The 143,644-nt window shown below is 36.1% G+C and overlaps 7 protein-coding genes, 2 long non-coding RNA genes, 1 other non-coding gene and 4 pseudogenes across 18 annotated transcripts; 10 read left to right on the top strand and 4 right to left on the bottom strand.

Annotated features, from left to right (window-relative positions):
• Positions 1-18,432: 18,432 nt before the first annotated feature.
• LOC114176758 (ethylene-responsive transcription factor ERF109-like) lies at positions 18,433-19,429 on the top strand. Its single transcript, XM_028061901.2, has one exon. The coding sequence runs from the start codon at positions 18,503-18,505 to the stop codon at positions 19,190-19,192; it is 690 nt and encodes a 229-aa protein (XP_027917702.1). The 5' UTR covers positions 18,433-18,502; the 3' UTR covers positions 19,193-19,429.
• A 29,506-nt stretch (positions 19,430-48,935) lies between these two features.
• LOC114178904 (uncharacterized) lies at positions 48,936-50,515 on the top strand. The gene is made up of 3 exons (XR_003603397.2): positions 48,936-49,273; positions 49,356-49,496; positions 50,154-50,515. It is a non-coding gene; the product is annotated as an uncharacterized LOC114178904 (long non-coding RNA).
• A 4,835-nt stretch (positions 50,516-55,350) lies between these two features.
• LOC114176865 (Leucine-rich repeat (LRR) family protein) lies at positions 55,351-58,400 on the top strand. 3 transcript variants are annotated; one of them, XR_003603075.2, is made up of 9 exons: positions 55,351-55,589; positions 55,901-56,441; positions 56,568-57,031; positions 57,138-57,273; positions 57,459-57,530; positions 57,632-57,700; positions 57,806-57,877; positions 58,052-58,117; positions 58,194-58,400. XR_003603075.2 is itself a non-coding variant. In XM_028062045.2 (8 exons), the coding sequence occupies exons 1-8, from the start codon at positions 55,508-55,510 to the stop codon at positions 58,065-58,067; spliced, it is 1,452 nt and encodes a 483-aa protein (XP_027917846.1). In that variant the 5' UTR covers positions 55,351-55,507; the 3' UTR covers positions 58,068-58,400. The 3 variants fall into 3 exon arrangements, 1 of the variants encoding a protein (XP_027917846.1); XR_003603074.2 differs by having other exon boundaries at positions 58,188-58,400; XM_028062045.2 differs by having other exon boundaries at positions 58,052-58,400.
• A 726-nt stretch (positions 58,401-59,126) lies between these two features.
• On the top strand, positions 59,127-67,719 carry SCO2 (protein disulfide isomerase). Of its 7 annotated transcripts, none has more exons than XR_014993820.1 (5): positions 59,130-59,685; positions 60,659-60,785; positions 65,817-65,978; positions 67,199-67,283; positions 67,366-67,719. XR_014993820.1 is itself a non-coding variant. In XM_085671166.1 (3 exons), exons 1-3 carry the CDS (start codon positions 59,344-59,346, stop codon positions 65,819-65,821), a joined length of 474 nt encoding a protein of 157 aa, XP_085527292.1. In that variant the 5' UTR covers positions 59,130-59,343; the 3' UTR covers positions 65,822-66,098. The 7 variants fall into 7 exon arrangements, 2 of the variants coding, with proteins under 2 accessions (XP_085527292.1, XP_085527291.1); XR_014993818.1 differs by having other exon boundaries at positions 65,817-66,094; XR_014993817.1 differs by lacking the exon at positions 65,817-65,978 and having other exon boundaries at positions 59,127-59,685.
• A 144-nt stretch (positions 67,720-67,863) lies between these two features.
• Positions 67,864-68,494, top strand: CML30 (Calcium-binding EF-hand family protein). The gene has a single exon (XM_085671164.1). It carries the CDS (start codon positions 67,864-67,866, stop codon positions 68,419-68,421), a length of 558 nt encoding a protein of 185 aa, XP_085527290.1. The 3' UTR covers positions 68,422-68,494.
• Positions 68,495-71,305: 2,811 nt separating this feature from the next.
• Positions 71,306-73,280, bottom strand: LOC114178669 (Tetratricopeptide repeat (TPR)-like superfamily protein). The gene has a single exon (XM_028064709.2). It carries the CDS (start codon positions 73,200-73,202, stop codon positions 71,493-71,495), a length of 1,710 nt encoding a protein of 569 aa, XP_027920510.1. The 5' UTR covers positions 73,203-73,280; the 3' UTR covers positions 71,306-71,492.
• Positions 73,281-82,667: 9,387 nt separating this feature from the next.
• Positions 82,668-83,958, bottom strand: LOC114179128 (protein PLANT CADMIUM RESISTANCE 2-like). Its single transcript, XM_028065351.2, has 4 exons — positions 83,656-83,958; positions 83,476-83,547; positions 83,156-83,368; positions 82,668-82,839 (listed from the first exon to the last, which is right to left on the bottom strand). Exons 1-4 carry the CDS (start codon positions 83,867-83,869, stop codon positions 82,763-82,765), a joined length of 576 nt encoding a protein of 191 aa, XP_027921152.1. The 5' UTR covers positions 83,870-83,958; the 3' UTR covers positions 82,668-82,762.
• A 1,672-nt stretch (positions 83,959-85,630) lies between these two features.
• On the top strand, positions 85,631-86,982 carry LOC114179053 (uncharacterized). Its single transcript, XR_003603422.2, has 3 exons — positions 85,631-86,133; positions 86,350-86,588; positions 86,764-86,982. It is a non-coding gene; the product is annotated as an uncharacterized LOC114179053 (long non-coding RNA).
• A 20,273-nt stretch (positions 86,983-107,255) lies between these two features.
• Positions 107,256-112,308, bottom strand: LOC146887630 (uncharacterized; annotated as a pseudogene).
• LOC114180043 (small nucleolar RNA R71) lies at positions 111,583-111,689 on the top strand. Its single transcript, XR_003603619.1, has one exon. It is a non-coding gene; the product is annotated as a small nucleolar RNA R71 (small nucleolar RNA).
• Positions 112,309-125,887: 13,579 nt separating the features above from the next.
• LOC146887629 (uncharacterized) lies at positions 125,888-127,926 on the top strand (annotated as a pseudogene).
• Positions 127,927-131,559: 3,633 nt separating this feature from the next.
• Positions 131,560-133,762, top strand: LOC146887628 (uncharacterized; annotated as a pseudogene).
• Positions 133,763-136,136: 2,374 nt separating this feature from the next.
• LOC146887627 (uncharacterized) lies at positions 136,137-138,158 on the top strand (annotated as a pseudogene).
• A 3,729-nt stretch (positions 138,159-141,887) lies between these two features.
• On the bottom strand, positions 141,888-143,399 carry LOC114178929 (protein PLANT CADMIUM RESISTANCE 2-like). Its single transcript, XM_028065079.2, has 4 exons — positions 143,043-143,399; positions 142,863-142,934; positions 142,543-142,755; positions 141,888-142,226 (listed from the first exon to the last, which is right to left on the bottom strand). The coding sequence occupies exons 1-4, from the start codon at positions 143,254-143,256 to the stop codon at positions 142,150-142,152; spliced, it is 576 nt and encodes a 191-aa protein (XP_027920880.1). The 5' UTR covers positions 143,257-143,399; the 3' UTR covers positions 141,888-142,149.
• Positions 143,400-143,644: the final 245 nt, after the last annotated feature.

The following is a 143,644-nucleotide window of genomic DNA, read 5'->3' as shown; positions in this document are numbered from 1 at the left end:
AATATAGAAGTGTTAAAACTTAGTAGAGTACTACAGTATTCGTCCTTATCCGCATTCAAAAATTAATATTTGTACTACTTAAATTGATTATGTCAATTATAACATTGATATATATATACATTCAGCAAATATAATTTCGAGTAAGTGTATATATATGCATAACTAGACGTATTATCCACATAAAAGTAAGTTGGATTATGATTTTTAAAGGAAAATTTGGAAAGGAGAAATCGTTTAATTCTAGGTGTGTTATATATATATATATATATATATATATATATATATATATATATATATATATATATATATATATATATATATATATATATATATATATATATATATATATATATATATATATATATATATACACGGTGGAGGATCTATATTCTATAAAGAAAGAAGAAAGGGAACTAAAACAATTAATAAATGATATGTCATGATACCAATGGAGATGTATGTCAAGATTAAAAAATGATCTTCTGTACCACTTTGTATATGCTAACTTTGGGAAGTTATTTTTTAAGAGATTTGTTGATCAAGTTCACTAAAGAATCAAATCATGTTGAGACTCTAAGTGATGATTTGATCACTTTAGGATCAAGCCATATTGAAAGTGATGCTTTGACCACTAAAACAATAATTGATGTTGAAAGTGATGAGTTAACCCCTAAGAATCAACTCATTTGGACAATCTTAACTTTGTGTTGGACAATGAAGAAGTTGTCCCTGACCTTAAAAGATATTCTCGATCTGTGGTTCCAGAAAAGAAGAAGATCCCATTAAAGATGTTGAAGAAAAATATCAAGATTGAGAAGTGACTTCTCTTATGCGAAACTCCCAATTGTACCAGATTTTTTGTTAGTTTTATGTTTCTTCTATATGTTTTATGGAAAACATTTTCTTTCTTTTAAGTATGTGTATTGATGACCAACAACTTTTGTTGTTCTTATGTTGTTGTTGTTTGTTATTTTGAAAACATTGAGTTGAAGTTTATCTGTACTTATTTTTTAATTTTAGTATTTGTTACTCAACTTCTATTTCTACTTGTATTTGTTATTCTTAACTTAATGTTTTTTTAATCATAAATTGCTAGCTGAATAAGAAAGTGTTGATATTATTTTATGTTGTCAACACCATAATCGTGCTAGCTATATCAAAGAAACAAAGTTCACCATGAATCATAAACTTCCAGCGTTGTATGTGTATTGTGTATTAAAATATTTGTGTATTTTTGTATCTTTATTGGTCTCAAATTTCTAAATGATTATTATAAAACCATTTGAAGGAATCATATTTTTTATTCTTTTATTTTTTATTAGTTGGGTTAATATTGTTTGTTCACAGCATATTATATTGTGAAGAAAAAACTTTCATACTAGCTACATGTTTGTTTTTATTTTTTATTATTTTTGTACTTTTATTTTATTTTATAATAAATACATACACAATTAATTACTTTGCTAACACAATATTATATTCCCACAATATTATACTCGTTTTAATTTTGGATTTTCTAGCTCTTTTGATATTTGCTCACTATTTTGGCTATAATTTTTTGTAGATATTATCTTAGGCTAATTCCAATTCCATTGGGTTTTACACTTCTATGGGTTTTTGGATTTATACTTATCTTATATTTTTACTAATTTTTGAAGTTGAGGCAAATTTGTTAAAAATTTGTAAAGGGGAGCCCATGAATATTAGATTTTATATGTATTAGCTTAAACTTTTGTAATTGGGCCTATGGGCCTAATGAGAGCCCAAGTTTAGGACGATATTTTCCTTAGTTTTTAGAGCTTATATAAGGCATAAATGTGCTTAAACCATGATGAAGGATTATCTTGTTCCTTTTTAAGATTATTGAATATGGTGTGAGTTGATTAAGAAAGTTAAGTGAAATCCCCATTGGACATTAAGATAGCAAGCTATCTAGATGTGAAAGTTCCTTTCACAAAGCTTAAGAGAAGAAGATGATGGATTGATTCAAAACAAAAAAGAAACGGAAAGCACATAAACCATAGAAAACCAAGAACAATTAAAGGAAAAAGAAAACATAAAATGGAAAGGAAAGAAATGGTAAAAATGTGAGAAGCACACCACTACAAGGCTAGGCTAGAAGCCATGGCAACCTTGAAGATGAGTGGATGTGTGCCGCTACTTGTTATGCAAGATAAGGCTTAAAAGTATTCACTCCCTAGGGAGGAAACTCTAACAAATGGTTGAGACACAAGAGTGTTTTTACTTCAAAATGTTCAACCCTTTTACATGTCTAGGAGCACCCCTTATATAAAAGAGTTTAAGGGCCTCTAAGAAAATAAAAGATACCTAAGGATGTATCTACAAAAACCTAACTCTAGCTTCCAGAAACTAGGTCAAATAAGGTTACAAAAATGAGAGACAAAAGACTTAACTATGGTGTTTGCAAGGCTAATTTCGTTCTAGCACAAAAGGAGACAAAGAATGTGTCTCATATGTCTCCAAAAAGTGGCCAAAGTGTGCTAAAAACAAAGGAGACCAAAGGTACATAGGTACACTTGCTTCATGCCTTTTACTTTATGCTTTATGCCTTTACTTTACTCTCTCCTCCACATCATTTATGCTCTCCAATCACCATGCGCCACCTAGCATTGCTTTCTTACTCCTAATTAACCTACAAAGCAAATAAACATAGATTAACATGTTGGCTTAAGTCAAGTCAACTATAGTCAACAAGTCAAACCTAGTCAAAGGTCAACATGTCAACTAAAGTTGATTCAACTAAGTCAACTTTGGGAATCAAAAATAACAAACACAAATGAAAGGGATGAAGGATTAGTGAACTTCCCTTTTAAACATGCTTAGTCTTCTTAAGCATGTGCCTCTATCCTTGGTTGGGGTCAATCCTTCATCATCCTCCCCTCCTTGGAGAGAATTTGACCACAAATTCTTTAAGCCTTTGTAGATGGAGCTTGACTTGATTTGGGGGAGGATTTTCACCTCCCTTTTATGAGCTCTTGTTCCATCCTTTCTAAGGGTATTACCCATAGCTTTGGTTAGGCCATCCCTCTTTTCTAGACCACTCTTTCTCTCATGCTTGCGCATTAGGTCTTTCTTTTGAGTCTTGGAAGAGAAGGAAGAATGGTGATGTCCATCTTGCTTTGGAAATCTTCTTTTGGAGGCAAGTAACACTTTGGAGGTAACTTGCTCTTTTTCTTTTTCATCTTTTCTCTTATCTTTCACTTTATTTTGGTTCTCATTTGCTTGATTGGGTGAGAGAGGTAGGAGTGTGAACTTCTTGCCTTGGAAGGAGAAAGCATAGGTGTTAGCATGACCATCATAAAAGACTTTTCTATCAAATTGCCATGGCCTACCTAGCAAAATATGAGTTGCTTCCATAGGCACAACATCACATAACACCTCATCTTTAAAATTTCCAATTGAAAAGTTAATGAGGACTTGTTGAGTTACTTTAATGTCTTCTTCCTTAAGCCATGATAGTTTCTAGGACTTGGCATGAGGGATAGTTTTCAAGCCAAGCTTGTCCACAACCCTTGTGCTAGCCACATTTACACAACTTCCATTATCTATGATAAGGGGACATAGTTTGTCATTGATATGGCACCTTGAATGAAAAAGGTTTTGTCTTTGAGAAGGGTCAAGTTCCTTGGAAACTTGTCTTAGTTGGTGCCTTATCATTAACAATCCACCTTCAAGGGGTTTAATCTTTTCACTTGAAGAAGAAGTTTGGGAAGAAGTACTTTTGGGGGAATGGGGAGAAGAATGTTCACTCTCTACTTATCTTTTAAGGTTTAAGGCCATGGTTCTTTTGGTAGGACAATTTAAAGCTATGTGCCCATATCCCAAACACTTAAAACATTTTATAGAACTTGTCCTTGTACCTTGAGAAGAATTAAGAGTTTCATTAGAAGGCCTAGACGAATTAGTCCTAGGAGTTGGGTCTTGGGAACTCTTGGGTGGTGATTGATCATGTTTTCTTTCTTTACCTTTCCAAGTACTAGAATAGTAGTCATTGTATGAACCACTCCTCTTGGCCTCTTTTTTATTTTGCAATTGAGTTTCAACTTTGATAGCCAAATGTAAAACTTTGTCAAGAAAGGAGTACTCATATAACTCTACTAAATCTTGTATGTCCCTCCTTAACCCACTCACAAATCTAGCTACCTTTTCCTCTTCACTTTCAAATTGGAGTCCTACTTTTAGAAGCATGGACTCCATTAACTTGTAATATTCATCTACACACATAGACCCTTGTTGTAGCCTTTGGAGCTTCAAAAGAGTCTCCCTCCTATAATAGGAAGGAACAAATCTAGCGCGCATCAAATTTTTAAGGTCCCTCCAAGAAGTCGCGAGTGACTCTTGGTTAATATTGTCCATACATAATTGATGCCACCAAGTCATGGCATAATCCTGAAACTCTAAGACTACCAAATCTACTTGCTTTTGATGACTAACTACATGAATGGTAAAAAATTGGTCCACTTTTTGTTCCCACTCAATGTAGATGTTTGGGTCATTTTCTCCTTTGAACTTAGGAATCTTTGGAGTTTGCTTCTCTTGTGATGCGTTGCGCCTAGAATGCCCTCTTTTCCTAGCCTCTCTTTCTTGCTCCCTAGCTTCAAGCCTTTGAATATGCTCTTGGATTCTTAGGTCACTTTGCTCCTTGTCTTTTCTCAATTGTTCAAAGGACTCCTTCCTAGATAACTCCAAATCCCGAAGCAATCTCATCAATGTATTGTTTTTGTTTTGTGTAGGTGCATTTGATGAACTTGCCATGATTCTTACAACAAAAATAGTCAAATACAAGACAAAATAAATGGATTAGGGGTTAGATAACATGAAAACTGGGACCAAATCCAACCCAAAATGCAACCCAAGTGTTTAGATCACATTCCCAAAATAACAAGGCAAGGCTAGAACTCAAAATCCACCAAAGGATTGAAGAAAAAACTTTTAAAAACTTGTGCAAAACCTTTCAAATGCAAGACAAGTGATTCGGCTACAACACCCCAAGAGTTTCAAGAAAAGAAAACTAGTAAGACAAAACAAAAGAACACCTAGTGACAAGCAAGAAAAGCACAAAACAAGGAAAGCTAAACTTTAAAGAAGAAAAGTTTGAGATAAAACTTTTAACAAGACTAAAACAAGAAAAACACATTTTAAAGACTCTATGGAAAGTACTTGACAAACATCTTCAAGTCTTAAATCATGCATACACCAAGAAAGATCATAACCAATTAAAACATGGAACTAATTAGCCAATATCATCCAATTCTCAAGTATGAAAACTAGTAGCATAACACCTAGTGAAAAACACACTTTTAATTCACAAAGGAGCAAGGTTGCTCTCGATTTTTAGGCAAAAATTGGTGCAAAATTTTCTTCTTTCACAACTAGTTTCATAAAATGGTGAGAAAGAGTTTTAGGTGGCTTGGACACTTAGTTCCTCAATTTTTAGGCCAAAATCAATTTCATGGAGCATACATCAAGCAAGACATAAAGTGAAAGAAAGATTCAAATACTTGGAAAAACAAGAATAAGAAAACTTCAAGTTAACATATGACACATGACTCAAGCAAAAGTTAGACACATTTAAAGACTCAACATGATATACACAAAGACACAAACATGTAGCTATCATGCATTTAAACTCATGGATTTGAGGCTCAAAGACTAAGCATCCAAAGACATGTTATCCAACCACATTTAGGAGCTTAAAGAGATGCAAAAATCGTAGCCAAACTGTCACAACAAAACCTGAAAACGCTGATTCACGTATTCTTGGCAGATCTGACCTTTGCTCGGTAATTTGATCATAATTTTCTCCACAGAACTCCAAATGTGTTGGTTCTTTTTTTTTTGGAAACTAGACTCAAAGAGCTTTCTTTTGACACAAAAAATGTAATTTTTGGACCGCTGAGCTGGTGCAGTTTAATGTTTTAAAATCGTCACGTTTTTTGCCAGCACTGTTTTTGTGTGTCATGGAAGTGGATTTGAACCATACCAAGATAGCTACAACAAGACAAGGTTAGCACATGAAAAACACCATATTCAAGATAACCTAGGCTCTAGATACCAAATGATGAAGGATTATCTTGTTCCTTTTTAAGATTATTGAATATGGTGTGAGTTGATTAAGAAAGTTAAGTGAAATCCCCATTGGACATTAAGATAGCAAGCTATCTAGATGTGAAGGTTCCTTTCACAAAGCTCAAGAGAAGAAGATGATGGATTGATTCAAAACAAAAAGGAAACGGAAAGCACATAGACCATAGAAAACCAAGAACAATTAAAGGAAGAAGAAAACATAAAATGGAAAGGAAACAAATGGTAAAAATGTGAGAAGCACGCCACTACAAGGCTAGGCTAGAAGCCATGGCAACCTTGAAGATGAGTGGATGTGTGCCACCACTTAATATGCAAGATAAGGCTTAAAAGTATTCACTCCCTAGGGAGAAAACTCTCACAAATGGTTGAGACACAAAAGTGTTTTTACTTCAAAATGTTCAACCCTTTTACATGTCTAGGAGCACCCCTTATATAGAAGAGTTTATGGGCCTCTAAGAAAATAAAAGATACCTAAGGATGTCTCTACAAAAACCTAACCCTAGCTTCTAGAAACTAGGTCAAATAAGGTTACAAAAATGAGAGACAAAAGACCTAACTATGGTGTGTGCAAGGCTAATTTCGTTTTAGCACAAAAGGAGACAAAGAATGTGTCTCATATGTCTCCAAAAAGTGGCCAAAGTGTGCTAAAAACAAAGGAGACCAAAGGTACATAGGTACACTTGCTTCATGCCTTTTACTTTATGTTTTATGTCTTTGCTTTACTCTCTCCTCCACATCATTTATGCTCCCCAATCACCATGCGCCACTTAGCATTGCTTTCTTACTCCTAATTAACCTACAAAGCAAATAAACATAGATTAACATGTTGGCTTAAGTCAAGTCAATTATAGTCAACAAGTCAAACCTAGTCAAAGGTCAACAAGTCAACTAAAGTTGATTCAACTAAGTCAACTTTGGGAATAAAAAATAACAAACACAAATGAAAGGGATGAAGGATTAGTGAACTTCCCTTCTAAACATGCTTAGTCTTCTTAAGCATGTGTCTCCATCCTTGGTTGGGGTCAATCCTTCATCAAACCAGAAGGACATAAATCATTTGCTAAATTTGAGAGTTTTAACTTTTTTCTCCTTTCCTCTCTTTTGTTACATTTTTGTTTTTGTCTTTTCCAATTCTTCTACATTGCACTTTTTGTTCTTCATCAATGGAGAATTAGATCTTTGGGGATTAATTCACATAATCAAAATCAAACAACACAAATTGAGTTTTGCATGGATTATTCTTCGCTCACTAATTTTGATTTTGCTTTTTGAATTGAATGTTATTTAACTAAAAGTAACTAAATAAAAAGAGTTTTTCTAAAATAAGATTTACAAAGATATGGTGACACTATGTCTGTACATGCAAAGTTGTGTTTGATTGTCTACATGAAATTTTGGGCTTACAAAAACTTCTAAGTTAAAACCTCATATGAGTACTTTGATCAAACAAAAGCTTAACAAAATTTTAAAACGTATTAAATACATAATTCAACTCTACATTCTTGTATATTTTGTTTGTTTTCATATGTCATAATATAGATCAAGTTAATGAAAGATGCAACACCCTAATTTTTCAGTTGTCTAAAATATATAATTAACACAAATTAAAATAAAAAGTTATTCCTATTTTATTTAAAATTGCAATAAAAATAAATAAACATTGTTTTACAAACAAACTTTATTGAAAAGGAAAAACCTAAGACTAAAACATTATTCTAAATGTCTCTTGATATTGACCACTCTCTTTATTATTGTGCATCTTCATCAACACATGTTCAATCATCTGCTCTCGTATAAAAGACGATCATCGCAGGTGGAAACTACCAATGCAAGGGTGAGCTAACATACAAACATCCAAACACCATAACAAGAATATACATAAGTCATAATATAACACTCACCCAAACCTTAACTCTAGCATCTCAGAACATCATTCAGTTTTACCAGTTGTCAACCTTCACAAAGCCTATTGTCTCAAACAACAGTTCAAACAAATCATCACAGATTCAAAATGTCATCACAACAATTAATACAAACACTTGTGATCTTAGTGTCATGAGCCGATTTGTAACTCTCGCACACAGCTTACCAATAATTGCTCTACTTTCCATTACTCTCCTAGTGAGCCTCGACGAAGTATACAACTTCTTATTACTCTTCTCGAGAGCCTTGGCAAAGTATAAAACTTCCCATAACACTTCTTAAGAGCCCCAATGAAGTACACCTCCGGTACAATTATGTGGAGTTACCCTTCACCACCTTTTGTTGAGTCACCACACACAAGCATACATTTATGTTTCAAAACAAACACATATTGACATGTCATCACAATCATACTAAATAATATCTACTTCACAATTTAGACTCATATAACATATTACATCACATACAAACAAGCAGACAAGAAAAAAAACAACAAAACGAGAACACAAAAATACAAAAATGTAAGTTCCCCTACTTCTTTTTGTTCACTTCTTCCTTCTTCCTCTTTGAAACTCAACCTTTACCATTCTTCCTATGCTTGAATCTTACTTTTAATTTTCCTTCAAATATACTCAGTCACGTTCTTTTCTACCCAAGTGTAACACTCACTCACTTGTTTAATATGTATTTTTATGGGTTTTATTCTCACACTTAAAATCCTAAATACTTGTAAAAGATCTTAGTGATCTTCTAATAACCATAAAATATTAGATATATCTTTTCTTACCTTTCTACTTCTATTTCTTAGAAAATCTTTATAAATCTCTTGTATATAATGAAAATCATACACATAATAAATCTTATATTTTTTAATTAATTTGTTTAAGAAATAACCATCATATAATACTTGCTTATATTATAATAACTACTTTATATATCTTTCATGAAACTAATATTATAATAATCACTTTATATGTCTTAAATAAAATAAATCGTTTAAGTAATTAGTAAATGGTAAATCTTTAAAAATAAAATAAAATAAACCACCTTGAATATATATATATATATATATATATATATATATATATATATATATATATATATATATATAATTAGGTTTAATTAGTCAGATGATACTCACTTTCATTTGGATGTGTCAGTTTGGTATCCGCTTTTAAAAATGTGTCAATTGAATCCCAACTTTTGAAAAGAGACCTCAATTAGGTTCCTTTCAGCAAAAAATTATTAAGTCGTTTACAGTATTGATATTTATATTAAAATTTAGTGGTAAAAGTCATGAATAAAGTTAACAGCGTTAATAATTTTTCCTGAAAGGGATCAAATTGAGAAACTTTTCCAAAAGTTGGAACTCGATTGATACATTTTTAAAAGTGGGTACCAAACTGACACAACTAAATGAAAATGAGTACCAACCAACTAATTAAACCTTTTAATTATTATAACTTTTTAGGTTTTACAAAAGAACTTTATATATTTTGTTAGATAGAATGTAATAGATATATTGGATTATATGTAGTAACTACTATGACTTTATTGTAATGTGTTTCCCTTGCATCAACTAGATTCATGCTTACAAAAACATCACATTTACATCACCTAGACTGATGTAGACTTAAAAATAATTATCAATAGACATTTTTGTACTAATAATATGTTGGGAAAAACGTATCATCAATTAAGAACATTACAATCTTTACTCCCAAGAATCACCCTATTAACAGAGAAATAACATGAAAACCCCAAAACTAGAGAAAAACCACGACCGTTGTCTAATGACAACTAGAGAGTACGACATGTGAAAATTTGTACAACACATAGACTACCCTCCCATGCCCTTTGACCCCAAGTACATTCACACTCTTCAAAGTAAGAATTTAACCCAAACCTCACAACACTCTATTACAAGAGTATAAGAAAATTTAAACACAAGCTTAAAGAGTTTTTGACTAGGACATGAAACACCATGGACTTCAAGTCAATTATATAGTTACCAACACCCACTCCCTAGCTTATCCTAGGCGATGTGAGACTTTTCAAGACATTATTTTCATCAGCCCAACATTCTCCACCTAGATTAAAATAAACACATCTTCATTGCCTTTACCAACAATCATACTCCACCATAAAGAGTATACTCACTTGGAGTTAAACCATCCCAATAATTTCCATGCACTCTGCATCCACGCTAACCAATGCCCGTGTATAATCACCATACACATTGCATAAATATTAGTCAATGCCTCTGTATAAACATCATACATCATGCATCAATGCTAAACAATGTCTGTGTATAATCACCACACATGGTGCATAAATATTAGGCAATGCTCATGTATAAAATTAGCACTAGAAAAACTCATCCTTTTTCATGGCAACGTGGTTATGCCATGAGGGCATTTCTTGCATTTTTCACAAAAGATCATCGTCTCCTAAAATGAGAAAGACACTCTTTTCTGAATCTGAGTCACTTTTTTGTGATGTATCTCCACCTCGACAATTTTTCTTCACATGCGCATGCTTTCCACATTGCAACATACCACTTTCATTTTATGGTTTTTGTTCCTATGTGTCCCACTTCTAACAATCATCATTGATTTTGTTTTCATGCTTTCATTACTTTTCATCCTAATTTCTTCAAAAAGGATCTTACTAGCAATTTCATTAAAAAACTAAGTTTCTTTGTCATACGTCAAAATAGGCTTGATAAGCTCATAGGAGGACAAAAGAGACCAAATGAGTTTTAATGTTATATCTTCTTCTTCGACCTTAACTCCAATCGTCTCTAATATACAAACAATTTCATTATATTTCTAAGATGATAAAATAATTTTATATCATGGCCCATGCGTAGGTTATGAAACTTATCCTTCAATAACAACATATTTGATATACCCTTTGCATGATATATGCCTTTAAGTTTCTCCCAAAGTTCCTTTGTCGTCATCATTTTTTGCACGTTTGCAATAATATTCTTAGTCAAGCACAGACGAATTACACTAGCTGCTCTCACATCAAGCTCCTCACATTCTTCTTCCTTCATGTTAGAAATTCTTCCTTTCAACTCCTTATCCATATTAAATCAACACATCTTTGACTTGAGTTTGCCATAAGCCAAAATTCATCCATCCATCAAATTTCTCTATGACACATTTGACCACACTTGCAAATGCCGTTGCAACCTCAACAACCAAGGATGATTCTCCAACAACAAAAAATTAATCTTTTTTAATGTGGAAGATCAGACACAGTTGCAACCACAAAGAGTACTAAGAAAAAAACCTACCAAACCATAGCTATTGCTACCATCGGTTTGGAAAAATGCATCACCAATTAAAAACATTATCGTCTTTACCCCTAATAATCACCCTATTGACAAAAAAATAGGATAAAAATAAGGAACACAAAAATATAACGTGAAAATCTCAAAACTAGAGAAAAATCACTATTGTTGTCTAATGACAACCAAAGAATAACACTATGTAAAAATTTATACAACACATAAACTACCCTCTCATGCCCTTTAACACCAAATACACCTACATTCTCTAAAACAAGAATTTAACTCAAACCCCACAACACTATTGCAAGAGTATAAAGAAATTCAAATACAAACTTAAAATGTTTTTGACTGGGACAAGAAACACCATGGACTTAGAGTCCATCATATACTCACTAACATTTATTCCCTAACTTATTCTAAGTGATGTAAGACTTTTCAAGACGTATTATTTTCATGAGTCCAACATAATATGAGTTAAACTAACACTAATTTAAATTATTATTAATTAGTGTTAGATTTAAGTCAATCTTTATATAAATTAGACCAATACTACATGTTAACACACAAAATTCAATATAATTTATTGATCGATGTCGTACCCGACCAAATATAACAGTTAAATGTAATACTCAGTAGTTAAACCAAGGTCGTCTCTCAGTGACCAAACATTTCATTCAAATCTTTCCTAGATTGCCATTCAACACAAGGGGGGGTTGGAAGATTCAAATGCTTACAACAGATTAAATGAAATGCAATAGTGATTAAAACGTACTGACTTCCTTGATTCAAATACAATTTCAATTATCATAGGCCACCAAATGAATACATAATAACCCACTAAGCGAAAGTTACAATCCAGTTTTATTATGCAATTAAGCAATACATACATCCATGATTTCGTGACAGCCAAGTTACATACATTAAGCATGATCATAACCCAACCCAAACATATGCAATTACTCTGTAAGTTAAGCATAAATAGATGAACTACCTACATTCCACGAATTTAAGATAAAAACTGTAACATCCCGGTAGGATATTACTTAAAATAAATTCAAATATAATAAAATAAACAGGCAGGATGAAATTCCTCATTTATTAAATAGTCAATTTCCCAAAAATACGGGAAATTTAAAACTTTAAACATTTATGGTCTATAAATTCTAAAAAAACCATATGTACAACTTTAATGTTAATATTGAAAACCGTAAAAACTGTAATCAAATTACATATAACATAAACCAAAAACAGTTATAAAATCCCCCCTCGTGCACTGAGCCCACTCTCCGCCACTAAGCGCCTCCTGGCTCACCTAAAACATCATCTGCTCCCGGATAATAAATTACCCAATCATCGCCACACATAAACAGATAGGGTGAGCTATGCACATAAACATAATAATTATGAAATTAAATTTCCATCATAAACATAAGTATCCAATTATTTATTTTCTAAAAGACCCTCTTTCCCCCACTCATAACCAATATGAGTTCATGCATGTACTCTAAATCTGGGACTTAATGTGCTTCCACGACCCTCCTCGCTCGTGGTCCAACCTACAAGCCTATCCCGCTTGTAGTCCTGCTTCACGGACTCCCTCGCCCGTCATCTGAACTCCTCGCTCAGACCCGGACCGCATACCCGCCTTTCCTACTATGAACTCCCTCGGTCATAGCATTCCCAAGTTGAGCGTGAAATGAACTCCCTCGCTCATTCATCCCAACAAGAGTACCTCCGGTGAACTAATTGTTCACGTTCCGCATGCGGTCCACCGATCACAAACTTCTCATTCGCGACCCATTCCAAGCACATCCCAGAATCCTATGGACTTAGTCCATCAAGTCCAAACACCACAAACACATGCATATACCTTCTTATAATTAGGAAAATAAATAAATAATCCAGCTCATAAAGCACACACAAACATAGCAATTCGCAGCAACTCGTTTAAGCCAGGGACTATCACCCAAGCTAATCCATCAGCCTCACTTAGGCTAGTCCACCTCGCCTGAGCGAGCATGAAACAATGGCTGCATCACCTTGTCTCGCTTAGGCGAGCCCGTCTCGCTTAGGCGAGCCCATCTCGCCTGAGCGAGACCCCATTCGCTTAACCACCCAAATCTTTCTCGCCTGAGCTACTACTCGAGCAACACACCAACATCTATCACGATTTCTCGCTTAGGCGAGACCTTCTTGCCTGAGCGAGACCCTAGTTCGCCCAAACCCTCAGCTCCTCGCCTGGACGAGGATTCACGCTCAATCACACACAGAACTCATCGCGTCCTCGCTTAGGCGATCCACTCTCGCCTGAGCGAGACTTCGGTTCGCTCAACCCCAAGCTTGGTCGCCTAAGCGAAATGCTCAAGCCTAAACCCTGAATGAATTTCTACAACTCTCGCCTAGACGAGAAGGAGTCGCTTGAGCGAAAATTGCAGAGTTTCGCCACTGCTCATGCACCAAAGACACCAAAATAATGCCAAATTTACAATGCAATCATTTTCATTCGATCTGTTTCATTAATCAAACTCTAAAAACACATTGTAAACACGTTTGGAACCTCAAAATGCATGATTTGGCCATAAATCAAAATAGCATTACCAAAACCCTCATCCAATTCTGATTTCACACCAAAAATTCTTTGCACTCCACATTCCATTCAAAAATTCTCAATTTGCAGTGCATATGGATACCACAGACATACCACATTGAATCCAATTGAGTATAAAACGCAGACACACATACAAAATTCGTACAAATAAACTCAGCACCCCTAACCTGGAGTTCTTGACTAAAATTAAGAAGAAAAGGATGCTTCTGGTCTCCTAATGTTGGTTTAAAGAGATAAAAAGAAAATTGGGCTTTATTATGGGTTTAATGCCTATTCAATGATAATTACAATATGAGTTTTCAGACCCTCTTGGCTCTCTCTACCTTTTCACATTCACTCCAAACTAACTTTGGCAAAAATAAAGGTTAATTTCTGTTTATCAAGGTTTAAACCTGTGACCTTCCACCCATAAGGCCAAAGCACCACCACTATGCCAATTCACATTTAGTAATAATTATTATAATTCTATAATCTTATTATCACACAACATGATCATGCACAATATTAAAATTTAAATAATCAAATAACATATAAATGGCATACCTAGGACTTGAACCTAAGTCGCTTCACACAATTTAAGTACTCTCAACCACTTGATCTAGTACTTTTTCACGTCACACTAATCAACATTTAATGTCATAAAGGCTCTTCCTACCCGCATTTATTCATTAATTACTTATTTAATTAATTAATTTTCGTGGGTCTTACAAAGACATGGCTGATTTCACAAAACAAGCACAACCTCAAAGCTTCATTGCATTTTTCATCAAGGAGTCACACGAATTTAGCAAGCCATGGAAACATGGTCACATCACCACAATTGCTCAAATACGTGAAAAATGGAGAATGGGGAAGAAGAGAATGGTTGCCCCTGAAGAAGAAGACTTAAAAATGTGGTCACATCACCACAATTGCTCAAATTTACAAAACTGTCATTTTGCCACTTAGAAATACAAAAATGCCACTATGAGCTGAAAATGATGGCTTAGTGATGTGGACATGCTAAATGACATGGTGCAGATATTACAATGATGTGGAAACTCTCTTTTCATCTTAAAATTAGTGTCCAAGCTCCAAAATTTGCTCCACAAAATTTCTAAAAATAATTAGAAACAAAGATTAGACTAATTAATGTCAAATTACTCAAAATTCAGAAAAATTGTCCAATGAAGCCCAATTGAGGAAAATACACAAAGAAGAGACAATTAAGCACTAAACAACCCTCAAGATGGGTACAAAAAGACAATAAAATAAGGGAAAATAATGACTTATCATTTATCCTTTTGTGTTGATGTTTTGCTTACAACAAAAAGAAGTTTTCTTAACATGGATGTAAAACTTAGCTAAAATAATCACGTCCATTCTTATTTTCATTACGTTGTTTTTACACATAGGATGAAATAACTCTTATATAAGAATTGAAATTTCACAGATAAATAAGAATTAAATGAAATGAGCGTGAAGAAAATAATTGATAATCGATGTACATTTTACTTAATTACATACTTTATTTTATCTTTTATTATGCTATTTGATTAATTAGTGAAGGTGCAAGTTTTAAAGGATTAATAAAACATGATGAATTTTGATATAAATTTGGCTTAATTAAAGCTTAAGTCACTTATAAATTTAGATATTCTTAATTTCGTCCCTATTATATAATTTATAGTCTATTAAGTACTCAAAATATTTATATTTTTTAATTAAGTTTTTTTTATTTATTTAATTTTTTCGTTAGCAAGATGGCTTGAGTGGTCATCTTATATACTTGTCTTTATATATTATGAAATTATGAAATGTGAAGTTTTGTAGTTAATATGAAATGATATTAAAATTAGTGAAAGATGATTTGTGACTGTTACTATTTTCATTAAAAGTATGTTGGATAACAAAGGGTGGTTGTCGTTACATATATCAATAATAATGATGGTGACAATCTTTTAAGTGTCACTAATACAAAAAAAGATTTTTAACGTTCATTATTTTCGGTTTTTGACATTTGTCTAAATTTCGACGTCATATTGGGTGATGTCAAAATTGACGTCGAAGGAAAAATTCAACATCCCTTGACGTTAGATATAAATGGAGTCGACATCATGTGGTTGCACTTTCTTTCATAGACCAAAACCCAAGTCTCTTAACCAAAACCGTGAAGTAAATGCCAATAACTCTCTTTTTTTCTTGTTTCCCCTTAATTTCATTCACAATCATTGTCAAACATAAACTTACAATTGGTTTAAGAAACAGATAAAAAATAGCATGCACAAACAATTAATGTTAGAATCACAAAGCATGCTTTGAAACATATACCATTTAGATAAAAATGATAAAGAAATAAAGTTCAAACCAGACATAAACCGAATCTACTATTACAAAAAACCAAAAACAAAAACTCATGCCAAGGAGAAAGACTCGTAATGCAATAAGAAACATTCAATAGTTGATAGTTTATCCTTTAGTGAATGTGGTTGTCACTCATCAATCTTAGGCGTAGGAGATCCCCCCACCTCCTGCAATAACTCTCTTTCACATACCCTCTACAACAAACTACAAATATAAATAAATAAAAACCCAAATCTGAAAAAAAATAAAATAAAAAAATAGTCATATGAGTGACCTAACAATGAAGGTAAGGGGAAAACATAGAGTTAGACTAGAAAAGAGTCCCTTTGAGTAAGCAATAGTTACAATAATAATTGTGCAGTCAAAGGTCATCACGCTGCTAAAAGTGGTGGAGCTCGTTGTCGCGCCGCAGCCTAGCACGAATCACACTATTGCAATATGAAAGGGAGAAAATCAATGATCAAAACACGAAAAAACCCCAAGCGAGAGATCCTCTTATGCGCATTAGAGGTTTCATGTCCAGAAACTAACCTTCTTTCATCCTCTCACTCATCAACGAAGGTGTTGGTTCACCTAGAAACGAAAGTGTGCAAACGAATAGTGTTATTAGCGCTGCCTATAGTTCTATTTTATAACATTTGACATTGGGTATTGAGAAATGGACGTCATTTGACGTCGGGGAATTGAAAAACAGACGTCATTTGATGTTTGGGAATTAAGATTTGACGTCCTTTGACGTCAGGGTGATGAGTCCGACATAAAATTGAATAAAGATGTCTCTTCTTTAGGGAATCAAAGTTAATCTTGTCTTTTTTATTACAAAAATACCACTGATCATTTATGACTTTGGGGTTTTCGGGAACTAGCGTCAAATAGGTGACATTATAGGCCTATTTTGTGTTAGTGTGTCATAATTAATTACATGAAATGAAAATCATCAAAGAATATAACTAGACGGAGCTTAACGTATTTAAGAAGAATATAACTAGACGGAGCTTAACGTATTTAAGAGAGGCTTTTGTCTCCCAATATATATATATATATATATATATATATATATATATATATATATATATATATATATATATATATATATATATATAATTTCAAATTTCTTTTTTAATTTTAATATATTTTATATATTTGACATCTAATAATTTTTTATATATCTATACAAAGAATTTGTCATTGAATAAAACACTCTAGTTGTCCAATATATTTTTAGTTAAAATAATATAAGTCACTTTTTATTTTACATTAACCAAAATATCATTTTATATTAATTAATTTTCAAAAAAATTTATAATTTAATTCAACCACAAAAAATCACATTCTTTTCATAACACATTAAAACAAGTGAACAAAATAAGAGACAATATAATAATTACATTACTTAATTAACAAAAACATTAAACTGTAAATATTCAGATACTCAAATGAAAATATAAAAATGAAATACACAATATAATTTTTTTTATAATGTCTCAGTTAAAAATAATCAAATTTATAAAGTATATAAAATTTAATTAAACTATAAATTTGGTGCGCACTAGAAGCTGTATACAACAATTTATATTTAAATTATTTAGTAAAATAGTATATTTAAAATAGAGAAACTATGTAATATTTTGGTTCAGTAGTTAAAGAAATATTATAAGGAAATTTAAAATCATTAATCAAATGCAATGATATTCTTATTATAAAAGATAAGTTAAATGAAAATAAGATGTAATGTGTAAAATTGTAATCGCTTGCGTTAATATGGACAAAGTTTGACATCCGTAGTAGTCCAGTTGTAGCCGTACCCAGATATTTTTCAATCCAGCTAGTGGTTTGCGAAGGAACAGGTCAAACCAATTTAAAGCAGTGACTGAAGTGAACTCTCCTATTTCCTTCGTCCCAGACATTTTCTGTTCCTCAAATCACTTCACATTAATACTTTTCCCAATCCCACGCGACACCTTTCACCGTGACCGTCCACCACCATCTACAATCCCTCCACGTCACCCTCAATATCTTATCTGGCACGTTTCTGGAATACGCACACGTGATCAAATCAACATCACTAACATCCGTGTGAAAACGGTGTGAACAACTGGACTTTAGCTGCCACGTCACTCCCAAACCGTATATAAGCAAAGCCCTCCTCTCACTTCATTCAGTTCGAAAAATCCTTTGACGCGCCAAACACAGAGACCACTTGACTCTCTTAAACTCCGATGATGTCGTCCTCCTCCTCCTCCTTCTCCCGCGCCACTCTCACCCCCGAGCAAGAACTCTCCGTCATGGTCGCCGCTCTCACCAACGTCGTCTCCGGCTCCACCTCCTCCGACGCCGTCTCCCTCCCGGACTTCCGCCTCCCCAACGCCTCCCAGCCTCTCGCCGGAAACACCTTCGCGCCGCCCACTATGGACACGTGTCGCGAGTGCAATATCGCTGGCTGCTTGGGCTGCAACTTCTTCCCCGAGGAGAAAAAGAAACAGAAGAGGGCCAAGAAGAAGTACAGAGGCGTGAGGCAGAGGCCATGGGGTAAGTGGGCGGCCGAGATCCGCGACCCTCGCCGTGCGGCCCGTGTCTGGCTCGGGACTTTCAACACGGCCGAGGATGCCGCCCGGGCCTACGACAAGGCCGCCATCGAGTTCCGCGGCCCACGGGCCAAGCTCAATTTTCCCTTAGTGGACGAGTCCTTAAGCATGCAGCAGAGCGAGCCGCAGAGGGTTGCAGCGGAAGAACAAATAAAGAACGAGAATCTCAACCAGGGCATGGAAATGGAGACGCTGGAATTCGGGAACAAAGATACCGAATTCTGGGACAGGATTGGCGAAGCTGATTTTCATCAGCTCATGATGATGATGGATTTCACCGGAGATTCTTCCGACTCCGCCACTGGGAACACTCTTAGTTCCTGACGACTCCCACCAATTAAGTTAATTCAGAAAAATTATTAGTTTTGGTAGTGTGTGCTTAAAAATTAGTACAACTCGGCTAAGCTAGATTATTTGTTAATTACCATTTAGCTAGCTCCATTGCGTATATTTCTGTATATCTTTCTTCCGCTATATTTTACGGAGGAAGCTGCAAAGTACAAACAAATCGAGGGTTTTTTTTTTTTATATATTTTATTTCACTAAACAACTTCTTTTTCACTCTCTTTTCTTTCTGGCGTATTACCATCTATTGAAGCTAGTTTCGAGAACACTTAGTTTGCTAACTCGTGTCACTTTCAGTTTGTACATTTTTGTTATGGGTTTCGGATAACAACGTTGAATTCATCAAAGCTAAGAAAAGGGGAAATTTGTCTTCATTAGATGGTTGTTTTTAGTGTCACAACTGACAGTCAAATGAATGGGTAAGGGATATTCTAACAATAACTGATGTTGGCTGCATTGGAACACAGTCAGTTATGTGTTTGGGTAAGAAAATTTTGGGGGCAAAAGTTTTAGGTGGAGCCCAGTACATGACCTGAGGGTGTTAGATGTTGTCGTGTGGTGCGCACTGGGACAGTGCCGAGGATTCTCTTACCAAGTCCTAAAGAGATTTACGTACTTGGTAGGGCCACGGAATGTCCAACTTGATGCCACGTACAGAGAACCTTACAACAACCTGCAATTTCAGCACGTTTTCATTTCGTCACGTTTTCAATGTGCTCAATGCTTCACGTGCTGGTTTAGTTCAGGAATGGGATTTAAAAAGGAATAACGCCCACAGAAAGAGTATTATTATAAAACGTTTGATTCGCATTACCGAAAGCTGTTGACGTGTGAACAAGAAAAAAGAGATTGTTTTCTGGGTGGATAGCACTGAAGCTATTGTGTTAGTGTTAAGGGATTTTTTTATTAGTTCTTTCTTTGATCTTATCTTCTTCCCAATTTAAGTAACATACTATATATTTTTCTAGTTACATTTGGGTCAAACGTTATGCTTAAATACTCGTTTCAAACACAAAAGGACGTGACATATTCACTGACGCAAACATACTTTTGGCCAGGTCTCAGCTTCTCCGGCTTGACATCACGATCAACAGTAAACGCAGAAATTTTCAATACAATTCCATTCTTCTCTTTTCTTGGATGTACTGTTAACATAAATGTTGTTGGAATTTCGTTATCTATTTTTTTATTTCTATATAAAAATTTATTGACGAATATTTAAATATTTACGGACAAATAACAAGTAATTTATTGTGTAATAGAGTGTCATTAATTATAGTATTTTTTTAAAGATGCAAAGAATCGAATTTATTCAAGATATTAGACATGTAAATTATATTTTACACACAATTCCCTGCTAATTTTAGTTAGTGTTGGATAAAAAAAATCAATTAAATCATATAAAACATACACAAGTGCAGGTAAGAGTTTTGACATTATTGATTATTTTGATAATTGTGTTTTTGTTTTTTAACCGAAGCATATTGAGGTAAAAAGAGTAGGGTTTTAGACCTCGATTCAGCAGTGATGTTTATTTTTCACTTTATACTTCAATTCTTTTGGAATTAAAGCTTATTTCCACCACCACCACCACTACTATTACTATTATTATTAAAGTTTATGTTTTCGTTATAAAATCTCAATTGGATCCTCAAATTTTAAGTTGTCTTAATTGGGTTCTATTTTTTTAAAATTTGTTTTAATTTGGTCCTTTCCGTTAAGGCATCATTGACGATGTTAATGGTGTGTCACATGTCAACTCCTGTTTTTTTATACTTTTTATACTTTTTTATTTTTAATTTCTTTTTACTTTTTTCCTTAAAAAAACAGGTGACACGTGTCAAATTAAGGTTTTGCCACGTGTCAGTTGTAGTTTTTTTAATTAAAAAACTGTCACGTGTCAAATTATGATTCTGCCACGTGTAAAAAATCTCTTGGTCCCTGTACTTATTATTTTGTCTCAATTTAGTCCTAATTTGTTTTTAAACTGGAATAATTTCATTCCTTCCAAATTAAGACCAAATTTATCTTTTATATTAATATTATAATTATATTTTTATTATAATAGATATTTTTTTAAATAAATTAAGTTAATTTAAACTTAAATTTTACATTGAATTTAAAAAATTTTCTACTGCACCATGCATTTAATTGTTACCAACTTAACTACTGTTTTATCTGATGCACCATGAATCAAATGACCCAATTTAAAAGCTTTTATAACTATTTCCATGAATCAAATGACAACGTGTTTTTAAGAGGGAGTTTTAGAAGTTGTAGTAAAAAAAAAAAAATATTCATTTTTATGCTAATGTCATCTACTTAAAAAAAACAATTCATTAGATTTTCATTTAGGAAAAATAATAAAGTACAATAATAAATAATAAAATATATAAAAAAACAAAATTATTAAGATATTTTTTATTTTCTCTCTTATTGTTTTTTTGAGTTTTTCATATATTGTATTATTCTCTCATGCTTCTTTTTTTGTTATTAAAAAAAAGTTAGACATAAACTCGATATTTCTATCCTCATTTTTTCATATTTTCTCTTTCATTATTAAATAAATAAATAAGATAACTTTCTCTTGTCTCACTTGATAGCTTGATAGTGAACTATTTGTTTAACATTTAACATGATTTTTTATCTCATGACCTTTTTGTATATTTATTTTTTATTAATATAAAAGAAGAGACAATATACTATGTAATTTTTCATAATCAATTTTTAATAGTAATTTGATTATCATAATTTTTTTAGTAATTATGTCTCTCGATTTTTAATTAGATTATGATAAATTAATTTTTAGTCTTAAACTTATATTTTAAATAGATATATTAATAAAAAATATATTATTTTGACTTCCACACAAATTTTGATAAATATCCCTCATTGTGTTGAACAACTTTAAACTTTTGAACAACTTTAAACTTTTGAACAAAGTGAAGACCAAATAATTAATCAATTCAATATTCAACGAGTTCTAGTTTTTTTAAAAATTCATGTGTTTTTTTGCCTTCTCAATCAAAGTAAGCGTAAAAAAAATGGGATAAATTTGAAAACGATTTAAGTATATTATTTTGAAATTGGAAGTATTGATTTTAAAATTTAAGAAGTTTCTAAAATTTGGGTAGTAGATGATAGATGCGAAAGTATAAAAGAAAAGTTGGTGATAATGTCAGAAAGGACATTCCCGGAAAGGGCAGGAAGATATTATGTTAAGGTCACAGGGATTCATATTACGGTTTTTACGCTCTTTTGACGCAGAATCAATTCTACATTATTACGTCATCCTTGCAGTACCCAAAAAGTTCATAGACAAAGTTGAAAGAGACACCGGAAAACAAAAGCACCACAAAAAAAAGTATATATTTTTTTTAATAAAATTGAAAAGAAAAATACCCATTGGCTCCTAATCTCTTTATCTACAAAGGAATCAACATGCTTACTATTCAATTATAGAAATTGTGTTTCTAGGGGTTGATTTCAGAACTATATTAGTACTTTTAAGTTAAAAAAGCTCGATTAAATATAAATGGTTAATATTAATTTAAATGTAATAACTTAAATTATTAATAACATGCTGATAATTTTATTATTATTGTATACTTTTAATATTTTAATTATAATTAATTGAAATACTTTTTTAATTGTGTATTATTATTTATTTAAATTTATCATTGTTCATAAATTTATAATTCAGAATTAATTACAAAAATAGTATTTAAAAAGTATATTACAATTACAAAGAGTTTTGGAAAACACTATGGCATTATAAATTTATTATAAAAGTAAATATCATTCTCATTTTAAAGTTACATTATTAATATTAATGAATTGTATTTTGATAGAATTTTCTTGAAGATATGTTGATCGAAATGGTTTGTATGAAAATGTTTGTTTAGGAATAATTACTCTCTTTTTTATAAGGAAAATTATACTCTAACCTGAATTTTTTAACCTGTTTTTGACCCGCCTACGTGGCACTGAAACCTGGATTTATTTTAAATGTTTTTGAAAAAAAAAATGAAGGATGAAGTGACGGTTCTGAGCAAGCGGCAAAGTGGGTAGCGTGCTGTGGCCCGCGTGCGCGTGAGGAAAGACCACGTGCGAACCATCTCACAAATCAAAAGATTTGATTTTTTTCACTCTTGCGCGAACCATCTCTCAACCCACTCGAAGCAACCAAGCGGTGCCTTCAGGTTTTCTACAAGCGGTGATCTTTTCACTCAACCGACTCTCAATCTTGTACAAAAATGCGAAGTTGGTAGCGAAAGGAGAAGGAAAAGCACTTGGGCAGTGGAAGAAGCGGTAGAACTAGGAGGTTGCGTGTGAAAATTTTATTCGTCGACCTTTATTGTGTTGTTCATGCGCGTGCTCATAGGTAGAAGAACAGAACCCCTCAAAAAATCCCAAGTTGGGAACGGAAGAAGCGGTAGAACGAGGATGACGTTGGCGGTTCGTTTTTAAGGTGGTGTTTTCTTTTCGCCCAAACCCTTCGCTTTTGTCCATTACATTCTTCAAATGAGTCTTATAGTGTGAAGCGTGGGTGATCAAGAATAATTTGTGGTAAATCGCAAACCTTTGGTGGACCGTGGAAAGCCCTTGGTGTTATGTTTGTCTAAAACTGACGGTGGTGTTTTTGTTATGAATGCAGACCATTGACTCGAAAGGTGGAACGATACATTATTTGTTCCGTTGCTGTTGGTTGGTTTGTTGTTGGTCCCGTTCCAGTTATTTAGGTATATTGTTAGTTGTTTTATTGTTCGTTGGACGTGTGTTGTAATGTTTGATTTAATTTGACGCTTTTGTTGTTGAAGTTTGGATTGTTGTGAATACATTTTATTAATGTTGTTCTTATTTTATTTTACAAGATATGAGTGAAGATAGTGGTCCAAGTAAACATAACAATGGTAGTCATGATAGTGAGGGGAGTGAAGGTCGTGACGTGGGAGAGTTCAGTGATAATACTGAGGTAAGTTAGTTTTATGATACAATGTTTATTGATATTGAATTGAAAGAATGGGTTGTAAATTATGGTTGTGTGTTGTTTTTATTTTACAGATTTTGTTCAGACATTCTTGTAGGACGACATATTTATGTTTATTGAATAGGAATTTAAGTGTGGACCAAAAGTTGCGTATTCAAAGAACATCATTTTGGTGGTTCACTTTGTTGAATGATTCTGTTAAGATAAGTTGAAATGTTCTTGGTGTTTTGGTGGTTCACTCATTGCTGTTAAATTTCTTTAACCAAACATCAGTCGTATTGGACACCCTAGCTTCGTCACCAGCTTCACTAATCCCATCACCAGCTTCACTAACCCTACCAAGATTTAACACAACCCGAACAACTTCATTACATTGATCTTCTTCCGTTAAAGTCCAATCGAACATCACCTGCAATGTAATTTAACTAATGATTAAAAAAACTGTTGTTACATTTAAAACTTCACCAACTCAACTAAATCGATATGGTATGAAAATTAAAAAAACAAAATACCTTGGGTTCAATGAATAGTTTCTCAATGCTTGAAGTCCTTAACTTTAAACATGACCATCGTAATATTCTGGGAAACACTATATCCCTATTATTTGCGCCCAATTCTAACCTCTCAAAATCCCAAATCTAAAAATAACAAATGTTACATCATTCATATGAAAACACAAACACAAAAAATGTAAAACAGATTTCAATATTCAAACATAATAAAATACAACTTACCTGTAAAACCACAACTGACCCTGCCAACGTGATGTTATGGTCATTTTTTTTTGGCTATGAACCACATATGCACGACTTAATGCGTTAACCAAAAAATTGTGCACTACACTCCCCCAATTGAACTTAACCAAACTATCAATATCGTCTAATATTCTAAAAGGCATATTGCAAACCACTTTTGAATTCTTAGGAAAAAACAACACGACAAAGCACAACAATATATACAAACGACAAACATTATCTACATCATCACACTCGGTTTCTATTAGACTTCTAATCATGTTTGTTATACCTTTAATACATATTCTTTCACCACAAAAAAGTGAACCAACTAACCCACATCCATATACATCAAATTCTACTTCTTCACCAATTACACTTAACCCCAAACTAAAACAAACATCAACCACAGATAAAGGCACAAGGTGCTTCCATATGTGAAAGAATTGTTCACCCTCATCCCATCGCCGAAGTAGCTCAACTAGTAGAGGAATGCAGATATCTAAAGATCTCTCTAACTCCAAACACCATTTGAAAGGGGTGAGTCTTATACGTCTCCGGTGTCCATCAGTCAACACGTTTTTTTATCTCCACGATGTGCTTTGTGTCCACAAAATTTATTAGTCGAACCTTCCATTCAATTTTAAGAAATTAAATAATGCTCAACAACCATATTATCATGCACAACATCGAACACCATATAATAATTAACAGCATTAACCCTGTCTTCTTCCTCAACGTCCGCTTTTCCCCCCTCTTTTTTCCCCTTTCGAGCCATGCTGCAACAACAACCTACACAAAACCAATAAACAGACAAAATCAAATCAATAGACCTCAACTACAAAACCTACAACCAAATTCAGAAACAATTTTGACTTTCCCTTACACCGGAAAACCTCCACAAAACATAAATTAACCTTTCCTCTCCGTTAACCGGCGCCGGCAACTGTAAACAAAATGAACTCAAGGAACACAAACTTTTTTATCATCATAATATCGACACACGCAAAAAAAAACCAAAACTTCATCTTTTTATAAAATGAAGTAACATAATAATGGACGAAAGCGAAGGGTTTGGGCGAAAATAAAAAACCACCTTAAAAATGAACCGTCGACGTCGTCCTCGTTCTTCTACCTATGAGCATGCGCAAAAACAACACAACAAAGGTCGAAAAATACAATTTTTGCATGCAACTTCCTCGTTCTACCGCTTCTTCTGCTGCCCAAGTGTTTTTCCTTCTCCTTCCACTACCAATTTTGCATTTTTGTACAAGATTGAGAGTCAGTTGAGTGAAAAGATCACCGCTTGTAGAAAACCTGAAGCCACCGCTTGTAGAAAACCTGAAGCCACCGCTTGGTTGCTTCGAGTGGGTTGAAAGTTGGTTCGCGCAAGAGTGAAAAAAAAATCAAATCTTTCGGTTTGTGAGATGGTCTGTAACATCCCGTCAGGATATTACCAGTTTAAATAAATAAAAAAATTAAATATATAAAGTCATCGCATTTATGAATAACCCCATTTCCCAAAAACGCGGGAAATTTAAAATTTATTAAATGCGCAGATAAAATTTATAAACATCCATTCCATAAACCAAAACGACATTGTTATAGTTTCACCCATCAGGGTTTACAACAGTTTCCAAAAACAAATAAAATAAATATAAGAAGTTTCTTCCAGTAGAACCCCCACTCGCGACTAAGCATCACCGGCTCGACCTGCATCAACATCCTCTGCTCCCGTGTACCGCGTACACGATCATCGCCAAACACAAGCAGATATGGTGAGCTTATGAGAAGAACATACATCATCATAGATATCATATAATCAATTTAACATATATAAGCTCCACAAATAACAAGTACTATCTCTTAACCAAATCACTAACGTCTGGCCACAACCAGACCATTCGGGTTCTACCTCTTCTAGTGATTACCTCAAGGTAATTTGCTGCCAAACCTATCGGTCACGACCGACAGAGCACGTGTGGGAACCTATGCTACGGATCACACACCGCAACGCCAGGTGGAGTTCCTAATTACGAACATAGTCCGTAATGTCCCAAGACTACCAAACTCGTCAGTCAACAACTGAGGAGGGCAATCTAACTGGACCCATCCGTACTGGCCACAACCAGCACACTCACACCGGCAACACTCGCCAACCCGAGCTCAACTCAAGGGTTCCTCGTGTTCATCCGCCATCCCGAGCTCAACTCGAGGGATGCCATTCCGAGCTCAACTCGAGGAATGTACGTGCTTAACCCCTATCCCGAGCTCAACTCAAGGGATACGTTCCGAGCTCAACTCAAGGAACCAAGCAATCTTACCTTTAAAGCACCACCAAAATCCTTGTAGAACACCCTACAAAGTCCAACAACTAGGACTTACAGTAGCCAAATCGCCTAACGGGGGACACGTACCGCTAGGCGCCACAGCTTCCAGACCGCCTGGCGGGGGACACGTACCGTCAGGCGCTAAGCGCCTCAAGATCCATAAAATTTTGCCACCACCGCCCAGCGGGTCTCTCTTTGCCGCCAGGCGGACGCTGATTCATATGTCACGTATTTTCTCGCTATCGCCTGGCGAAAACTGCCTGCCGCTAGGCGCCTCCCACACCATGATCCCACTATTTCCTCACTATCGCCTGGCGGGTGCGATCCCACTGCCAGGCGCCACACCAGTAATATACCTTTACTGGTTTTTCGTGACTTAGTTCAAGTTCACCACAAAGGTCTTGCACAATTACATTCTCAGATAGATGAAACCCATTCACATCATGTGTACAATTGTAAACTGGTTTATCGAATTAGACATACGTAAGTTCAACTAACCCAATACTCAATGTGCCCCTGCAGCTACTACCTCTATAAACTCTATTATTTACTTCCCTTCAAGTCCCGATTTTCCCCACTTACAACCTTACTTCACAACCTTCTTACTTAGGATTCACACAATTCCTACTATTTGACAATTCCTGAAATTCATAAAATATAACTTGCCTCTCGTCATCGTGTACATTCACTAACTCTGTACTGGTCTAGAACACAGGTTCCACACTCATGTTAGAATCCTCCCTCAACTACACCAAAATTCTCTTTCTCTCTTCACACTTAATTATCAACACTAACTCTGATTTTTTTATCATTCTTTCTTACATCCTATTACCCCTTTCCACTACTTCAGTAGTATGAAGATGGCTCCCTCCACCCATTATAGTCAGCAACACCCACGACATGTAAAAACACCAACTTCTAAGATGGCGCCTGGCGACAACGCCCGTGCCGCCAGGCGGTTCAAGTAAATAGGGTAGATTTCCAGAATTTTACAGCAGCTATGCGATCCTTCTTTCATTCTCCATCACTTCTCTCTGCATCCCAGAATTACCTTCCCCCTCGAATACTTAATCATGACATCACCCTCTAACTTTAACTCTAATAGTTCACAATGCGGTACCCCAATTCGCTATCAACACTGATTCATCTAAAAACTCTCAATCATAACCCTAAAATCATATTCACACTGTTTCATCAAAATCATCTACTAAATATACTGAATCTCAATAAAATACGATGTTACATCATCCCTAACTCACCAACCCATGATTTCCCTCCGATCAGAATCATGTTATAACACCCAGAATGACGAAAACCAAAACTCAGTCCCGCGTCGCCTGGCGGAAATTCATCACCGCCAGGCAGTTCATCAGAAAAAAAACCCAGAATGCTCACGAACCTTGAGCCGCCTGGCGGTACAGGGATTCACTGCCAGGCGCTGCTCCAGAAACTCCACAATACATGTTTAAATGGATGAACCGCCTGGCGGCTAAGTATAGCCCGCCAGGCGGTTTCTGGAAAAATTCCAGAATTCAGCAAAACCATGATACAGACAATTCCAGAATTCAGCAAAACCATGATACAGACACAGAACATGCTTAAATTACATAGTATTCTCACACAATTCAGACCATACAACAAAATCAACGTAGAAAGTTCGTTCTCCAAAATTTCGTGCTCTCTCTCACTGATGTATTTTCAGCTTGCCAAACCTTTGCTTCCACCTCTATTCTGCCCTTCCACTAAAATGTTTCTCAACTCTTCAAATTCAAACCAAACCCAAAAATCTCAAAATTAAAGTTTAATATGAGTTCTCCAAGACTCGAACCCACAACCATGAAATTCCCCAAATCAATATCAAACCACTTAACCAATTCAGATTTCATGCTAGCAATCATAATTAATTAATTATTTAATTAATTAAATTTCACAGGTCTTACATGGTTCGCGCGTGGTCTTTCATCACGCGCACGCGGGCCGCAGCATGTTACCCCTTTTGCCGCTTGCTTAGAACCATCACTTCCTCCTAGATTTTTTTTTTCAAAAATATTAAAATAAATCCACGTTTCAGTGCCATGTAGGCGGGTCAAAAATAGGTTAAAAAATTCAGGTTAGAGTATCATTTTCCTTCTTATAATGCTATGCTACTATGATGTTTATTTCAATGAATTCAACAATATCATTTATGGTCGGCAATATATGTGGAGAAGCTAGTAAATATTGTATTAAAATTGGTATTTTTTTTTATTAAGTAGGTTACTTATTGCAATTTTTTTTACCATATAAGGGTGCATAAGATTGAAAAAGTGGGAGAAAACAAGTAAAGAAATAACACTTTTTTTCTTTTGTTGCATAGTTTGTGAACAAGGGAAATTGTTGGATTTTTTATTTTTTTCTGTTATGCTAACCAAGTAAATTCCTCTCAAACTTTATGTTTCTTGTAATATCTACGTCATGTACTTAAATAGCAATACTTAAGGGCCTATGTTAGGTATAATGAATATTATGTATTCAAATTCTTTACCTAGCAATGTCCACAAAAATAAAAATGCCTCTTTCAAAATTTCCATATACTTGGCTAATCAAAGATAATTGGACGTAATACTAGGGAGCACAACTTCCAAACACCATCGTTATGCTGAATGTTCTACTAGATCTCAAGGTTTTTTTGTTATAATTGAGAAACAATCATCAAAGCTTGGCCAAAATTTATATTACCTTAAAATTGTTCTTTGGATACTGAAATTGAAATTAAGCTGAAATTTTTCCCTATTTTAAATATTGACATGGGTTAGAAATCAGTTGCACACTACCTTATTCAAACTTGGTGTACTATACGTCACTTAGTTAAATAGGGTAAAAAGGCCAAAATTCCAACACAATGAAATTATATAATAATAATATAAAAATAAATTTCCTCTCATATTAATCCAGAGACAACTCATATGGTACATTATAAGTGCTAGACATGTCAGACTCAATTTCTTGTATATATCTTTCTTTGTTTAAGAGGCAACCCACACAACCTCTTGGGAGTCTTTCTACTTTTCAGGCCGGCGTCACTTCGCCTCCATCTAGTTCCTCCTGTTTCGCATAGCCAGGTGAGTAATGAAACGTTTACTGTTTAAAATTAAGAAGAGAAACAAAAAATTAAAGATTTCCAAAAATGAAACGGAAAGCAAAAAGAATAATTAAAGCATAAACCTTAGACCTCAAGAATGCGCAATGAAGGGAAAGACAAAATGGATGAAACCCTAACCCTCTGTTTGGATGGAGCATTTTAACAATGCTTAGAAATTTAAATGCTTTGTATTTGAATTGTTTGCAATTAAATTCCCTTCATTTTCTAAGTAACTTGTTTGAATAAAGAAATTAAAATATGTTACATTTCAATTTCTTGTTTGGAAAAAACTATTGAATTTCTTGTGAGATAAAATTTAATTTTTACAGTATTTATTTTAGGCTTAATTATGTTTTGAGTTCATGATAAATTTGGAAACGGGCTCGACGACCCAGATGGGCCGAGCTTACCCGACGACCTAGCCGATTTGATCTTACCTGACGACCTAGATAGATTGAGCTGACCCAGACAGGTTGGGTCAGCCCAATGATCCAGACAAGCCTGACGGCCCATATTTGCCGGTCGTGCCCGTCAAGTTCGTCAACCTGGCCCAATACGACCCGGCCTAACTCGGTCTGTCTAGGTCATTGGCCCAACTTGGCCCCATTAGGTCGTCAAGGGTATGAGGTTGAGTGAGAAGAAATTCAAATTCCACATTTTTTAGGGTATTTGAATTTCTTCTAATTTAGCTAATTGAAATACTTCAAAAAAATGCATGCATTTTAAATGTTTTTTAATTTCTCTATCCAAACAAAATATTTCATTACAAAGAATTTCAAATTCTCCAAATAATTGAATCACCCTCTTGAATTGATTCATCCAAACACACCATAAAGAGAATCCAATTGATAACCTAGGTGTGTATAACATGACCTCCCAAATGCAATGTGGATGAAATCCTAATAACGACACCTTTGCATCATTGCACATGCTCACCACCTTCTCAACTTAGCGCAATAGAGAATGAGAGAACAAACTGTCAAGAAATAAAAATGCTACAATGCCAAAAGGGTTGATCGCTATCTAATTACTCTTAGGAGTGAGAGTTTCAATGTCAATGGTAACACAACAAAGTCACGAGTGAAAATCGAAACTAAAAAACAAAGGCCCACCAGAAACGAAAGTGAGAAGGAAAATGGGGATCTTCTCTAGGTTTTCTTAAGAATCAAACACCATATTTCATAAAAGCTAAAATAAATCTACATCAACCTCCTTACTCAGTGGACACTTTTGACAAGTTAAGTACCATGTTCAAAGCTTAGTTTGTTGATCTCAAAACAGTGTTGACCATTTCTGTCACTTTGAAGTATATAGAGCAAGGAGAGAATGAGACCCTCAAACACTTCATGGAAATGTCCATTGTCGCGACAACCACGATCCCGTACCTCACCCCGTCTGTGTTCATTTTCTTTTTGATATGTGGGCCTTCAACTCGAACTGTTCTCTGACTCACTCTTCAGCGAATGTCGGATAACATGGATGATCTGAGGCAGCAAGCGTGCCCATATACATTGTCATTGAAGAAAATAGGCTAAAAAGAGCAAGCAAGCCCAACATCATGGTACAACCAGTACACTCTCTTGAATATAGTAGGGACATTGTATTGTGAGAAATGTAGTACCTAGAGCTTATCCATCTCTGCGAACCTCGACTGCCTTACCCAGAAGCCAACTCAACAAGAAAGTGTTCCTACCATCAAAGCATAAAACACACAAAAAAGAATGTCGGTATTTGAAGCATTTCATTAAAGAGTTGATCCACTGTAGTAACTTGGCTTGGTTCGTTCAGTAAGGCAACGACGAATGAGGCATGGGACGAGTAAAATGAGGTAGGGGCGAGTAGAATGAGGCTGAGGAAGAGGTTGTACGGACTTCATAGGCCGAGGTCGGGGGCAACTCGACCAACTCAATATGGTGCTCTAGATTCCTAGAACCGACTCCCAATAACCCGTTTAGGTTCAACAACCTATTCCACCTCCAATGCAACTTCAAGTGATCCAAAGTCAGGTCATTCAAGCACAATGCAACCCCTCTCAAGCTAGGCGTAGTGTCCATACTATTGTAGGAGGCTTTGATGGAGGGGGGAACCTCCCATGCAGCCCAAAAAAGATATCAGAGGAGTGTCAACTCAATGAGCTAGTTCCCACCACGGAGCCTTCCTCTTACAACCTTCACAGTCGTAGATTTTTGTATAGATGATCCAGATCAGGACGACCTGGTGGTTGCCACGACAACCATTGCTAATTAGTGGGTACATAAAATCTTAATCAACCAAGGAAGCTCGATTGATGTCCTATTTTGGCATGTCTTCAAGATCCTAGACATCCTAATTAACTAGATCAAATCTTATCTGAAACCTCTGCTCGATTTTTTCGGTAAATGGGTTCACACTAAATGGTACATTAACTTGTTGAGAACCTTTTGAATACTAGAGGCACATCATATTGTAATGGTACGATACCTTCTAGTGGAAGTCGATACTTCCTACAACATCCTGATTGGGTAGACGCTGAATAAGTTCAGAGCCATTGTGTCAACTCCACACATGGCAATGAAGTTCCCAACAAAGGACCACTCGACCATCATTATCGTCAAGGCAGACCCCAAAGAGGCAAGAGCCTGCTACATTATAAGCTTGAAGGTAACACTATATTTGTTTCCTACAAGCTTGGTAGACACCAAATATTCACCCAAAGCGGTAAAAATAAAGCAACTCGCCTTATTGCAGATATAGCCACAAAGTGATAAATAGTGCAATCACGTAGGCCAGTGTTCACAGATCACTAGCAAAAGATCCAACCCAGATGACAACACTTTTGACCTAAACCTTAGGTTTGATTTTCCAAATGACGATCGACCTCTATTTGATGAACCAATGCAAAACTACCTCTGGGGAACCAAGCATTCCTAGATCACAAAGGTCGACACGAACATAAAGAAGTTAGTCCATGACCAGATAGAAGAGGTCCTCAAACAGAACGCAAATCTCTTTGCATGGTTTATAGTGGACATGTCAGGGATCAACCCTAGATTCTTATCCCACAGCTTGTCCATTCTTTCACAGGCCAAACCTGTGGCCCAAAGAAAGAGAAAGTTCAAAGAAGAGTGTTGAGAAACTATAAAAAATGAGGTAACAACCCTCTTTGAAGCTAGTTTTATCAGAGAAATCACCTACACTATGTGGCTCGCCAATGTCGTCATGGTAAAGAAGGCCAGCAGCAAGTGGCACATGTATGTCAACTACACAAATCTTAACAAAGCATGCCTGTTACCCAACATTGATCGTCTTATAGGCAAGATAGTAGGGTAAGAGTTGTTGAACTTCCTGGATGCATACTCAGGAAACAACCAAATTCGGATCTACCTATCTGACGAGGAGCAGATGAAACTTCATGAGAGAAAGGGCCATCTTTTGTTACAAAGGCATGCCCTTTGGTTTGAAGAACGAAGGCGCGACCTACAAGAATTTGATAGATAGGGTGTTTGTCGATCTCGTTAGAAAGATAATGGTTGTTTATGTAGACGATATTGTCGTAAAGTCTACACTTGCAGCCAACCATCCAACACACAAGGTACACTACTATAATATGAGATTGAATCTAGAAAAGTGCTCTTTTGATGTAGGTGGCGACAAATTTATGGGTTTCATGATAAACCAACGAGGAATAAAGACTAACCCAAACAAGTGTGAGGCTATACTTAGCATGACTAGCTTGACCAACCTTTAGAAAGTCCAAAGTTTGAACGATAAACTAGTCTTGGTCTCTATTTTTTGTCATGTCTGGCACAAATGCAAGACCACTCTTCAAACTATTGAAAGGAGCTTATACATACTTCTAGATCGAAGAATGTTTGACTATGTTCCAGCAGCTAAGGAGGGAAGTTGTCGTACTCCCCGTCATCAATAATCCTCAACCAAACCAACCTTTGGCGCTGTACTTAGCTATATTGCACTCAACAATTAGCTTGGTCCTCATTGTGATGGAAGGCAGAAGCAATAATTAGTGTACTTCACAAGTTGGACTCTCTAACGAGCAGAAGAACGATACCAAACCATAGAGAAGTTGTTCGCAACACTGATATTCTCAGCTCGGTGATTGCATAGATTATCCTAACAAGCAAATATTATAGAAACCAGAATTAGTAGGATGTATGACGTCTTGGATGGAAGATCTCTCTGAGTTCGAGCTCACATATCAAAATAAGGGACTGATGAAGTCACAATTCCTAGCATATTTTCTCACCCAACTCCGAATCAAAGGGAAACAACTCGCATGGCGGTCTTTAAGTGTTTGTGGGTCCTCCAATAAGAAAAACAGTGGCGTTGACATTATTCTAGAGGGGCCCAACAACCTCATTCTGGAACATGCCATCCATTTTAGCTTTAACATGTCCAATAACCAGGCAATATGAAGTCTTAATCGTCGGGCTATAACTAGCCCATGAGCTCGGAGTAAAGAAGTTATACTACTACAACGACTTGAAGAATCTTTTAGAATGATTTGATGAGTTCAAGATCAACCATGTTGTGTATGCTTATCAGCATAAAGAAACTTGACCAACACCAAGCTATGACCGAGAAGAAAAATGTGAGATCTAATTCGCCTCATCGAGCTAAATGCCCCCCATCATGAGTTATCTAACTTCAGACGTGTATCCCACCGATCCAATAGAAGCAAAGTCTATAGGTAGGCAAGCGACATTCTACTCCGTGTAGAACAAAGAACTTTTCAAGAGAGGATTCACTACCCCCTCCTCAAATGCTTGGATCAAGAACATAGTTAGTGCGTAATTGTTGAGATGCACCAAGGCACACGTGGCATGCATTTAAGAGCTCGATGCATGGCTGCATGAGTACTCAAAGTAGGGTACTACTGGCCGACTTTGAGAAAGGATGCTCATGAATACATCACGAAGTGCCAAGACGGACAACAATTCGATTAAGGATGTCAACGAAGTGGGTAGGGTAGGAGTAGTAGCTCCCCCATACCCTACTCGCTAGATAAATATCTGCCCCATACCCATTCTCATATCCATGTGGGTATTCGATATGCGGGTACCCACATATATTTTTAATTTCCACGGGTACTTGTGGGTATTTACAAAAAAAATTTAAAATATTTAACAATATATTTTAATCGTAAATTCAAATAAAATACAATACATAACATTAAATCTCAAAAAAAGTCAAAATAACCCATTCAAATAGTATTGACTGATAGTTTACTAAGAACTGATTTTTTTTAAAATTCATTGATAAAAAATAACCCATTTAAAATTAATTTTTTAATCATGTTTTTTTGTTTTTTATTTTAGTTTAAATTAGAGTATAACGGGTATATGTATCCATGGGTATAGATACTATGATAACCGTACCCGTTCCGTTAACATACGAGTATAAGAAATACACGTACCTGTATCCATATACAATATTTATTTCCTACCCGTTGCGAGTTTTATCCGTAGGTACCCACAAGTACGAATTTTTTTGAAATCACTAGTTTGACTCCTTATGTAACACCTCAATCGGATTTTACTTGGTAAAGTAATTATAATTGAAAATAAAATTTAATTCTTCTAATACCATTCTCAAGGGCGGGAAAATTCAAGACTTAAAAGCGTATGAATTAACATTACCTCATAATTTATTTAATACAACTCAACAATAAAAAATCACATAAAGAAAATACAAAATATTTCAAATCGTGTTTTCTTTAATAAGATTCCCCAAGCTAGCCCTCACTTCGGCTCTATGCCTCACCATCATCGCTTGGAATAACATATGTTCCCGTGTGACAAGTTACACAATCATTGTCAAACACAAATAGAAAGAGTGAGCTCAACAGAATATAAATATGCACAATCCACAAGAATACCTCACCCAAAAGCAATAACTTTTCACTTACCAAGACTCAAAACTTAAAGACCTTACCACACAAGGTACCAATGCAGCCATAATTTCATAACCTATATGAGACTAGCACATCTAATCATATCATGCACATACTCGACCATGGTCTTAGGGATTCCATATGCTTCCAAGAACCTGCCCGTTCGTGGACCAACTATACGAACCTCCTTGCTCGTAGTTCAACTCTACGAACCTCCTCGCTTGTACTTCAAGCTATACGAACATTCTCGCTCGTAGTCCAACACGCGTGAACACCAACTGTTATGAACCTCCCTACTCATAATAGCCTTAAGTGTGAGCATGGAACATACAAACCTCCCTACTTGTATCCCCACATAAGAGTACATCCAATACGATCCTCCGCGTCTGTATTAATTACGCGATTCTAACTCTATTACGAACCTCTACGCTCGTAATCCATGCAAGCATATCCCAGACCAAGAACCATCACCACGAGGCATGCAAAACTAAACACAAACACACACTACCACTGCACTATCGCCTGACACTACCTAGGCGTCGCCAAACAACATTGCAATATAGATTGCATGGCGGTCTCAACTCGCCATCGGGCGACACCTGCTCCAAGACCCGCTGGTTTCCTCTTATCGCTTAACGGCCTCCTTTGTGCCGCCAGGTGTTATACCAATAACGTGCAACCACTAGTTTTTGCACCAAAAAATCAGATTTTAACACCTCAAACATCTCATGCGTAAGTCCAGATTACCAAGTTACATATCTATACATTACACGTGAAACAATTTTACATTATCACTCAACATATGCATCCTTCATGTATGTTTATATAGGATTTGCAATTTGAAACCATGCCAACCCTCACCTTAAACTATGAATAACTGTAAGAGCCGTAGAATTTAATTAATTAATTAATTAATTAATTAATAAATACGGGAGGGGAAATAATTATGACATTAAATTATGGTTGGTATGACGTGGAAAAGTACTAGCTCAACTGGTTGAGAGTACTTAAATTGTGTGAGAGGACTTGGGTTCGAGTCCTATGTATGCTAACTTTTGTGTTATTGTTTTATTATTTAAATCTATGTAATTATGTTCTGGTATGATATGAGGTCTGAATTGGATTTGTTAAGCATGAAACATGACTTGGTTGAATTGGTGGTGTAATTACTTTGTGATTGAATGGTTATGGGTTCAAACCTTGGAGAACTAAACTAAAAACATTATTTTTGGCATTTTGGCTTTGAATTGAATATGAAAGGTTGGGAAAAACCCTAGATAGTTGAGAGGCAGCCTTGGGTAGCTGAAAAACAGATCATAAAGGTCAATTTAATGGTAGTTAACAGTACCATTAGGTAAATTTCGTTTTGGGTAATTAAACTCTACTAAAAGCCAAGTTTAAAAGGGTAAAAAGTGGCCATAGGGAAGGTTTTGGCAAACTGAAATAGCAACCTGAATTAGAGCACGAAAATCAGAGAGATTGGTGAGGTTTGAGTAAGGTTCTGGTGAGGTTTGAGTGACCACATCAAGAAGGGGGAGACGTAGTGATCATTGGAGTATCTCAAACAATTCAATTTAAGCGAAGGAATTCCAGGTTAGGGAGGCTGGTCTCCGCTTTTGACTTTGTTATTATCTTAATTCTCGAATAATATGTTAGTCTTGATGTATGATCATTGCTGTTCTGGTAAAATTCTGGGTTCTGGGAAATTTCCAAAAACCGCCTGGCGGGCTTTGCATAGCCGCCAGGCGGCTCATATGTGTGTGTGTAATTCTGGGTTCCTGAAGGAACCGCCTGGCGGTGAAACCCTGTACCGCCAGGCGACGCAAACCTGTCACTGTGTTTCTGGGCGTTCTATTGAACTGCCTGGCGGTGATAAATTCCCGCCAAGCGATGCGAGCCGTTGAGCTCGATTTTTCTCTGTTTTTTTGGGGTTTTGGGAGGGAATGGATCGAGGAACTCGAGGAGGAGTGGTACCAGGGACGATTAAACTTGATTGTTTGTGTAATCCAACGAAATGCATGGTCTGATTTGATGAAACAGTGTAATGAAATGGTTAGGGTGAGGGTACTAGCAGATTGGTAGGATTAGGATTTACAGAAGTTAATTGTAATGTAACTGGTTTGTTGGAAATTAGACTATGTAGTGCAGAGTAACATTATCATCGGGTTCTTGGAGAAAATGGGTTGCGAAAGAGATAAGAGAGCCTTCAAATTTGAAGGGGATCATTACGCAGGGGCTGTGAGACTGGGAAATGCCCAGAAATCCCGCGGCAGTGAGACTTGGGTGAGTGGTCGCGTGGAACAGTGAGGGTAGTGGCTGTATTGGAAAGCAAGTTGGAGGGTGAAGAGGAAAGATGTGAGGAGAGAGTATAGGAGGAGATTATATGATTTGGAAAGAACGGAAGGATAAGATGCAAACTGCTGGAGGTGTAATGGTTGTATAGAATAAAAATTAATGTCGCACTAATGAACCTGAGGTTCGATAAATCAGAATTCTGTGTTGGGTAATAACGACTGAATGGGAGGAACTTAAAGTTAATTGATAATGCTAGCTTTGGATCCTGAGAGTAAAGGTAGTTATCGAAATGGTGATAGATATTGGCCCTAGTACTACTATATTCATAGCTGGATAAATCAGAGGTAATAGGGGTAGGAAATGCTTGAGGGTACGTCTCATGTGTTAAATAATAGAGTTAAACCATATTACTCTCTTATAAGTAGCGGTAGCAAACCCAAATGAAAGTGTAGAATTTGTGTAATGGGTTAGCTATTGGGAGTGAGTGTAAGAGGATTAGAAGGAAATTACGTAGTGACGTTGGCTGAATTGAGTCATGGTGTACTCTGGTTGAGCAATCTAAAGATAGTACTGTGCAACATATTGATATGGCGCCTGGCGGCAGGGCTGAGACCGCCAGGCGATAGCCAATACACAAGTGGCTCTAGAGTGAGTGGCGCATGGCGGAGAGGGAGATTCTGCCAGGCGAACGGAGCAACAACAGTGACGTCCAGGAGCGTTGGCGCCGGGCGGTAGCGACTTAACCGCTAGGCGGTGGCGATTAGGATCATGTGTTTTGAGGCGCTTAGCGCCTGGCGGTACGCGACACCCGCCAGGCGGTCTGGGAGCTGGCAGCGCCTGGCGACACGTGTCCCTTGCCAGGCCATTTATACTGCTGCAGCTTTGAATTTCATTTATGAAATTGTGATCTACAGTGCGTCTAGTGATGCTTTAAGGGTGAGATTGCTGGTGTTCCTTGAGTTGTGGCTCGGAACGTATCCCTTGAGTTGTGGCTCGGGATAGGGGTTAAGCACGTGGTATTCCTTGAGTTGTGGCTCAGAATAGCATCTCTTGAGTTGTGGCTCGGGATGGCGGATGAACACGAGGAACCCTGGAGTTGTGGCTCGGGTTGGCGAGTGTTGCCGGTGTGAGTGTGCTGGTTGTGGCCAGTATAGATGGGTCCAGAGAGATTGCCCTCCTTAGTTGTTGGCTGACGAGTTTGGTAGTCTTGGGACGATGCGGACTTTGTTCGTATATGGGAACTCTATCTGGCGTTGCGGTGTATGATCCGTAGCATGTTTTCCCGCACGTGCTCTATCGGTTGTGGCCGATAGGTATGGCAGCAAGTCACCTTGAAGTAATCCTTAGTCGTTGTAGAACACGAATAATCTGATTGGAGGTCAGATGGCAGAAATTAAAGAACTGGGCAATGTGATATGTTGATGTTATGTATGATATATTGTGTTTATATGCTTATATTTCTGCAACTTTATACATGTGATTTAATTGTTAAGCTCACCCTATCTGCGTGTGTTTGGCGATGATCGTGTACGCGGTACACGGGAGCAGATGTTGGTGATGCAGGTGGCTCGGGTGCAGCCTAGTCGCGGAGAGGGGATTGACTTGGGGAAATTATTGCGTTTATTCACTTGTTTTTGAAAACATATGTAAACCCTGACGGGTGACTTGATAATATTGTGGATTTTGGTTTTGTAATGAACGTTGTATACTTTATTCGCCCATTTAATAAAGTTTTAAATTTTCCCGCGTCTTGGGAAAATGAGGTATTATTAAACACAAGATTTTATTTATTTCATTTATTTAATTATATATCAGTAATATCCTGGCGGGATGTTACAATAACTCATGCTCTTAGGAGATGTCAAACAACAACACTCAATTGCAAATTCACATATTCCATACACCAATAATTTATACATTTAGTTACACATGTCTTCATCACTTCACAATTAGCACTTTAATTTAAAAAAAAAAATCATGCTCTCTTAATGAATCAAAACCAACAACTACATAATGTCTCCACTTATGTAAGGCCATAAAATACCTCAAATGCATCTACACCAGGCCATTAGTCCAATACCTCATACTAATTCCATTTTTTTAGCATCATCATACAATCATACCCCATGCATTACGTATACTACAATACAAATTGATTCAATGTACATCCCCATCACATGTGTGAGTCAAAAGATCCCAATATAAACCCGTCCCACAACACCAACAAACAAAATTACACACTCTATTGCACTCCACACGTCGCCTGGCGGCACATACTTGCCGTCAGGCAGTGCATCAAAGTTCTTGGACAAAAATCAGATTCCTTCACCTGCAACAGTCCCAAAAATCACCACAACTCGCCTAGTCATCCAATTGAATGAAAACCACATGAATTCAACAATCATACACATCCAATTACTCATATAATTGCAACTTTACAAGAATTAAACCCTGAATATGAGATTTCAAATCCATCCTCAAACCCTAACATGAACCCTCATTTTTGTTCGTGCAACAATTCACCCATCATATCAATACACAGCACGAAAAACCCAAAATATCACATGAAGGTTTTTGTCCATTCCCATCTTGTAATTGCTACCCCTCTCTACCTCTAAAGACGTATAGGGTTTTCCTAAGTTCTCCACAACTTTAAAAACTTAAAACGTGAAAAAGAACTATTTTGCGCTAGCCAACGTCCAAACTTACATCCCTCCTATTATCAAGCATATGCACAACCAATACGTCATTCCATGTTTCATGACATTTCATGCACACATATAGTTGTAAGATCTCATCTCACGTCTATGGATACATGAAAAAGAAACCAATTAATTAAAATACCTCATAAATGGCATATACACAAGATTCAAACCCAAGACCTTTCAACACTACCTAACACACTCAACTACTTGAGCTACCATTGCTCCTTTTCTATTACTTGACAATTAATTCTCTCAAAGATACTTTCGATCCACAATTAATGCTAATTAAATATTTATTATTTATTTAAATTTTTCGGGTTTTACACCTTACCTTAGGTGTTGCTCGAGAAATTGAACACTATAACAACTCCCTGGCCATTCGCTACACAGGATGGACATAAGCCTTTTTCCACTAGTAAAATGACAAGTCAATTTTCTCATCGTGGTCATAGACTATTTCACTAAGTGGATAGAAGCGGAAACATTGCCCATCATCTTAGCCCAACAAGTTCAAAAGTTTTGTTGAAAAAAAATCATATGTCGACACAGGCTGACACACTCCATAGTCACCAATAACAACAAATAGTTCATCGATAGTGACTTCGAACCGTTGTTGAGCCAACTCGGCATAAGGCACCAACTCTCGTCAATTGAGCATCTCAAAGCCAATGGGCAGTCTAAGGTCGCCAACAAAGTCATCCTCACCAAGCTGTAGAAGAAGCTCGATGTCGCAACTAAAATCACAGCGGGACGAAGAAAATAATTTAAAAGATATAGAGGAGTCACCACCATAGTTTATTATGGAAAATTATAGAAAAACCTTAAAAAAAAGAATATACTTTGGAACTAAATTTGGGTTCGGGAGTCGGTTATGTGTGGGGAAGGTATTAGCATCCCACAACGTTTGTCCTAAGACAATTCCCTTTAATTAAGTATGCAAGATAAAAATATATTTTTTAAAATATTTGCTATTCCCTAAAAATCAAACAAAATAAATACATACATATAATAATAAAGATAAAAGGCAAAATTATTTTTTAGTTTTTTGGCTCGACAAGGATTGTACCTCGCTCCTACGTATCTTCACTTGGAAAATCAAGGATCACATAGTTCTTTGCAAAAATATTTGTTGTTTGATATTTTTTTTTAATTTTAGATTTTAATATTTTTATTATGAAGAGAATTTGAGGTTCAACATGATTAAATTATCAAGCAAATCCAAGATTTGACATGATATCCAAAAATGATAAAAAAAGAAGTATAATTTATAATTTATAAATTTTTTATTTTAGATTCTAATATTTTTTTTATTATCAAAAGAATTTGATATTCAACATGATAAAAGACTTAGTTATTAAGAAAATCTAAGACTTCGACATGATATTCAATAATTATATAAAAGAAATAATTTATAATTTTTATTTTTTATATTTTATATTTTTAAAATAAGAGAATTAAAAGCCTATGAATGAGTATTTTAATTATCAAGCAAATCCAAGACTTGACATGATATTCAATAATTATGTAAAAGAAATAATATAATTTATAATTTTTCTTTCTTTTAAATAAGAGAATTAAAAGCTTAAGAAAGATATTTCTAATTACAAAGATAAGAATAATAGCATCTCAAATAGAAGAAAAGAGAAAGGTCGCGCATATAAATTAAGTTTCACGTGAATTAATCACTCAAAAAGAGACATTCATTCATAATCAGAGTTGTTGACATAATCAGACATTAAACTTCAATCGACACATATCAATCAGGAATCTAAACCCAACATCTGAACCCCAAAAGCATTTAGTAGAGTTGTCAAAATGGATTGGAACCCGCAAGCCAACTCAACCCACCACGGGTTTGGGCCGGGTTGGGATGAAAATATTTTATAAATTTCAATAGGGTCAATTTTTGAGAGGACTTGGGTTCGAGTCCTATGTGTGCCAATTGTATGTTATTTTGACTTGTGCATTATTTTATGGATATTCTTGAATGTGAGTAGTGATAATGAAATCCTAAAATTATAGGAATTATCATGAAACATGATTTGGTTGAATTGGTTGTGCACTTGCTTTGTGATTAAAGGGTTGTGGGTTCAAGCCTTGGTAGGAACGAAACTAAAACTTTCTTTTTTAGCCTAATTTTATTCTTGGTGGGAATGTGAGAAGGCAGAGGAAAACCCTAGCTACAAAAGTGGCAGCCAAGAAAGGTAGAGAATGGCCATAATTGACTTTGAATAGCAATTAACCATAGGATTAACTTTAATTTTCGTTTTTGGACCATTAACAATCATTAAGGAGTAATTAAGAGTAATGAGATTGGTGAGAGTGAGGCAAAAACGGGACTATTGTTGAGAGTATTGGCAAGAGTGGATTGCAGAGGAGTTTTTGGAGTTTTGGGAGAGGTAGAGTGGAGTTTTGTGTGAAGAAGAAAAGGGAAACTTTTGGACATCCTAAGGACGTGAGCTAGAGGGCCAATTGGAGTGCGAATTCCAGGTAAGGGGAGTTGTCTCTTATGTTTTTAGTTCGTATTCGAATAAATGTGCATTACCATGAAATATTGCATGATCCCACTCGATTCTGCACTGTCTTTTTTGGGGTTCCTGGATTTTTCCCAGAAACTGCTTGGTGACTCAACCCCTGCCGCTAGGCGACACATCGGATGTTGGTTTTGTTCTTGGTTCTGGTATGAACCGCCTGGCGACGATGAACATCTGCCAGGCGATGCGACATTGTTCGCATTTTTTCTTGGCTTGTGTTTTGCGCAGGGGTCATTGGGACTTCTGATTGTGATCTTGTGTATGATGCTATGTGTTAATAGTATGAAACTTTTAGAATTGGGATTTTGATGGTGCTGTGGGAATACTCTTGATGATTAATCATGGATAGAGGTGGGGTTTTGGAAGGGTAGAATTCGAATTTTGAATTATTATGGCTCATGGTATGTGCAAGTTAGAGGAAATAATATCATAGGACATTGGGTTGGTAAATCATGTGTGAATTATTGTGTTGTATTGAATTTGGTGTCTGGATCGAGTTCTGGATATCTTGGGTATATCGCAGGTACAACAACTTGGGGGTTTCCTAGGTTCTGATGTACCGCTTGGCAACACTTAGCTTGCCGCCAGGCGATGACGGGAACAATGGCACAATGTTGTATTAATTTTGGTTGGTCATGAGGGAAGAGGTCGTGAGTGGTATTAGAAATAAAATGATGACACGGGAAAGGATAATATACTTATGGGAATTGAGTATGTGAATGGTAATAGGTTGGAAAGTATGACTATGTTATGGTGTGTTGGAAGGAATGTTAAGGAAAGAAAGGGAGAAGGATAATTCCAAATAAAAGTTTCAGGTTTTGGAATCCTAGTTCTTTACTTACGTGTTTTTTATAATTGTTGATCATAATTATGGACTTTAGGTGTCATTCGTGGCTCATATGCATAGAGGGGTGATATGTGGTTATGCTATATTGGGTGTGGTAAGTAGGAATTCTATGAAAGTAATTAAGAATATTGGGAGGAAGGTTTTATTCATTGTAGTGCAGTATATTTGGAATGTTTGACGTAAGATAGTGGATTGTTGGTTATTACCATAGACATGGATGTACTTATTATACTATGTTAAAGCCCTTGACAACTTAGAAACCTTGAAGGGATGATGGATTAACAATTGTAAGGGGTAGGTGCATGAACATATGAGAGTTGCAGACTACCCATAATGTAATTGTGATGGAGGAGTGTCTATTTGAATCTTTAGGAGTGGAGTATACTGCAAGTCAGACCATTTGAGGTGCTAAAACAATAGTTGTCTGCTACTGATATGGCGCTTGGCGGCACGGGTAGGTGTGCCAGGCGATAAGAGTACCAGGGGAGAATTACTGTCACTCTTGCGCCTAGCGGCAGGGTGTGGTCCGCCAGGCGATAGACACCACAACAGTGGGTCTGCGAGAGGTTGGCGCCTGGCGACAAGGGGGTTCCTCTAGGCGGTCTAGGCAGATTTTGCCTAGCGGCGCTTAGGCTGCGCCAGGCAATAACGTTGCAGTCCATGGCTTGTTTGTGTGATGTTTTAACGGAAAGATACTATACTTGGATCGGGAAATGTTGTGCCATGAGCGGGTAGGATCATGGATGGTGGTTAACATGTGATGATATGAGAGGGTAGGTTCATGGATGGTGGTTAACATGTAATGATATGAGCGGGGGGGGGGGGGGGGTTCATATCCAATTACTCTCATGTGGGGTTACGAGCGAGGTAGGTTTGTATGTTTCGTGCGCACGCTTGAGAGATGCTGTGTGCGGGGAGGTACGTGACTGGTGGATCACATGTGTTGGACTATGGTCGGGTAGGTCCATAGAGCAGGACTACGAGCGGGGAGGTTTGTAGGGCAGGACTACAAGCAGGGAGATTCATAGAGGCAGGAGCACGAACAGCAAGGTTCGTGTGAGCATCATATTCGTGAGTCCAAGGCTAACCATTTGTGTGATTTGAAGGCTGAAAAGCCTTGGGGTTTAAGGTCTTGGCCAAGAACTAATTAGAAAGAATAAGATGGGTGTATTACTTTTCTTCTAGTTATTGTATATGCTATTTCTAATTTTATCAGCTCACCCTTTTTGTTTGTGTTTGGCGATGATCGTGTGATTCGTTACACGGGAGCAGATAATGATACAGGTGATGCTGAAGATGCTCAGGCGACGGAGTGAGGGCTAGCTGGGATTAGAGCTAGGAATTTTACTATGTTTTCATGGTTTTATTTGGAACATTGGAACTTGTAATGACTTTTGGTTTAATTTCATTTGGATTTTGTCGCATTGGATATTAAATTTTAAATTTCCTGCGTTTGGGAATAATAATATCTGGTTGATTTAATTTCATTTTATATCTTTAATTATTTAATTAAGTAATATTCCCTAGGGATGTTACACCCATCCCCACCCTATTCCGTCCCCGTTTAAATTATTGAAATACTCATAGTCTATTGAGTATCCTTATATTTTTTATTCTTTTAATTGTTTAGTTTGTCATCAAATTCATTCGCATCTCCAAGATATTTTTCCTCTCATCACAAGCTTTATGCAATCATGTCCAAAGGATATATGTCAATTAAATATTTTTTATTTCTCACATTTGAATATTTTTACTCTTTTTAATATTTTTGTTTATTTGATATTTTCTTTTCACGTGAGAATGTTTACCCCTATCAATTTAAGTGATCAATAGCATAACATTTACTAGGTAATATAAAAAACTTGTCTTCTTTACTCTATTATTATTAGTTTTTTTTTTCATTTGAAGAACTCCTTCATCTCGCTAAAACAATTTTTATTATTTCTCAATCGTTCGGCTAGGTTAATATTGAAAAGTTTTCTTAGATTTCTAAGATCTTTTTCATCTTTTCATACCCTTAACTATATATTTGTTTTCCTTTCTTAGATTTCATTCAATGATTTATCAAATTGTTTTAAGGTTGAATTAGCCGGTTGGTACCCACTTTCGTTCTGATGTGTCAGTTTGGTACGCTTTTAAAAAGGTGTCAACTGCGGCCCAGTTTGATATTTTTTATATAATTATTTTTATTTTCTAACTCATTATCATATGTGTAATTTTATCACTATAATTGTCTAAATTAATTTTATTTACTATAATATAATAATTTAATATAATTGTCATGAATGTTTGTTATCACCATCATATATATATTGAAGTTCAAAAGATGAAAGGTCTGTGTTAAATTTCAATTATTATAAGTTTTATTCTTTGTTCTTTGTATGATTTTTTATCAAGTGATGTACTTCTTGCAGTCAAAGCATCTGACATGATCTCCGCAAAAATAAAACGAAAAAGGAGTGTTTGAATTTATAAGCAAAACTATTGTAAAATATCATCAGCCTTACCCTCAAAGAGAGCAGTAAGATCCTTAGGATGTGGGATGTGAAGTACTTCTCGACTGGAGATCGACCAAGGAAGCTGAAGTAGAAGTTCAACACCTTAGGATGACTCTAGTTGAAGGGAAACCTCGACTTTTGAATATCAAGAAACAAAAAGTGTTTGAGATCGTCCTCATCAGACAAAGCCTTCAACTTAAAGGGTCTAGTTTAAAACTTCTTAAAAGATAGTGTATATACGGTAAACAAAGGGTCGTGTTGGGCACCATTTAGAGATACCCAACTGACTTTAGCCCCAAGATTCATTTGGTAGAAGTGCATGAACATATAAGGAGTGGGGGTCAGATTGAGTTGGTCATATACTACTTCAAAAGACTTAACAAAACCTAACTATCGGGGTAGAGTGGATTGGGAGCCACAAAAAGCACAAAAAGAAGAACATGCTCAAAGTCAATCAAAGGAAAAGAGATGTCAAAGTCACTAAAGAACTCATAAATGAAGACAAAATTGTCCTTTTTCTCACCAGTCCTAGAGAAAACCCTCCCCCTTAAGGAACAAGGCAGGACAGTAATCCCCTTAGGGCAAAATTTGAAAGTAACCATAAGATTGACGAATTTCTCAGAAGAAATTGTCTTGGAGGCATAAGAAGTCACCTCATCCAGAACCCATGTATACCTAGAATCTCTAATGAGGGAAGTCGGTCACACCTCTTACTTACTCGTACAAGCGACATAAGCACTACGACCTGCCTAAGTCGGTAACACGAAACAAAGCTTGCTTAAGTCAGTAATACAAAGTAAAGTCTTCCTAAGTTAGCAATACTCATACAAGAAAGCTCGCTCAGATAAGGCGATAATAGAGTTTTCTTAAGCTAGTATCCACAGTCAAAAGACAATCACCACAATTCGATTAAGAAAGACCTAAGTTAATAGTAAGTTCAACTCGATCAAAGACAACCGTATATAGTTCGGTTAAACGGCCAATCCACCTGCAAACATAAAGACGACTACAACTCAGCCAAAGGGTCAGTTACAACCACAACCAATACTCATTACATGTTAATCAAACTTCTGAGCTTGGGGGCTTATACCTACCTAGTCAAACAAATATGCTACGTTACATGGTCCAATAAGGCCCATTCAACATTATTAACCTAAAGTGGTTAAATAATACTCTAACATATATTTGTTGGTGAAAGTATTCATATATTAACAAAATATATGACCAAATCTCAGTAGTTTGAATATGTTATGGTTTTCTTTTGTACCATTTATCCATAGAATATATGTTTAATTAGATAAGTTATCACATTATTATTATTCATATATACGGTAAGTTATTTTTGTTGATATTATGTGACATTATCTTGATATTATTAGTTTTTATGACAAACATCATAGAGCTTCGAAACCTATAAGTACACATAGTATTTCACACACACACACACACACACACATATATATATATATATATAGTGATAGATCTTCAACAAATGTTTTAGGGGTGTCAAAATTTTATATAGATGTATAAAAAAATTTGGGAGCGTAAAATATATAAAATATATTTAAATGAAAAAAATAGTTTAAATTATATATTAATTTATATAAATATAAAAATTGGGATCTTATTTAATAATATATATATATATATATGGAAAATGATTAGTTGTCTACTTTATTTTATCACTTACTGTGGCATTTTAATTTTGATTTTGAATTTAATTTTAAGTTGTCCATGTTGCCAGAGAAAATTCAAAGTCCATTGTGCTCGTGGACATGTTTTGGATTGAAAAATCCCATTCTCGAACCCTAATCTGGAAGTTTCCATTTTCAAACCTCATTCCTTTGCACCCACCAAGGCTCCCACCGAAGAACCTTCCCAGTAAGAAGCAATCAAGAAACCCACACTGAATAAGCCTCCTTGGAAAAAGTAATCGTGAAAGCTTTGATGGTCTTCCTTCAACTCATTTCACTTTCGTGATGATTGTCCTCTAATTTGAAAACCAGGTTTGCTAGTTTCATACCCTTCCATTTTCTTTCTTCGTTCCCACCCACGTAGCCTCTTTGGAAGAAGGAATTTGGTTTTTGCGATGGCTGTACTCCAATCACGAAACTAGGTTAGTGGTTTTCGAACCATAATTGGCCATTATCCTTATTTTTTCTCTTCTTTTCCACTAACGAAGCCTCCCACCCATGAAGCTTCCCATCCGAGATTGCTGCAAGGAACTGTAAAAGGGGCATTGGTATCAACCTGGTGTGGAAATTTGGGTTGCTTCATTGGTGTTTAAAAGGTGTAGTATTCAGTGTTGTTCAGACCACGATGAATCTTGTTTTTTTTAGGTATGTTTTTCCTCCATTTTGGGATGCCCTTCGTTGTGAATGTGTTGTTTCCTGAGAATTGTTGTAGCATTGGTTGAGCTTGGTTTAAGTAATATGTTTATGTATTCGAAGCATTTATGTGAATGCCCTTTATTTATGAAAATGCACTTTGTTTACTGAAGTGAGGAAGTGATAATTGTGTGCGTTTATGTATGTTGGAGAAGTTGTAGCATTGCATGAGTAATATATCCCCTGTGACCCCTATATCGTTTCATTGGAAGGAAATGGTTGATTATTTTTATTTTGTGGTTTGAATCCTTTGATTTATGATGTCCACTACTTCTTGTAAAACTGTCTGTGACCACCGTGGTGCATATGGGAAAATTTTCTGATGTTAGGGGTTTTAACTGTGATATTTAATTTAGATTACTTTTGGTGAAGTGAAGATATGATTTGTGAATCATGAGTAATGTTAGTGGAGATGGTAATTGTAGCACAAAGAGGAAGGTAATAGTTTTGAAAGTATTTTATTAGCTTCAACATATTTATTGAATAATGGCTTAATTGTGGTGTTTCCTTGGTGGATCTAGATTTTTATTTAAGACATTCATGTCAGATGCAATATGTTGGTTCTTTGAATAACAAATTAACATCATAACAAATTCTTTGTATTGAAAGAACACTGTTTGGTCGGATGACCAAGTTGATGAAGATGACAAAGGTCGAAAAAGGAATGAAGACAATGAGCTATTGAAGGAAAACAACATGTATGCGCGAATGAAGCATCAACCATGTAGACGCTACAAAAGTTGTGCTATTCAAACTCCATTTGGGAGTTATGGGAGGAGGAAGTTGAATAAATAGTTGGAAATTGTTTTGAAATGTGAAATTGTTAGAAATGTTTAAATTTTAGAAGGAAGTTTAAAGGCTATATTATTTGACTAAGTTATGACCTTTTTATCGATGAACAATGTAAGTTAAAAAAGTAAAAGTTGTAAGTGAGAATCATAGGTTATAATATTACATGTTATGATTTGTAAGTGAGAATCATAGGTTCGTAGCTTTTCAAAGTAAAAGTTGTGTGTGTACACAAGTGTTGTCTAACATGTTAGGAAGTTAATTCTATTCTTTATTGAATTATCCAAACACTTATAATATATTTGTGCAAAAGGTATTGTATGGGTAACAAGTTAATTTGTCTTAAGTTGCACATTAATTTCACATATATGTACCGTAGTTTCCAAAACTATCAACATTTTATTTTGCACAAAGTCCTTTGTGGGTTACAAGTTAATTGCCCTTGTCTTACAAGTTATATTCAGATATCTGTTAGGGAGATGATTGTGTTTCCTCTTGCCCTTTCCAAAACCGTCCATGTTTTATTGTACAAAAAGTCATTGGTAGGTTACCATTTGATCTGTCTTAAGTTGCACTTAGTTTGGAAAAAGTTAAAGGCAAGTTTTTTTCTTTTTGAAAATGCACTTATACCTAGTTTAGAAGAACTTAAACGGGGTGTGGTATTAGTATGCACAAGTTTGTTCCACCATGTATGGAAGTGAATTGTGTTTCCTCCTACAATTTCCAAATCTGTAAATTTTTTTTTAACAAAAATTCTTTCGTTGGTTACAAGTTAATTGCTCTTGACTTACAAGTTAATTTTAAAAATGGGATAGGGAAGTTTTTCCCCAAATGCACTTATAGCTAGTTTAGAATAACTGGGAAGGAGTGTGGTATTGGTGTGAACAGGTGGGGTCCACCATGTATGGGAGGGAATTGTGTTTCCTCTTTCACTTTCCAAATCTGTATTTTTTTTTTGTACAAAAAGTCCTTTATGGGTTACAAGTTAATTGCTCTTGACTTGCAAGTTAATTTTAAAAATGGGTTAGGAAAGTTTTCTCTCAAATGCACTTATAGTTGGTTTAGAGGAACTAGGATGAGGTGTGGTATTGGCGTGCACAGGTTGGGTCCACAACATATGGGAAGGAATTGTGTTTACTCCTGCACTTTCCAAATTTGTGAACTTTTATTACTGCAAGAAGTCTTTTATGGGTTATAACTTAATTGTTCTTGAGTTGCAAGTTAAATTTAAAAATGGGTCAGGAAAGTTTTTCTCCAAATGCACATATAGCTTGTTTAGAAGAACTGGGATAGGGTGTGGTATTTATGTGCACAGGTGCGGTCCACCATGTGAGAGAGGGAATTGTGTTTCCTCCTGCAGTTTTAAAATTTGTCAACTTTTATTTGTGCAAAAAGTCTTTGGCGGGTAACAATTTAATTGCTCTTAAGTTGCTAGTTAATTTTAAAAATCGGCCACAAAAGTTTTTTTCCAAATGCACTTATATTTGGTTTAGAAGAAATAAGATGGGGTATGGTATTGGTATGCACAAGTGAGGTTTACAATGTGAGGGAGGGAATTATGTTTCGTCCTACACTTTCTAAATTTGTTAACTTTTATTTGTGCAAAAAGTCTTTGGTGGATTACAAATTAATTGCTCTTGAGTTGCAAATTAATTTTAAAAATGGGTCAGGGAAGTTTTTCCACAAACCTTAAACGCCGACGACAGCAAAAGCCCCAATCTTTGGCGAGCAAGAAAATAGAAAATGTCGACGAAGAAGATGAAAGCAAAAGTCGCAATCTCTGGTAAGGAAGAAGATGAATCACAACCTTCATCTCCACAAAACCCCCAATGCCACGCAACAACAACACAAAAATATGAAGAACAAAAGTCTTGGGTTACAACTTGAAAACTTTAGACCAAAGAAAAGAAGGGAGAAGGGGTTGTCTTCAAAACATTAAGGTTATGGGTTATAGAGTTCAAAGGAGAAGGGAAGAAGTGTTGTTTTTGAAAACTTAGAGGAAAGAATGGGTTCTTCGGTGTCAGTTTCGCGATGGCTTCTTGCTGGGAAGGTTCTTCGTGGGAGCCTTGCTAGATGCAAAGGAATGGGGTTCAAAAATGGCAGCTTCCAGATTGGGGTTCAATGGGGACTTTTCAGTCCAAAACATGCCCATACACATAATGGACTTTGAATTTCCTCTGGCAACATGGACAACTTAAAATTAAATTGAAAATCAAAATTAAAAAGCCATAAGCCATGCCATGGTAAGTGGTAAAGAAAAGTGATAAGTTAAAGTAGTCAACTAATGGTTTTCATATATATATATATATATATATATATATATATATATATATATATATATATATATATATATATATACTTTTAAGTTACCTATAAAATAAAAAAAAATTGAAAATTTCATAGTTTGATACGTGTCATGTACGAACACGGTGTTAAATCCAATTTAATGGAAATGATTAAATTGAACCAAACAAAAAAATTAGGGGACTATATCAATAATTATACCTTTATTAATTCAAACAGAAATGAAAATGAGGACAAATTTAAATATTGAAAGGGGTATGGAAACAAAAACATGATACGTTGTTGAAAACATTGAATATTATTCATACAAATATATGTACTTACTCAATGATTCACTCTTAAACCGAGAATGAATTCAAATAATATCACAAAAATGAGTTTATTTGTCATTCCTACACTTAAATTTATACTATTATGTTATAGCCGATTTTATTATTTTTATACCGACTAATTCAATTTATCTTTTAATTAAATAATTTAATTTAGTATTTTATTATTATTTAAGATTTTCAAAGGATTCATTTTTCATGTACTATATGCTTAAAGAAAGACACCAATTAACTTTAAATTTTATACAAAACATTAGACTTTGATTTTGTTTTGAACTTAAAATTTAGTTCCTAAACTTATGTGTGACAAGTTATTTGATTTTTAATCTCACTAGTGCAGGAAAGAGTTTCTGCCGCGGTTATTTTAGTCTTTTGGCCCCGGTTTGAGACCCGAGGTATATATTGCCGAGGTAAAAAATGTTACCTTTCTGCCTCGGTTTACACCTGAGGCATATTCAATCATTACTGCCTCGGTTCTAGAATAACCGAGGCCTAATATAGACATTAAAAATAAAATAAAAATTAAAACAACCCAGCCTTTCTACCTGAGTTCCATTATCAGATTCAATGTCTATTACACATAAACACTCACGCACCCAAAGCACAAAAACAGTGGCCATTTTAGAACCCTTTTTTCACCATTATCTCATCTTCATCTTCCCGACCACCATTGTCGGGAAGATCCCCATACGGCTGAAACTGGTTCGGCAACCCAATCGGCTCCGCGGTCACGCCACCCAAGTTCGCCGTGAACAGCAGCCACTCTCCGTCGCCACTGAAGCACACGTGATTCAACCTCTCCCTCTTACCCTCCACCCTTTTAGCCACCTCCACCCTCCGCAACCCACTCCCATCTGGTCTCACCAAATAAATCCCAAACACCTCACTGTTCTGCGCCTCATGCCTGTTCGACGAAAACGCTATCCTTCGAACGGAGGATGATGGCGTCGGAACTTCAAACGGAGACGACAATGAAGGCGAACCAGAGGCGACGAGCAGCACCGGCGAACCAGAGTCCCTCACTGCGTGTGGCGGCGTGCGTTTGTCGTCTGTGGTGCAGCGACGAGCAGCACCGGCGAACCAAAGTCCCTTTGCTTCCGCCATGTCTCCACGACGTCAGTGTGCGCAATGGTGGTGGCGCGTCAGATGGCCAGCGATGCTACCGCAACGTCCCTCATTGAAAGATCTTACCTTTGAGATTGAATGTTGGATCTGAGATGTTGGAGAGAAAGAAAGTTTGAAACTTTGGAAATGATTGGGTTTGATTTTGGAGATGGAGAGAAAGAAAGTTTGAAGTGTTAGAGAAAATGAGGAAGAATGCGGTGCAAAGAGGAAGACGAGGATTGTGGTTGATTTTGGTTTATTTAACCTAAACTTTCCACCTTCCTGTAGTGCAAATAAAATCAAAGCAGTGTGAAGTTTATGCCTCGGGTCTTAAACAACCGAGACAAAACCCTTTTCGTTTAATTGAAAAATTAAAAATGACGGGAGAATTAAAAATATTGACAGACATTAGGCCTCGGGTTTGAGTGAACCGAGGCATAATGTAAGTTTTTGCCTCGGGTATTGAAATAACCGAGACATTAAAGATTGAAAAATTTCAAAATTGCCACCGTGTGTTTATATGCCTCATTTGCTGTACAACCGAGGCATAAAGAGCGAGTTAAAAAGTCAAAACTGTAGTAGTGTCTTCACTAAGTTTGTATAATATGATACACTTGATGCCTTTATATATAATGACAAAATTGTTAATTTTTGAAATTAAGTTTGGGGTTTAACTTTGTTTAAAAATATTTCTACAAATATTTAATAAAAACGTTAATTTTATTAAAAATATCATCATAAGTTGTATACAAAGATTAAATTGAGTATCAATATAAGGAGGAATAATACTGCTTCATTTTTATAAAAATTGGGACTAAATTGAAACTAAAAACAAATATAGAGACCAAATTGAGTCATTTTGACACATGACACAACTGTGAAGTGTCACATGTAAAAATAAAAAAAAATAAAAAAAAATAAAAAAAATAAAAAAAGTTAAAAAGTTAAAAAGAATTCAAAAAATTCAAAAAATCAGAAATTGACACGTTGACTTTTAACACCGTCTAGTCAAAATTAACGATAATGACCAAATTGAAACATTTTTAAGAAAATGAGAACCAAATTGAGATAACGAAAAACTTGAGTACCAAATTGAAATTTCTTCACAAATAAAGGACTAAAAAAATAATTTAACAAAAATAATTAAAAACAAATGTTTATTCAACCTGCAGGAGATTTGAACAATTACAATAAGAGATAAATAAAAAAATAGAAAAATATTATATTCTAATTAATACGAGCCATCGGCAATGTCGCTTTGTAAATTACACAGTGGATTGGTGTGGGACCAAGTCAAGGCATGACCATCACTATCTTTGAGGAGAGCCTTCTGAACGATGAACCAGGCCATGCCTCTTTCTCTTCCGTTTTGAACAAAACCACCAAAAAAGCTTCCCAAATCGCAAGCTTTCTGGTGGGGCGGTGGTTTATGACAGCATGAGCCCCTCCGTCTTCCTCCTATGGCTTGTCACTCTTCCTGTCCTAGCCTACTCCGCCCAAACTTCTGTCCCACCTTTAGGTATACATTTTCTGCATTCACCATTTTCATAGCTTAATCCTCCTTTTCTCAATGCTTGCATCAATATGCACACAATTTCATGCTTTTTCATGTCTTTATGATTTTGTTATGTCATGACCGCATGCACAGATCATTCACAGGATCATAGAGGGACTCTATAAAGCATAGAGGGACTCTATAAAGCTTAACATTGTGATTGAAATTGCAAACCTATCTTCGATAATATAAACAAACAGTTGGTGGTCATAAGTTCAGATATAAATGCATGAAGGTGTTTGTGAGTTTGTAACACGATGGATTCATGGATGCAGGGTATTATTTAGACTGCGGGGGCTCGAAGGAGGTAACGGTAGACGATCTGAAATATGTTCCTGATGGAAGCTACATCAAGGTGGGAAACACCAGCCCCATTAACAAGCCTGGTTTGTTGCCCACACTGTCCACGCTGCGTTACTTTCCCGATGCGTCGGCCAGAAAATATTGCTATTCATTGCCGGTGATCAAAGGAAGCAAATATCTGGTGAAGACCATGTACTACTACGGAGGATTCGATGGAGGGACGCAGCCTCCAGTGTTCGAACAAATCGTTGAAGGGACAAGATGGGGCGTTGTGAACACGACTGAGGACTATGCCAAAGGTCTTAGCTCATACTTTGACATCACGGTGGTGCCATCGGGGAAGACCTTGAGCGTCTGCTTGGCCAGGAACTCACACACTGGTAACTCAAGCCCCTTCATTTCGGCCCTGGAGGTCAGGATCTTGGAACCCTCTTTGTATAATCCCACTGATTTCTCCAAGTATGCCCTTGTAACCGTTGCCAGAAGTGTCTTTGGAGGTGAAGATATCATTGGGTAAATACATCAATCTTTCACCTCTTTATTTTTCTCTAGAGTATGGGGTTGATTAAACAGTGAAGATTAAGGTTTAGAGATTTGAAGATTTCTGATCATTGAGATGTTGTTTATTTGTGGAGCTAGTTTTCCAGATGACAAATTCAACCGGATATGGCAACCACACAAGGACCAGAATCCTGTTGTGGAAAGCCAATCAAATGTAACTTCTTCAGACTTTTGGAACCTCCCTCCAGTTAAAGTATTCAACACAGGAGTTACCACTAGTCGAGGGAAGACTCTTGAGATTGAGTGGCCCTCTATGCCCCTTCCAAGCACCTACTACTACATTTGTCTCTATTTCCAAGACAACAGACAACCAAGCCCTTACAGCTGGAGGGCTTTTGACGTTTTCATTAATGGCCACCTCTTCTTTTCTAACCTTAATGTCACCTCTAAGGGTCTCACTGTTTATGCTGCACAATGGCCACTTTTTGGGCAGACCAAAATTTCATTGACCCCTTCTGTAGGAGTACCAGTTGGTCCTGTCATCAATGCTGGAGAAATTTATCAGATTCTACCTCTTGGTGGTCGAACTCACACTAGAGATGGTAACTTACTCATCTAGATATTTTTCAATATCATTCTGCCCGTATGAGATACATTTCATCATGATGCTACTAGTTCTAATCTTTTAATTTTTGTGGTGATCCATAGTAATTGCAATGGAGGATTTGGCAAGAAGCATTCAGAATCCACCTCCTGATTGGAACGGCGATCCTTGCCTTCCTAAGGGAAATTCGTGGACTGGGGTTACATGCTCTAACGGTTTTCATGCACGAGTCTTGACACTGTAAGTTCACCAATAAGCTACAGCACTAGTTAGATTCCAGTGATGTCTGCTTTTTCATTTCATTTGACTCAATTCATAGTAAATGATTGGAATAACGAATCTACTATCTAGTAACAATTGTTAGTTCTTGTGCTTTTTTATGATGGTAATTCACGATCACATTTTTGGTTTTTGTATATGTGAAGGAACTTGACAAATGCCGGGATTTCTGGGATACTTCCTCCAACCATTGACAATCTAAGTGCACTAGCTCATCTGTATGGAATGCTGCCATTTTACATAAAATGCCCCGAGTTATTCCTTCTTTTTGTTGTTTCTAACCTCTGAATCGTGTCAATTTGTGAACATTTGCTTACAGGTGGCTTGGGGGAAACAAACTCTCAGGCGTCATCCCAGACTTGAGTGGACTGAAGGATTTAGAAACTTTGTACGTGACCACATTATTCATAATTTTTAGATTTCTTAAATTGTCCAAAGTAATTTACCTAGACGTTAACACCCTTTTTTTTCTTTGATCATTGTTAAATCTAAGGCATTTGGAGAAGAACAACTTTGAAGGAGCACTTCCTCCAACAATAGGGAAACTCCCAAGACTGCGTGAAATGTAAGATCTTACAATTTTTAAACAAAGACACTCAAATACTTTCACAAATATCCTTCAAAGCATAATGTCACATTCACTGTGTAAAATGCTTTCCCCCACTTTCTCTTTCTCTGCTACTCACATCTATCCACTAACTTGTGTATGCTCTGTGACAAATGGTGTCTGCAAAACCAGACATTCTGATTTTTAGGGGGGAGTTAGCAAACCGTTACACTAAAGAGAAGTGAAGTGAAAGTTCAAGTAAGTGCAACACTATACCTTTTTAGCTATGCTGATTATAACTAACAGAACTAATTGAGTTCCTCTGAAGCTCAAGGTCGCTCTAGAGATTTATCAGTGAAAATTGAATGAGCACAAAGCCATCGCAAATTCGACTATAATATAATCGCTGTGTCTGATCGATGGGGCGTTGAATCATGATTACATGCTTTTGCTGCAAATATTATCTGTAATTATACCATGATATATGAAGTATATATATATGATGTAATATGATTCAAAGAATCTATTTTTTGTTTAGCAACATTCATGAGTCTTACGTTCCAGTAGTTAGTTACGTTATCACAGCCATGCTAATCTAGCCAATACGAACAAATCCACACTTGTTTCAAACTATATCTCTAATACTTCATATAATCTTAAAATTAATTCTGAATAGAAAATCATAGTAATACAAATTAATAATTGTATACACTATATGACTAGATCACTTGATAAGGTGGTTCATTATAATCTTACACTTAAGCTAAAATATTAGTTCAAGTACAATATTAATATCCTATTTTAAGATTTATGTAGTCCTTTATTTTGTAGAAAATGTTATTTTTGATTAATTATCAATTTTAGATATATTTTATTTTAAAATTGTATTTAAGTTTAGAATATTAGTTAAAATGAAAAAGTTAATTCTGATTAGAAATGAAACTAATCTAAACATGAAACAATTCAAAAGAATAAATCATATTTTGGGTTTCAAAGAAACTTAAAAGAGAAACGTAGAAAGAAAAAACATGACTTGAATTAAAAAACAAAATTTTAAAAAATAATTTTTAAATTTATTTATGTTGCATAATATAATGTAATGTTTGAGAGATAAGTTTCTTCAATTATACCATTTATTTATATAGTAAGGTAGATTAATTGAATCTGTGATTTGTTTTCTCATTTTTAATGGCCATTCTTTTCCAGTTCCACATTTTTAAATAGGTACGGCTTGAACTGATAATAGGTGAAGACACAATGCATCCAAGAAAGAGCCATAAAATCTGTTTTCACATATTAATATAAATATGAACATATCCGATAATGAAAAAAAATACCCTGCTTCGTGCTTCTACACACCATTATCAATCTCTACGCACACAAATTAACCATTCATTCCTCACACATTTCAACATATTTCCCCACAAAATTGGAACTCCTCCAATCTCCTTCTCTTTTGCCTCGCTTCGATTTTTTTTCTTCGAATGTTCGCTACCAATGCTGCTACCAACCTCTTCTTCCCGTGCAAACCTTCGTCCTTCCGGTGCCGCGCCGCCGCCGGAGACATCTCCACGGGCCCCTCCTTCTTCCAGTCCGTCGCTGGTGGCCTCCGGCTAGGCCCCTTTCCAGACGGCGGAGGGCTCGCTGCGGAAGGACGGCGTGGCGGCGGGAACGAACCGATAAGGGTGAAGAAATGGTCTCGGAAGAACGAGAGTTATTTGGATAATGACAACGAGCCTCTTCCCCTTCCCATGACGTACCCCGATTCCTCACCCGTTTCGCCGGAAGAGATTGATAGACGTCTCCAATGCGATCCTGAAGTTCAGGTTTGAGCCTTTATGTATTTCTTATTTGCATAGTGAGTTACTTCTGTAAGGAGTGTTAGGGTTGGGTTGTGTTTCACCACATCCGTGATTAAAATAATTTGGGTTGAATTGGGTTAGGGACGTTGTTTTTCTACCCAATTGAGGTTGATCCAACCCTATCAATAGTGAACTGAGTTGGATGGGATTTGATGAATGAGTATTCAAAAAATAAAATATATTTACATTATAAAAGGATGTTATTTTTCATTTACCAATTAATTTATATATAACTTTCGAAAATTTATATTTTGTATATATATATATATATATAAATAAATTAAATCAAATCTTAAATTAAAAACAAAGTTATGTAGAAGTGAGAAGAAGAGCATTTTTATGGGACTTTCAAAATTCAGTTTGTGAGCTATCAACATTTTTTTTTATGATGTTTACTTTTAGACTTGACATAACGTGAGAACTATTTGAATGTAAGGACAAATAAAGAGTTGTTTTCTTTTTTCACAATCAGGAATTTCTGAGAGAAGGTTGAGTTTACTGAATAGATTTCTTAAATATGACATGGAAGTCTAGGATTTGTAAATAGTAATTTAAGAACCCAAAGATTATTCATTAAAGATACTCTAAAGAATGTTTGGTTAAGAAAGCTGTGACAAATGTATGTAATTTTTTTCAATCTTTATTTTTTATAGAACATTAAAAATATACTATATACTTGATGGGTTAGGTTCAAGGAAGGAACACCAAAGCTCAATATCTAATCTAATGAACTATGTGTTTGATTGTTAGATTTGATCCTAACACTCAAAATATCCAACCCATTATGTTTGGGCTAGGTTCATAGGCAACGTTACCCATGAACACCCCAACTTTTATTGGAGCAATTCAGCTAGTTCACAAGATAAGTTTATTATTATCCTTATTGTTACTATTATTATTATTATTATCATTATTTAATTTTGAATTTGACTTGTAGGATTGTAAAGAGGTGGTGTATGAATGGACTGGCAAGTGCAGGAGTTGCCAAGGATCAGGATATGTTAACTACTATGGCAAGAGAGGGAAAGCGGTTACTTGCAAATGCATTCCTTGCATGGGAATTGGTAATACATATGATGAAAACTTGTGTTGATATTCATGGGGCTAAAATTTGTGTTCTTTGAGGAGGGGTTAATCATGAGATTGGGAATTTATTTTATGGACATAAATGTTGAGTGTCATGTTATGACCTTTAAATGTTGTGGCTCCTTGCATGTGTTTGCCCATATGCCTACAAACATTTGTTGTATGTTGACACTAGCTTGAAAATTTTCTCTTTATTCTATTTGTTTCTGGAAATGGGATCCTTATTTTCTCTCTATCCTGAGCGGTGGGAGCCTTGTGCAGTGGACCATAGTGAGATAAAGTATTGTTGTTATTGCTGTTATATAGGATATAAAGTTTAGGGTCCGGCTGAGAATGTGCTTACTAAGGAGCAAGGGGATTGTAGTGAAATTAGGCTATGCCTTGTGTTCTATTCAGGTTCATTTTTCATGTGGAATGTTTTAGTTAGAACTAAATTATACAAATGGTATTTTATCTATGACATTTTATTCAGTTTGGTTTCTTATATTTTAAAAAGTTCAATTTAGTCTTTTCTTTTTAAAATGATTCAAAATGGTTCTTATGTCAGTATAAAATTAACTTTGTTAACTGTGTTTCCTTTCTCTTCTTCTTTGTTTAACAAAACCCTCGAGTCTAGAGCATGAAATCCACTACCAAGTTGGCCCTGCGTTTTGTGGGGTCTTAATTCTGTGAAGGCTGTTTAGAAATTGAAAGATGTTATTCGTAAGGATTGTGATTGGATTGAAGGGCGTTTTTCTTTTTTTAATGTAGAGGGTTGTTATAGTTGGAGGATAATGCTTTGGGTTTGGTTTGTTTTTTAGGGTTTATAGTTAAGAACATGTGGGTTATTAATAACTGGTCACTACCCTTGTTGATATCTAAATAGTTAAAACTGAAAATATGAAGAGCTTAAGAGATTGATTATCTCTCAGCTGAACTTTGTTATTTATAGAAGAAAATTATCTCTCAGCTGATCTTTGTTATTTATAGAAGAAAATTACCAAAGGAATAACTAGGTTAATTAATGCTAACAGCTCATAGGTACAACATATAACAGTTTTCCAATATCACTGCTAACTACTTACCTTAAATACCTATTCTAATCACTACCTATATTTACTACATATTCTAACAAGATTAAATGATCCTTGATTTATTTTCTGTTGAAGTTTGGATTGTTTGTGAACCCAGTTTCTCTCCTCCTGCTTAGGTTGGGTTATGAGACTAGGGAAGGGGATGAAGACAGAGCATTGTAGGGTATTACAAGACCCTACTGCCCAGATTTTTATGAGATGGTGGAAGAAGTAAAACGTCTTCTAGGAGTTAAAAGTTGATCCTGATTGTCACCAACACTATACTCTCTAGCAAAATTAATTGTATAATAAGTGGAGGTTGGTCTCTAGCAAAATTAATACTTGAACTACATGTAACTCCTTTGGGACGTCGCTCAGGAATTTGTAGGGAGAATGGCTCAATCACTTTCTGGTTAGGAATGAAAAGAACTATCACCAAATTTGTGGCAGAATGTCAAGTGTGTTACAGGAGTAAATGTGATACAGCAAGCTTGTGACAACCTTTATGTATTCCAAATGCAATTTAGAAAGATATTAGCACGGGACCTCCTAAATCAAAAAGGATTTAAGGATTCTTGTAGGGGTGGACAAATTTAGCAAATATGAACATTTTAGCCTAACACCCATATTCTGCAAAAGGATTTCTGAGATATTTGTGAGAGAAGTAGTAAGACTTCATGGGATACCTATTTCCATTGTCAATTATAGAGGTCCCACTTTTATGAGTCCTTTTTTGGAAGGAGATATTCTAGCTGCAGGTACATTTTTATACATGAATAAGGAATCATAAACAGAACAGTAGAAAACTCTCTAAGATGCTTTTATTTAGAACCACCTAAAAGTTGAGCTGAGTTTATTCCATGGACTAGTATTCTTAAAAAGTGGATTTTACCTAGTCTGATTTTTAAGGTGATTTTTATACCCATTTATACTCTATAATTTGGTTATTACTCTAGTCAATGTGGGATTTCCAATATATCCCCTCACATCAAGGACTGAACATCTTTAGCATCTCGATAGTAGGTGGTAAGATAAGCCAAACAAATCTCGCTATAATAAACTCTAGTACCATTTTAGAAAGTAGACTTTAAATTTAACTCAACTTCACAAAATTGACTTGTAAGGTAAAGTTTACATCCACCCATTTAATATAATTTGGTTAAATCTCTAGTCGATATGAAATCTCCAATAGGTATTGTTAAGAAGTGGACTTTAAACCTAATTCAAAAGTAGACTGTAAGATGGTTTTGTGGGATTGAGTTAGGCTTAAAGTTCACTTCTTAACATGATATTAATGCCATTGTTTAAAACCCTATCCTAGCGAGATTTCTGATTCTTGGGCATATAGTTCCACCCGCTATCGGGCTACTATCAAACCACTCATTATTAATATCTAGTTCCACACTCGAGATGTATATACCTCGGCATGAGGGGGGTGTGTTGGAAGTCCCACATTAGCTAAGGATAAGTGATTTCAAAGTATATAAGTGGGTGTAAACCTCATATTACAAGTTGGTTTTGTGGGATTGAGTTAGGCTTAAAGTCTATTTTTTAACCGGTATAATACTATCTTTCAAGGGGTAGCACAAAGCCTGCCTCTTGTTGTCGTATATAGGAGTCCTCCACCTTCTTTAGCTAAGTTTGTACTAGGCGAAACCATGGTGGAAGTTGTTGCTCCAGATATATCAGACTGTGATGAAGCTTTGGAGCAGCAAAATAATTTCGTTTATGGAGAGCACAAAATTAGTATGCCACATTATGCTAATAGGCACAGGAAGATAACTTTGATTCAACCAGAGGATTTTGTATATTTGGAGACTAGGCTTCATACCATGGTTACTAGACACCACCCTAAATTAGTAGCTAGATATTATGGACCTTATGTGGTTCTTCAACAAATTGGAGCTGTCACATTAAAGCTACAACTAACTAAACAGGCTCAGCTACTTAAGGAAGCTGCAGGGAATCATCTAGCGGAAGCGGAATGCCAGCAGAGTTATAAAAGGAGTTTAACAAGTGAACACCTTAAGTCATTGGACAATTCAATAGTGAATAAGATTGGAGAGATAATTGAGCAGGTGTTGGTGCAATGGCAGATCAAACCTCCAGAAGAAGCTACTTGGGAAGATCTTTCAAATTTCAGTATTTAGTTTCCAATTTCATCCTTGAGGACAAGATTGTTTCAGAGGAAGGGTGTATTGTTAGCAGAGGTGATAGAATGAAAAAGATGAGGGAACGACCTTTACATGTCTATTATAGAAGAAGAAAGAGTACAAAGGGGTTAAATTGTAATTAGATTTAAATGTTAATCAGATAGTAAGTATGCTGTTTGGACTGATAAATCGGTCCTCTATTGTAGTGGGGTTTTTTCAACTTCTGTTTTTACATTGATGTTACTAGGATTTTCCAGCGGAAAGGAGAGAGCTCCTTTTAAGGGTGATTTTGTTTACCCTAGTGTGTGTTGCTATAAGTTTTGTGAAGGAATACAAATTCTTTGTGTTGTGTTAGAATTTCGATTTCTTCACTCTTAACTCCAATTGATAAGAATTTAAAGATAAGCTAGTTTAAAACACCTTAAAGCTACCATTAAATTTAAATAGAAGCTAAAAAGATAAACATTCATATTCTTCATTGATGTTTGATAGCTAAAAGGAGAATACTTATATAGCCTTAAAAATACCATCAACTAAATGAAGACCCTGAAAGTGTCATCATCTCATTTTAGGGAATTTAAATATAAATCAAATGTTAAAAAGGCTTAATTAAAGTTCAAGTCCCTCATAAATTTGGGTATTTTCAATTGAGTCTCTATTAAATATTTTTTGTCTATTGAGTACTTAATATTTTTATATTTTTCCAATTGAGTCCCTGTAATTTAATTTTTCTGTTAATTGGGTGATGTAACTATTATCTTGTCCCATTATCTTTCTTACTTGTGTTCATGTGTTAAGAAATATAAGGTTTTTGTGGTTAATATAAAACGATATTGCAGTTATTGTTAAACAACAAATGATTTTTATTGCTTTCATTGAAGACATGTTGGATAGCAAGGGACCATTACCATCACCTACATCTATGGTGATAATGGAAACAATCGGTTGGTAGCTGTAGGTGATGGATGACATGGAAGTCATGGGGGAGCTTGAGAATATCGTTGAACATGTTTTCAAATAAATCAATTAAAGTTACTTGTCATTTTATATTAATCGCAGCATCGTTTTGTATTAACCATCAAACCTCATCTCTTAACATGTCAAGACATGTAAGCAAGAGGATGGGACAAAATGATATAGACCAAATTATTTTAATAAACTCAATTCAAAATATCCAAATTTATGAGAGACAATTAAAAATAATACATAAATCATATAAACAAATTGAAAATATCCAAATTTATGAGAGACATTTAAAAATAATACATAAATCATATAGACTATAAAGCATCTATTTGGGCCTAGAGAGGCCCGTCTGTAAATTGCTTTCTTCCTTAGCCTGAAATCTGTCATTTCTTTTTCCCTCTGGCCTTTTGTAGAAAGATGGAAGCACTGTTGCACATGTACGGAAATTTACTTTCAATGTTGAAACTGTAGATGCATTGTTTACGCATGTAATATGTATTAAGCAAATATATTATTAGATAACTTTGTCTAATTATGTATGCATCATCTTATTCTGAGGCATATTTGTATATAAAAGCTTAAGAATTGGACCAAAAGAAGGCGAGATATAATCATGTAATGTTATAATAATTCTATAAGACAAAACATGATTATTGTAGCTATGATGCAGTCAGGAATCTACATGCTTGATTATCATTCAGTCACAACTCATGAACTTCAATTTCTTACTGTCTGTGATGGTCGTGTTTTATTTTATTTCATATTTTGCATTGTTCATGGTTGTGTGTGGGCACGACTTTACTGTAAATTTAGTTTTCTATCATCTTAACTGTTTCAGCGTAGAAGTGGGGTAGAAGAGTGATACCTAAAACTGAGAAAACAACTGGGTGATTGGCCTTGCCCCAAAGATCAATAGCAGTTCTTGTGTGTTAATTTTGGAAGATTTGGCACCAGCAGAGATGCTTCAAGGCTTTGACTTCACAGATGGCAATTATTTGATGTATGTAGTTGGAAAGAAATGCTAGAATCTCTATTTGGGATTAGTAACCCTGAGTTCATTTGGATCCACTCAGTTCACCTAGTTTCTTTGAAGCATTCTGCTATTGGTCTTCTTTGGTGAGCCAGGGTTATCTTAGAATAGAAAGATTGACTTGTTGCATTACATGTTTCTTGTTCTTTTTTTTTTTTTTAACTTTTATTTTTTGTATAGTTGAGGATTTATTATCCTTTAACTTTTGTACCTTCTTTTTCTTTAATAAATTCTAATAAAAACTAATTTATATATATATATATATATATATATATATGTAAATTGGTTTTTATTAGAATTTATTAAAGAAAAAGAAGGTACAAAAGTTATATATATATATATATATATATATATATATATATCTGAAATATATTTCCCGTCTACTGAGTACATGCTAAATTAGCCTAAGTTAAGAAGATAATACATTAGTAATCAAAGGCATAGCAACCATGATGGCTGTTATTGCTTGACAGTGAGGAGGATGTTTCTTTTCTGCATGACTTGGGTTTTTATGCAGCATGAATTACGATTCCTTTATGAATAACATCTAGTTTTCTAAGGCTTCCAGTAAGTAATCAATAGATTTTGTAATACCCAATAGTGGACTTGTTTTTGTAGTTTCCCTTTTGTCGTTTGTTTGAATCCTAACTTTCTGTCCATTGTTCATTTCAATCAGTTTTTTTAATGCATTAGGAATGTTTGCATATCCTACATGGCATAGTTACTGAATGATACCAAGTAAAACACAGATGTACAGTCTTGCTGTTTAGCAGTTGTGGCTTCATGTTTATTTGTCTAAGAACTAATTATTTTAATTGCGCTTTTTAACTATGATAAGTAAGCTACATATTATTTAGGATGTTCCATTTTCCCTTTCGGTTTATACTTCGGTGAAACGTGTGATGTGAGAGTGGTTGATGATCATATTGAAGTCGTACTTTATATTGGAAATTTAGTGTCAGCATTGTATCCCTCCCCTTCCCAGTAGTGGGCATACCTTTCTTGTGGGATACATTCTTAGGTTCTTTCTTTTGTTTACTACGTTAGCTATAGCAATACAAAGCTAGATTTCTTTTGCTTCGGAGCTACCATAGAATTTCTTTCATACAAGTGGGTTATTTGCTGTTATAATAAGTGTTGTTTTCATAGATGTAAACTTTCTGCTTTAGTAGTAAACCTTTTCCCAACAGTGCACAGACTTTACTGGCATTCATGACTTTTCTATCAAAAACATTCCATGGTGACCTTAATTCGGTGTCAACTTTCTGAAATTTCGTATGTTCTCTTAACTTCACTTTTATCAACTGTTACTTTCAAGTGTCAAGTTGGAGTAATTTACGAACTCTCGATGTCACAGGTTACGTGCAGAAGATAACTGCTCGCAAGGATATTGATGTGATGGAGAATTTAGATAATGGAAAACCACCATGACGGTTGATGGTCCTCCCGGCCTCAGTCTTTTGTTCTTCTTTTATTCCCATTCTCCCCTCGGGAACTTGTGCTTCATTTATCATGATGAGTTATATTCTTCCACAGTAGTTCCTCAAGATATTATGTAAAGGAACATTGTGACGATTAGATTTGTTAAAGGTTGTACCCTCTAGAAAACTGACCTGATAAAAAGGTCCCCACAAATGAAGATAGGAAAACTCACTTGTATCTTTTGGGAAGAATATATTCTTTTCCATAAAAATGCTTATCTTTTGGCGCACACCATTCTTTTCATACCCAAAATTTTCTTTTAGCATCTTAAGTTTCGTACTGATGAGGAATTACTGATGTCCCATTTCTCGCAACTATAAAAGGCCAGAATGGGCTTTGTTTTTGTGTGAAACGAAATCCATAGCAGCATAAAATGTCAGGGACAAGTTTCCTTGATTTCCAATACAACCTCTCAAGGAGAAAATACTTAAGGAAGCCATCACGTCTATTCTCCCGGGACAGGCAGAACTCTGGGGTGAATAGTGTATATCTTCAGCCTAACGCTGATGAGATGAAGCGAGTGTTTGACAAATTTGATTCCAATAAAGATGGAAAAATTTCTCAACAGGAGTACAAAGTGACCATGAAGGCTCTAGGCATGGGGGACTCGGTTCATGAAGTGCGAAACATATTCAAGGTGGTTGATTTGGATGGAGATGGATTCATCAACTTCAAAGAGTTTATGGAGGCTCAGAACAAGGGTGGTGGGGTTAGGGCGATGGATATACATAGTGCCTTTCGGACGTTTGATAGGAATGGTGATGGCAAAATAAGTGCAGAAGAAATCAAAGAAATGCTAGCAAGGCTGGGAGAAAGGTGCAGCATCGATGACTGCCGCCGAATGGTGAGAGCTGTGGACACTGATGGAGATGGCATGGTTGACATAGACGAGTTCACCACCATGATGACACATTCCCTCAGACCTGTTTGAATGCCATGTATTTGTAATCAATAATATTAATATCTAATAATTTAAAACTTTCTACTTTTTTATTTCTTCATAATTTGTGCAATTGATGAAAAATTTTAAAACTTTAAAGGATTTAAAAATACTTTAAATAAATGAAAATACAATCGATTGTGTTTGAGATAGATGAAATAAATGAGAATGAAATAGAAGAGAGTTTAAAGGTAGGGCGAAGAGATTCGAGGTTTTTTTCTTTTCTTTTTTTTTGGAACGGTGGAAAGGAATGAAACTTTTTAGGAATACCTGCAATTCGTATAGCGTAATCAATTGAGCAACATTCCATCTTCATAGAAATTCTATAAATTGAACACAGTTAATTATGTCTTTAAACATATTCTATTATTAGCTCGGAAGTCATACAACACCATAGTTTCATTATAACCTTAAAATAACTTATAATTTTTAACTATCATAATAGAATCTTAATCAATTACGTTTATGCATGAAACCTAATTAGAATTACTACTAATTTGAAATTAATTCACACAATGGATTATAATGGCTAGTGATTTAAAACTATTTCACAAAGGTAATTTCACAATTTTTAATATATTTGAGTACAAAATTTGAATTAATAACATTTTAAATTATTTTATTTTTTAAATGTTTTGTATGATGATAAGACAATTCAAATTTAGTGAATCTTAATTATTTTTATAAAGTGTTTCAATTATAAAAAATTCAAAAAAATCATTTAAATATCAAATAATTGTTAAGAATTAAAAAATATTAATATTGATAATTTTTTTATTGTGAATCTTGATTGGTACTCTTTTTTTTAAGTTCTTCAAGAACTTTTCAGTTTATATTTGCAAAAAGTTTTGTCAGTTTATGTTAAATAAAATTATTTTTAAGTTGTGAAATATTACACTGATCTAACCCAAGTAATAGTCATCTAAGGTCATGTAGATCCACACTTAGGTTGAACTCGTCTAGGTTAAACTTGAGCCAAGTAAACTTAGATGACTTAAGACTAGGTTAACCGGAGTCAGTTTGGACCTAGGTTGAGCAAAGTCAAGGCATCCCACATTTAATCGACTCATCCTAGGTCAATGTTCATCAGAGTTAGGCTGGGCTAGGTAAGTCTTAGTGTGATCTATACTAGATCTGGTCTAGTTTAGTCAAGACCAAGTCGAGTCTGTCTAAGCCTAGGTTAAGAGGAGTTGAAACGAGACAAACAAAGTAAAGTTGACCAGCCTTAATTGAATCAAGTCAACCTAGGCTTGATCAAGTCAAGTTAGCTTAGGCTTAGTTGAGTTCATTGGCTCAAATGAGTTTATTTAAGCTAAGTTATACTAGATCCAAGTCAAGCCGAGTTGGGCGGGTCCATGTTAACCTAAGTTGGGGCCAAGCCACATTCAATTGAGTTAGGCTAGACCTAGGCAGATCCTAGTTTGATTAAGACTAGGTTGGGCCTAGCCAAATCAAGACTAGTTCAAGCCGAACCCAAGTCAAGTTGAGCCAATCTCATCCCAGGTTGAGTTGAGTCAGCTCGGGTTGTGGTCTAGTCGAGTCGACTTGGACCTTGGTTAAGCATCGACCCGGGTTAGGTCGATTTGAATTGACTAGAACCAAGTCAATTTGAATCGTTCTGAATCTAAGTCAACCAAGTCGTGATGGGATTATATTCAGTCGAGTTAGGTTAGACCCATATCGAGTTAAGTACAATGAGTTTAGCTATGGCCTGTTCCAAGTCAAGTTAAGTTCATGTGAGACCAAGACAAATCAAGTTAGGTTTGACCAAATCAAGTTAGATAATGTTAGGTTAAGACATCAAGTTGGAATCATGTCAAATTAAGTTCAATCGATCTACGTGAAGTCAAACAAAGTCTATTTAAGTGTTGATCAAGTCGAATCGACTCAAATCCAAATCTACTCAAATTATAAAAACTAAAATATGAATTTGAGAATAGAAAGAACTTCAAATTCTTACTTTTTAAGTATAATTTAAAATTATTTAATTTTAAGTAATCAAATTATTCTAATAAAATTTTAGATTTGTTTTTCCGAATTCCTTATCCATACAACACATTTTATTTAAACTTTTTAAAACAAATGAATTATCCTCGTAAAATACCATATCTAAGCACATTATTAGGTTAATTTTATAATGTTATTTGAAAGCTTTTTTTTATTCCGTATTTTCCGAACAAATTTTCACTCAATCAAAAAAAAAAAAAATATATATATATATATATATATATATATATATAATTTTTAATTTTTTTCAATCTGTTTTTCACTCATCTTGCTTCTTTTGTCTTGGCTTCTATTTCCACTTACCAATTTATTTCTCCTCTGTTGAATCATTATACACGATCTTGCCTGCAAAATATTGGAAATGTAAACCAGGAAAAAAAATGATATTTTCAGAAAAGGGTCTACGTTTAAGGAAGCTAGAAGAAACTCAAGATGGGCAAAACAGTCAAGAAGAAAGTTGGTATAAAAAAGAAAATGAGAGCAGTATAACTTCCAGCATAATAATTGAGTGGGAGTGGATGCTTTGAATAGACTAATTCAAATTTCAACCATAACTGATGAACAGTAGGGAAACTAGGGAAACAGTTTTGGAATGACAATTTTCATTGACGAAGAAAATCTTTTGAAAGGAAGGGTTTAATAAAATAAGTTGTTTTACGTAATTTTAGTTGAAGAACATTCAGAAAGGTGTATTCATAAAAAAATATATGAAAAAATTTGTTAAAATTACTACTGTATGAAAAAAAAAAAATTATCCCTTAATCTTGTATATTTTTGCCCCTAGATGGGTCTTAGAGGGCCACTGTATAGCTAAATGTTAAGTTGCTGGAACCAAATAAACATGTATTGAGAAAACCATGAGAGCGAATTTTGTAGAGAGAGAATAATTAAGTGAATATCAGAAAAAGAAGCAACACATTCTAAATCCATGCATATTACATATTTCATGTTCTATCCTAGTAGTATTTAAGGCTTGGACGCACATCTGTTTTCCGGTATAAGGGGATAGAAAATGATATATCCATACTACTGGAGCATTTCAAGTAAAGATTTTTTCACCAGTAATCCCCACAAGAGCATTTTCCATCCTTGAAATGGTGAAACCTTTTGTTATCTCTGACAATTAATTCCCTCCCAACAATCCTGGACATGATCTTGATGGCATTGTGGCAGTCACCACAGACACGAAGGTTCTTGATGATTCTAAGAGGTGTTCTTGGTGGAGTACTAATAAGGCCATAGGCAATTGCTAAACGTTCACTGTGGTAGAGCAAGGCTTGCTCCTTTGCTTCTTGATCAATGTCATGAAGAACATATCTTGTATCAGGAACATATCCCGCATCTTTCATCCCATTCAAGGCCTTCAACTTTTCATCATCCTTGTAAAGAGTAGGATTCTTATACTCAATAATTCTGTTCCTTCCATCAAGCATGCTAATTGCAGTATACTTCTTCGGAGGTGGCGTGGGGATCTTATTCACAACAGCCTTTGATGGGTCAAGACTAACCACCAACTCTTCAACATAGTCTTCAAGATCAACGTCTCCATGAACACGAGCATAATGCTTCAGTTTCTCCCATACGGTTACAGTGGGCTCAAATGGCAATTTGGCAATAAACTCCTCAGCTTCCTTGAGATATGCAGATTGTCCCAGAACATCCAAAAGCCCCATGTAGTGCTCCACCCCAGGCTCTATTCCATACTTGCTTTTCATAGACTCAAAATGTACGTAAGCATCCTCCACAGCCTCTGCACTGGCACAAGCTGACAACACTGCAAGCAAAGTCTCTGAAGTGATCTCCAAACCCAGTTCATTCATCTGCTCAAACAACTGCAAGGCATCATCCCCATTGGTATTATTTGCGTAGCCCCGCATCATCAAGAGCCAAGAATCCATATTCCTGTTGGGCATATGATCGAACACCCTACGTGCATCAGTCATGCTTTTACAATTCCCATACATTTCAATCACCTTGTTGTTCAGCTTGAGATCACTCCTAAAAGAAGACTGCAGAAAGTGGTCATGGGCCTTCTTAGCATCCTCAAGGGACTTGGATTGGCCACACAAGTCAAACAGAAGATCGAAGCAACCAGCATCAGCTTTGACCCCTTTGTCCATCAACTCTATTGCTTCTTTAACTTTCCCCTCTTTGCACAAAAGTGTCAAATCAGTGATTGAAGGTGGCGGTGGAGGAGCAGGGGAGGTTTGTCCTTGAATAGATGTTTGATTATTGTTCAGCTGGTTGCCTTGGTTTTGGAATTGGTTAGGGTTTGGGAACCCCTGAGTTCTAGGGTTCCACTGGTTCGGGGTAGCAGGGTTTTGATTGTTCCATCGATTGGAGGAAGTGGATAGGCGAAAGTTAGGATTTTGAGAAGTGGGAGTTTGAAAATTAGGGTTTTGAGGGGTTGGAGATTGAGGATTCCACTGATTATGGTTTCCACCATGTTCTGGAAATGGAGGAGGAACATTGTGTTGACGAGGTTGATGGTTATGGTGAGGAAATTGATTGGTCTGTGGATTGAAATGTTGAGGCTGATGTTGCTGCCATTGTTGAGCCTGAAAGTGCGCAGGATCAGAAGGTGATTGTGGTTGGTTTTGGTGGGAAGGGACTCTTTGATAGTGGTGGGGAAGTGCAGAGGTGCTTAGAGATTTAGTGGTTAGAGTTTGGGTGTAGTGGTTGCCATGGATAAGGTGTGTCCGAAGCTTGAAGGAGGAAGAAATCATTTTTGTGCGCGCACGCTGAATTAATGGTAATGTCGCCATTTCTGAGCGAAGCAGTTGCAGAAGCAGCTAGGGTCTTGGAGCGGATTTGTTCATCGGAGGAAAAGTTCTTCGACTGCTCCTTTTCTTTTTGGGCCTTTGGCTTTTAATCTGGGTCAAGATCATGGGCCAATTCATATTTTATCAAATTTTACTTCTTTCACCCCAAGAACTTCTTTGCGCACTCCAAATTTTCAAAATCAAAATTTCAACTTTTGTAGAAGTGACTTTCAAATTATATGAAACTTCCTCAACAAGATTTTCAAAACGCATGATTTGTATTTCAGAAAATTTTTTCATGATTGAGAAAGAATTTTAAATTTATTTTAATTAAAAGAAAACAATTAAAAGCCATTAAGGATGACATTTTTGGAAAAAAATAATTAGAAACTAAAATTAAATCCAATACTTTTTAATGACCTTTTTGTATTTTTACTAATTAGCTTAGTAAAATGTTGAGATGTATTTATGTTGTATTCGATCCATAGATATATGAGAAAGAAAAGGAAAGTATGTGGAAGTTGTACAAATATATCTAATATGGTTGAAGATGAATAATGATAAATTTTTAAAATCTTTGTCGGAATAGCGTTTCATATATATATATATATATATATATATATATATATATATATATATATATATATATATATATATATATAATACAAAAAAAAAATTAAAACACATGACACTTTGACAATTGATGTAAGGCCCAGTTTTAATTTTCTGCCCTAATAAGTGAGGGTTGGCCTTAATCTGTTGGGCCTAAAGGGTGGCCCATAGGGCGCTAAGGCCCTAAAGTTGCTAGGGTTCTCTTGTCAGCCTCACTTTTGCAAATACGTACCTAAACATTGTCCCTTCTGTTTCAGAGCTCTGTTAGGGTTAGTCGTCACCCTCTCCAAGTGAACTTCAACTTCTCCACTCCATGTAAGTTGTTTCCGAACTCGTTGTAGCTTTCCACTAACTCTACTGTGGCGTTCCTGTGAGACTCTTTTGATAATCCTTTATGCTCTATTTCGTGGTTTCTTTCCAGCCACTTATTTCTTTCCTTGAATTGCTGCGCTCTTACGTTCTGTGTCGAAGGCGTGTCGGGGTATCTTGCTAGCTTATTTCCAGGTAAGGGAAGCTAGAACCCTATTGTTTGGTACAATGATGGTTGTTTTGATGGTGTTTTGTGATTTTCATACTTACATGTTACTGTGAGTGTATGGTATGATTGGTATTACTGTTTGGATATGGAAATGTGGTTGTGGCAGAGAGGAACAGTGGCGAGGTCTGATAAACTCGCCCAAGCGAGTCTGTCTCGCCTAGGCGAAATTAACAGGGGCTCGCCTAAGTTTTTTTCCCGAATGGTCGTCCAAGCGACCCACTGTACTTTTTAAGCGAGCGAACGTCTCGCTTAGGCGAGGAGGGTCTCGCCTAAGCGAGAACGCGTGCAAGGTCCTTATATTGGAAGTCGAGCTCTCGCCTAGGCGAAGGGAGCTCGCTTGAGCGAGGGTCCTCCTCGCCTGGGCGAGACCTTTCTGCCTGAGCGAGATGCTGGGCGAGAAGGGGGTTGGCCTTGATGTTTTCCTTGATTTCAAAAGTGGACAACATGCTTGTATGAGTATTACCTTTAAGATTATGAACTGAATGGCTTTTATGAATGAGGTGGTGTGTGAGTTGTGACTTATGCATGATAATTGTATGAGATGATTCATGAAATTGAAATGATGAGTTTGGTATGAGTTCGACATGAGACATGCAAGGGTTGGTATCAATGTGGCATGGTAACGATATGAGACGGAGCTCCATATTCTAGGTTCGAGAATAATGAGTTGGCATGGTTTGGTTGGGAATACGAAAGAGGTGAATTATGAGAAACTGTATGAGATGTATATGTATATAATTGTGTGTATGCATGCTGAATTTGTGTTGATTGATTGAGAAAGTTTGGTCCATGTCAGTGCGTAAGTCCTTGGGATCTCTAGGTGAGATTCCCAGGGTCATGCTTCAGTGGTCGTGACATAATTCCATGGCCCCTGTTAGTGGGTGTCCATGGTGGTGCCCCATATGTATAACTAGGTAAGGATTCAAGGTAAGGTTGCATCCTGACACTCTAAGGAGTAAGTTAGTCTCACCTAGAGCGGACTGACTCCTGTGGTGAGAGTAGCAGGTGGCCCGAAATTCATTAAGGGCTAACCTTGTGGTGAGAGAAAATTTGATTCATGGTAACACTTGTAACACATAGCTCGGGGGTGAGCAGCTCGGGGGTGAGCAGAGGTATCCACCATAAGTGCAAGCATCCGCTGAATCCGACCAGGTTATACGTATCCGGATGAGTCGAGTCGAGTCATAGTGTATTGATTGAAAAGTTATAACATGCTTGTATGATGTATGGGTATTGGATGGTGAAAGTATATTTGATTGTATGATGAAAATATTGTTGGCTCTAGCTTACCCTTTTCTTGTTGGTTGCTTTGTATGTTGTGTTTCTATCTTTGCGATGATCATCAATTTATTGATGGGAGCATATGCGAGGGGTAACCGTGGTTAACATGGGAGAGACGACTCTACTGCTTAGTCTTCTTGGGATATCTTTAGGGCTACGGCCTATGTACTTGTCAGTCTTTACATTTCTCTATGGTTCCAGCGGACTGTTTATCATGTTCCCTTATTTTTGGTGGCACCATGGTGTGCCTTGGTTGTAAGGCGTTATGTTGAAACTCTAGGTCTGCGCTGTTATATTATAATTGTGTGATGATTTCTTTTAATTACGCTCATTAATTAATTGGGACGTTACAATTGACACTGTACGTGATATTGTGGATGAAATTTAAACACATTCTATAGTTTTGTATGTGATATTGTAAATGAAATTTAAACACATTCTACTTTTGACATGTGGCATTATATTTTGGAGAAGATGCTTAAGATGCTTCAAAAGTGAGGACATAAAAGAGGTATAGGCTACTATGCTTCTATCACATTTGTATAAATATAGGCTTTTAACTTAACTATTTCATTGTTTCACCGCTGACAATTAGGGATGTCAAAGTGAGCCAACCCTGCTCACATGGGTTGGCTTACCATGGGTTGAGCCAGCTCAATCTAAGTGAGTAAGAGATTTTGCAACCTGACCTGACCCATCATGGGTTGGTGGGTTAGTGGACTGAATCACTTACAATTTTTTATTTTTGAAAATTATTTTATATATTTATTGCATTACAATGAGAGTGAATTGACTTAATTTAAGTTGTATAATAGTGGAATTAAAATGTTCACTTAATTTTAAATATATTATTATAAAGATAATAGTTAAAGATTAAAGTATCAAAGTATATAACTTGATAAAAGTTTCTGCTTTTACTCTCAATCTGGTCGATTAACGCAAGATTTGGAGTTTTTCCTCTCACATTTAACATCAGATTTGTGTTCTAATCTCTACTCTTTCTCTTTTTATCTGTTTTTTCTCTCATAACTTTTTCTTATGGTTGAGCTCTCTGCATTTTTCGTCTCTTCTTAAAAAACCCTTCCCTTTTCTTTGAAATTTGGTCGATTAACATCATATTTGGAGTTCTTGCTCTCTTCCTCTCACATTAAGCTCAAATTTGAGTTTTAACTCTATCTTTACTCATTTATTTACATTACATAGTGTTCTTAATACCTATGTATTTCTCCCCGTCATGTAAAATTACATCGTTAATGTGACGAAGTCTGAACTTGTGAATCATTTGCTCAAAAGTTTTTCTTGGCAAGACTTTATAAATAGACCGCCAGATTTTCACATGAATGAATTTTTGGATATTTATATCATCTTTTCAATTGAACAATACACTATTGTCTTCATATATGGTTGTTGATTCCATCTTTGTTGGGGATAGCCACAAGTTTCTTGCACATGTTAAATTATAGACCTTAACCAAACATATTCAAAACTTTCCTCATAATTCTGTATGATTAGACGATGTTACTACTATGGTTTGTTTCATATACATCATGAAACCATTGTGCTACCACATGTGAACAAACATCATATTTGTGGTCAACCATTATGACATTGCGAGAATATGTAAAATAACATGCATATACATAACCCATTAGGTCTGATTCTCAATCATTTGGATGGAATAAACTCATATTCGTAGTACCCTTAAGGTAATAAAATATATGTTTTACTCCAAACCATTTTCTTCTTGTAGTTGAAGAACTATATCTTACTTAACAAATTTACAACAAATGCAATATCATATCGAGTATAATTAGCAAGATACATTAGTATTTCTGTACCACACCTAACCAAACTCAACCAAATAAGTAAACAATGCATCAAGGCAACCAGGTATTCAGTCTAGGCCGAGTCAGCCTAACTTGTACCGGGCCTGGTCAACTTAACCATATAAAGGACAACCCTCACGTACATGCCAAAAACAACCCAAGTACACGACTTGGGCTGGCATGGACTCAGACTCATAACAGAATAAAGGCTAAAGTAACAGCAAAGCGGCCAACCTAGGACAGTGTGCGGCCAAGGACGACATCTGACAAGTCAAGAAGTAAATGGATTAGACTGCTCTTAAAGACTTAGTAAAATGGAAGCCCCCGCGTTCAATAGGCCTTAAGGGCCTAAATTAGGGCCCAGGCCCACTCACAACCCAAGCTAGAGCCCAAGTCAAGGCCCGACCCACGAGACAATCAGACATCATTAATGCTCTATAAATACGCGTGGACCCCAGTAATTAAAGGTACGCATTCATTAATCACTGATTTGACCTTCTGAGAGCTTTGACTTACTTGAGCTTTGGAGACTCTTCTGTAGGTAACCCTTCCTGGGTTCAAGCTGACATGTATCAAACGGGGAGAGACCAACTGAGGAGATAGCGGACTACATGGTAAGGTGACACTTGTGCCTAACTCATCTTATTTGTTCTTTGCAAGAACAATTTCTATGACACTAAGATATGGTGCTTCTGGACCAAGAAGATCTTCATCATTTTCTTGAGATCTAAGAATAGCGTTTATCAACATCTAACGACCTCACAACTATTACAGTGCATAATGGATGTGACTTGTCCATTTAGAACATTTTACACACCTTAATTATATGAGCCTCTTGATGTATAAAAAACACCTTTATTTAAATACTCAATTTGTAATCTCAAACAAAAATTTTATCTTTTCAAGATCCTTCATCTCAAATTCTTTCTTTAAGCAATCAATTGATTTTGTGAGCTCATTAGGAGTTTCAACGATGTTTATGTCATTTACATAAAAAATAATTATGGAAAATTCACTTTTGGATCTTTTCATATAAATACAAGAACACATATGATAATTTCTATATCCTTCTTTTAATAAGTACTCAAAAAGACGGTTTATGTTACACGCACCCTGATTGCTTTAATCAATAAAAGGGCTTGCTTAATTTTATTAAATAACCCTCTTTAGAATTTACCTTGTTGGGAAAATAAAATCCTTCAGGGATTTTTCATATAAATATGATTATCAAGAGAGTCGTACAAATAAGTTGTAACATCATCCATTAGATGTAAATGCAAACTTTGTTGTGCAACTAGGATAATCAAATATTGCAATGTTGTTGCATCCAATACCAGAGAATATGTATTTTCACAAATCAATATCAAGTTTTTGTGAAAAACCTTGAGCAACCAATTGTGTTTTGTATCTAACAATTTCATCATTCTTTATTTGATTTTTGCGCAAAAATTCAAATATACCCAAGGGGTTTCACACCTTCAGGTGTGCGAACCATAGGTTCAAAATCCTTTTGTTTAACAAGCAAATCTAATTATGCTTATTTGCATATTTTCATTTTGGCCAATCATGTCTTTATCGACAATCTTCAATGATCATTGGTTATTAATCCTCATTGTCATTCATAGCATTCATCATTATATTATATGTAAAAGTTTTGTCAATGTTGACTTCATTTTGGTTCCATATTATATGATTCATGACATAATTTATCGAGATATCATCATTTTCAACAATTTCAGGTACCTGAAGTTCTTTTGGAACCGAATCATTAATTAGGTCAAATGAATCTTTTGGGATTCCACCTTTTCGATTAGGTCATCTTGCATTTTAGCTCCCTTTCTCATTCAAGAGTTTTTATCTTTGGAACCAATAGGCCTACCACGCTTCAAATATGTCTTTGGAACTAACAAGCCTACCGCGCTTCAGGCGTGTTACGAAATAATATCAAATATACTCGGAGCATTACCAGTTGTTATATATGATTTGATTACCCTTTCTGTCAATAAGAATATTTGGTAATTGATTGACTAATTTTGTAAATGAATTATCCTTTGAACTTCTAGTTTACATTCTTTTGTACGAGGATCAAGATAAGATAATGATAATTCATTCTAACAAATATTCTTTTCCAATTTTTTTCTTTCTCTTCCTAATGTTGGAAAACTTATTCATCAAAGTGATAGTCAAAAAGTCGAATTGTAAATAAGTCGAACTGTAAATAAGTCTCTTATTGGTTGTTCAAGATATTTTATTATTGAGGGAGTATCATATCCAACACATATTCTCAATCGTCTCTAAGGACCCATCATAGTCCTTTTTTGTGGTGAAATTGAAACATATATACCATACTAAAAAATTCTTACATGAGAATATTATGTCACTAACCAGAAACCAATTACATAATAGAGTATTTGTGATAACTTATTGACTTTATGCGAATCAATAATGCAACATGCAAAATTGCATATCTCCAAGTAGCCATTGGAAGGAGAGAGTTTCCAGGAGTTTCTAGAACAAATTCGCGCTAAAAAATGATCAACTTACCTCTCTTTCAAAAATCACAACTTTTATAGTCAAACTGTTATGAAATTATATAGGTTGATTTCCAAATCAATTGGTTGATTTCACTTGACTTAAGTGAAATCAATCGATTAAAAAATAAATATACTAATTGAATTTGTTGTAGTTTAAGACTACTACAGCCAACCTTTTAACCTGTTGAAAAACCATTCAACAGATTAAAAGACACACCTAAGATCAAATACATCTAATTAATGCTACAAGGTCAACAATATGAATTACAAACTTCAAATACACTTTTTTAATGATGTAATCATGTGGAGAGCACACGTTCCAACCTTGATCAACATTGATATCATCAAATCTCCTTTCCTTCATCAATGTTGGCTTCATTCCAATGGTAATGGCTTCAAGATAGCTTAAAAGAGCTTCATTAAATCTTCAAGAAGCATACCACCTTGGCTTCTCATGTCAACAATCTCCCCCTGATTTGATGAAGCCAAACTCAATCTTCTTCTATCTTCTCCCATTGGTTGGATACCATTAAGTTGATGAAGTAACACCTAAGCTTGAAACTTGTGAACCTGAAAAACATTTACAATAGCAATACACACAAGCTAGCAAGCACACAAATATGCACATGCTCCCCCTATCAATAATATGAGTTCAAATTCAGATTTGATTATTGATTCCAATTTTAATGCTTATACTTAGTTCAATGTGATCAATTTTCCATTTTCCAAATTTTCTCCCCTTTGGATTCATCAAACAGAACAAATGCATAAAGAGAACAAGCATTGCATATCCTTTCATTAATACTGGAACATAATACAACCAACAGAAACTAAAAACAGAAAAAAAACATAAAGCTGCTATAATTAGCCGACTGAAAATAAAAAACAACCAACTCAAACAGACAGAACTCAAACTGAAAAAGCACAAACACATGGATGTAATGCATGATCCTAAATAGCCAACACACTCAGTCATCCTGAGGATCATTTTTGGTCTGGAATGAGTTCAGCATGTCATGGATATCATGGATTAGGTCATCTAATGCATTGAATCTCTCATTGCAATAGTTGTGATGTGCATGTTGGGACACATTGAGCTCATGCAGTTGGTTTAGCACCATCCTCTCAAAATGTGAGTACACAAGGCCTCTATACTTTGGAGGGTTGTAGGGAATTAAGTCCATAGGTCCAGCAGTTGGTTCTTCCTCTTGATTTGCACCACTTGGGCCAACTTCATGGTCATGTACACCACCAACTACAACACCAACAGCTGTCCATGCATTTCCCACCTTGAGAAAGCCCATTCTGTGCAGATTTTGGTTGGAGGTATGGTTCAACAGTCTAGTTGACTCTTCTAGCTCATCCTCTACATCAATTTCAAAGTATTCAATGAATTTTGATACCAAAACCACATATGACAGCCTAAAATTTGTGAGCCTCTTAGCCTTGAGCTTGTGATCACGAAACATATAGATCCAATCCACTTGAATGTTATGTTGAATGCAATACATGAGTATCAAATATCCCTCATTCAATGTTGAATGGTTGCTACCACGTGGAACTATGATTTTTATGACTATCATAGCAAGAAGCCTTTGATCCACCTTGAAATCATCAACATGGAAGTGTTTGATTTCAGTAACAGGATTCCTCAAGCATTGGCCATAGTATTATGGAATATGAATGGATGATTGGTTAAATATGTGGACATGGAATTGGTATGAGCAATAATGTTATATTGATTGATGGAACATGGTATTGGTGTGGTCAGGACGCAATACCACGATAGTTTCGTGGTGGTGCCTCATTGGTCAGGGCGTAATTCCATGAATCTCTAGGGGAGATCTCATGGTGGTGCCTCATTTGGTCAAGATGTAATTCCATGTTGGTTGCGTGGTGGTATCTCATGGTCAGGACGTAATTCCATGACTCCTGTTGGTGGGAGTTTCATGGTGGTGCCTCATTATATAATTTAATAAGGATTCAAGGTAAGGATTACATCCTGACACTCTTAAAGAGCTAGTTAGTTTCACGTTCTTTTACTCTGTTCTATTATTGGCATCATGGTGTGCCTTGATATTTCCATTTTAAATACCTTGGATGTCTGTAAGGAGTAGTATTTATACTCCATGACCGTGCTTCTTATATTATTCATCGTAATGTTTCATTTAATTATTATTATTTAAATGAGACGTTACAATATGTCATAGAAAGAAAGAAAAATATAGCCCACCAACATTATTTTATCTTCGAGTCCAGTCAACTTGAATTATGAAACCGTTAGAAAAATAAAATCCTCCAGATTCTATCTAAATTAATTATTGAAATTACTGAATTAGATAGCTTCCACGTTCTCTACTCTAATAATTTATTCTGTGTCTAAGATTAGCAAGTGTGAATAATATTGATTGCTAGGTACAATAGAAAACTTCAATATATTCTTTTATGTATTTTTATTTCTCTTCTTTTATTTCTTTTAAGTGAACCATTTTAACTTTTCCTAGGATAACCTTTGAGGGTATAATAGTTTTTGTATTGACAAGACTAAATTTGAGTTAGAAACTTTGAAAGGGTTGTATCAGATAGAGCCTGATAACTGCAGGTCGGATTTGGCACAATTTTCCATTTCTTTTGGATTATAAAAGCACTCAAAGCAAGATCTCAAAGACACAAAACACTCAAATCAACCAGCAAACATAATATAAACAGCAAGTAGTTGAAATTAACAGCACCAACTGCTACGAGGGTTGCCACAAAAACATGTTTCACTTTTCATCTGGTCATAGTCTGTGACATTACAGGTGATAGTATAGCTCCTTGTCCTTGTCTTTCCCTGTTGGCTTCCCAACCTATATTTCAGTTCATTGCCCTCACAACAAGTTAGTTTCATCTCATATACAAATGAGAAAGGAGTGGTAAAAACACAAAGATGAAGTTTTATGTTCAGAAAAATTATACCCTGATTACCAAACCTTTTAGAGTAAACAATAACACCATAACCTTATTTTAAGAATAAAATATTATACTCATGTGAATTAGTACATAATGGTAGTATGAAATATGATGGTTGGCAAAATATTCCACTTACAAGATCCAGAAAAATAGCAATAAACTACTCTTGCTCAAAAGTAAGATCCAGAGGGAAAAAGATGACAAAAGGATTACCTATGCTCAAGTCAAATCCACGGTTTTTTAGTTCTCTATACTCCTGACATAGAGCACAGGTTTCACAACAGAAATGAACTAAGCAATCCATACATGGAGCCTCTGGCAACTCATATTGTGCCCTCATTTTGGACCTATAATAGCATGAGTACAAGCATGCAAGCCCGCTCAGAGATAGCAGTGTCGCATAAATAGCCCCATTACAAGTGCAACCTGCATATATCACAGAAAAAACACACCAAAAATAGCAGTACATATAACTATTATGAGTCATCACCTCGAATATATATTCTACACATGAATAATGCATAAAAACTTACTTCTATTGCCTTTATTTATTATTTCTGCTATCAATCCAAATGTAACGCAAGGGCAGAAGCAGGTGACCAAACCTTAGACAACAAAAAACAACCATATACTATGTGAGTTCCTTGATGTTTGTACTAAAGAGAAAAAAAGTAATGACCCCAGATGATTGATTCATGGGTTCTTAGCCTTACAGTTTCCAGGATCATCAAGACAATGACAAAGACCAGTTGACCATCGCTGTGTCCTGATCATAGGACCCCTAACACTGTTGCTGATGTACGGAGGAGCATAAGATGGTATATGGGGACGGCCATAAGTTGGAGGCGCCACCACTGGTACGATATAGCTTGGATGGCTATGATGAGCTTCATATGACTCATCTTGTTCACCTACTGCAGGATACATTTTTCTTAGACTTAGCTAGAATTATGTTACTGCAATGACCCTCTAAGCAAGGCAAACTTTTCTGGCTTATCTTAGTATATATAAATGGGAGGAACTTAATTTAAAGATGGGATTCCTCATGGGGAGTAGTTTTTTTTTTTTTTTCATTGTGATTATTTTAATAATCAGAAGTTGCAAAGAAAAGTACCAGCTTGTAATGAGCATTGAATATCAGCTTAAATAATTGAACTGAATAAGGATTCTTCCTCGTAAATCTTAGTGCAAAAAGGATAGGAAGTGAAGACCGTTTATGGTGGGCGGGTACAAAATTCAATTTTCTTAATTAGATCCACTTTTGTTTTAATCAAATCTGTTTAAAATTCATTTAATTAAATATTTAATATATTTAAAATTTATTTTATTAATTTGAATTTTAATCTAAAACTAGGTTGGTCTAGAACAAAGATCAAATCGAATCGATCTAAACTAAAGATAGAGACAAAGTGCCAGAATCTTCATCTAACGCCTTAAACCAACGCAGCCACCTCATCTTTCAATGCTCTTTTGGTTCAATCAAGTATTTTAAACAATCTTGCATCTGTATTATTTTCTATCTGGCCTTTTCAGTATATCTGCAACCTCAGGAGCAGTTCACACATTGACTTTAACAAACATTTGTAATAAATTATAGTTGGTATTGAAAACCGTATACCGTAAAGTTTCAAACCAGAGATATATTCAACTAGATTTCAAAAAGATTTCAAGTGATTCTTTTATAAGAAAATATTATCTTATTCCAAGATTTTTAGTTTTAAACAATAAAAATAAAATCTTATGATATTTAGTCAAAGATTGTCACTAGAAACAACAAAAATTTTATATATTTAGGTGATACAAAAAAAAAATCGATATCAAAACTATACAAATTTTAATACATTACTAAAAAAATTCATATTACCTCTCAATTTTGTTTTAATTTTTTTTATAGGAAATACTTATAATTTTTTTATGAAAAAAATTGCAGAAAATTGTTATCAATTTACTTTATAAAATATTTTGTATAAAACACTTTTCATAACAAATTTTGTAGAAAATATTTACGAATTTTATAATTTCGTAGAAAATAATTTCTCACGAAAAAATTACCTGATAATTAAAATTTTTAGTAAAAATAGCAGAAAAAAGTCTTTTCTTGTAAATTTTTTAAACAAATTTGCAAAAAAAATTACATGTAATGTGAGAATTTTTAGTAAAAATAGCAGAAAAAAGTCTTTTCTTGTAAATTTTTTAAACAAATTTGCAAGAAAAATTACATGTAATGTAAGAATTTTTAGTGGTAAATTACTTTATTTATTGAATTTTTATGAATTTCACGTCATTTTTAATTTTATTTATAAATATCATTTTCATTAAACAATCTCGCTTAATTTTTTTTTTGTTACTTTTATTTGATTTTTTTTTTCAATCTTAATTGTGATAACATTATATTTAAAAAAAAATCTCTTCAAAAATAATCCTAACATTTTTACTACATCATTTTTAACTTTAAATAACATAGAATTTATCCACAAACAAAAAAATGTTGTCTATACATGAAAAAGGCAACACTTTTATAAATGTGACTTAGAGAGTACCTAAAACAACAATTTTCAAAATGTTAATAACTTATACTACAGTTCATTCAAATGTTGCCTTAAAAAGTGGCCTAATATATTAAAACATGACCTAAAATAAATTAAAAAAGTTTAATTCCAAAACTAAAATTTCCCTCCGATTGAAAATTAAACATTGCGCAAAAACTAAAGAGACACCGCTAAACCTAAACACACAATCAAAGACACTAAAGTCATCTTCTTCGTCAAGCTGCGCCGCATGTCGGGGTCCGCTGCTCTCGCCTCTAAGCTCATCGCCGTCTGGCATGCCACTGGCCGCGAAATCGCCCGCCACTGCGGCACTGACGCTGCGCAGTTCCTTCTCATCGAGGGCGGCAGCTGCGCCCTCCTCCTCTCTCTCGCTGTGCTCGCTGTCACCGTTCTCCTCCCGCTCAACATCTCCGGTGGCACCGCCGTCATCGACGATGGCTTCTCCAGAACCACGATCACGAACATAGAGAAGGGGTCCTCTCTTCTCTGGATTCACTTCCTTTTCGCCGTTGTCATGGTGTTTTTGGTTCACTTCGGGATTTCGGTCACCGAGGAGCGTTTGAGAGGGCACCCTTGGCCACTGACATTTACTGGAAGAACATGGGGACGCCGAGGATGTCGCTGAAGTCGCTCAATAAGGAGGTATGATATGCTATTTCCTTTTTACCCTTTGGAGAGATGTAAGTTAGGTGGATCTTTACTCCGTAAATTTCAAAGGAATTTTGGTTTTTGTTTCCTAGTAGTGTTTTGGTTGAATTTTTTTTCCTTACATTTTGTTAGCTTCCACAATTTTAATTACTGTCAAGTTTTGTTTTAATATGCCATTTTAATAAGTTAGTTCTATTTTAATTCATGTAGATTGCGTGAATATATATGGCTAAATGATTGATGATGCTGAGGGGTTAGAGAAAATTGAGAACCTACAGAGTTATGATAACACTGAGATTTATGAAAAGGCAGTGAAGATTCTTGAGACATACTGGACGGAGGAAGATGATGAAACTGTGCCTCCACGGGATGCTTCTCAGTCAGGGTTCAACTTTGGTGGTCACGAATTTCCTTCAGTGCCTTCTGGTGGTTTCAACTTTAATTAGAAGGTATTCTTGCTTTACTATAACAACATTATGTTTTGTTTTGTATGCAAATTTTTTTTATTTGAATTAGTAATGTTCGGAACGTTTGCTTTTGTGTGCTGTCCTTCATCGTATGTGGCATTATTATTCCATTCCATTTTGGCTTTCTACTTGCATGTAAATATATTTTTTTTGGCAGCATGATGGTGAAGATCAAGATGAAGAAGAGTCATAAAAAATTTAAATGGTACATGTCTGAAGATCAAGATGAAAGAGGAATGAAACTGTAGAGAAGATAAATTGTACATTTTTTATTTTTATTTAGTTGTAATTACTTTTATTTTTATTTAGTTGTAATTACTTTACTTGGAAATGTAGACAATATTACAATATATGGAAAAATTTTAATTTCGTTATATATTATAAGTGTTTTAATTAATATAGTCTAAATTTTATTTTTATTTTATTTCTACTACTTTAATAAAATATATTTATTTTAAATAATAATTTTAAATGTGACAAAAAGAATAAGGAACACAAAAATAATTGTTGCATTAAGTCGATAAGAAAACCATTCTCTATTGTAATATCTTAGGCAACAATTTTTAATTATTATATATTAGGCAACAGTTTTTAAAATTCGCAGCCTAAAGGAAAAAAACTGTTGCCTATAGTATAGGCCACAATCACCTACACAATGATTACAAATTCCTTACCAATTCCTTGCCTAAAGATTAGGCCACGGTTTTTTGGCATTAGGTCAAGGTTTTTTTTGGGTTGCCTAAAATCAATTTTGTTGCTTTGTCTATTAAAAATAATCCTGACCTTTTTTAGTTATAATGACTTTTAATAATCCATGCTACCCGTGTAGATATATATGTCTAAAAATTACTCCAAATTGTTTTTATATCCAAAGTGGAGGTATATCCATATATTTTTAAAAACTACAGTAAAATATAAAAAAAAATCAACAAAATTATTTTATAACTTTTGAACAAATAAGCATATGGCAAATATTATGCATATGTAGATTAAGAAATGTTAAAAGTAATCGTTTCGAGCATTTGAATATTATCCGGACCAATTAGATATGTTTAGAATTAGAGGTTAACAAAGATTATAGTTTAAAATTTATTCTTTAGACATAAGAGCGTGAAAAAAGAAGAAGTTAACATTATGAACAAGCACACATTATGAAAAAGTTAACATTCTCTAGAGAACCTATTATTAGGTTTGGATGATAATAAATATAATTATAATTTTATGATTACCTTATATTATAAAAACATGATTTTGTTAAATAAATAGTATATAATAAAATGAAGGTTAAATTATACCTTTGATCTCTATTTTTGTAATAAAATATTAATTTGGTCCCTCTATTTTTATCTTAATTTAGTTTCTATTTTGAAAAATTTGATACAATTAAGTCATTTTCGTTAGTGATATAGTAACAAAATTAAAGAGGTATCAAGTGTTAATTCTTGGGATTAAATTCAATGGAATTAAATTTAGAATTACAAAAAATGGGATTTCAAAAATCAAGCAATTATAGGCATAAAAAATATGCAAACCTTTAAAACAAGCTTGTAGTTTGTATTGCCATGGAAACACTACGTTGCACAATACTAATCACTATCTCTTTGATAGCTCTATCCATTGCAATGGGTACCACTTTGTAATAAAAAATAGTATCCAAGTCATGCATAGATTCAAACAAGAAGAACATAGCGATATCACCATACCTCTGAAAATGCATTTGCAAACCAAAACCATTGAGCTTTAGATTAATAATAACATGTATCCCAATGTTAGGTATTTGTGATCACATTTGTAACCACAAGAAGTAACAACTAGCGATGCTTGAAAATAACATGATATTAATCTATATATAGTCCATCAAAGAAGGGAAACAAAATTTTGGTTCCAAACTTGTCTGAGAGAAAATGGTGTTGGGGCAGAAGTTGCTTGAACAAAGGGAAGTTGATTGGACAATCCCAAAGGAGATTGACGCACCTAAGGAAATCACAAACACACCATCTACACACACAACAACTATTGTTCACTTGTTGTAATAGCTTTAGGTTAGGTCAAGTAGCAAACTTGTGAAACAACTGCGAACACATGAAGTAGTTATCAAGCAACACGAACAACCGAACCTGCAACGCACAAACCAAAGCCATTGAACCTACAATTGCATAATGCATAACAAATTTGGATGAAAGAGGGAATGTGAGAAATTAACATGAAACTGAAAAAAAAAATCGAAAGTCATTAATTACCAATTCGAAGTTACGATTCACTGATGATAAAGATTCGAAAAAAGAAATCCACAGAAATTGGAAGGTTCGATTGAGAGAGGGCAAACGAAAGATCTTTCACTGAGATTGAAAGAGGGCAAACGAAAGTTTTTGAACTGAGATTAGATAAAAAGGAAGTAATGTGGACTCTTAGGTTAGGCAAGAAGAGAATGATCATATTTCGTGTTAGGTCACATGAGCAACACGAATAAGTATTCAAAAGGTGAGAAAAGAGGTATTATGAAAAAGTAAGAAGGAAATGAATTTTTCTTGCAGTTTAAAAAAAAAAAACTTTAGCAATTACCTGGGGTTTAAGAAACTCTATCTACATGTATGAAGTACTTGAGTTTATTCTAACCTCTCCTAATAAACCTCCGCTAAACTTTATAATTGTCAACACCCAATTTCGTCCGGCTAAAAAAATAATAGAATAAATAATAATAATTTGTTTTATTAAGAAAAAAAAAGAGAGAAGTAAATAAGTTTTTTCTTTGGTTTTTTCTTTGTCTAAATAATAATAATAATAGGATAATAATAATAAATAAATAAATAAAAAGGAAAAAAAAGAGATTGTTTTAATCTTTTATGTATTTTCTTTTGAGACTTTGTTTCTATTTTAGCCCAAAATATTTTGTACACCCACACCGTTTTTTTTCTTGCAACTAATGGAGGCCCAAAATTTTATTTTCTGACCCCCACTCTGTGCTTTGTCATTTTTGCTTCAGATTAAGAAGTTAGTGTAACATCCCATTTAATTTAATTTGTGAAATTAAAGGAAGCGTCACATAAAGATAACGTACTAGTGCATTCCTGGAGTTTAAAACTCAACTCCTTACAACCTAGGGCACACCACGATGCCCAAAAGAAAACTGTATACAAAGTTTAACAAAAGGCATATAAATCCAAGGACGAACAAGTACATGGGCCATAGCCCTAAAGAAAAGCCCATAAAGGAAATAAGGTCCAGTCAACGCAGACTATGCAGCGGAACCATCACCTCCCTGTTGTCCACGGGTGTTCCTCGCATCTGCTCACACCAACAAGTTGATGATCATCGCAAAAGAGAGTACCATACAACAAAACACACAACAATGAAAGTAGGGTAAGCTAGAGCACAAAAGATTTCATCCATACAATCAAATATATTTTCACAATCCCATATACACATATCAACCAAGTATGTTATGACTTTTCAAACAATATACTAAGACACGACTCGACTCATCCAGATACATATGGCCTGGTCGGATTCAGCGGATGCTTACGCTTGTGGTGGATACCTCTGCTCACCCCCGAGCTGCTCACCCCCGAGCTATGTGTTATAAGTGTTACAATGAATCAATTTCCCTCACACACAAGGTTAGCCCTTAATGAATTTCGGGCCTCCTACTACTCTCACCACAGGGGTCAGTCTGCTCTAGGTGAGACTAACTGACTCCTTAGAGTGTTAGGGTGCAACCTTACCTTGAATCCTTACCAAGTTATACAGATGGGGCACCACCATGGACACCCACTAACAGGGGCCATGAAATTACGTCCCGACCACTGTAGCGCGACCCTGAAAGTCTCACCTAGAGTCTCCAAGGAATTACGCACTAACACGGACCAAACATGCTAAATCAACCAAGAAAGATTCATCATACAGATTTACACATACATATCACATACTAGTTCTTCATAATCCATCTCCTTCATTTTTCCATTGAATCCATACCCACTCATCATTCTCAACCAACGTAGTGGAATTTCATCTCATGCCAATGTCAGGTCAATTTAATACCAACCACCTCATTCATTTCACATGTGAAGGTTCATGCCAAAACCATCATTTACAATTCATGAATCACATCACTCATGCATATTTATTTGTCTCATGCATTTAACACAATAATCAACATCCAAGCAAGCATAAACCATTTCAGAATTCCAGAAACGACCACACAATCACACTGCCTCGCCCAGCTCCTCGCTCAGGCTGAAGGGTCTCGCTCAGGCGAGAGGCTCTCGATTAGGCAAGCCCCCTTCGCCTAGGCGAGGGCTAGAAAAAGGGGAACAGTAGCTTACACGGGATCTCGCTTAGGCGAGACCCTTCTCGCTTAGGCGAGACCCCTCTCGCTTGGGCGAGACGCTCGCTCACTTAGAACATACCTGGGTCGCCTAAGCGGCCGCTCGCGTGAAACAGCTTTGGCAAGCCTCTATTGATCTCGCCTAGGCGAGACATGCTCGCTTAGGTGAGAAAATCAGTGCTCACCACTGTTCTCTCGTGCATTACCACTCAACAGATCGCCAATGGCTCAAAATTATCATACCCAGGTTCGCATCAACATACCAAACATATTTAAACGATAAAATAGTGGCGCAAACAATATCACTCAAAAGAAAGGGCGAACCCTAGCTTCCCGTACCTGAAAAACAAGCTAGCGGAACGCTCCGACACGCACACCGTGAGCACGACTGTCTCTAGGATGCTCAACGAGCTGAAACGAATGGTAAAACAGAGAAAAAGGACGAGTCATCACCAAACCCTAACGGTAAACAATGAACATAGGCAATGAAAAGAGGAAACATGAGCTGAGGAGTGACTTACCTGGAGTAGGAGCTGGGTTTGAGTTAGCTCGAAGAAGACTTAGAGCCAACCCTAGTAGAGCGTTCTGTGAGAGAGAAGTAAAGGTGACGACTGATTTTTCTGAGAGAGTGAAAGTGGAAACGTTAGGGCAGACTAGGGTTCAGCTTTATCCTTTGGGCCAACTCTCAGGGCCATTAGATTTGGGGCAACCCTTTTTATTAAAGGCATAAAAAGAATAAGGCCTTACATTCTCCCCAACAACAAAATTTTTGACCTCGAAAATTAAAGCTTACCAGGTAAAAAGATGTGGGTGTGATTTCCTCATGTCCTCCTCCAACTCCCAAGTCGAGTCACCTGTCCTCTGATCCCAGATGACTTTAACCAGGCTGACCGCCTTTCCTCGGCATTCCTCAACTTTGCTATCCTCTAGAGCGATGGGTGGTACTTCCACTATGAGGTCTTCCCTGATCTGTATATCCTCGGCTTCCAACACATAAGCCGGGTCAAACACGTACTTCCTCAACTGTGAGACATGAAACACTGGGTGAAGGTTTGCCAACTGTGGGGGTAAAGCTATCTCATAGACCACTGGTCCAATCCTCCTCGTGATCTGATAGGGACTAAGGAATTTAGGAGAAAGCTTCTTTGAGCGGAGAGCCCTTCCCACACCAGTGGTTCGGGTCACCCTCAAGAACACATGATCGCCAGCTGCGAACTTTAAAGGTCTCCTTCTACGGTCAGCGTAAGCCTTCTACCTACTCTGGAAAGCCTGCATTCTGTTCCTCACCATCCTCACCTTCTCGATAGTTTGTTCTAATAACTTTGGTCCAACAAGCGCTGCCTCCCCATCCTGATACCAATAGAGAGGGGTCCTACACCTCTTGCCATAAAGAGCCTCGTATGACGCCATGCCGATGCTCGCATGAAAACTATTGTTGTAGGTGAACTCTATCAAAGGTAACACCTCATCCCAAGCTCCCAGGTGATCCAATATACATGTTTGTAATAAGTCCTCAAGCGACTGGGTGGTCCTCTCAGATTGGCCATCGGTCTGAGGATGATAAGCCGAACTCATGGTGCGCTTGCTACCCATAGCACTCTGTAGCGTCTGCCAAAATTGTGAAGTGAACCGCGAATCTCTGTCTGACACAATACTTGACGGTACTCCATGCAATCTCACTATCTCCCTAATGTACAGCTGGGCCAACCTGGCCATAGGCATTCTCAAGTTCATCGCCAAGAAGTGAGCACTCTTGGTTAGTCGGTCCACTATGACCCAGATTGCATCATGCCCCCTAAAAGTTCGTGGCAAGTGGGTCACAAAATCCATGAAGATGCTGTCCCATTTCTACATTGGTATTTCCAAGGGTTGTAGATTGCCACCGGGTCTCTGATGCTCCACCTTTGCCTTCTGACATGTTAAGTAGGTTGATACGAACTGAGTAACATCCTTCTTCATTCCCTGCCACCAGAAGGATTCCTTGAGATCTTGGTACATCTTACTCATGCCAGGATGTAAGCTAAGATGACTCTTATGTCCTTCCTCAAGGATTAACCATTTTACCTCAACATCATCAGGTATACACACTCTGCCCTGGAATCGTAGTATGCCATCATCACCCAAAACAAAGTCCCTAGCCTCATGTGACCCAAGTTGTTCTCTGACTCTGTTCAGACTGGCATCCAACAACTGCCTCTCCCTAACCGAGGTCAAGAAGTCACTAGATATAGTCAGGGTACTAGATCTAATGAACTCGGACCCCAACTCCACCTGTAGCCTCATGTCCCTAAACTTCTCCAGCAGTTCCACCTCCTTAATCATAAGGTGTGCATCATGTACAGTCTTCCTACTCAAGGCATCTGCCACTACATTCGCCTTCCCTGGGTGATATAGGAGCTTGAAGTCATAATCCTTCAGGAATTCCATCCATCTTCTCTGTCTCATGTTTAACTCCTTCAAGTCAAACAAATACTTGAGACTCTTATGGTCGCTAAATACACGGAACTGAGCACCATAAAGATAATGCCTCGAGATCTTCAAGGCGAACACTATGGCTGCTAACTCTAGGTCATGAGTGGGATAGTTTCTTTCATGAACCTTAAGTTGCCTTGAAGCATAGGCCACCGCCTTCTTTTCCTGCATTAACACACAGCCCAACCCCAGATGGGATGCGTCACAATAGACCTCAAAAGGCTTCCCCATGTCAGGGATTACTAGTATCGGCGCACTGGTCAATCTCCTCTTGAGCTTCTGGAAACTTTCCTCACACTTATCTGTCCAGGTGAAAGGTTGATCTTTCCGAGTGAGTTGCGTCAAAGGTGCCACTATCTTGGAGAATCCCTCTATGAACCTCATATAGTAGCCAGCTAATCCCACAAAGCTCCTGATCTCAGTTGCTGACTTAGGACTTTCCCATTTAACCACTACATCCACCTTTGCTGGATCCACCGCTATCCCGTGAGCAGATATCACATGCCCCAAAAATTGTACCTCGTCCATCCAGAGCTTGCACTTAGACAACTTGGCATATAGTTTCTTCTCCCTCAAGACACTGAGCACCAACCTCAAGTGTTCTGCTTGTTCCTCCCAAGTTCTGGAATAGATAAGGATGTCGTCAATGAAGACAACAACAAACTTATCTAGGAACGGTCTGAAGATCCTGTTCATATAGTCCATGAATACTGCCGGGGCATTAGTCACACTAAACGACATCACCACGTACTCATAATGTCCGTACCATGACCGGAAGGCAGTCTTCTGTACATCATCCGCCTTCACCAAAATCTGGTGGTATCCCGACCGTATATCTATCTTGGAGAACACTGATGAACCATGCAGTTGATTCATCAAATCATCAATTCACGGGAGGGGGTACTTGTTCTTGATAGTCAACTTGTTCAGTTGCCTATAGTTCGCACACAGGCGTGAACTCCCATCCTTCTTCTTCACCAACAACACTGGTGCTCCCCAAGGCGAAGTACTGGGTCGGATGAACTGCTTCTCCATCAGCTCCTCTATCTGTTTCTTGAGTTCCACTAACTTTGCCGAAGCCATGCGATATGGAGCCATCGACACCGGGCCTGTTCCTGGTACCAGATCAATAGAGAACTCCACCTCTCTACTAGGAGGCAACCCTGGTACTTCATCCGGGAATACGTCTTCAAACTCATGCACCACAGATATGACCGATGTTCCCTCCTTCTCCCCTACCTCCATACGGGCGAAGATTATGAAGCATTGTGCGCCACTCTGAATTTCCTTCACCATACCTTGAGGAGACACCAACTCAAGCTCCTCTGAGTCGGGGAACAACAATTTTTTCTCCCAACAATCTATCAGAATGCGATTGGCAGAGAGACAATCCATCCCTAAGATTACTTCCAACTCCTTTAGAGGTAAGTAGATTATATTTACTTTGTACCTGCGTCCCTCTACCTCTACCAGAAGCCTAACACACAAGGACGACGTCCTGACCAGACCCAACGTCGGGGTAGATACTGCAAGTTCACACTGTAGCTCGCGCACCGGTAGACCTAGACGCTCCACACAAGCAATTGACACAAAAGAGTGTGTCGCTCTAGAATCATACAGTACACACAAAGATTCACCAGCTATCATGCATCGACCCATAACAAGATTATCTGCGCCTACAGCCTCTGCTCCAGTCATGGCATACACCCTACCTATCGCTTGAGGCCTGTTGCCTCTGTCTCTCCACTGGTGTTGGTGAGGGGTCTGAACCAGAGGGCGTGTCGCTGCCCTAGCAAGAGTGGGACAGTCCTTTCCAAAGTGGCCCTCCTTGCCACAGTTGTTGCATCTGCGGTAACCCTCAATGCGTGGACAAGCGTTCCTCAGGTGAGGGCCTCCACATATATAACACTACACTCGACCCTGTTGGGGAGAAAAGCTCCTAGACCCTTGGGACTGATGGTGGGGTCTATCATATGGCCTCCTCCGCTCCTCATTTGGACCCAGATGGTCCACCAGTCCTCTACGGTTGCTGTAGCTGTTGTGGGCGTTGACCTTCTATCTCCCGTTTCATCTTCTCCATCACCCTGGCCTTCTCCACCAGAGCGGCAAAGTCCTTTATGGACAAGGGAGCCACCATCAAGCGGATATTACCGCGGAGACCATTCTCAAACTTGCGGCACCTCCATTCCTCGTCGAGCAGTAGAGTGTAAGCAGTTGAGGTGTTTGAACTTCTCAGCATATTCGGTCAATGACTTCCCTCCCTACGTCAACTAGAGGAATTCCACCTCCTTGGCATACCTCACGTTGTCGGGGAAATACTCTGAGAGGAACTTCCCCCTGAAAGCCTCCCACGTGACCAGCTCGTCCCTCTCCTCCATGATGGACTTCATGCATATCCACCAATGCTCTGCCTCACCTGTGAGCATGTATACAACGAATGATAGTCGATTCTCGGCCGGGCACATCTTCACATCGAATATCCTCTCTATATCCTTCAGCCACTGGTTTGCTGCGTCTGGTGTAAGACCCGTGAAATTTAATTAATTAAATAAATAATTATCTAATAAATGCGGGTGGGAGAATTAATTATGACATTAAATTATGAGTGGAATGACGTGGCAAAGTGCTTGCTCATGTGGTTGAGAGTACTTTGGTTTGTGTGAGAGGACTTGGGTTCAAGTCCTATGTATGCCATTTTGTGTATTATTCATTGTTATTTTAATATAGCCTAACCATGTTGTGAAATAATATGACAATTGAATTATGATTGTTAGCATGAAATCTGAATTGATTAAGTAGTTTGATATTGATTTGGGGATTGCATGGTTGTGGGTTCGAGCCTTGGAGAACTCATATTAAACTTTAATTTTTGATATTTTTGGCTTTGGCTTGAATATGAAGAGTTGAGGAACATCCTAGTGGAAGGGCAGAATAAGGGTGGCTGTGAAACAGCCCATAAAGGGGCAATGAATGGGAATTAACCACCATTAAGTGGTAATTTCGTTTTAGGTTAATAACCTAGTTTTAGGCACACTTTAAAAGGGAAAAGTGGGTAAGTAGCAAAGGTTTGGCAAGCTGAAAATACACCAGAGAGAGAGAGCACGAGAATTTGGAGTGTCCGATCTTGGTGGAGCAGGCCAAGGCGGTGGAGCAGCTGGAGACGGGACCCAATAGTGGGACTCAGCCATAGAGGACCACCACTGATCCCCGACAGCAGAAGAAGCCATATACCAGACCATCATCTTCTTCCAGGAAACTAGAGTGTTTTAACTGTGGTGGTGAGCACTTGAGGAGGGACTGTCCAAAACCCTCTGGCAGCGTTGGAGGCAGCAGTAGCACTGGCAAGTGCTATGTGTGTGACCAGACAGGACATTATGCCAGACATTGTCCTAATAAGAAACCAGCTGGAGGTGCACCAGCCAAGAAACCAGTGGGAGATAGGCCCCGAGCACCAGGGCGTGTCTTTGCATTGACGACCACAAAGGCGATTCAGTCAGGTAACCTAGTACATGATACTTGTTTATTGTTTGGTAACCGTGTGGTAGTGCTATATGATTCAGGAGCTACCCATTCATTCGTATCTAATGAATGTGTGAGAAGGCTCAGACTTGTGATACGAGAGCTAGGATGCGAGTTAATAGTCGCCACACCATCGTCAGGGGAGGTATCCACCAGTTCTGGTTGCGTGGGATGCCCTATGGAGGTGGCGGGCCGCAGATTCAAGGTGAATCTGATTTGTTTGCCCATAGAGGGTCTAGATGTCATTTTGGGTATGGATTGGTTGTCGAGCAACCATGTGGTGATTGACTGCGGACGACGCAGAGTAGTATTCCCTGAGACAGCAGGATTGGAGCTCATCTCTTCTAATCAGGCTATGAAGGAAATGGAGGATGGAGCCACATGTTTCATGATTGTGGCTCATGCAGAGAAGTTGAGTACTGCAGAGAAAATTAGCAGGATTCCTGTGTTGGAGGAGTATGCAAATGTCTTCCCGAATGAGATTCCGGAATTGCCACCGAGTCGGGATGTGGATTTCACCATTGATTTCATCCCTGGAGCCAGTCCCGTATCCATGGCACCTTATCGGATGGCACCGGCCGAGTTATCTAAGCTGAAGAAGCAGATTGAAGATCTGCTTGAGAAAAAGTTAATACGCCCGAGTGCATCGCCTTGGGGTGCGCCGATGTTATTAGTGAAAAAGAAAGATGGCAGTTCCAGACTGTGTGTCGATTATCGGCAGTTAAATAAGTTAAATATTAAGAATAAGTATCCACTATCGAGGATTGACGATTTTCTGGACCAGTTGAGGGGAGCTGCAGTGTTCTAAAAAATTGACTTAAGGTCGGGGTATCATCAGATCCTAGTCAGGCTGGAGGATGTTCAGAAGACAGCTTTTCGGTCGCGCTATGGCCACTACGAGTATGTGGTGATGCCGTTTGGGGTGACTAATGCACCGACCATATTCATGGATTATATGAATCGGATCTTCCGACCATATTTGGATCAGTTTGTGGTGGTTTTTGTTGATGATATTTTGATATATTCTGTGAGTAGAAGAACACGCAGAACATCTGAGAGTGGTTTTGGGGATTCTCAGAGAGCATCAGCTGTAGGGGAAACTGTCGAAATGCGAGTTCTGGCTGAAGGAGGTACAATTCCTGGGTCTTGTGATTTCAGCCCAAGGGATAGCAGTAGATCCTGCCAAAATCGAGACAATGGTGAAGTGGGAGAGGCCAGAAACAGTCACTAAGGTGCGGAGTTTTCTAGGCTTAGCCGGGTATTACATGAGCTTTGTGGAGGGTTTCTCCAAGATGGTGAGTCCTTTGACACAACTTACTAGGAAGGATCAGCCTTTCTCGTGGACCAATGAGTGTGAGGCTTGCTTCGAGGATATGAAGAGGAGGTTGACTACAACACCATTGTTGGCGATTCCTGATACGACTAAAATGTTTGAGGTAAATTGTGACGCCTCTTATCAGGGATTGGGATGTGTGTTGATGCAGGATAAACGATCTGTGGCCTATGCATCGAGACAGTTGAAGGTGCATGAGAAGAATTACCCAACTCACAATTTGGAGTTGGCTGCAGTGGTTTTTGTACTCAAGACCTGGCGACATTACTTGTATGGGGCTCAATTATAGGTATTCAGCGACCATAAAAGTCTGAAATATTTATTTGATCAGAAGGAGCTGAATATGAGGCAGAGGCGCTGGATGGAGTACTTGAAAGACTACAACTTTGAGCTTTTCTACCATCCTGGTAAAGCCAACGTCGTTGCTGATGCTCTGAGCAGGAATAGAGTTCATGTGGCAGCTATGATGATTAGAGAGTTGGAGTTGCTAGAACAGTTACGAGACATGAACTTGGGACTGGATATGGGGGAAGGTCAGATACGATGTAGTATGCTGAGGATCACCAACGAGTTTCTAGAGAGGTTCGGGTGGAGCAGGGTAATGATCAGGAACTGCAGTAGATCATTAGTGAGTTGGGTACTAAGAAGAGGAAGGACTTCAGAATGGGCAGGGACGGTATTCTACGATTCAGAGAGAGGGTGTGTATTCCCAGTAGTAGAGTGTTGAGGAAGATGCTCTTAGATGAAGGGCATAAGAGCCGTCTTAGCATACACCTAGGTAGGACTAAGATGTATAAAGATTTGAAAGCTACATTATGGTGGACCGGTATGAAGACATATGTGGCTAATTACGTCGCTTCTTACTTGGTGTGTCAGAAAGCGAAGATTGAGCATCAGAGGCCAGGTGGTATGTTGGAGACTCTGGATATTCCTCAGTGGAAATGGGACAACATTTCCATGGACTTTGTCACACATTTACCGAGATGAGTGAGAGGACACAACTCCATCTGGGTAATTGTAGACCGGTTGACGAAGTGTGCACACTTCTTGCCCATAAATCAGAAGATGTCCTTGGATAAGCTGGCAGAATCGTATGTCAGAGAGGTGGTCCGATTACATGGTGTGCCTGCCAGTATTGTATCAGATAGAGACCCAAGGTTCACATCGAGGTTTTGGCAGTCTTTGCAGAAGGCCTTGGGTAATCAGCTAAGAATGAGTTCGGCGTACCACCCTCAGACCGATGGACAGTCTGAGAGGACTATCCAGTCGTTGGAGGATCTGTTGAGGACGTGTGTGTTATATCATCTGGGCACTTGGAGTGATATGCTGCCATTGGTGGAGTTCACGTATAATAATAGTTATCACTCCAGCATCGGGATGGCATCTTACGAGGCATTGTATGGTAGGAGATGCCGAACACCCCTGTGCTGGCAACATGATAGAGAGTCGATAGTGCTTGGTCTAGAATTCTTACAGCAGACCACCGAGAACGTGAAGATGATACAGGATCGCATGAAGGCCACTCAGAATCGGTAGAAATCCTATGCAGATAAGAGGAGGAGGCCGCTTGAGTTTGAGGCGGGTGATCATGTATTTCTCCGTGTGACCCCCACAGCTGGCATAGGGAGAGCTTTTAGATCGAGGAAGTTGACTCCTCAGTTCATCGGTCCAGACGAGATCACGAGGAGAATTGGACCTGCTGCATATAAGATCGCTTTACCGCCACACTTGGCAAACTTACCTAATGTTTTCCATGTGTCGCAGCTGAGAAAATACATAGCGGATCCTACGCACATTCTGGAGGAGGATGACGTGCAGGTACGAGAGGACTTGACTGTTGGCGTCGGACCAGTGAGGATCTTGGATTCTCAAGTAAGGCAACTCAGAGGGAAGGAGATCAGAACAGTGAAGGTGCTATGGGATGAGGCAACTCCAGAAATGACATGGGAGATGGAAGATGTCATGAGGCGATCTTATCCTCATCTTTTCTCTGGTAAGTTCTCTTTTTTCGAGGACGAAAACTTTTAAAGGTGGGGGTAATGTAAGACCCGTGAAATTTAATTAATTAAATAAATAATTAATTAATAAATGCGGGTGGAAGAATTAATTATGACATTAAATTATGAGCGAAATGATGTGGCTAAGTGCTAGCTCATGTGGTTGAGAGTACTTTGGTTTGTGTGAGAGGACTTGGGTTCAAGTTCTATGTATGCCATTTTGTGTATTATTCATTGTTATTTTAATATAGCCTAACCATGTTGTGAAATAATATGACAATTGAAATATGATTGTTAGCATGAAATCTGAATTGGTTAAGTGGTTTGATATTGATTTGGGGATTGCATGGTTGTGGGTTCGAGCCTTGGACAACTCATATTAAACGTTAATTTTTGATATTTTTGGTTTTGGCTTGAATATGAAGAGTTGAGGAACATCCTAGTGGAAGGGTAGAATAAGGGTGGCTGTGAAACAGACCATAAAGGGGCAATGAATGGGAATTAACCACCATTAAGTGGTAATTTCGTTTTAGGTTAATAACCTAGTTTTAGGCACACTTTAAAAGGGAAAAGTGGGTAAGTAGTAAAGGTTTGGCAAGCTGAAAATACACCAGAGAGAGAGAGAGCACGAGAATTTGGAGTGTCTGTGAGATTGGAGTGTGATCTTTGGGGTTGCATTGAGAGAAGGCTAAGGAGCCAATTGGTGAAGGGAGGACACTTAATCGTCAAGCTTTAAGCGGAGAAAAACCAGGTTAGGGGAGCTTTCACGCTAGTTTTTATGTATGAACCTGTTTTATATAGCCTGTGATATGAAATGTATGCATTACTTTCGTGCTGTTAATGGTTTCTGGATTTCTGGAAATTTTCCAGAAACCGCCTGATGGGCTATTCATAGCTGCCAGGCGCCGCATATCATTTTTGCCTTTTCTGGGTTTCTGAAGAGAAACCGCTTGGCGGTGAACTCCCAACCGCTAGGCAATGCGTGTTGGAAAGCCCAGTTTCTAGGTTCTGGTTGAGTTGCCCGACGGTGATGTATACCGGCCAAGCGACGCGAGTCACATTGGGCAATTTCTGTGTTTTTCTGGGTTCTGGGGAAAATCTGATCGAAGGGAAAGACAAAGGAACCGGCTAAATGATGTTGTGATGGTAAATCGTGTACGAATTTACTCGATTAATGGTAAGATGTGATGAAATAGTGACTAAGTACCCTAGGATCGGGAATTGGGGTACATATGAGGTATAGTTGGGTATGATTATTGCTGGATATAATTAGTATTGAATTAGAGGAATGTATTGTTGGATTTCTTGTACCAAGAAGAGAGAGAATGGACGAGAGAAGCGAGAAAGGAGAGCATGGGAAAGTGGGCAGGCATAACAGAAACTGGTTTATTTTCCAGGTCTGATACACCGCTTGGCGGAAGACAGGTTACCGCTAGGCGGCAGCGTGCACCAGTGGTGTTTTGGGGTTTTGGTTGGGTTGGTGCAGACTGATTTCGGTGATAGTTTGTAGATAGTTCGTAGACACGAGGAGGTGCGATGAAATCAGTGGAAAGAGATAAATTGGATACTTAGAGGAGAGAAGAGTGTAGTGTAGTTGAGTATATAATATTTTAACTATTGGCTAGATAGAAAAATAAATCTGTCATATAAGGGTTTATTGACTGAAATACGAATGCAGAAGTAGTTGGTACAGTTAATTAGGTTAAGTATCAAGATAGAGTCACATGTTTGTGCGGGCTTAATGAATAAGTTGTATTTGGCTGTTGGTGAATTGTCATTTACTCTTAAGTAAAAAAACACACTAGCAAGATAGGATGAGAGGGCTTCTAATGGTAGAACCAAATTTTGGTGAGGAAATAATCACTGGAAAAAAATGTACTCTAGGGGGGAGTGCAAATGCATGAATTGAGTCTTAATAACTGAGTGGGGTTCAGAGAAATCAGAGAAAACAATATCTGACTGGGTTCTGGTACGGCGCCTGGCGGTATAGCATTACCCGCTAGGCGATAGCGATGAAACAGGGAGTCTGCATGACGGGAGGCGCCTGACGATGAAATGTATACCGCCAAGCGGTAGCGGTAACCTCTGTAGGGTTCTGAAGCGTGGGCGCCTGGCGGTGGGGGGCTGTCCCGCCAGGCGGTAGCTGTTGTGTTTGCGTGTTTTACGCGCTTGCCGCCTGACGGTACGTGTCTCCCGCCAGGCGGTCTGGAAGCTGTGGCGCCTAGCGGTACGTGTCCCCTACTAGGCGATTTGGCTGCTGTAAGTCTTAGTTATTGGACTTTGTAGGGTGTTCTACCAGGCTTTTGGTGGTGCTTTAAAGGTAAGATTGTTGGGTTCCTTGAGTTGAGCTCGGAACGTATCCCTTGAGTTGAGCTCGGGATAGGGGTTAAACACGTACATTCCTCGAGTTGAGCTCGGAATGGCATCCCTCGAGTTAAGCTCGGGATGGCGGATGAACACGAAGAACCCTTGTGTTGAGCTCGGGTTGGCGAGTGTTACCGGTGTGAGTGTGCTGGTTGTGACCAGTATGGATGGGTCCAGTTAGATTGCCCTCCTCAGTTGTTGGCTGACGAGTTTGGTAGTCTTGGGACATAACGGACTATGTTCGTAATTGGGAACTCCACCTAGCGTTACGGTGTGTGATCCGTGGCATTGGTTCCTGCACGTGCTCTGTCGGTTGTGGCCGATAGGTTTGGCAGCAAATTACCTTGGGGTAATCACTAGCAGAGGTAGAACCCGAATGGTCTGGTTGTGGCCAGACGTTAGAGAATTGATTAAGAGATGGTACCTTGATACTTGTAGAGTTTCATCTGTTTAATTGGTTATTTGATATCTGTTATGATATATGTTGTTTTCATAAGCTCACCCTATCTGCTTGTGTTTGGCGATGATCGAGAGCAGAGAATGTTGATGCAGGTGGAGCCGGTGAGGCTTAGTCACGGAGCGTGGGAAATTGATAGAGGCTGTACCCCACCAAATTAAAACATATTAAATGCAGTACATGAAAGTGAACCAAGTCGTCTCCCAACGACCAATATTTTTATTCAAAGCGAATTTTCCAGATGAACAAACAATAAAACACAGGGGGGGTTGGCGGACAGATTCAGAATGCTAATCAATAGATTAATTTAAATGCTACAGTGACTAAAACCGTATTGACATCCCTGATTCAAACGCAATTTCACTTATCATAGGCCACCAAATTAACACCAACCCTGCCTTGTCTCAATCCACTAGATAATAATTCACTAAGCGAAAATTACAATCTAGCTTCATTATGCAATTAAGCAATGCACACATCCTTAAATTCCTGACAGCCAAGCTACATACATTAAGCATGAACGTTTCTTAAACAAAACACATGCAATTACTCTGTAAATTAAGCATTGACAGATTCACCACATGCATTCCACGAATTCAGAACAAAAACATGGCAGATTTCACAAAACAAGCACAACCTCAAAGCTTCATTGCATTTTTCATCAAGGAGTCAATACACGAATTTAGCTACACATGGAAATCAGTAATTACACACTTCAAAACTGAAATCACAAAAATCAGAACCAAGAACCTTAACTTATCAAATCTGAAAACGCAATTTAAGAGCAAAAATAGAGATTTCAAAGCTTAAATGGAATGCAAAATGGTGTTATCATATATAAATGCGAAAACCCCATGAATGGGTATTGTTCCAAGTCAATAAAACCCACAAAACGAACTGCCCAAGCAAGAAAACGAATTCAAAACGTAAAACCCTCAATGGGTGCTGTCAAATATGCATAAAAACGGTAAAAATGAGCCAAAAACGTGAAAAACCGCAAGAGGGGCGTCCATGGAAGCTTGGAGAACGAAAATGGAGGTTTTGAAGAGAGGTTGAAGATGATGGAGCGGCTGGCCTCCTCATGCAGACCTAATTCGCGTGGTCATATCACCCTTGCCACTCATAATTACAAAACTGCCACTCTGCCACTCAGATTTACAAAAATGCCACTCTGGGCCTCAAATGTTGACCCATTGACTTTGCTGACGTGGAAATGACATGGAAATGATGTGGCAATGATGTGGCTAGGGATGGCAAAATGGGCCCGGCTCGATGGGCCGGCCCGCCAGCCCGACTGAAAAAGTATGGGCCAGGCCACGAATTTCAGCCCGCCAGCCCATGACAGCCCGGCCCGTCAAGCCCGCTGGCCCGTCGGGCCAACCCGCGGGCCAAAACGGGCCAGCCCGCGGGCCGTAAGACAAAAACAGGCGGAAGAAGTAAATTAATATTTTATTTTCTTTGGGTATTTTTAATTTTTATTTTCATGTTGGTGTTTGAAATGCAAAGATAAAACGGTAAAGGCATTGGGTTCTGCACACACACACACTCTCACTTGACAATTCGCAATTTCAAATGTTTCCTTTTGTGTTGACTTTTCACTGTTGTAACTTGTATCTTTGGTTGTGTTACATAACAGACCACCCTGACTATTATTATAGTCACTGCGCAGGTTATTATTGTATTAATGCATATGTAGTACTATTACATTTATATACAGATTAATGTAGTCAACTAAATTTGAAATGAAAAGATTTAAAATCTGATTTTGGGCCACAAAATGAACATATCAGGAAAAGGATGGCGGGCCAGCCCGTCGGCCCGCCAGCCCGCCACCCCACGGGCCGGGCCCAAAAAAACAACCCATTTTTCCTTGTCGGGCCAGCCCGGCCCGGCCCATTTTAAACGGGCCAAAACGGGCCGGGCTGGCCCGTTTTGACACCCCTAGATGTGGCAAGTCTCTTCCACTGAATATTAATGTCCAAGCTCCAAAATTTGCTTCACCCAAATACCTAAAAATAATTAAAAACAAAAATTAGGCCAAATAATGTGAAATTAGTCTAAATTCGGAACAGTGGCCTAATAAAGTCCAACAGATGAAAAACACTCTAATGATGAACAATTAAGCACTAATCAACTGTCTAATGGGTACACAAAGGCTAGTGAAATGGAAGAAAATAATGACTCATCAAAATCGACCACACTTACCCTTTTGCACTCCTGGGCAAAATTAAAGAGTAAAGCAAAGCAAGGACATCACAAACATAACAAGAGAGACAAAAAGACACAAGACAAACAGACACATGACAAACGGACTCGACACAGAAAAATGGAAACACATCTAACACAGAAGGATTCAAAGCTGCAAGGTATCCATGAACATCATCCAAGCAGTTCAAAACATGTCAAGTACTCAGTTCAGCTTAATGAGAGAATTGAAAGCAACATAACCTCACGAAATATGCACTGTATCACTCAAATCTCTAGGCTACTGTTTACTCTCAAAGCACCCTTGAAAAACAAACATCAAACAGACTTGGCAAGCCTTTAGAACGAACAACCAAACCAGAAACACATGCAGGTCAAGATCAGAAGGACTTTTCAAGGTTGTAATGGGGCTAAGGACAAGGTGTGGAACATATGGATCAGTAGCTAAGCAACCATGGAAATAGAGGAGCAATGGGGAATAAGTCTCAATCAATCATGAAAGTAATCCCAAACACCAACACTTCCAACTTCGGTTCTCACACAATGCTCAAATCCAAACTCCTTTTTATTTCTTTTCTTTATTCTCTTTTCTTTTCTTTTTGTTTTCTCTCTTTTTGTTTTCTTTTTTTTTCTTTTTCTATACAAAGAACATGCAGAGAAACAACAATTTGGAAATCCCACTTTGGTGTACAAATGAGGAATTCCAAGAACCAACAACAAGTGCGCGCACAACCACACTTGTTGTGCGCGACCACACTTAATTGAGCACCCATTCCCAAAACAATTCCAAAGCTCCAAAATTTCCTAAGGTAGGAATAATCATGGTTTTTCAGGCTAAGGGCTTGTAATGAGCTGTAAAACAATGAAAGGGTATGCAAGCTCAAAAAGGGGTATCAACGGAAACAGTTCAAGGTAGGCTCATCTGGTTGTAGGCTCACAGAATAAAATTGCCTAAATCATATCCTAACATGCATGTGAATCAGAAAGGCATTCAGAAAGAGTCAAGCCAAGGCCACTGTGCAAGCATTCAAGAGACATATATCACACAATCAAAGAACAGAGAGTGGCTTAAATTCTTACAGAGGGTAAACTAATTCCAAAAGCAAGTTGACATGCAAAGACAAAGCAAGGATAACAGTTCACAGAATAACCAACAACTCATCCTCCAAAAGTGAAGTGAGTGTCCCAAACAGAAAACAAAAACATCACACTAATTAACACAAATTAACAAAAATGAAACAAACAAACGGAAACAACAACAGACAGACAGACCTGGACAAGTGCAATAAAAGTAAAGAAGAAGGGGAAAGAAAACTCCCTGAATCATGGTGAAACAGCAGTGGGGTCAAGCAGGGAAGTTTCCTCCACAACAGTATCCACCAAGGCAGGATTGCTGAGGAATGGCTTAAGACGATGCCCATTCACTTTGAAGCTCTTATCTGTGGACTGGCTTTTGATTTCAACTGCACCATAAGGATAAACATTAGTGACAACAAAAGGACCAATCCACTTTGATCTCAACTTACCCCCCATGAGTCCAAGTCTGGAGTTATACAGTAAAACTTGCTGACCAACAACAAACTCCTTTCTAGCAATGGAGCTATCATGGAATCTCTTAGTCTTCTCCTTGTAGAACATAGAGTTCTGATATGCCTCCAAACGGATCTCATCCAACTCGTTCAATTGCAGCTTCCTTTCCTCTCCAGCTTGATCAAGAGAGAAGTTGCATGACTTGACAGCCCAGTAGGCTCGATGCTCTATCTCCACTGGAAGGTGGCATGGCTTACCAAAGACAACCCGATAAGGAGACATCCCTATAGGTGCCTTGTAAGCAGTCCTGTGAGCCCATAGAGCGTCCTCAAGTCTATTGCTCCAATCCTTCCTGTTGGGCTGCACAATCTTCTCCAAGATCCTCTTGATTTCTCTGTTTGAGATCTCGGCTTGCCTATTAGTTTGGGGGTGATATGGTGTAGAAAGTTTATGCACAACCCCGTACTTTTGAAGCAAAACCCCCCAAGGATCTGTTGCAAAAATGGGTGCCTTGGTCACTAGCAATAGCTCGAGGAACTCCAAACCTGCAAAATATGTGAGACCTAACAAAATCCACAACAACTCGAGCATCATTAGTTCTAGTGGCTTTGGCTTCCACCCATTTTGAAACATAATCAACAGCAAGCAAGATGTAAGTGAAACCAAAAGAGACAGGGAAAGGGCCCATGAAATCTATACCTCAGACGTCAAACACCTCACAAAATAGCATGGGTTGTTGAGGCATCTGTTGTCTCCAAGAAATGGCTCCTCTTGCTCGTTGGCATTCCTCACATGTGCTACAAATCCTCCACGCATCTTTGAAGATGGTGGGCCAATAAAATCCGCAATCTAGCACCTTACGAGCTGTCCTTTGTGTGCCAAGGTGACCACCAGGTGCAGATGAATGACAAAATTTGAGGACCGAGTCAATCTCATGGTCCGGAATGCATCTCCTGGTAACCTGATCACTGCACATTTACCACAGATAGGGGTCATCCCAAATGTAATACCTAGCATCGCTCTTGAGTTTATCACATTGAGCTCTGGATGCTAGGGGAGGAAAAACAGAAGCAGCAAGATAATTAACAATGTTAGCAAACCAAGGTGAGGAAGAAGTAGAGAGTGTCAACAAACTTTCATCGGGAAAGTCATCCCGGATCGGTGAAGCATCATCAGTAGACCTCTCAATCCTGCTTAGGTGGTCTGCAACCAGGTTTTATGCTCCGCTCCTATCACGGATCTCCAAATCAAATTCTTGGAGCCAGAGCATCCATCTTATCAATCGAGGTTTTGATTCTGCCTTCTTCAACAGGTACTTAAGAGCTGCATGGTCAGTAAACACAACAACAGGAGAACCAAGCAGATAAGATCGAAACTTTTCAAGTGCAAAAACTACCGCAAGGAGCTCTTTTTCTGTTGTGGTGTAATTTGATTGGGCAACACCTAATGTCCTAGAGGCGTAGTAGATTGCCCTCGGCTGCTTATCAATCCTTTGAGCTAGAACAGCCCCTAATGCATAGTTGGATGCATCACACATAAGCTCAAATGGGGCTGTCCAGTCGGGCGCCTGAATGATTGGAGTTGTGGTCAGGGCCTTCTTGAGGCAATCAAAAGCCTCTTTGCATCCTTCATCAAAGATGAAGTCAACATCCTTTTGCAGTAGGTTGGATAGTGGGAGGGCCTTCTTATTGAAGTCTTGAATGAAGCGCCTGTAAAACCCTGCATGGCCAAGAAAAGAACGAACCTCTCGCACAGAAGAGGGGTAAGGCAATTGTGAAATAATTGAGATCTTGGCAGGGTCAACTTCAATGCCCTTTTTTGAAATTATGTGCCCCAATACTATGCCTTGTTCTACCATGAAATGACATTTCTCAAAATTGAGAACAAGGTTAGATTGGATGCACCTGTTTAAAACTCTGTCCAAACTATCCAAACATGCATCAAATGAGGACCCATATACGGTAAAGTCGTCCATAAACACCTCTATGCATTTTTCAAGAAAATCACTAAAAATGCTAAGCATGCACCGCTGGAATGTGCCAGGGGCATTGCATAGGCCAAACGGCATCCTCCTATAGGCAAAAATGCCAAAGGGGCAGGTGAATGTAGTTTTTTCTTGGTCCTCAGGTGCAATGTGAATTTGAAAATAACCAGAAAACCCATCAAGAAAGCAATAGTGGGACTTACCTGCCAAGCGCTCAAGCATCTGATCAATAAAAGGCAGGGGGAAATGGTCTTTTCTGGTTTCTTGGTTTAGCCTTCTGTAGTCAATGCAAACCCTCCAACTATTTTGCACTATTGTTGGAATCAGCTCCTCTTTTTCATTCTTGACTACAGTGAGGCCAGTCTTCTTTGGAACAACATGGATGGGGCTAACCCACTGACTGTCAGAAATGGGGTAGATGATCCCAGCTTGTAGAAGCTTGGTCACCTCCTTCTTTACAACATCCAAGATGATAGGGTTGAGTCGCCTCTGTGGCTGTCTCACTGGCTTTGCTCCATCTTCCAACAATATCCTGTGCATGCATGTTGATGGGCTAATACCAGGGATGTCAGCCAATGTCCATCCAATTGCCTTCTTATGCTTTTTAAGAACGTGCAACAACCTCTGCTCTTGTTCAGCAGTGAGGGAGGTGGAAATGATGACAAGCAGTTTGTCCTCCTCCTCTAAGTAGACATACTTGAGGTTGTCTGGCAGTGGTTTTAACTCTGGAGTACTAGATGCTGGCTGAATATCAGGAACCAGAAGGGAGGGAGAAATGGGTTCCACAGCTTGTACCTGAGCATAACAATCGGATGCATGTGTACTTCCTGCAACATGGTTAGTGCAACCTGATTGTATAACATCAAAGTGAATAGGTACAACATCCAGAGAGTCAAACTCATTAGATTCAATATTATCCACATCATATTCAGCATCATCAGAATCAGAAGCAAAATCAGAATCAAGAACATCAATGCATGCAAATTCAGATAACTCAGACACGGATGAATGTTTTAATGCATGCAAAGAGTGGAAATCAGAAATCAATCCATCAACAACATCATCAATAATATCCACGTGAAAAACAGAATGATCCTCAGAAGGATGTTTCATGGCATCCAGAATGTTGAATCGCATAACAATATCATCGAACTCCATGGACAAAGTACCTGCATGGACATCAACTTTGGTTCGTGCAGTTTTCAAAAATGGTCTGCCTAAAATGATTGGTGCAGAACCATGTGAAAATCCCTCTTCCATGTCAAGAATGTAAAAATCAGCTAGGAAAATCAATTCACCGACACGAACCAAAACATCATCAACCAAACCTGCGGGGTGGGCAACACTTCTATTTGCCAACTGAATCACCACACCCGTAGGTTGCAGGGGTCCAAGAGAAAGAGATTTAAAAATAGACAGAGGCATTACATTTATTGAAGCACCAAGATCAAGCATTGCATTTTCAAATTTATTGTTACCTATGATGCAAGGTACACAAAATGTACCTGGGTCCTTGCACTTCTCAGGAATCTGAGGAACAGATTTACCTATCAATGTTGACACATTTCTGCCCATGCTGATCTTTTCGTTTCCCTTTAGCCTCCTCTTGTGCGTGCATAGCTCCTTCAAGAACTTTGCATATTTGGGAATTTGTTTAATGGCATCCAACAGAGGTATGTTCACCTCCACCTTCCTGAAAGTTTCTAAGATCTCCCTGTCAACCTCTTCCATCTTTTTGCTTGGAATGGCTCTTGGAGGGAAAGGAAGAGGTATGGAAGGTGCAGCAGTAGAGGTGGAAGGTGTAGAAGTCACACCAGATGTGGAAGGACCAGCTGCATGAGCATCACGCTTTCTCTGAAGTGTGGCAGGGTCAGCTTCCTTTGGTGGTGTAGGCTCGGAAGTGGGAACTTGAATGTTCTTCCCAGATCTCAATGTAATGGCACTCACATTCCTCGGATTTTCCACCGTCTATGATGGAAGCTTGTCAGAATTCTGAGCTTGTGCCTGGTTTAGCTGAGTGGCCATCTGCCCCATTTGATTTGTCAAACTTTGGATTGAGGACCTAGTCTCTTGCTGAAATTGCATATTTTGAAGGGTCATCATCCTGACTAACTCCTCCAATGAAGTAGAAGAAGAAGGTGTAGGTGTTGCAGCAGGAGCTGGTGTGGGTACAGGTGGAACAGGAGCAGCTTGTGGTGCAGGTGCAACTCTTTGTTGCGGAGGTGGTTGCACATTTTGAAATTGTTGGGGCTGTTGGTTACCCTGGTTGCCCCATCTCAAATTAGGGTGATTCCTCCATCCTGGATTATATTTGTTGGTTGACAAATCATGGTGGTTTTGTTGTTGTTGTTGGGGCCTATTGTTGTTGAAAATATTTGCTGCATAGGCCTGAGGTGTGTCGACTGGTGTAGAAGAAGAAGGAGAACCAGCCTGTTGTTGCAACGCTGGGCAAGAGTCTGTAAAGTGATCAACAGATGTACAAAGGCCACAAACTCTTACAGCTAGAGCTCTCTAATTAGAAGCAAGTTGATTGACCAGTGTGGTAAGAGCATCAATCTTACTTTCCAACTTCTTTGTGTACTCGGCTGCTCCTACATCATGAACACCTCTAACAACTATGGCATCACTCCTTGTGCCAAATTGTTGAGAATTTGAAGCCATGTTTTCTATCAGTTGCCTGGCTGCAGCTGAGGTTATGTTACCAAGGGCACCACCACTTGCGGCATCAATCATATTTCGATCCATGTGGTGCAAGCCTTCATAAAAATACTGCAGGAGGAGATGTTCAGAAATCTGATGGTGTGGACAGCTTGAACAGAGATTCTTGAACCTCTCCCAGTACTCATAAAGGGTCTCCCCAGATTGCTGCTTGATGCCAGAAATCTCCTTCCTTATGGCTGTTGTCCTTGAAGCAGGAAAGAACTTGGCAAGGAACAATCTCTTCAGGTCATCCCAGCTTGTGATGGACCTGGGTGCTAGGTAGTACAGCTAGTCTTTCGCATTACCCTCCAAAGAATGAGGGAAAGCCTTCAAGTATACATGGTCCTCTTGTACATCTGCAGGCTTCATGGTGGAACAGACGACATGAAACTGCTTCAAGTGTTTGCACGGGTCCTCACCTGCAAGACCATGAAACTTTGGCAACAAGTGTATCAAACCAGTTTTCAGCACATATGGAACCTCCTCCTCAGGGTAATGTATGCATAAACTATCATAAGTGAACTCTGGTGCAGTGAGCTCACTCATGGTTCTCTCATGAGGTGGAGGAGGTTGAGCCATGTTATCAGTATGAAAATGCTCAGAATGCAAAGAATGAGGAGTGTCAGGAATGTGATGAGAATCAGAAGAATCAGGAAATGTCACTGAATATTCAGCATGCAAAGATGGATTCCTAGGATGCCTACTTCCTCTATGGAATGTCCTATCAATCTCAGGGTCAAATGGTTGTAATTCACTTGGGTTTCCCCTAGTCATGCACCAAAAAGCATTAATTGTGGTGATATTGGCATAACAAAGGGTATAACTACAAGTATACTCAAACGACCTCCAAATGACTTGAAAATTGGTAGGATATTCCTTTAAGTGGTCAAACAGAAGCACAAAAAAAATCAGATCAAAACTCAAAGCACAAGTATTTTTAACAATTTTTCAAAAGTGGAAAAAATGAAGAAAAATCACAAAAAACATTGCTGAAATGTAGAAAATGGCATTTTCTGGAGAATCTGAGTTTGCAAACCGGCGATTGTAGGAAATCAAATTCTACCCCAAATCCATATAAAATAATAGTGATTCTGATAACCAGAGCAAAAGTTATGGTCCTCTGAAGTTTCACTAAAAATCAATCCAAAATTTTTTTGAATCTCTTAACTCAGACCATACCAACTGCTCTAGCTATTTTTCCTATCAAGTTCAATGTCTTAGAAGTGGGGGAAAAAATTTCAAGTCAAAACAAGCTCCGTAGCTACCAAAACAAAAATCCAGAAGTTAAATGCCAGATTCGGACACTATTCAAACACTATTCACTACTACAAATGACACTATTCATGCGCGCCGCGACACTATGCACTACACTACACAGAAACACACAGGAATGGAAACAGGCACTGAACTTAACACAACATTAACATCACAATGAACATATACCAACTCAACCACACTTGAACTACACACACACCAAAACACAAAACACAAACACACTGGAAATTTTACTTTGAACGAAACGATTGGTCCCCGGCAACGGCGCCAAATTTGATAGAGGTCGTACCCCACCAAATTAAAACATATTAAATGCAGTACATGAAAGTGAACCAAGTCGTCTCCCAACGACCAATATTTTTATTCAAAGCGAATTTTCCAGATGAACACAACAATAAAACATAGGGGGGGTTGGCGGACAGATTCAGAAAGATAATCAATAGATTAATTTAAATGCTACAGTGACTAAAACCGTATTGACATCCCTGATTCAAACGCAATTTCACTTATCATAGGCCACCAAAATAACACCAACCCTGCCTTGTCTCAATCCACTAGATAATAATTCACTAAGCGAAAATTACAATCTAGCTTCATTATGCAATTAAGCAATGCACACATCCTTAAATTCGTGACAGCCAAGCTACATACATTAAGCATGAACATTTCTTAAACAAAACACATGCAATTACTCTGTAAATTAAGCATTGACAGATTCACCACATGCATTCCACGAATTCAGAACAAAAACATGGCAGATTTCACAAAACAAGCACAACCTCAAAGCTTCATTGCATTTTTCATCAAGGAGTCAATACACGAATTTAGCTACACATGGAAATGCGTAATTAAACACTTCAAAACTGAAATCACAAAAATCAGAACCAAGAACCCTAACTTATCAAATCTGAAAACGCAATTTAAGAGCAAAAATAGAGATTTCAAAGCTTAAATGGAATGCAAAACGGTGTTATCATATATAAATGTGAAAACCCCATGAATGGGTATTGTTCCAAGTCAATAAAACCCAAAAAACGAACTGCCCAAGCAAGAAAACGAATTCAAAACGTAAAACCCTCAATGGGTGCTGTCAAATATGCATAAAAACGGTAAAAATGAGCCAAAAACGTGAAAACCGCAAGAGGGGCGTCCATGGAAGCTTGGAGAACGAAAATGGAGGTTTTGAAGAGAGGTTGAAGATGATGGAGCGGCTGGCCTCCTCATGCAGACCTAATTCGCGTGGTCATATCACCCTTGCCACTCATAATTACAAAACTCTCACTCTGCCACTCAGATTTACAAAAATGCCACTCTGGGCCTCAAATGTTGACCCATTGACTTTGCTGACGTGGAAATGACATGGAAATGATGTGGCAATGATGTGGCAAGTCTCTTCCACTAAATATTAATGTCCAAGCTACAAAATTTGCTTCACCCAAATACCTAAAAATAATTAAAAACAAAAATTAGGCCAAATAATGTGAAATTAGTCTAAATTCGGAACAATGGCCTAATAAAGCCCAACAGATGAAAAACACTCTAATGATGAACAATTAAGCACTAATCAACTATCTAATGGGTACACAAAGGCTAGTGAAATGGAAGAAAATAATGACTCATCAGAAATGCTTGGGAGTTTTACACTTTTTTTTGTATTATTTTGAGTTGGACTATTTTGTAAACTCTTATGAGAGGTTTTATTATGTTATTCAGTTTTATGAACTATAAAGTTTGCTTTTATTCTCGGAAGTTAATAAAATTTAAATTTCCCGCATTCTTGGGAAATGAGGTTTATTCATAAATACGGCAACTTTATAATTTTAATAAGTTTTATTTATGTAAATTAGTAATATCCTGACGGGATGTTACATCTGGGCTGACTCTATCGCCAAATTTCACCGGATGATGTTTCAGAAAATCCTCTAGGCTCCACTCCCTAACTATCGGTCGTGGCTCAAGACTAAACACAAAGGCAGCCGCCTTGTTCTCCTCCAGCTGACGAAGTGCCTCCATATGCTGCTGATGAGCATCCTCAGCAGCCACTCTTGCAGCCTCCATTTGTTGCATCACCAACTGCTGCTGCTCGAGCGACGCTGCCTGTCGCTGCATAGATGCCTCGTGCTGCTGCATCATAGTCGTGCTTTGCTGCGCCATCGCAGCTACCATCGCCTCTATTGCCCTAGCAATATCGGGTGCGTCTTCTTGAGATGATTGGAAGGTCCTACGATGAGGTGCCATAGTTCACTAGCACAAGGAAATCACTTAGTTAGGCTTGATAAGATAGAAATTTAACTAAGAACACTCAGAAAGACATAGAGAAAGCTAAGCGGACATCCAAGTCCACAGACCTAAGGAATGACTGCTCTGATACCATAAATGTAACACCCCATTTAATTTAATATGCAAAATTAAAGGAAGCGTCACATAAAGATAACGTACTAACGCAGTCCTGGAGTTTAAAACTCAACTCCTTAAAACCCAAGGCACACCACGATGCCCAAAAGAAAACTGTATACAGAGTTTAACAAAAGGAATATAAATCCAAGGATGAACAAGTACATGGGCCATAGCCCTAAAGAAAAGCCCATAAAGGATATAAGGTCCAATCCACGCGGACTATGCAGCGGAACCATCATCTCCCTATTGTCCACGGGTGTTCCTCGCATATGATCACACTAACAAGTTGATGATCATCGCAAAAGAGAGTACCACACAGCAGAACACACAACAATGAAAGTAGGGTAAGCTAGAGCACAAAAGATTTCATCCATACAATCAAATATATTTTCACAATCCCATATACACATATCAACCAAGCATGTTATGACTTTTCAAACAATACACTAAGACACGACTCAACTCATCTGGATACATATGACCTGGTCGGATTCAGCGGATGCTTGCGCTTGTGGTGGATACCTCTGCTCACCCCCGAGCTTTGTGTTATAAGTGTTACAATGAATCAATTTCCCTCACACACAAGGTTAGCCCTTAATGAATTTCGGGCCTCCTCCTACTCTCACCACAGGGGTCAGTCTGCTCTAGGTGAGACTAACTGACTCCTTAGAGTGTTAGGATGCAACCTTACCTTGAATCCTTACCAAGTTATACAAATGGGGCACCACCATGGACACCCACTAACAGGGGCCATGGAATTACGTCCCGACCACTAAAGCGCGACCCTAAAAGTCTCACCTAGAGACTCCAAGGAATTACGCACTGACACGGACCAAACAAGCTAAATCAACAAAGAAAGATTCATCATACAGATTTACATATACATATCGCATACTTGTTCTTCATAATCCATCTCCTTCATTTTTCCAGTGAATCCATACCCTCTCATCATTCTCAACTAACATAATGGAATTTCATCTCATGCCAATGCCGTGTCAATTTAATACGAACCACCTCATTCATTTCACATGCGAAGGTTCACACCAAAACCATCATTTATAATTCATGAATCACATCATTCATGCATATTTATTTGTCTCATGCATTTAACATAATAATCAACATCCAAACAAGCATAAACCATTTCAGAATTCCAGAAATGACCGCACAATCACACTGCCTCACCTAGCTCCTTGCTCAGGTTGAAGGGTCTCGCTCAAGCGAGAGGCTCTCGCTCAGGCGAGCCCCCTTCGCCTAGTCGAGGGCTAGAAAAAGGGGAACAGTAGCTCACGCAGGATCTCAGTTAGGCGAGACCCCTCTCGCTTGGGCGAGACGCTCGCTCGCTTAGAACAGACCTGGGTCGCCTGAGCGACCGCTCGCGTGAAGCAGCTTGGGTGAGCCTCTGTTGAGCTCGCCTAGGCGGCACATGCTCGCTTGAGCGAGAAAACCAGTACTCACCATTGTTCTCTCGTGCATTACCACTCAATAGATCGCCAATGGCTCAAAATTATCATACCCAGGTTCGCATATACATACCAAACATATTTAAAAGATAAAACAGTGGTGCAAACAGTATCACTCAAAAGAAAGGGCGAACCCTAGCTCCCCGTACCTAGAAAACAAGCTAGCGGAACGCTCTGACACGCACACCGTGAGCTCGACTGCCCCTAGGATGGTCAACGAGCTCAAACGAACGTTAAAACAGAGAAAAAGGACGAGTCATCACCAAACCCTAACAGTAAACAATGAACATAGGCCATGAAAAGAGGAAACATGAGCTGAGGAGTGACTTACGTGGAGTAGGAGCTGGGTTTGAGTTAGCTCAAAGAAGACTTAGAGCAAACCCTAACAGAGCATTCTGTGAGAGAGAAGTAAAGGTGACGGCTGATTTTTCTGAAAGAGTGAAAGTGGAAACGTTAGGGCAGACTAGGGTTCAACTTTATCCTTTGGGCCAATTCTCAAGCCCATCAGATTTGGGGCAGCCGTTTTTGTTAAAGGCATAAAAAGAATAGGGCCTTACAGTTAGTCTAATAATTAGAAACAAAATATGTTCTAATATTTAGAATCATTTACTCTGATTTTGTGCTCTGATTTCTATGACACCTCCTTTTCTAGATAAGGAAAATAATATGTTTCTCAAGAATATCTTTTTTCTAATTATAATTAATTGATCTTGATCACGTTTGATTTTGTGCTCTGATTTTTCTGTGATTTGATTCCCATATTGTGATAATTTTAAGACCATTTCTTGCCTTTTAAAATTCGTTGTAATTAAGACTGACTTTATTACGAGATTACATTAGATTTATAATGTTGTGTATATGAACCCATCAGGAAAAAAAAGAAAAAAGGATTTTTCTCTCTTAGAATTCTAGAGACCTCTCTCACCCTAAGCACACATTTTCTTTGAACCCTCGCTTCTAAAAGACCCACTCACCTCCGATCGCCACCCCCACGTGCTTCTTGGTGTTCCAATGCAACTATTGTAATTCCGATCTCTCGTACAGGTTCGCAAAAATTAATTTTTGTTGTGTTATACAGGCTTTCTCAAGATTTAGTTATGACCTTGGTTGAATTTGATGTTTTCACTATTTCTTTTTTATATGGAAAAAACATTATTGTCATGCATTTTTGGGTTCATTAGTTTTATAATTAATGTTTGTTGATTGCATTGGGTTGTGAACGTTGTTGCATGAATAAGTGAGAGATATCATGTTTTAACATTGTATGAATATGTTGTGCCATATTTTTCATGTTAAGGGTTTTAAAGCTTTTTCATAATAAAATAATATGTTTAATCCTAAACGTTATTTCCTAATCTTTTATTTATTTTCCTAATGTTTTCATAAATTGTGGATATATAATAGTCACGTTTTTGGGTATCATGTCTTATTTCAAAAGTTTTTTTAAAGGAAGTAATAACAAATAAATAATTTAATTACCCTTTTAACTTTAAAAATGTATAAGTGCTCGTGTGACCGCTCGCGTCGTCTTAGTACTTAATACCTTCGCTCTTCTATAAGATTACTAAAAAAAATACAAAATTTTCAAATATTAAAAAAGAGTGATATCAACATCTTTGAACAAATTGTTTTCAAAAATTCTTTTTCATAAAGAACTACGTGACCCTGATTCTTCATTATGAATGGAGATACGTAGGAGCAAGGAGTAATCCTTCTCGGGCCCAAAAAACAAAAAAATCTTTTTTGTTTCCTTTGTTTTTCTTTGTCATCTTTATTTATTTATTCTTATTTATTTATTTTTATTAATTTATTAATTTTATTAATTAATTAATTTATTTTTTTAAATAAACATTTAAAGGAGACCACATCAATTTGTATTTTAATTAAAGGTATCGTCTTAGGATGAACGTTGTAGGGTGCTAACACCTTCCCTACGCGTAATTAACTCTCGTACCCCCAATCTCTGTTTTCGTAGACCTTGCTCCTTTTTATGGTTTTCCATAGTTTCCTATAATAACTATGGTGGCAACTCCAAACCTCTTTTTTACAAATTTTATTTTTTAGTTCGTCATCCCGTCACGATTTTGGTTGTGACAAGAATTTTTGTAGTGGTTCCTCTTAATAATACAATACTAATACATAAGATTCTAATATATATCAATATTAAAAGGAAGTTTCAAGCTCAACAATCATATTCATTTAAAGACTATATAAGAAGAGGAAGAATGCATAAAAGAAAAACACAATGATCTTATAGGCTTATATACGTATTTTTTCTCTAAGTTTCTTAGATTAGAGAAAAAGTATTCTATAATCACTACTACAAATTCTCATATTACATGGGAATTTTCTTGCAAATTTGTTAAAAATATTTGCAATAAAAGATTTTTTCCTGCTATTTTTTCTAAGAATTTTAATTGGTAGGTAATTCCTTCGTGGGTAATTATTTCCTTTACAAAATTATAAAATTCGCAAGTATTTTTTACAAAATTTGTTGCGAAAAGTGTTTTATACAAAATATTTTGCAAAAAAAATTGGAAGCAATTTCCTGCAAATATTTTTTTCATAACAAAATTTATAAGTATTTCCTACAAAAAAAAATTCAAAACAAAATTGGCAAGAAATATGAGTTTTTTTAGTAGTGAATCCCTCATTGTGCAAAATCGTTTGTTTATAAGGCATGCTTATTGTATTATGTTTTTGTTGGGGTGTTGTCATTCAATTTTTTTTTTGTCTTATAAACTAGAAGTGACAATAATACTTATAATCCATTATCTTATGACAATGTTAGCATAAGAGAGGTGTAAATTCTAAGTTGTAGTTTTCATGCATTTCTAATTTAATTTTAGAAAAATAATTTACAAGGTCTTAAAATCTATGATTCTCACACATTCGTAATCTTATGATAATGTTGGTGCAAAAGAGGCATACATTGTAAGTTGTACTTTTCATGCATTCCCAGTTTAATTTTTGAAAACTAATCTGCAAGATCTTAAAATCTATGATTCTCACACATAAATTATAATAGGGAAATTTGATCCATGAGAGACCCAAGATACGTTCTTCAATCTCCTTTTTCCAATTTATCTCTTGGTGTTTCTTTTCTTCACTCACACTTTCTAATGGTTAGCTATAAGAAAACTCTTACGCTAGACACATAACCTTAGATTCTTTTATTAACCAACTTCTATCAAGTTGGTTATTGTCAGTTTTAAATTATAACTTTTCATAATAATCAATAGGTCCTTTTATTTTACTAAATCATATTTAGACCTCAAAATTATATTTCATATGCGTAACATAATTGCAATATTAATTAATTATAACATTATCTCTCATAACACTTCGCAAAATAATAATTACATAAATCATAATATGCATTAAAGGACCTTACATAAACTAGTTCCATCACTAATCATAATTAAATATATAGAAATAATAAGTTATGACGATTACCGTCATTTAATCAACACATTCCCTTCCACGTACTATTATATTATCATTTCTCTTCAATATGACTTTACAATGAGAAGTCCACAATGCATTCTAACAAAATATCATTTTCAATAATAATAACATAATTTTTTTCTTTGTCATAATATGAAAGCATATACATAAAGTAGAAAACATAAGTTTCATAAACTTGTACATTAATGAGCTCATAATGAAAATAGACATTAATAATAACATTAACATTCAAAATTTACTAGTAGACATAATACTCATTCTCTACATGGCTAGTAAACAATTTAAGCATTAACTATTTTGTTAAAGCGTCAACAAATCATAATAGCAATGCCAATATGTTGTATTGATACCTTACATTTTTGTATTTCTTTAACGACAAAGTATTTCAATTCTATATGTTTAACATTTTGGAATACTTGTCGTTCTTAGAAAAGAATACTATTGTAGAATTATCATAGTAAATTTTTAGCGGCTTGGCAATATCGTTGACTACTCCAAGTCATAAAATAAAATTTTTCAACAAATTAGCTTGAATTGTGGCATAATACCAACTACAAAGCTAATATCTGGAAATGTACATGTTTTAGCATATATCAAATTCCCAACAACATATGCATAAGAGATATTTTTCATCTGTTTGTGTTTCAAATCATTCTTTGGATATTGCATAAGACTAAATTTGTCTCTTTTTGTGTATTGGAACGAGAGATGTTGAACATTTATCCATTGTAAATCTTTTTAAAATTTTATTAATATATGCTTTCTAAGATAAACCTAATAGTCCTTGTGATCTATGAAAAAAATATTTCTATTCTCATCACATAATATGTCTTACCCATATCTTTCATTTTAAAGTTGCTAGAGAAAAACTTTGTAGTTTCCCTTAATAGACCAATATCGATAGCTGCAAGTAAGATATCATCAACTTACATGATCAAAAATACAAAATTTGGTCCCACTAACCTTCTGATATATACTGATCAACATTGTTTTTCTTAAATTCAAGACTGCAGGAAACACATGCATGCTTCATTCCTTTGCAATATCCTTTGATGTTTCCATATGGACAAGATGGTTATTAAAAGGATATTCCCATTAGAGAATGTTACAAATACAGTCAAAGTTGAAAGAGAGTTCATATTTCTTTAATAGACAGGTTGAATTTAGTAAAATTGTAAATTCACGTAGGTTGATTCAACATTTTTTGGTTGATTGCTAAACTACTATTGAGGTCCAAAGGTTGTCTTTTATAAGAGCTAATAAAAAAATTATTTGTTCCAATATTCTCAATGATTGACAAGAAGTTGTTAACAAAGGTGAAATTAACCATTCTACAATTGGCAAGTGTGTAGTTTTTCCTACTTCATTTATAATTGATATTAGATACATGTTCAATAATTTTCAATATGTTATGGTCATCTATAAGAGATTTGAATATCCAGATTTTTTTATAATGATTATGTAATGTAAATTGGTGTGAAATTCATGATTTCTTAAAACAAAAGGGTTAAGTTCTTCGGATAGAACAAACAATGTTTAGTGAGTAAGACTTATAATTGATATTAGATACATGTTCAATAATTTTCAATATGTTATGGTCATCTATAAGAGATTTGAATATCCAGATTTTTTTATAATGATTATGTAATGTAAATTGGTGTGAAATTCATGATTTCTTAAAACAAAAGGGTTAAGTTCTTCAGATAGAACAAACAATGTTTAGTGAGTAAGACCCGAAAAATTTAAATAATTAAATACATAATTATTTAATAGATGTGGGTAGTAGAAGCCTTTATGGCATTTAATGTTAATTGTTGTAACGTGGAAAAGTACTAGCTCAAGTGGTAAAGAGTACTTAATTGTGTGATATGTATGCCAATTGTATGATATTTTATTGTGTGCATTGTTTTAATGTTATGCTTCAATGTGAGTAGTGATAATGTAATCCTAAAATTATAGGAATTATCACAAAATAGGTATTAGTTGAATTGGTTGTGCACTTAACTTGGTAATTGATGGGTTGTGGGTTCAAATCTTGATGAGAACAAAACTAACCTATCGTTTTGCCAAATTTTAATTTTGACTTGAATATGAAAGGTAGAGACAAACTCTAGCTGCATGGAGGGCAACCTAGTGGGCTGAAAAGGCAGCCACTAATGGTCTTTGAATGACCATTAACACCAAAACATTAAAGCCATTTTCGTTTTGGGGTTAATTATGCTTAATTAAGGTAATTTTGGAAGAGAGAGAGAAAGAGAGAAAAAAAACGTTAGAGAGGACGAAAGGAACTGGTTTTGGACGTGAAAAAGAGAGATTCTGGAGGTAATTGGGAGAACTACCATTTAGTTTTTGGAAGAGTGAGAGCTGAAACCTTGGAATAGCAAAGGGAGGTTCTTGGGTACCATAAAGGAAATGTTAGAAGAGCAATTGCAACAAGAAATTCTAGGTAAGGGGAGCTATTTCGTGTTTATGATTATGTGTATGATTAAGAAGCCTGCTCTCATGACTTTATGCTTGCGTGCCATGAATTTTCATGCTCTATGTGATAGGATTAGAGGTTTGTTGTTTTTTATGTTGTTTGAAAAGCATCTTATGCTTTGGTATGAATATGATGGGGGTTTTTGTGATGTATGATTGTTTATGGCTCAATCTCAAGTTTTGGTGGTCCAATTGGGTTTATAACATGTCCATGATAATTGCTCGATGTTATAGATTGCTTGGTAATGTTTGAATGTGGTTTTGGGCATTGTTTCTAATGTTTGCATGCGTGAACAGGGAAGACGTCTGCTATTCTTGCTCAAGCGAGCAAGCCTCGCCTATGCAAAAATAGCAAAGACTCAAACTTGGTTTTGCTCGAGCATCTTATTCAAGCGGAGAGCCCATGTTTTGGGCAGCAGGTCATCTCGCTCAGACGAGCGTGCTTCACCTAAGCGAGGAATCATGGGGAAATCTATGTAATTCTACTTGAATCGCAGCCCAGGTGAGAGGCTTTTATTCTGGGCGAAGGGTGAACTCGCCCAAGCGAGAAGGACACACCAAACCGAGAAGGACACGTCCAAGCGAGAGTTCGTAGATTGCTACTGTAACACGCTCGCTCAGGCAAGAGAGTCCAACTAATGAAGGCGTGACCAACCATGATACCTCTATAGAAGCACCCTCAAGAAGGATCACTAGAAGCATGTCTAGAGGGGAGTCTTATATTCCATCTCATTTATCTTTGTTTTCCATTACTTTAGTTTGAATTCCCTAAGTTGGTTTTTAGTTGACTTATTTTGGTTGACTTATTGATTTTCACCAAAGTGGACCTTTGACCAAGATTAGCTTAAATTATACTAAGATGTTAATCTTTGTTTGTCTTGTTTTTATAGGTAACTAAAGAAAGTAGAGCATGCTAGGTGGCACATGGTGATTGGAGCATGTGGATGATGTGGAGGAGAGAGAGAATCAAAAAGCATAAAGTAAAAGCAAAAGTAGACATGTACCTTGTCTCCTTTTGTCATTTTGGATTATTCTTTTGAAAGCTACTTGGTCTCCTTCCCTTTTTGGCCTAGAATCCTCATGGAAATGCATCCACCAATCAATGCCTCTCATTTTGTCCGTGTGGCATTCCTAGCCTAGGAATTAGGATTTGCTAGTTGATCCCTTTCATGTTTGTGTTTTTGCTAAAGGACCCCTATGGACTTCTATTTAAAGGGGACTCCTTGTCTTCTAAAAGGGTTGATCATTTGATGTTATAAACCTTGTGTTTCAACTACTATATTTCCATGAGCTCTCCTTCCAAGAAGTGAAACTCACCTTTGCCTTATCTTGCTTGCAAGTGGCAGCACCATTCACTCATCTCTAGGGTTTGGTTGGCCCCTATGAGTGGCGTGCTTCCTCCATTGCACCACCTTCTATGCTTTCCATTTTATTTGTTTCTTCTTTCATTTTTGTTCTCTAAGTTTTGTTAAAATCGTATGCTATTTGAACTTGAATCCAACTCTCTTCTCCCTTTTATGAGCTTGAGAAATGAACCTTCACATCTAGATAGCTTGCTATCTTAATGTCCAGTGGGAATTTTCGAAAAGCTTTCTTAAACAACTTCACCATATTTTCAAATCTAAAAGGAAACAAGGTAATCCTTCATTATTTGGTATCTAGAGTCTAGGTTATCTTGAATATGGTGTTTTTCATGTGCTAACCTTTGTTTTGGTGGCTTTCTTGGCTTGGAGACCTCTTGGTTTTGGCTTATTCAAGTGGTGTGCACATTTTCTTCCCACTCCACAAGAGGTTATGTATCCAAAAACCCATCTCTTGATGTATGTGCTTGTTTGAAGTGAGAATATGAATTGTATGGTTTTCCTTGCTTGAAAACCGAGAGCATTCTAGTTGTTACCATGCCAATTTTTTTTTCTTCACATGTTGAAAGTCTTCTTAAATTGTTCCTAGCTACTTTTGAGTCTCTTTTCATATGCTTATTTGAGTTTTCTTGTACTTGTTTCTAAGTATTTGAGCTATTGCATGAGATCTATGCCTTGTATTGTTGTATGTTCCTTGAAATTGATTTTGACCTAATTTTTAAGGAACTAAGTGTTCAAAACATCCTAAAATATCCTTCTCATCATCTTAAGCACCTAGTTTTGAAAAGAAAAAGTGTTTTCCATGGAAAAAGCCTATTTCGCCGAGAGCTTTTATGTTGTTTAGTGATTCCATTTGTTAATTTTTACTAGGTGTTATGCTACCAAATTTTATGCTTGGATTTTGGGTGATGTTGGCAAACTAGTTCCACCTTTTTACATGGGTTATGATCTTTCTTGGTGTATGCATAATTTGAGGTATAATCTTGGCTTGTTCAAATGCTTTCTATAGAGTCTTTAAAAGTGCTTTTCCTTGCTTTAGTCTTGTTCAAAGTTTTATCTTTAAAACAAATTTCCTTAGAAGTTTAACTTTCTTGTTTTTGAGCTTTGCTTGCTTGTCTTTAGGTAATCTTTGTTTTGTCTTAGTTGTTTTCATTTTCTTGCTTTCCTAGAGTGTTGTGGTCTAGCCACTTGTCTTGCTTTTAAAAGGTTTTCATCAATTTAAGGTGTCATTCACTTGTTTGGAAATATTTGAGTGTTAGCCTTGCTTGTGTGCTTTGGGAGTGTGACCAAAAACACTTGGGTGCATTTGAAGACCACACTTGGTCTCGATTTTAACTTGCTTCTCTTCCCTAACCTCTTTCTTGTCTCAACTTTTTGATTTTTGGTGTGAGAAACATGAATATGGAACCAATCTTGGAGGTAGAAGAGGAGGAGGAATCAGCTTCACCTTGTTCTCCTCCCATGGTGACTCCTATGGCCCAAGAAAATGAACAAATCACCCTTGCCAACATCCTACGTGAAATGGAGATCAGTAGGAGAGAAACTTTTGACCAATTGAGGGCGGTTAAGAGGCAAAGTGAGATTTTCCTTCAAGAACACATTCAAAGGCTCGAACTTAGAGAAGATGAAAGGAGAAGGAGGAGATGTTCTTCCGAGGATTCAAGCCATGGTGGAAGAAGAAGAAGAAGGCACAACCATGATGGTGGGGGAAGGCGCAATCAACTCCCACAAAGGCAACCTCCACAAATCAAAATTCCAAAGTTCAAAGGAGAGAATGATCCAAACATCTACATTGAATGGGAGCAAAAAGTGGACCCAATTTTTTAGCATTCATTTAGTTAGTGATTAAGAGCAAGTAGATTTCGTAGTCTTAGAATTTGAGGATTATGCCATGACATGGTGGAATCAATTGTGTATGGACAATATTAACCAAGAGCCACCTGCGACCTCTTGGATGGCCATTAAAAATTTGATGCGCGCTAGATTTGTTCATTCCTACTATAAGAGGGAGACTCTATTGAAGTTCCAGAGGCTTCAACAAGGGTCCATGTGTATGGATGAATATTACAAAATGATGGAGTTCATGCTTCTCAAAGTAGGACTCTAATTTGAAAGTGAAGAAGAAAAGGTAGCTAGATTTGTGAGTGGTCTTAAAAGAGAAGTTCAAGATGTAGTTGAATTGTATGAGTACTCTACTCTTGATAAAATTTTACACTTGGCCCTAAAAGTTGAAAGTCAATTGAAAAAGAAACAAGAGGCCAAGAAGAGTACTCCTTACAATGACTACTACTCTAGGACTTGGAAAAGAAAAGAAAGAAAGGATGAGAAACCATCTTCCAAAGACCACCCAGCTAGGTCAAGTGTGCCTAGAGTTTCCCATGAGAATCCAAACTCTTCCCAAGGTTTAAGAACTAGTTCCATAAAATGTTTTAAATGTATGGGCTATGGTCATATTGTTTCAAATTGCCCAACAAAAAGGAACATGATCTTGAACCCAAAAGGAGAGGTTGGAAGTGAGCATTCTTCTGCCCCATCCTCTAAAAGTTCTTCCTCCCACACTTCTTCCTAATCTTCAAGTGAGGATGAAATCAAACCCAATGAAGGAGGTTTGTTGGTGGTTAGGCGCATGTTAGGCCAAGTGCCCAAAGAATTGGAAAACCAAAGATAAAATATTTTTCACTCAAGGTGCCAAATCAACAACAAAACTTGCTCCCTCATAATTGATAGTGGAAGTTGTGTCAATGTGGCTAGCACAAGGGTTGTGGACAAGCTTGGCTTGAAAACCATCCCTCATGCCAAGCCCTATAAGCTATCTTGGCTTAGTGAAGAAGGTGAGATCAAAGTTGACAAACAAGTTGTTATCAACTTCTCCATTGGAAATTACAAGGATGAGGTATTATGTGACTTACTGCCCATGGAAGCAACTCATATTTTACTAGGAAGGCCATGACAATTTGATAAAAAAACTTTTCATGATGGCCATTCCAGCAAGTTTTCCTTTAACTTCCAAGGAAAAAAGATTACATTATTACCTCTCTCACCAAGAGAAGTCAATGAGGACCAAATCCAAATGTTAAAGAAAAGAAAAGAAGAGAAGGCGCAAAAGAAGGCGCAAGGGCATGGCAAAGAGGCCAAGATGAGTATGATCTCCCTCAAAGGGGTGAAAAAGGTAATGTTTGCCCAAAAACCCATTTTCTTAGCTTATTCTAGTGAATCTTCCCCCTCTTTCCAAAGCCCTCACCCTAAATGTCCCCAAGACTTGTCATTAGTCTTAGATGACTTCCAAGATGTTTTTCAAGAACCTCGAAAGGGCCTCCCACCCCTAAGAGGTATAAAACACCAAATTGATTCCGTTTTCATCCCCATTTGCAGCGTTTTGAGATTCGTCCCACTTGCTCTTCGTTCCCATTTGGCCAGCAGTGTGCGGAGACCCTATACTTCCTCTCAAAGTTCGTCTTTCAATTAGAAGAGGTTAGTTTTTCATTATATGTATATATTTGTTCATTGTATGTATAGAATTACTTGTATTAATTTATAAATGTCATTGTAGTTTTAGTCTTAGACTATTTTTTGTTAATTTTTTTGGCCTATTTTTTTTTAAAAAAAATTTATAATAATATTTCTAAAATTACGAAATAAAATTATATTTATTATTAGATATATGCATGTTTAAATAATTCTCATTGCATTTTATTTTTGAATATTATTGTTGTTGTGTTATTTTATATATGTAGATTTATTATACTTTTAGTATACAGTGATGGTTGAGTCAAATAGAGAGATCCACTTTGCACCATACATTGATTCGTAAGTGTTTTTGCTAATAATATTTGTGAAGTATTATTAATTATTTTGGCTAAGTACTTGTGATTCATACATAATGAAATTGTATTACTTTTTCAGCGATTCAAGAATCCATCACCTCTGCTAGATGACATTATCCACACACTAAGACAGGAATGGGCAGCATATCTATTGGAGAGATGGAGTTGATACCACATGAATTAGAACTCCTTTTAAAAACTTTATTGTACAAGAATTTCATGTTGAAACTTTTAGTTTGTTGTTATTTATATTAGTTTAGAATATATGTTGAAACTTAAGTTCTATTATATATAACTGTAACTCCAGAATTGAATTGAAAGTATTATGAAATTGTTCTGGGAATTTTCTGATTTTCAGGTGTATGGATGTTGTAAAAACAGTGAAATTAAAAAAAATGGAGCAGTTTGACGTCTGGTGTGCCCTGACAAATGTTATTTAACGTCTGACCGTACCAGGGCCGACGTTATTTAACGTCTGACAGGCTCTGACAGACGTTAAATTGCTCAGGTTTTTCCCTTATTTCAACACGAAAATTGACGTCTGCTGTTACTGACCCCGACGTTGGATAACGTCAGACTCTTAAAGGACTGACGTCAAGTGACGTCTGCTATTTTTCCGACGTTATTTTGACGTCACCCGGTACGACGTTGGTGTTTGGGCAGACATCAAAGGTCGAAAATGTCGGACGTTAATAGGCTTTTTTGTGTTGATGTATCCTGTTATATTATACATTATTTTTTATTTATAAGCTCACCCTTTCTGTTTGTGATTGGCGATGATCGTGTAATTCTTTACACAGAAGTAGATGATACTACAAGTGATGCTGCTGACGCTTGAGATGAAGAGAGGGGCTAGCTTGGGAATTGAGCTAGGAACTTAATTATGTTGATTGCTATTTTTATTGGATTTTAGAAATTGTAATAACTTTATTACTTTTATTAAATAGCTTTTGGCGCATTGTACAATGTTTTAAATTTTCTTGCGTATTAGGAATATTAAAAATTAAGGCATATGAATTTCAATTATTATTTATTTATTTAATTAAGTAATTTTCAATAGGGATGTTACACACTTGACCAAATTCGACCAAATCCTGACCGAGGTTGACTCGATCGAATTTCGACTAGGGTCGACTCTACTGAATTTGGGTGATCTTTGGCCAACCTTAACTTAGTTGAATTTCGACTTAGGCTGTCTTGACCGAATTCCAGTTAGGGCCAACCCGTATCAACTTTTATATTGAAAATTTGGATAAGATTTCTTGGATTTTTTGTATTTGAAATTTGGATTTAAAGATTGGATATCTAATCCAAAAAGTATGTAAAATGTAGATATATTGAAATCCAGATTGAATAAAATGGATTTTAAATAGATTGATTTTTTTATAAAGTGGATCTTAAATTAATTGTATTAGAGAAAAATTGATTGGATCAGGAATAGGAAAATCTAATTAATGTGTAATTGCTATGCAAGCTATTACTTGTGATACTCGCAAAGGTATTCAAAATGTTTCGAGTTTGATAAAAAGCTTTCATTTCAACTAGTGTGGTTAAAGTGAGAAAGGCTAAAACAACTAAGAAAAATATGTCTAAAACATACTTGAATTAAAGGAAGAGATTAAGTGCCTAACGGGCACCCAAATGTTATATCTTTTAGTGTTTTATATAAAATTGATCTTAGTTCACCAAAAAATCAAATGGATGACGTGTGTGAAACAAAAATTGCTACCGGACAATCAAAAAGAAAAAAGTGTTTATAAACAGATCTTATATTAAAACTCTTAAATTTTGTTAAATTTATTTGAGATTTCAAGCACGTTTCATAATAGTATTTGACTTAACATTAAAGCAAAAATGTGTCAAACAGTATAAACAACTCAAATACAATTTTGAAATGGGTACGAAACATGAAATAAATCTAATAAGTGAGGGATTAACTACAACTTAGCTACCATATTTATGTTGTGTTTAATCCCTAATTAACTACAACTTAGCTACCATATTTATGTTATGTTTAATTCCTAACTAATTAGCTACAACTTAGTTACAATATCTATCTTATGTGTAATCCCTAACTAATGGTAGCTAATTAGTGAGGGATTAGCTACAACTTAGCTACCATATTTATATATTATTATATTTAGGGTACAGTTTGTTTTATTTTTTAAAAAATTTTAAAAATGAAATAAATTATTTATGATATATTATAAAAATAAATTGTATGTATGTATTTTATTTATAAAATATGAATATTTAACTTAATTTAATTAAACACTTAAAATTCATTTAATATTTAAATATTGATATTAAAAGAATTATTTTTTTAAAAAATAATCATTAATATTAGTATATAATTATTATATATATATATATATAATATAAATACTATAAATAAATGAAAATGATACAAAATATAAAATGAAAGTCAACGAATTAAAAACATAAAACTTATAACTTAATCTATTGGTATGAAACTTTAAAAACGAATTAAAAACATAAAGCATAAAACTTAAAACTTAATCTTATTCGTATGAAACTTTAAACAGTTGTTTGTCGGAGACATTCATGTCACTGTTCAAACATTCGAACAAAACCCTTTGGCTCTTGGATCACTTTGCCTTTTGGTTGAATGGTTGGAGACTCGCAGGCACCGGAAGCTCGCATCGAAGGTTGTCGGATTTCGTATAGTGAAGAAGTGCGAACATTAGGGTTTTGATTTCAGCGTGGAGACAATACCGAGAAGCTTGGAAGAGAACTTGAAGAGGTTGCAACGACATCAAGTTTGGTTCCTAAATCAGGTTAATTATCTCGAACTTTGTCATTTCTCGTTCACCTTCTTCGAAGTTGGTTTGGAGAAAAAAGTTTTCTATTCAGTTTCATCAGTAGTTCAGATTGCAACGATAGTAGGTTAGTATGGTTCAGATTTTACTATTCCTAGCTGTTTTAATTATTAGTCTTGGTCTAGGTAGTGAAATTCTTTTTTAAGGTTAAATTTTGAGAAGTAAATAGATTTTTAGAGTCTTTATACCTTTTTACACTTTCTTAGGTAGTTTTAGTTCACTTTTTACTTACTTTTTTTTAGATTTGCGTGATAATAGTTGTGTTGAGTCTAGTTTTTATTGCTTGTGTGTCAATAAATTCTAAAACTGTTACGCTTAGCATCCTTCTCCTAATACCTTCAATTGATGTTGCCCCTCAAATACTAGCAGTTATGACTACCAAGTAATCTAATCATTTTTTGCTGCTCTAAGCCTTAGAGCATTCTTAGTGATACCAAATCATACCAATTCATGATTTATCAGACAATACAAAGCCATATGTAATTCATCACTTGATATAATTTATTGGCTTACCAAATTGCATCGGAGCAATCACAAAACCTAGGAGAATCACAAAAACACTTGCAGTAAATGCTTAGAGGAAACACTCTCTTTTTTCTACAGCTTGTAAGCTATTGTCAGGTATAGTTGAGCACAAGCTGAGAGATGTGAATTTTTAGAACCAGTTATAGTTCAAGAAACTCATGTGTGATTGATATAAACTAGGCAGCTGTGACGATTTTAGTGTTACTATTGTCATTATTATTGCAATTCTATTTTGTTATTATTCAAATTTAATTTAAAGTTTTCTTAAATTTGACTCTGAACTTTTGAAACTGGCGTTGCTTATCATTTGTCACTTGGTTATTGCACGTAGCTTGTTGTCGTTTCTCCTTTTTGCTGCTTATCATTATTATTGTCGTTTAACCTTTTAGTAGTAATTGACTTCAATGAAGGGTGAGTTGGGAAAATGCATCCAAATAATGGAGCCAGGTCTTAGTTTGGTATAGTTGCATATAATTTTCATGTTGATGTCTGGTCCAAAAAATGCTTTTATTCTCCATGAAGTTTTTTTGAATCCTCTATTTCTATTTTCAGCTATATGTACGGAATGAACTAGGAAAAAAAGCTTATACTTTTAAAAGAGAATAATATATGGCAACATACTTCCTATTCCTTTCTGTTTTCCTCCATGGTTTCACCTCAAGACTTTTGCTTTGAGTTTCCAAGTTGATCTTATAACATAGCTTCTTCTGCCATGATCTTCTAGATGAAAGTTGATTAGACATGATTCTACAAAGAAATTAAAAGAAGAAAAATTAAATGATATATATATATATATATATATATATATATATATATATATATATATATATATCCCTGAGGCATACGTATTTTCACCAGTGATGATAAGAAAGTTATCCAAAGGCAAAATCACAAGAAAAGGAAAAGTAAATAGGAAAAAGTCGAGCCTTTAATTTCAAAATTCACTTTGCTTTCTCCTTTACGTGATTGCAACATGGAATAGTTGATGTAATATATATATATATATATATATATATATATATATATATATATGAAAATTAAATTAAACCCTTTTGATGTAAGTATAGAACTTGCAGCTCAAATCAAAGAACCTACCTCTTTTTCTTTTGTGCATCCATATCAAGTTTTGCAGTTTTAGTTAGATGAATACTTGCAAAATGCTATTTTTTCCTTCCGTTTTCAATCTAAGATTCCTATTAAAGGGCTCTTTTTATCTAACTAACTCTTAGTTGTAAAAGCTACCTTACGATTGTATTATTGTTTTCCTTTTTAAAATTATAATTAAAATTATTAAAGCATCTAGAGAGTGTGATAACCAAGTTGTTATAATATGCTTTTATTGCATGGTTTTGTGGTCAGGAGTGGCTTATTACTGAACTTCTAGATTCTCCAAGCATTCAAACAAGGTACACTAATGTTCCTCGTAATGATGATGGTGGTGAACAAAAAATGGATGATAAATTGTCTATTTTTAAACATCTATGTCGCCCTATTGGCAAAGGTCAACATAGATTCTTAACAGATGAAGAACTTCAGATTACTGAGACATATATCTTGGTGAATTGTAAAGAATCAGAATCTTATCTTCAATAAGTTTTCTTTTTAATTTATGTTTATGCATTTTATAATTATATTAGTTATGTTATTAATTACCGTATTGTTAGACAATTCGAGGGTTCACTAAAGGAAAGAAATCCTTATATATTTGAGGATTAAATACTCATAGCTCGAGATAGAGATTTTAGTAGATGGTTGAAACAACAAGTAGTCTCTCTCATACTCTTTATAATGTACAATTTAATATTTATTAATTATAATAATGATATAATTATGTGTTTTCACTTTTCTAATCATTCATAGGTTAGTACAGGTCATGTCCAAGATCAAAAGATTCGAGAGATAAGTTATGGCCCATTGAAGGTTATGACTTCTTATAATGGTTTGATTGTTAATGGATATAGATTCCATACAAAGGATTATGGACATAATAATTCCACCATGAATAATGGGATATGTGTTCGAGGAAACATATATGGTGAAAATGATTTGGACTATTATGGTATTGTTGAGGAGATATTAGAATTATATGTTGGATTTGAAAACAAAGTGGTTATTCTACATTGTCATTGGTATGACCCTGTCAATGGTGTTAAAGTTGATAATGTCTATGGGTTGGTTGATATCAATCATAAATCAAAGCTTCAAACAAATGAGCCATTTGTATTAGCTAGACAAGCTCAACAAGTCTATTATACAAAATATCCTCAAAGTGGGAGTAAAAATACTAGTAATTAGTGGGTAGCTTGCAAGGTTAGAGAAAAATTGTTTATAGTTGAGACAATGAATAATGAAGAAGATTTTTCAAATGAGCAAATTGCTATTGATTATTTTCAAGATGAAGAGTCCAAGAGAATGAGTACTATTCTTATTGAGAATGAGATCATACAACTATTTGACGCACATGCTCCAATGGAAGAAGTAAATATGGATGATACACAAAGTTCAATTGAAAATGTAAATCATGATGAGGTCAACAATGAACACAATGAGGATGATGGGTTCATGGATGAAGATGAGAAGTTAGATGATTTAGATGATTCAAATATGGAGTTAGATGAATCTGATGAAGAATGGTTATGATTGATACTTTTCCATTTCATTACCTTAATATTCTTCCTAGTAATTTAGATTCTGGAACCTACTCTATTTCTTTTATCAATTTCAAGCCTTGTAAGAAGATTGTGGAATTATACTCTTTCATTAGTCATTGTCAGTTTTGACATTTATTTTGTTACGTTATACTTGACTTTGATTATGGATTACTTTTATCCTCTCTTTTTTCCATTCACAATTTTAACCCAAATTTGAAGCACTTGTTAGTTACCTAAATTTAAAGCTTCATCTTGAGTAGTGAGAAAAGTGAAATAGATAAACTAAGACATGTTTGGGATGTTATGATTTATTTACGAATGGTAAGCTTGGATTTGAAAGAGGTACGAAAGAATTTCCAATTAAACCAGTTTGGTGAAAAAGAAAAAATAGATGATAGATAAAAATATCCGATGAATCTATCTCTATTCAATTTCACTTTTTTTTAATGATCTAGTCATTTTTTTTTCACATTTTTTTCACATTCTCTTGGACATTTGTTTACTCTATTCTTTATTTATTTTCATTCATGTTATTCTACACCTATTTTTTCTTCTTATCAATAACTTTGTTTTCACTTTTTCTTATTTACTTCAATTCACTTTATTCCTTTTTTCCCGTTTCTTTCCTTCTCATCAACCAAATGTGTAAAGGTTCCTGCTAGATGGAATATAGGACCATGTTGTTTGAATTGAAAATTTGATAGGTAAAAAATATATAGATAGTTTTATATCTATAAAACTCTTAACTAAATAAACAAAAAGACTTGTTACTAATCTAGAAATTAATATGATAGTTAAATAACTAAATAAACAAAAAACTTGGTAATTATTCTTTATTGATTATATATAAATGAACATGATAGTTAAAAGAGACCGTGTGTATGAAAGTATGAAATTTTATCCTTTAGCTCTGCTGTGATTTGGTTTGTTTTTTATAAATGAGATTATCTCGTATGATTTGATGTTTAGATTTTAGTTAAAATAATTCAGAAATGTTGTTTTACTTCCAATAGAAATAGAACAACAAGAAATGTACATGTTTTTAAAGTTATATAGTGATATCATTCAATCTTGAATTGATTATTTTGATTTGAAAGTTTATGCAGATTATTTGACACTTTGATAAGTATATGATCCTCTTATAGAAGTCCTGTTTCTAGTGCTCAAGATGTACAATGAATACTATACTATTATTATTTATAATTGGCCTAGTGTTTAATATGTTTGGAACCTCAACTTTTGCTAGAATATGCCATTTAATACTAGTCAAAAACTCGTTGATGCTCTCTCTTGTTTGATCAGAGGCAACAGTGTCAACCAAATAATCATAAACCTGTTAGATATGCAGGAGATTCATCTACCAATAGAACTTAAAAAATATTGCCATTTATTAGGAAAAAAAGCAAACCTAACCTTGTATTCAAATTGCTCTACTTTGCAATAACCCTTATTGGATCCTTTGACCTGGATACTAGAAGCAACAAAATTGAGTTTGTCTGGTTTCTCCTACTAAAGAAATAGAAATATTCAAATATTGAACCAATGTAGAATCTCAAATAATTTCTTACTGTAATTACTTTAAATGGTATAAGTGAACAGAAATGTGAATCAAAAATAGTGGCAGTAAAAGAGGCAACAAAGACAGAAAACTAAGTAAAAGCAATGAATGAAACAAATATCCATACTGTCACGAACAAACTTACCCTAAAGCTGAAGCCATTAGATTAGGTGTGGATTTGTAAATGTTTTAACATGTTTTAATTATTGCCAATTGTGTTCAAGGGATTCAACATGCATTTCCATTTATCACCTAATTTATATAATTTTGTTTGGTATGACGGTCCTCACAACATGCGTATCTTCTAGCAGGTTGTGTATTATGCCAAATATTGTTGTGATTCTTTTGTGCACTTATCTAGCAGGTATCCAAATTTTCTAGCAACCTACTATTAGATAAATATATAACATGCTATTGTATTAAATCATTACTATTAGATAAATATATAACATGCTATTGTATTAAATCATTGAATCTTGAACTATAGTGGTTACAATATATCGAATTTGTTAACAATTTACTAAATTTGTCAAAATTACTCATGAAAATGGTTCTTTGCTATACTCCTTAAGTTTTCAATATGGCATTATTCTTTTCTAAGGGTTGCTCGTATGCATATGAATGTGTATATAGACTTAATAAGTCAACTTGGTAATGAACTCATGGTGATTTTATTTAATCATTAAGTTGACAATAAAAATTTATTTTATATATTCAATAAGAAGTAGATAAGTTTTCAGGCTAGGTGGATCAATTATTTAGCTATAAATAATGTCACAATTATATTTTCATGACAAGAACTGAAATGACTATTCGAGGAAGAGGTAGAAGTCAAGGTAGTCACACTCTAAGTCAACTTAAGCATATTCAATGTCATGTTGGTCCTTCAGAACTAGATCCTATTTTGCAATCACCAGGTATAATTGTTGAAAGGACTCTAAATTTTTGTATGTATTTAAGAGAATCTAACTACCATTTATATGTAAAAGGAATCAAATTTTGTTATGTATTTAACAACATTTATCTTCATGAAAAACATATGACAATTCATTTTGTTTAGATTAAGAGAAAAAAAGAAGAAAGAAGGCAATAAATTAGCTTTGTCAACAATTTATAGTTTCAATGTTTTTTTTAGGTGTTACTTCAATTGATGGTAATCAATCAGCACCTACCACCCCAATGTTTGATAGTGGTCAATCAAATGTCAATCCAACATCTAATGACGTACCTACTCAAGATCCTTCAAGTGTATATTCTCATAATGAAGTTGATAGGAGACTTGTCATATCTGTACAAAAAGTTAGCAGACCGTAAGTACATCCAATCATATATTCAATTCAATGTTGCTAATTTGTGGTTTGTAAAATGATTATTTGAACATGCAGAAGAAGGTTTGTTCTTGATTTTGTGACTCAAGATATCATATTCTGAAGTATTGATGAGAATGCCTAATCCAACTGAGAAATGGAAAACTTATTTTGCTGATATGAAAGAAATCTTATTCAATGATTTTAAGGCAAGTTACTATAATCTTTTATCTTTATATTACATTTACTTATCATTAATTTTGATAAATTTGTATTGGTGTAGAATAAGTATCGGTTTGCATCAGATTATGATCGTAGCATGGCAAGAAAGGTTTGGAATTTAACATGCATGGATCGTTATTTTGACTCTTTAGCTAAGGCAAGAGAAAGAGAAAACTTAGATAATATAGAAGACTTAAAAGGTTTTGGGCCAAGAGGAATAAGGATTGAGATGTGGGACACTTTAATTAACATATGGATGACACAATACTAGAAAAAGAAATCTATTGCTGGTAAAAACAATAGGGCTGCCAAGCCAGAGGCTATGGTGCACACTAGAGGGTCAATAAGCTTTGGACAACAGTTGAAAAAGATGGTATTCATTTTCTTATTTTGTAGAAATATCTATGACTTTCTAATAATACTTATATATTGTATACATTTGGTAGATATCATTAGTGCATCAATCATATACATAAACATACTTATTATAAATTTTGATATACATTTGGATTTTGATAGTATTCATTCTATAGAATTACATATTATTTTAAAGGAGGCGAAGTGTAATGGGCTTGTTTCTTATGGTGAACTATACAACAAAGTTCATAAAAGAAAAGATCCAATAAAGCAAAAAATTTCATTGTAAGTATACATGTAAGATAATTTATTTACTTATTTAATCTTATATTACAAAATGATTGATTTACTATATATAGGAATCATATGAAAGTGCTATGGTAGAAACATATGGAGAAGATGTATCAAAGCATCCTAAAGTTGATTATGAAGTATGGATGAAAATGGGAGGTGAAAATAAGAAAGGTAGAATTCATGGTATTGGTCGTAGCTTGGAACTTGCCATCATCAGTGTGAATGGTTCATCTTCATCAGTTGTAGGTCCTTCCACAAATCCAAATCATGCACCTCCAACAGAAGAAATCACGACAATAGCTACATAAATGTCTCAAATGCAACAAGAAATGCAGACATGGTTACATTTACAAACTAAATCTCAAAAGAAACTACAAATAGAGTTACAAGCACAAATAGAGGCACATGCACAACAGGTGCAAGCTCAGTTGAAAGCACAAGCAGATATGCATGCACAATTTCAAGCACAATTCCAAGCACGAATACAAGCACAAATGCAAGCACAAGTAGAAATGCAAAAGCTTTTACAACAACAAATGCATACACAAATACAAACACAGATGGAGTTTTTTAAGACACAAATATTTCCTGCATTAAAGATATCTTCACCACCGTTTGTCATGAAACATGGCGAGAAGAAAATATGAAGATGATGATGTTTTATTTTGTTTTTAAACATGTATTTTAATGATGTATGTTGACAATTGTGAAGACTACTTTCATTATGTTCATCACTTTTATTATTTTGAACGTAGTAACATTTGACATGTTTCATATAAAATGTTTGGCAAGATTTATACTTAATGTTATATTTATGTCAAAATGCATTTCATAAGGAACAGTAAAAGCATGGAATATTTTGGATTGATGCAATTCGCTACTATTTTTCTAGGGATTAGTTAGAGATTAAATTGTTCAATTAGCGAGGGCTTAGCTAGGCATTAGCTAAGGATAAGTTTGCTAAGGATTAGCTAGGGAATAGCTACAACTACTTTGCTAGGGATTGGCGAGGGAGTAGCTACAACCTATTTGCTAAGGATTAGCCAGGGAATAGCTACAATCAGTTTGCTAGGGATTAGCTACAATAACTTTGTTAGGGATTAACTAGGGATTAGCTACAACCTATTTGCTACGAATTAGCTAAGGATTAGTTACAACCAATTTGCTAGGGATTAGCTACAATCACTTTGCTAGGGATTAGCTAGGGTTTAGCTACAACCACTTTGTTAGGGATTAGCTAGGGTTTAGCTACAACCAATTTGCTAGGGATTAGTTAGGAATTAGCTACAATCGGTGTGCTAGGGATTAGCTAGGGTTTAGCTACAACCGATTTGCTAAGGATTAGCTAGGGATTAGCTACAATCAGTTAGCTAGGGATTACCAACAAAGTGGTTCTCTAGCTACTTAGCTACCTATATTTTAGCTACGACATAGTGTCTACGTTATTTTCTCGCTAATCCCTCGCTGAATCGTTTTGCGAGAGATTAATTAGGGATTCGCTAGGGATTATTCCCTCACTAATGTGTAACTTTCTTGTAGTGTCATACCCAACCCATTTATAAACGAGTACTAAAATACCGCTACCCTCGAATACCAATTATTCGCTGGAGATTTTATTTGTGAATACCCCCGTAGACACAAATATTTTTGCCATCCGTGGTTGTGCTCTTTGAAAAATAACAATTTGAAGAAATCAATATTAATTAAAAAAAATAAAAAAAAACCATTTTTTAGTTATATATATATATATATATTGACTATTTTGAATAAATTTTTGTGTTCTAAAATATATCTCTAAATCGACATCAATTAAAGCAAATAATGACTCTTTTAGCTATTAAGCAAGTTGTCTTATATTTTTACTATGTTCCATGTATCATTTTAGCTATGATGCACTAAGATTTCAACTTGGATCATGTATTCGTGTCTGATACATATCCGTGTCTGATACATATTCGTGTTTGATATTTTAGGATACTTTATCGATACTTAGGAGTGAAGTATCTAATTTTAAAGTCGTAGTACACTACTAGAAAATATTTGAATAATGACCATTTTTAGTGACAAAAAATAATTATTAATTATATAGTGGCTAATTTAGGTACCAATTTAAAAATTAAAAGTTATTTGCAACTAAAATAGTTCCAAAAATTATAATTAGTCTCTAAGTTGGTAATTAAAAAATAGTTTTTATTATTAATTAATTTCTCAGTTGGTTACTAACATTAGCTACTAAGGTTTTGGCTACAAAAAATAATTGGTTTATAAATTGGTCACTAACATTAAAGTTTTGCCTACCAAAATAATTTGTTTCTAACATATTTTTGGTTATTAAAATTAGTCATTATTTAATATTTTTCTTGTAGTGATACTTTTATGATGACAATAATTTATATTTTTTATGTTGACAACCTTAGTACATATAATTTTAATTTGGATTTACACAATAACAATCATATATTTGTTATGTTTTTAAGAATTATTGTACACTTTTCAATATTCATATATCGTGTATCTATCATGTACTGTATCCTATTATTTTCAAAATAAAAATATCGACATATCAGATACGTGTCGTATCCGTTACACATATCGTATCCGTACATCATAGCATTTTAGGTATCAGGAAGTGTATTTAACAAAGAAATAAAATTATCAACATCAAAAACCTATTAAAAATGCTTACATTTAAATTTTCGTGGTGTGTAATTGTATAACAAAGTATATACGATATTATATAGTTATTCTAATTTGAAGTTACAGACTTCACTCTATACTATTTTAATTTAAAGGTGTGTAATTCATCCTATAAAAGTTAAAAAAAATTATAAATGTCAAAATTGAAAAATGTTTGCTTTTATTTCATTATTTTTATTTATTTAGTATTTTTTATAATTATTGATTATGATAGTAATTGTAGATAGGCTTATAACATTCATTACATGGAAATTTTAATAAAACAAATCGAAAAACATGGAAAACCACACTAAATTTATGATAAAATTACATCGCATACTTATGCACAAAATGACAATATAAAAAAATTAAGTAAATACATGGTTGTAAAATAGTAAATCAATGCAACACCAACCAACTCAATAATCAAATTTCTCATCATATTAAGAGATTTATCCAAAAAAGACCTTTAAAACTCATTAGTATTTTTTAGAAGTCCTTGTTTTGCAAGAATTATTATTAACTTTCTTTAACTTACTCATACAAAGTTTTATTGGTTTCTTTATAGTTTGAATTGACTTATCACTCTCTTCAGCATTAGAATCATCCATGTGATGAAGCATATTAGTCCATTTAGAAACTAATTTCAATTCCTCAATAAAACGAGCTTTCTTAGACGTTAAAGAATTAGGAATTGTTTGAGAACTACTAAGAGGTGAATATATATGTTGTAAGTCCTATAAATTATTGATAATGGGAGTGACATATTCCAAAGAAAACATACCAACCAAAAATCAATTGATTTTTTTAAACGAGTAAAAACTTATGATTGGTTTATTCGAAAAAGAAAGTGTAATGTTTGAGTTCGATTTGTTTATAAGACTATTTTCTTAAACTATTTAGAAGTTTAATAATTTAATATTTAATATGTAATAAACATTTTAAAATTATAAATTAATGAAGTAAAAATAAGAATTATAAAAATCTTAGAACGTGAGAATTAGTTAATAACTTTTTTTAATTAAATTATATATCATTAAATACAAACTATTTTTTTTTCATAAAAATCAAATCAAATAGATATTTGTTTATACATATTATTTATCCCTTCTTAATGTTATAAGCTTGTGAAAAATGCTTAGTTCGTCTACATAGACCAATCTAAAAGCCAACTTAACATTTAATACCAAATAGACTATAATATAATCTAAATGAGTTAGAAATGATTAATTCATTTAGATAAATAATCTTGTATATTGTCTAATTTCGTATATATAATATTCGAGGGCATGACACTATCAAGTCTCTATCGTGTAGACTAAAGCTGGTTAGTTCAACTGATGAAAAGTCCATAGTTTCTCTTAATAAAATTGTTTACTTTATATGTCATAGAAAGAAAGAAAAATATAGCCCACCAACATTATTTTATCTTCGAGTCCAGTCAACTTAAATTATGAAACCGTTAGAAAAATAAAATCCTCCTTGCAGATTCTATCTAAATTAATTATTGAAATTACTTAATTAGATAGCTTCCACGTTCTCTACTCTAATAATTATTCTGTGTCCAAGATTAGCAAGTGTGAATAATATTGATTGCTAGGTACAATATTAGAAAACTTCATTATATTTTTTTATGTATTTTTATTTCTCTTCTTTTTATTTCTTTTAACTGAACCATTTTAACATTTCATAGGCTAACCTTTGAGGGTAAAATAGTTTTTGTATTGACAAAACTAAATTTGAGATAGAAACTTTGAATGGGTTGTATCAGATAGAGCCTGACAACTGCAGGTAAGATTTGACACAATTTTCCATTTCTTTGGGATAATAAAAGCACTCAAAGCAAGATCTCAAAGACACAAAACACTCAAATCAACCAGCAAAACATAATATAAACAGCAAGTAGTTGAAATTAACAGCACCAACTGCTACGAGGGTTGCCACAAAAACATGTTTCACTTTTCATCTGGTCATAGTCTGTGACATTACAGGTGATAGTATAGCTCCTTGTCCTTGTCTTTCCCTGTTGGCTTCCCAACCTATATTTCAGTTCATTGCCCTCACAACAAGTTAGTTTCATCTCATATACAAATGAGAAAGGAGTGGTAAAAACACAAAGATGAAGTTTTATGTTCAGAAAAATTATACCCTGATTACCAAACCTTTTAGAGTAAACAATAACACCATAACCTTATTTTAAGAATAAAATATTATACTCATGTGAATTAGTACATAATGGTAGTATGAAATATGATGGTTGGCAAAATATTCCACTTACAAGATCCAGAAAAATAGCAATAAACTACTCTTGCTCAAAAGTAAGATCCAGAGGGAAAAAGATGACAAAAGGATTACCTATGCTCAAGTCAAATCCACGGTTTTTTAGTTCTCTATACTCCTGACATAGAGCACAGGTTTCACAACAGAAATGAACTAAGCAATCCATACATGGAGCCTCTGGCAACTCATATTGTGCCCTCATTTTGGACCTATAATAGCATGAGTACAAGCATGCAAGCCCGCTCAGAGATAGCAGTGTCGCATAAATAGCCCCATTACAAGTGCAACCTGCATATATCACAGAAAAAACACACCAAAAATAGCAGTACATATAACTATTATGAGTCATCACCTCGAATATATATTCTACACATGAATAATGCATAAAAACTTACTTCTATTGCCTTTATCTATTATTTCTGCTATCAATCCAAATGTAACGCAAGGGCAGAAGCAGGTGACCAAACCTTAGACAACAAAAAACAAACATATACTATGTGAGTTCCTTGATGTTTGTACTAAAGAGAAAAAAAGTAATGACCCCAGATGATTGATTCATGGGTTCTTAGTCTTACAGTTTCCAGGATCATCAAGACAACGACAAAGACCAGTTGACCATCGCTGTGTCCTGATCATAGGACCCCTAACACTGTTGCTGATGTACGGAGGAGCATAAGATGGTATATGGGGACGGCCATAAGTTGGAGGCGCCACCACTGGTACGATATAGCTTGGATGGCTATGATGAGCTTCATATGACTCATCTTGTTCATCTACTGCAGGATACATTTTTCTCAGACTTAGCTAGAATTATGTTACTGCAATGACCCTCTAAGCAAGGCAAACTTTTCTGGTTTATCTTAGAATATATAAATGGGAGGAACTTGATTTAAAGATGGGATTCCTCATGGGGAATAGGTTTTTTTTCTTTATTTTTTCATTGTGATTATTTTAATAATCAGAAGTTGCAAAGAAATACCAGCTAGTAATGAGCATTGAATATCAGCTTAAATAATTGAACTGAATAAGGTAGATGCTTCCTCGAAAATCTTAGTGCAAAAGGATAGGAAGAGAAGACCGTTTATGAGCGGGTACAAAATTTAATTTTTTTTATCCCATCTACTTTTGTTTTAATCAAATCTATTTAAAATTCATTTTATTAAAAATTTAATATATT

This window comes from Vigna unguiculata, chromosome 3 (genome assembly GCF_037176805.1).
Source record: "Vigna unguiculata cultivar grain cowpea cultivar isolate G323 ecotype 2 chromosome 3, ASM3717680v1, whole genome shotgun sequence".
Classification (NCBI taxonomy): domain Eukaryota; kingdom Viridiplantae; phylum Streptophyta; class Magnoliopsida; order Fabales; family Fabaceae; genus Vigna; species Vigna unguiculata.
Note: the sequence above shows the minus strand (reverse complement) of the source record. Positions and strands in the feature narration are given on the sequence as shown.

Coding starts and splice junctions, on each gene's coding strand:
- LOC114176758 (XM_028061901.2), top strand. CDS start 18,503: ATGATGTCGTCCTCCTCCTCCTCCTTCTCCCGCGCCACTCTCACCCCC.
- LOC114176865 (XM_028062045.2), top strand. CDS start 55,508: ATGAGCCCCTCCGTCTTCCTCCTATGGCTTGTCACTCTTCCTGTCCTA. Junction 56,442..56,567: donor GGAGGTGAAGATATCATTGG/GTAAATACATCA, acceptor TTGTGGAGCTAG/TTTTCCAGATGACAAATTCA. Junction 57,701..57,805: donor CTGAAGGATTTAGAAACTTT/GTACGTGACCAC, acceptor GTTAAATCTAAG/GCATTTGGAGAAGAACAACT.
- SCO2 (XM_085671165.1), top strand. CDS start 59,344: ATGTTCGCTACCAATGCTGCTACCAACCTCTTCTTCCCGTGCAAACCT. Junction 59,686..60,658: donor AATGCGATCCTGAAGTTCAG/GTTTGAGCCTTT, acceptor TTTGACTTGTAG/GATTGTAAAGAGGTGGTGTA. Junction 60,786..67,365: donor CATTCCTTGCATGGGAATTG/GTAATACATATG, acceptor TCGATGTCACAG/GTTACGTGCAGAAGATAACT.
- CML30 (XM_085671164.1), top strand. CDS start 67,864: ATGTCAGGGACAAGTTTCCTTGATTTCCAATACAACCTCTCAAGGAGA.
- LOC114178669 (XM_028064709.2), bottom strand. CDS start 73,202: ATGGCGACATTACCATTAATTCAGCGTGCGCGCACAAAAATGATTTCT.
- LOC114179128 (XM_028065351.2), bottom strand. CDS start 83,869: ATGTATCCTGCAGTAGGTGAACAAGATGAGTCATATGAAGCTCATCAT. Junction 83,548..83,655: donor TCTTGATGATCCTGGAAACT/GTAAGGCTAAGA, acceptor TTGTTGTCTAAG/GTTTGGTCACCTGCTTCTGC. Junction 83,369..83,475: donor AATAAATAAAGGCAATAGAA/GTAAGTTTTTAT, acceptor TGATATATGCAG/GTTGCACTTGTAATGGGGCT.
- LOC114178929 (XM_028065079.2), bottom strand. CDS start 143,256: ATGTATCCTGCAGTAGATGAACAAGATGAGTCATATGAAGCTCATCAT. Junction 142,935..143,042: donor TCTTGATGATCCTGGAAACT/GTAAGACTAAGA, acceptor TTGTTGTCTAAG/GTTTGGTCACCTGCTTCTGC. Junction 142,756..142,862: donor AATAGATAAAGGCAATAGAA/GTAAGTTTTTAT, acceptor TGATATATGCAG/GTTGCACTTGTAATGGGGCT.